The 121,896-nt window shown below is 45.8% G+C and overlaps 7 protein-coding genes across 13 annotated transcripts; all 7 read right to left on the bottom strand.

The window, feature by feature from the left end:
* Positions 1 to 642: 642 nt before the first annotated feature.
* On the bottom strand, positions 643 to 12,531 carry LOC128766403 (NACHT, LRR and PYD domains-containing protein 12-like). The gene is given in 15 exon segments (XM_053878014.1): positions 643 to 2,279; positions 2,894 to 2,940; positions 3,278 to 3,451; positions 3,550 to 3,726; positions 4,955 to 5,131; positions 5,939 to 6,115; positions 7,362 to 7,538; positions 7,619 to 9,413; positions 9,572 to 9,791; positions 9,922 to 10,000; positions 10,303 to 10,416; positions 10,505 to 10,639; positions 10,713 to 10,794; positions 11,664 to 11,799; positions 12,207 to 12,531. Coding segments are annotated over 14 exon segments (3,927 nt in total). The 5' UTR covers positions 11,698 to 11,799; positions 12,207 to 12,531; the 3' UTR covers positions 643 to 1,740.
* Positions 12,532 to 20,905: 8,374 nt separating this feature from the next.
* LOC128766396 (NACHT, LRR and PYD domains-containing protein 12-like) lies at positions 20,906 to 78,978 on the bottom strand. 6 transcript variants are annotated; one of them, XM_053877997.1, is made up of 17 exons: positions 78,930 to 78,978; positions 77,704 to 77,832; positions 75,736 to 75,814; positions 75,525 to 75,662; positions 75,212 to 75,290; positions 74,862 to 75,081; positions 72,909 to 74,703; positions 72,663 to 72,836; positions 71,449 to 71,622; positions 36,044 to 36,220; positions 33,163 to 33,336; positions 28,425 to 28,598; positions 24,299 to 24,475; positions 23,781 to 23,957; positions 23,502 to 23,675; positions 23,258 to 23,304; positions 20,906 to 22,639 (listed from the first exon to the last, which is right to left on the bottom strand). In XM_053877997.1, exons 2-17 carry the CDS (start codon positions 77,741 to 77,743, stop codon positions 22,101 to 22,103), a joined length of 4,338 nt encoding a protein of 1,445 aa, XP_053733972.1. In that variant the 5' UTR covers positions 77,744 to 77,832; positions 78,930 to 78,978; the 3' UTR covers positions 20,906 to 22,100. The 6 variants fall into 6 exon arrangements, 4 of the variants coding, with proteins under 4 accessions (XP_053733972.1, XP_053733974.1, XP_053733973.1 ...); XM_053877999.1 differs by lacking the exons at positions 71,449 to 71,622; positions 72,663 to 72,836; positions 72,909 to 74,703; ... (4 more) ...; positions 77,704 to 77,832; positions 78,930 to 78,978 and adding exons at positions 37,149 to 37,322; positions 37,403 to 39,197; positions 39,341 to 39,560; ... (3 more) ...; positions 42,383 to 42,511; positions 43,758 to 43,857 and having other exon boundaries at positions 20,911 to 22,639; positions 23,502 to 23,957; XM_053877998.1 differs by lacking the exons at positions 71,449 to 71,622; positions 72,663 to 72,836; positions 72,909 to 74,703; ... (4 more) ...; positions 77,704 to 77,832; positions 78,930 to 78,978 and adding exons at positions 37,149 to 37,322; positions 37,403 to 39,197; positions 39,341 to 39,560; ... (3 more) ...; positions 42,383 to 42,511; positions 43,741 to 43,784 and having other exon boundaries at positions 20,911 to 22,639; positions 23,502 to 23,957.
* Positions 45,669 to 61,238, bottom strand: LOC128766410 (ribonuclease inhibitor-like). Of its 2 annotated transcripts, XM_053878028.1 has the most exons (13): positions 60,676 to 61,238; positions 59,695 to 59,994; positions 59,019 to 59,264; positions 58,854 to 58,946; positions 58,530 to 58,577; positions 55,990 to 56,035; positions 55,721 to 55,897; positions 54,984 to 55,157; positions 52,112 to 52,285; positions 50,066 to 50,239; positions 49,744 to 49,917; positions 48,848 to 49,021; positions 45,669 to 46,482 (listed from the first exon to the last, which is right to left on the bottom strand). In XM_053878028.1, the coding sequence occupies exons 1-13, from the start codon at positions 60,719 to 60,721 to the stop codon at positions 46,404 to 46,406; spliced, it is 1,905 nt and encodes a 634-aa protein (XP_053734003.1). In that variant the 5' UTR covers positions 60,722 to 61,238; the 3' UTR covers positions 45,669 to 46,403. The 2 variants fall into 2 exon arrangements, with proteins under 2 accessions (XP_053734003.1, XP_053734004.1); XM_053878029.1 differs by lacking the exon at positions 45,669 to 46,482 and having other exon boundaries at positions 48,898 to 49,021; positions 49,526 to 49,917.
* A 3,693-nt stretch (positions 78,979 to 82,671) lies between the features above and the next one.
* On the bottom strand, positions 82,672 to 85,806 carry LOC128766290 (uncharacterized). Its single transcript, XM_053877812.1, has 5 exons — positions 85,747 to 85,806; positions 84,978 to 85,201; positions 84,706 to 84,879; positions 84,350 to 84,396; positions 82,672 to 83,731 (listed from the first exon to the last, which is right to left on the bottom strand). Exons 1-5 carry the CDS (start codon positions 85,804 to 85,806, stop codon positions 83,193 to 83,195), a joined length of 1,044 nt encoding a protein of 347 aa, XP_053733787.1. The 3' UTR covers positions 82,672 to 83,192.
* Positions 85,807 to 89,768: 3,962 nt separating this feature from the next.
* LOC128766289 (uncharacterized) lies at positions 89,769 to 100,027 on the bottom strand. The gene is made up of 10 exons (XM_053877810.1): positions 99,979 to 100,027; positions 99,678 to 99,758; positions 99,424 to 99,554; positions 98,421 to 98,720; positions 97,625 to 97,870; positions 97,205 to 97,552; positions 96,155 to 96,202; positions 95,029 to 95,083; positions 94,768 to 94,944; positions 89,769 to 90,614 (listed from the first exon to the last, which is right to left on the bottom strand). Exons 3-10 carry the CDS (start codon positions 99,467 to 99,469, stop codon positions 90,314 to 90,316), a joined length of 1,521 nt encoding a protein of 506 aa, XP_053733785.1. The 5' UTR covers positions 99,470 to 99,554; positions 99,678 to 99,758; positions 99,979 to 100,027; the 3' UTR covers positions 89,769 to 90,313.
* Positions 100,028 to 100,911: 884 nt separating this feature from the next.
* Positions 100,912 to 112,552, bottom strand: LOC128766288 (NACHT, LRR and PYD domains-containing protein 3-like). Its single transcript, XM_053877809.1, has 14 exons — positions 112,278 to 112,552; positions 111,763 to 111,899; positions 110,637 to 110,715; positions 110,426 to 110,563; positions 109,658 to 109,736; positions 109,308 to 109,527; positions 107,344 to 109,138; positions 107,090 to 107,263; positions 105,987 to 106,163; positions 104,227 to 104,500; positions 103,140 to 103,405; positions 102,868 to 103,041; positions 102,624 to 102,670; positions 100,912 to 102,195 (listed from the first exon to the last, which is right to left on the bottom strand). Exons 2-14 carry the CDS (start codon positions 111,794 to 111,796, stop codon positions 101,672 to 101,674), a joined length of 3,981 nt encoding a protein of 1,326 aa, XP_053733784.1. The 5' UTR covers positions 111,797 to 111,899; positions 112,278 to 112,552; the 3' UTR covers positions 100,912 to 101,671.
* Positions 112,553 to 115,636: 3,084 nt separating this feature from the next.
* Positions 115,637 to 121,054, bottom strand: LOC128766287 (NLR family CARD domain-containing protein 3-like). Its single transcript, XM_053877808.1, has 6 exons — positions 120,859 to 121,054; positions 118,937 to 120,731; positions 117,723 to 117,896; positions 117,270 to 117,443; positions 116,678 to 116,721; positions 115,637 to 116,163 (listed from the first exon to the last, which is right to left on the bottom strand). The coding sequence occupies exons 1-6, from the start codon at positions 121,052 to 121,054 to the stop codon at positions 115,637 to 115,639; spliced, it is 2,910 nt and encodes a 969-aa protein (XP_053733783.1).
* Between the last annotated feature and the right edge of the window lie 842 nt (positions 121,055 to 121,896).

The raw sequence follows: 121,896 nt of genomic DNA, 5'->3' as shown, positions 1-121,896 counted from the left end.
GGGTGGAGCGTGGTGCGCTGGGGGTCAGAGAGAGTTCTGTTTTTTGGGAGTTGTTGAGGAGAGAGAGGAGTTGCAATTGTCTCTGTTTTCTGGAGACCACGACACAGTGTTTGAGTGAAATAAAAGAAGAAACAAAACTGCGGAACGGCTGTTTTTGTCTACTACCAGCAGACACTACAATACTTTTGAGTTCAGTCATTTTTTTGACACTTCTGCATTTGACCTCTTTTCCATCGTAATCCCTCAGTGAAAGAGTCTTTCTGGGTTTGGCGAGAGCAGTAGAAGCAGCATCATTCCTCATGTCTATTCAGGCATCTGAGACAGCTCACTGACATGACAGACTTGCAGAGCAGCATCTAGGGTTGGCTCCACTGCATGTAAACGCCTCTCTCTCTAATGTTCCTGTCGTCAACTCAAAACACAATTTGGTCACGTTCCATGGGATCATTCAGGTTTGCAAAGTCACATGACTGTGCTGTGAGCCCCAGGTCTGTCAGGAAACTATCAAGATGCTGATGTTGTTGCTGCGTCCGGCAACGTCCACGTGTTTCATTCTTCTCAGGGGAGAAATGCTCCTCAAACTGATGCATCACACAATCAAGTGTCTTCCCTTCTTCTTCATGATCAAGCGTGTTGGGACACGTCCAGGGCCTGTGGACCTGCTGTTGTTAGCAGACCTACATCCGAATACCAAAACAAACACTGACGCCTAGTGGTCACGAACGATCACTTTAAATGTCACACTCGGGCTCCCGTCCACCCTCGGTCAAGGTGAAGAAATGAGGTTCTGTATTCGCAATTATCTTTCATTTTGATTTATTTTTGGTGTTAAACAGTGTACAATGTATTGTCGATGAATACATCGATTTCTACATTGAAATCGAGCTAAAATGAGCAAGTGACAGCACAGATGTCAGATTTAACAAGTAAATTAAATAATAATTCATGATGATTCTCTACCACAGACACGTAAAGTTCAGGAGATCTGCCGCAAGAGGGCGCCATAGTGTTTCTGAAGAGTCGGTTGAATGGCGAGAAAGAAAGCGCTTTATAAAAGAGGCAATGGGAAATGTTGAGATGGGAGAAAAGCAAAACTCGCACAGACTAAAAGCAAATTTAGAAAGGTACAATAAATGATGTTTTCGATTCACCCTCTGCCAGGTGACTGCGGTGTATTTTCAGTTTTTATCTTCACAGTCGGCAGTTATTATAGGCTTTTTAAATGACTGCAATGTATTTACAAATAATATATAATACATAACTTAAATGCTTTAATCTGTCTTCATCAACAACTTCTTCTTTGATGCAACATATTTTTTTTATTTACCTATTTTCAGCCATAACCTTTCCAACCCGAAACAGTGACCTAATGGGAGGAATTCAAATCACCTGTGGAGACTCCTCTGCTGCACAGTGCGAGTCATTTTTCATGATTCCTCTAGTTACAGTTGCTGACCTCCTGAGAGGAGCTCAGCTGCACGCTTCCTCACTGCTACCATTCTCATCACTTTAGTGGGGAATCTTGGTGGGAAAAGACAAAGATCCAGAGGGGAATCTAGATTTTCTGTTCATTTACAGTGGAGGAAAATGTTTTCAGACTCTTTTAATATTTGACCCAATCTCAAATATTATCTTTTTATCAGTTTCACAATAGTTTCAGAGGAAGATTCTTTATTCATCAATGTCAGCAGTTTGGATGGGGATTTGAAGCAGCAACACCAGTTTGTTGGAGGAACACACTCACACAGTCAGGTCCCACACACACACTGAGGAACCAGAACCAGGAGCCTCTCTGAGTCCAAATCCCGGGTACAGAGGTTCAGTGGGGGTGAAGAAGGAGCAGAGGGGGGTCCAGACTCCAGAGGAGACTCTGTAGAAGTCCAAAAATCCAGCAGGTGCGTTCAGCAACACTCCAACTCTGTGAGAGACTTCTGAGCTCTTGATGACAGTTTCTCTCTTATTGTGACAGACTTTATATCCAGCATCATCAGAGCAGCTCAGACTCCAGGAATAACGGTTCTGTCCAAACTCAGACTCGTCTTCTTTCCCTCCGTCTCTGCTGAGAGTCACGGCCACAGAAACTCTTCCTCTCCACTCCACCTCCCAGTAACAGACACCAGTCACAGCATCTCTGCTCATCACCTGAGGACACCGCTCAAACCTGTCGGGATGGTCCAGATACTCCTGATCCTCCATCACTAGCTCCACCATGTTGTTGTTGTTGGACAGTAGGAGGCGCCGGTGAGCTGTGCCTGGGTCCAATGCGAGTGGACGGAAGTCTGAGAGAAGAAGACACACGTGGTGATGATGGAGGAAGAACAGACCTTCTCTTCAAGAGACAATCATTGTCCCAGCAAGCCAGGGAAGGCTGCTCTGTTGGTCAACATGAGCTACAGTGGAGATCATGAGCCCACAGGTCCAAACTGTGTTGGGTCAACAGTCATCTGAGACTGGGGCCACCTCAAGAGAAGAACCAGGAGAACTGGAACATCCCAGAATAATCTGGAGCGGCTGATGTCCCATGTGAAAGACACAAGTGTCTCCATGTGAGGTCAGGAGCTAAGCTAGCCTGTCGCTAACATCAGACTAGTTTTGGGAACATGATGATGTTCAGAGCTCCTGAGACTTTGGAGTCAAAGACTGAAGAGAGTGCAGGGAATTTGTATGTGATAGTGAGGAAAGTCCACAGTGCTGCTTCTAGATCGGAGGCTCCTCACTAGCTGCTGCTGGACACCATGTTGGTGAGCAGCGTTCTGGGCAGTGACCTGGACTTGATGAAGACAAGTTCCAGCAGCAGATCCAAGGGTCACATGACGTCACTAACATCACAGCTGCTCCACTTGAAGCTGACAGAGACGAGGAGTTCTCATGAAGCAATGAGATACAGACTTACATCTCTTCAGTCCAGATGTTAACCTCAGTGGTCCACAGTGATCCAGCCTGGAAGAAGAAAGAGGCAGAAGGATGAGAGCAGATCCATGTGACTTCAGATGTTTCAGGACTATTATCTGCTGCTGCTAAGTGGACGGCTCTTTCATGACTGTGTTGGTAACAACAAAAATAGATCTCTAAACAGCTGCTCAGTCTCTACTGTCTCCTTGGTGTGTCCAGCGAAGTCTAGCAGAACATGTCATGCGTTGTGGATTCATGTGCTCAGTTCAGATGAAGAGTCTGAGCAGCGTCCCACACCCACATCCTCTCTGTCTGCTCCTGGATCACATGTTCAGTCTGAAGCTCTTTGGAGCTCAGTCAGTCGATTCTGCTGCTCTGTCCATACCTGAGAGTCTCCAGCCTCCAGTCTGGACTCTCCAGTCCAGCAGACAGCAGCTCCAGTCCTGGTCCTCCTGGATGGTTGAAGCTCAGGTCCAGCTCTCTCAGATGGGAGGGGTTAGAGGTCAGAGCTGAGGCCAGAGAAGCACAGCCTCTCTCTGAGATCCCACAGCCTGACAGACTGTGGTGAAGGAGGAACAGTGTTTTAGAGAATCATGAGAGCAGAAGAACCTTCCAGTTGTGGAGCAGAACTGAAGAGAGGAGATGATGTGTTCTGACCTGAGAGTCTCCAGGGGACAGTATGGACTCTTCAGTCCAGCAGACAGCAGCTCCACTCCTGGATCCTCCAGGTTCTCGTTGTAGCTCAGGTCCAGTTGTGTCAGACGAGAGGACGGAGAGCTGAGGACTGAGGACAGAAGGGAACCACTTCTCTCTGACAACCAACACCAGCTCAGGCTGTGAAAGAGACGAGTGTCATCAACCAGTGAGACTTTTTCAATCCTCTATTCCTTCTAATGAAGACTTTAAACTCTGTATTTGATCCTCTGTCACACATTAACTTGAGCTGAATTCAGCGGAGGTGAGTGTGGGGGATGAAGAAGGGTCGACCAATAGGAAAGGTTCTGACTAAAGCTTCAGCGCATCATTGGTCGATCACCTTCTTTCTTCAAACATCTGATTGGTCAGCACCTCTGAACTGCTGTGTTTTTCTAACAGCAGCACATGGAGCATCTGACTAGGTGGAAAATGTGGAAACACAGATGCAAACTCACAGAAGTCCTCAGGAAAACATGTTCAAGCGCTGCACTGAAACAGAACACGTCGCATTTCTCTGGCTTTTCTTGAACCAGTGACTTGATATGTGATCAATGCACTACTCTGCCATGAGCTCCACCAAACGGCAGTGAGAAGGTCTATCAGCACAGCCTGTCCCTCCACTTGCTCTCAGAGAGACAGAGGGAGCGAGACAGGGAGCAGCTGAACGCTTCTATAATTATAAAGAAAAATAACTTATGATCGTTTAAAAGCCACAGATTTATTGTTTATTTTTGGTTTGACTTTTGCAAATGTTGAATTTGCATGTGGTTACTGCAGTAAATATTTCTGCAACATTCCTTGCACTTCCTTTTTGCATTTCCTGGTTCAGAGGTGGAGAGGAAAAAGTGCACCAGCTGGCCAAATGCATCAGTTCACTTCAGGTGGTTCAGACAACAACATGATCTGGGAAGATTGAACAGTTTGATGCTCGAAGTTTAAAGGACTATTCATGTTTGTTTCATGAAAAATCAGTGCTAAAACAGTGTTGGCTGCCATGAATGATCTGTGGCGCAGCTGTGCTTCAATGCAGCATCAGGTCCAGTGACGCGTCTGTTTTTTACTATGTTTTTTAAGATCAACTTGCTGCTCGTTTGGACATTATTATAATGACCAAACACAACTATGTTATGGGAAAGTATGCAGCACTACACATGAATACAAATATATGTATGTTCATTTCTTGGTTTGACTTTAGACCCTCAGTCACATGACTGCAGGAGGAACCTGCTGGAGACTGATACCACTGAGAATCAGCTGCTGCATTGAAGAGCAAACTGATGAGAAAACTGTGACTCTCTGAAGCTGGAGTCTCCACCTCTGACTTTCACATTTCAGCTCTGAAGCTGGACACATGATGTGTTCTGACCTGAGAGTCTCCAGGTGACAGTGTGGACTCTTCAGTCCAGCAGACAGCAGCTCCACTCCTGGATCCTTCAGGTCATAGTTGTAGCTCAGGTCCAGTTGTGTCAGACGAGAGGACGGAGAGCTGAGGACTGAGGACAGAAGGGAACCACTTCTCTCTGACAGCTGACACCAGCTCAGGCTGTGAAAGAGACGAGTGTCATCAACAAGTGAGACTTTTTCAATCCTCTATTTGGACAAGACTTTAAAAATATGATTGTTCCTTTAGAAGAGATCACAGGGTCACCATTATCAGAGCCATTGCTCGGCACAATGAGGAATGAAAGGTCAAGGTCATGATGGAGTTGGCTGGCAGATCATTTAGCTCAGTTACTCCACTGCTGCTGTTAGTTCATCAAACTAGTTGCACCTGGTCGTTCATTGTTCGGTTGTTGGTTTCTTCTACATTCCAGGGGAACAGGAACAAGAGTGAGGAGTCATGACTGAGTCACACGTCCACAAACCACCTAAAGTCCTCAGAAGATGGACAGAGAAGTGGAACGCTCCAAAACACCAGTGATCCACTCACAGTCTAGTTTTCCAGTCATTTCTACTCAGGTTATTACTGTATCTGACTCACTTCATTGAAGTGAACTTACAGGACTCTGGACAACAGAATGGACTTCACTGAGGAAAACCTGAAGCTGACACTCTGACTGGGGAAAGAAGGCTCATTAAAAAGGGGCAGATATGACCAGACTCTTTCTTCTCTCTGGTCCGTTTGATCCCTGGAATCACATGGAGATGGAAGATGCTGCTGTGTGTTTGCTGGAACGTGGGATGGAAATAAAGTTTTCTGCTTCACAGTCTCATCCAACTCAGGGTTCAGTTCATTGAACACCATGTGTTGCAATGATTTAATTCTGGTCTGTTGACTCTCTGCAGCTGGAGTCTCCACGTCTGACTTTCACATTTCAGCTCTGAAGCTGGACACATGATGTGTTCTGACCTGAGAGTCTCCAGGTGACAGTGTGGACTCTTCAGTCCAGCAGACAGCAGCTCCACTCCTGGATCCTTCAGGTCATAGTTGTAGCTCAGGTCCAGTTGTGTCAGACGAGAGGACGGGGAGCTGAGGACTGAGGACAGAAGGGAACCACTTCTCTCTGACAGTTCACAGCAGCTCAGGCTGTGAAAGAGACGAGTGTCATCAACAAGTGAGACTTTTTCAATCCTCTATTTGGACCAGACTTTAAACTCTTTATTGGAGGACACACTGAACTCTTTCCACTCAGAAGATCATCATCACATTAGAGTTGGAATATTAGAAGCAGTATATATCAGTCAGGATCAACTTGATTAAACATGAAGACAAAAACACAAAGCAGATGAAAGAGGAACAAAATATTGGGGGTGTTGTTGATAAAGAGGAGACTTTATATTTATCCAGCTGCCCAACAGGAAGTGACATCACAGATCAACTGTGAACAAGGAAATATGTTCTAACTTTTGTCTGTTATCATCTGTACACAGATGCTGTCGCTTTTTCGGGCGCTCATCATTCTGTGATGTGACTTGAGCGGCTGAACAGAGCGTGGCCTGCATAGAGAACTTGTTCTTCGTCTTTGTGAAGGTGAACTTTATTCACAAATAACGCCTCAGTGAACCCCTGAGTGCGTAACATACGCGTCTGTCCTGCTCTGTTTGTCACCCAAACTGATGCAGAGTTTGTTTTATGAGACCGAGCCTCACATCTGTCCCACTGTCAGACGTGTCCTCTGAGTTCAGATGCAGCTGTGTGAGTGGCTAAATGCAGAGAGCTCTCTCCTGCATGAATACAGCACCACCACATATCACAGCTGAAGTTTCAGCTCATCAAACACAGTATTGGCCTATTTAAATCAGTCAAATATGTTGTTGGAACAACAGAAATGTCGGCGCCGCAAATTACCATGGTAACAAACTAGCATTCTAGACAATCCCAGGCCACCATAAGTGAATGTGCCTGGGGACCATCTTCTGTGGTTGAAAACTCAGTGACTTTTCTTCTGTTTTGGACACATTCTGTCCTGTACTTCAACGCCCCCACAGTGAAGTCCTGTTCAGAATAGTGGGACGATGCCGGGGCATGTTTCAGAAAGGTGGTTCAGTGAAAAGCCTGAGTTGGTTTTCCCGGAATTGAGCAGCAACTCTGGTGTTTTGGTTTCATGAAGCAGGACCGCAAACCTCTGTGTGAATGAGGGAGAACAAGCCTCTCCTCAATAACTCACAGTCACATGACTGCAGGAGGAACCTGCTGGAGACTGATGCCACTGAGAATCAGCTGCTGCATTGAAGAGCAAACTGATTGGAAAACTGTGACTCTCTGAAGCTGGAGTCTCCACCTCTGACTTTCACATTTCAGCTCTGAAGCTGGACAAATGATGTGTTCTGACCTGAGAGTCTCCAGGTGACAGTGTGGACTCTTCAGTCCAGCAGACAGCAGCTTCACTCCTGGATCCTTCAGGTCCCTGTTCCAGCTCAGATCCAGTTGTGTCAGACGAGAGGACGGAGAGCTGAGGACTGAGGACAGAAGGGAACCACTTCTCTCTGACAGCTGACAGTCTCTAAGTCTGAATAAAAAGAACAAGGAAATCAAATGTTCATGTTCAGTTCACATTATCAGAGATGTTTCAGTGTTTGATCCACTCACAGAACTTCCTTTGAAGCTTGGACCACAGGCAGCAGCCTCTCAAGAACCTCCTCTGAAGCAGAGTATTTCTTCAGGTCAAACACCTCCAGATCTTCCTCTGAGGACAGTAAGATGAAGGCCAGGGTGGACCACTGAGCAGGAGACAGTTGATCTGTGGAGAGACGTCCTGATCTCAGCTGCTGTTGGACCTGCTCCACTAGAGAAGTGTCCTTCACTTCACTCAGACAGTGGAACAGATTGATGATTCTTTCTGGAGACACTTTCTCACTGATCTTCTTCTTGATGAGCTCTGCTGTGTCCTGACGGGTCCAGGAGCTACTTCCTATCTGTGTCAACAAACCTGGAAGGAGACTCTGGCTGCTCTGCAGAGAAAGACCCAGGAGGAAGCGCAGGCACAAGTCCAGATGTCCATTTGGACTTTCTACAGCTTCATTTATTGCTCTCTGGTAGAAATGTGCTGGAACACTTTTGTTTCTAAAGAGTCTTGTCAGTACAGATGTTTGTTGTGAATCAAGCAGAACAACTCCAGAGTTGAAGAACATCAGGCGGACATGAAGAGCAGCCAGAAACTCCTGAAGACTCAGGTGGATGAAGCAGAAGACCTTGTCCTGGTACAGTCCTCTCTCCTGTCTGAAGATCTGTGTGAAGACTCCAGAGTAAACTGCAGCAGCTGTGATGTCGATGCCACACTCTGTGAGGTCTGATTCATAGAAGATCAAGTTTCCTCTCTGCAGCTGCTCAAAAGCCAGTTTTCCCAGAGACTCAATCATCTTCCTGCTCTCAGGATCCCAAACTGTGTCTGTCCCAGCTCCTCCATGGTACTTGATCTTCTTGACTTTGGCCTGAACCACCAGGAAGTGGATGTACATCTCAGTCAGGGTCTTGGGCAGCTGTCTGGTCTCTCTGCTCTTCAACATGTCCTCCAGAACTGTGGCAGTGATCCAGCAGAAGATGGGGATGTGACACATGATGTAGAGGCTTCGTGAGCTCCTGATGTGAGAGATGATGGTGGTCTGCTCCTCATCTCTGAACCTCTTCCTGAAGTACTCCTCCTTCTGGAGGTCAGTGAACCCTCTGACCTCTGTCACCATGTCCACACACTCAGGAGGGATCTGATTGGCTGCTGCAGGTCGGGTGGTTATCCAGAGGTGAGCTGAGGGAAGCAGCTTCCCCCTGATGAGGTTGGTCAGCAGGACGTCTACTGAGGTGGACTCTGTAGCTTCTGTCAGGACCCGACTGTTGAAGTCCAGAGGGAGTCAACACTCGTCCAGACCGTCCAAGATGAACAGAACCTGGACTCGTTCAAAGCTGCTGAGTCCTGATTCTTTGGTTTCAGGAAAGAAGCGATGAACAAGTTCCACCAAACTCAACTTCTTCTCTTTCAGCAGGTTCAGCTCTCTGAAGGTGAAAGGAAACATGAGCTGGAAGTTCTGGTGGGCTTTGTCTTCAGCCCAGTCCAGAGTCAGCTTCTGTGTCAGGAGGGTCTTCCCAATGCCAGCCACGCCCTTCGTCAGCAGGCTCCTGATTGGTCCCTCTCTCTCAGGTGAGGCTTTAAAGAGGTCTTCTTGTTTGATGGTAGTTTCTGCTCTGGTCTGGTTCCTGGTTGCTGCTTCGATCTGTCGGACCTCGTGTTCCTGGTTGACCTGGTCTGTGCCCCCCTCAGTGATGTAGAGCTCTGTGTAGATCTGATTCAGAGGGGCGGAGTTTCCTGCTTTAGCCACCCCCTCAAACACACTATGGAACTTCTTCTGCAGGCTCCTCTTCAGTCGTCCTGCACACCCTCCAGCAGGACTTACTGAGTGAAGAGAGAAGTCACATGATCAGAGGATTATGGAAGGTGAAGCTGATCAAGCTCCAGATCATTCTTCACATCAGCTCCAGATATTTCAGCTCAAATGGACTTTTAGATTGAAGGATTCACATTCAGCAGGTTGAAGGTTCAAATCCTCTTACTGCTCCACACTCGACCAGCAAGCTCCTCCTCCTCCATGCTCCTCAGGAGGTTCATGATGAAGTCCAGGAAAGCTTCTCTGCTGCTCCTCATCTGCTCCTCATCACAATTCACCTTCACCTCTTCCTCATCATCCTGGTATTTGGGATCATCTGGACTGAGGAACCTTTGGACTCTCCTCACTTCCTTCTTCACCAGGGCCATGACTGTCTCCTCAAGCAGCTGAAATACAAACATGTGACCTGATCATGTGACAGAAAGAAAACCTGCTGACCTTCAGAGGTGACCAGAATCCTGTCTGGTGAGTTAGCATCTGTTGTAGTTAGCAGGCGGAGCTAACACTTGAACACACCTGAAGTGTGAAGTCCAGATCTGTCTGATGCTGCTGGACACACTGGAGACTCAGAACATCTGAGACCTGCCGATCCTCTCTGTGAAGAACATCAGGCAGCAAATCAGCTCTACTTTCACAAGGACACTGATGATCTGATGAAGGTCAAGACTCAGACTGCGACTCTTCCAGGTGCAGCTCAGCTGAAACAGAACAATCTAGCTCCAGATTCATGGAAACCAGATGAAACAGACGTGAACTTTGTCACACATGTCCATGCTGACATATCAACTGAGATGAAGCTGGTGAACATCTGAGTGCTTCAGTCCAAGTAGAAGGAGCCTCAGAGACCTTTGATCACACCCAACAATCCCATGAGTGGAGAGGGACAGAAAACCTCACCTTTCTCCTGAAGGCTCTTGTCCACCTTTGAAATCAATAAGAAGATCCATCGACGCATCACTCTTCAGAGACACACAGCTGAGTTCAGACTCTTCTGGTTTCTCCTGTTTAAACCTGATGGAGACTCAACTTTGATCAACACTGTGATTCGCCGTCTGACCGCTAGAGGTCCCCTCAGTGTTCCTCCTGCTCAGTCTCTCACCTGCTCCTCCTCTGATGGTCCTGTCCTCCTCTGAAGTCAATATATCTTCCCATCGACGCATCACTCTTCAGAGACTCACAGCTGGGAGCAGGTCCATGTTGTCGTCCAGCAGCTTCTGATGTGAGTGGCTTTGATCTGAACACAGAAGTTGCAGTGTGAAAATGGTTTCAAGTATTTGGAGCTCTGACAGGAGAACTGATCTTCTCACCTCTGAGCTCTGGTCTGGCTGCCATGGTCCTCACCCAGAGGGGCTTTAGAGGGAGGAGCTTCCTCCTCCTCTCTGTCCACACCTTCACACAAACACAGCAGCATCATCACGGATGGTTCTTGTCAACAACAGAACTTCAGTCATCAGATTTAGAGCAGCAGAACAAAGTCAATCTCACTCTGCCTTGGACTTGCATAAATGAACACGTCGAGACCACGACGGCGCCATGCTATCCAACTCCGCTGCGTTTGACAGCCGACATCGGGGTGTGACAGGTGTGGAGAGTGTGGTGGACTTTGGTTCACGTCCCCCATTAGGGTTCACTGATCGCAGACACACTCTCACAGGCAGCGCTAATACTACGACCCGGCATCAGTTAGAGACCATTAACAAATTCTGATTCGGGCAATGTGTCTTCAAAGATGCCAATGAAAAAAAAAAAAACATTTTAATCAAGAGAAAAGATTTTTCATCACATGGGACAAAGGACTGACAGTTTGTGAGATGATTTGGAGAATAGAATATGACTAAGATGATCATGTATTCACACGACTTCTAATATTTATTCAATAGCATCGAGGAAATGTGTCCAAACTGGTCCATAGTTAAAGTAGACTGTTAAGAGACATGAGACACAGCAGACAGACGGCTCAATTTAACCCCTAAATAAAGCTGGCAGAGCTGTCTGTCAGACACAAGAAATGTGAAACATTGCATTTCTCATCTCTACACTCAGTTTACGATTATATTTAAACATAAAATGATGATGTCGGAGACAAACTCCACTACTAGGTTTCATCATAAAACAGACTCAAGAGAGACTGTAGTGTCCGACATATGGAATATGATACATAATATGACATGATATGATGATAATATATTCAAATGACCAAATGTATCTTCATATTTTCATATTTCCTGTCCCTTGTGGACAGGTGGGAGGTCACTGACCTGGGAGCAGCTCTCTGCTCTGACTTGTGTCCATGTTTGGAGGTGGAGCTTCCAGCTGAGCTCAGCTTCTTCTTCTGCTCTGCTCACAGAAACTCGTTCATCGATGGAGCTCACCCTGTGCGCGAGCTGCTGTGTCCTGTAAAAGATCAGAATCAGAGCTGCTGCTCATGTTTGTCGTTCACATTCAATGCCACACTTCGGTTCATGATGGACGAGACTCGCCGGTGAGAAACACAGAACGTCGAAGAACACACTTCTTCAGCTGTCTCCGCCGGTCACGCCTAAACACTGACACCTACTGGCGGGAATTGATACTCGCTCTCATTTTTTATTCCCCTCACAAGTCGAGTTGTAACAACTTATTCGATTATATTTGCAAAGGAACAAGTGATAACCACTCGATTCAGACAATCCCCAGAATGAGGAGGGAATAATCCGGAACATTCGCTGCGTCGTTTTGTTTTACTCCCTTTTTGCAAGAAGTTCACGTTTGGAAGCTTCAAAACACAGATGCACGATGACACCACCGTTCGACAAACTCACCGTTTCCTCTTCAGATGCTTTATTTAGCTTCCCTTCTCTCACAACCTTCAGTGACGGTCAAAAGAACCCAAGTGCCACGAACTTTGATTTGACTTTCACTTTCCTATACTGTCAGGCTGAGTCAGGACAAAGATCGTCTCCGCCAACAGGAAGTATTACTCCACTCATACCTCCGAGGCTGGAGGGCGCACTCCAGGGTTTGATGTCCTGTTGTCAGCTGGAGCTGGGACAGGGATGAGGCGAGTCTGGGACAGAGCGTTACTTGGTTTGTGACTTTGTCACAGCCAAACTGCACAGAAGCGCACATTCAGAGCTGGACACGCACCGGCACATCTTCACTTCTGGAGAGACGTCACTCTTTCGGCAACCCCTCCCACATGCAGCGGCCCCCCGCTCACACACGCAGGGAGTGATGGGCAAAACAGTTCGTTTTAGTGACTCAGTTCATTAACTCTCGTTCGGTAAAAAGAACAAATCTTTTTTGAGTCTTACGGTTCTTAGTTTCGCCACCTGTCGGCGACACGCAATACTGCGATTGAAGTGTACTTGGATTTAAACGTCAATTTATTTGACTTTACCAACATATTACAAATAAAACAAAGTGTCAAACATGGCATGCTGTTAAACAATTTTGACCAAATTTTGCAATTTTTCTGTTTACAGACACACTGCATGCATTTTACTGCTTGAATGAAGAAGTGGTTTGGCATCATTGCATGGTATCAATGTCCAACCTCAGAGCCTCTGATGCCTTAGACTTATGCATAACAACAATATTAATCATGAGGCATCGTCTAAATCATCTTGGCCTGGTGTTTGCCACCATGTGAACAAGTAAAAGGTCAGCAAAATATCACCACTGAGGGAAGAATGCAGGCACTCTGATCAGGGTAATGTTAGAAGACAAATAAAATAACAGAGGAAGATTTTAAAAACTGGTTTTTTTTTTTCAAAACATAACAAGAATAAATGACTCTCCAGCACATGGAACAGGTTCTGCAGCATCCTCCTTGACACCCCACAGGAACAGAGTCTGAGAGACAAGAATGTTAGTGGTCACACACACACACTGCGCCAGCAACATGGTTTTAGCACAGAAAAAGTACCTGCAATGGGACCATACCCCCTGTATTGCCCACATGTATTTTTGTGTGAGGTCTGGCGGGACGAAAGGGTTGAAAGGGGGAAGAGAGAGAAACAGGGCACACTCAGGGAACAGAGCAACAGGGAAGAGAGGGGACTCCAGATGAATGGAAAGTGGCTTTGGATATTGCCACCATTCTCCAATCCTGGTGCTGAAAGGTAAGTAGTTTAAAGTTTTGAATGAACGGCAGCTACTGAACCACATCACTGTGGTCATTTTGATGAGAGGAGATCTGTGCAAAAAACAAAGCCCTCAATCTTAAGCCACACCTGTAAAGAGTCTGCTGGACTCCCAGGTGAGAGAAGTGACCTCAGCATTTGGCAGAGTGGAATCCATTTACAACATCCAGGTTTCATTAAGCACAGAAGGCAGATGAGACGGTGAAGACTGTCCTCGCAGCTGTAGCACCTGTGAATTCAAGGAGAGGATAAAATGTATGAGACCTTGTACTACATATATATATATATATATATATATATATATATATATATATATATATATATATATATATGCCTTGATTGACAAGGTTAGAAATAATGATTTGTATTTGAAATAATAACTGTTTCCTTCAAACATTTTCCAAACTTCCTCTGGCATTTTGCGGCTACCATTTAATGAAGCTGACAGTTGAGGACCTGTGAGGCGTCTATTTCTCAAACTAGACACTCTAATGCACTTATCTTCCTGCTCATATATATATATATATATATATATATATATATATATATATATATATATATATATATATATATATATATATATATATATCCCCAGGAAACATGGTTAGGTCTGAGTGTTGAGTGGTTGAGTATAATAAAAAGCAAAAGTACCAGTGAACTGCTGTTGTCTCCCAAAATATGACAATGGGGACTGTTGAACATGGAGGGAGACAGGAGGAACAGCTCGACCTTCTTCTTTCCTTACTATCATCAATCCCTCCAGGAGATGGCGATGTTGCTATTGCCAACTATTAACCACCAATCCCCGCAAGTGTCCTGCAGTGTCAGCAGTCAACCGCCGCCCCTATAAGCGGCACGTGCGTCGCCATATTCCCTCTCGTTTGAGTTGATCATTTTGTACTTTTCTTCATCAAAAGCTCAAATGGAGAGCAAAGTGTTGTCTTGAACGGAGAGATTTAACGTCAACTTCTACGACATATACTCGGACCAGGCACTTTGGGCTTCAGACTCACGCGTACACATGCACCGTCACCTGGCTCCTTCACTCCAACACCGTCACATTTAACATTAGTTCCACAATGACCTCTCCTCAATGGGTGCGTTCAGGCACAGCCAGGCGGACGCAGCACCGATCGAGAGCTTACGAGACCAGGCGGCGGCAGCACGGGGCGCTCCCGAGATGATGACGAAGTGGGAGGATACTCCGGAAAATCTTGGTTTGTTGTAGTCGGATTGTAATTAGTATGAAGAAGGTGGTGGAGAAAATTGCTATTGCGGATTTATTGGCTGTGGAATTGGAGTGCGCTCACGACAAAACAGTTGTTTTGTCAAATTAAGAAAAGGCCAAACATTGAAGGCGCCTGAATTAGCCAGCAACAAGTTAAATTACCCGAGCATTTTGAAATGCACAATAAATATACGAGTGTACATATATATATACATATATGTATATTCATCGACATGAAACAATCCGTAGATTGTTGCTGACTCTCCATAATTTCTCCAGTTAGTTGCAAGTAATTTCTTTTGTGGAGGACGTAGTCTCCTTATACAGTTGGCCAGACTTATATATATATATAGCTGAGCTGAGCTACAATCAGTACCTGTTGTCTGCTGGACGGAAGAGTCCAGGCGGTGCAGACTCCAGTTCCACAGAGTAAACGTTTTGTCATCAGTTTGCTGCAACTACTCGATTTACCAAGGTGATTCTAACTGGCATCAGTCTTCAGCAGGCTGAAGCGTTGAGAGATGCTCCTACCACTGCAAGAAAAGACTGGTTTGTGAATCAGGATATGATGACAAACTGGCAATTGCTGGAAAGAACTGTGGTCCTGTGTGTTCTGGTGAACGTAGCAGATTAGGGATCTCCTGGCAGAGGTGCACACCTTGGGTTAAAAGGTTGGAGTCAGTTGCTGTGGAGACTAACCTCTGGCTGCTCAGACCCTGGACATCATTTTTTTTCCACTGTAACTATTCCGTGCCTTTGTGCCAAACACACTAGCGTTATACAGCAGCATCAGGACATCACAGGGTCACCATTATCAGAGCCAACAAGAGGACACTCACTGAGCTCAGAGGTTGTAGTAAGTAAGTACTGGAGACAGCAAAGGTTTGAATCAGGTCAACCAGACTAGCAATAGTCAAAGAAAATGTTTCGCCTTCTATCCAGGAGGCTTCGTCAGTTCTAAGAGCTGGGTTGGAGTTCAGGCTTATATCAGGCCAGTTGAATGGGCAAAAGTGTTAATGGAGAGGGGTGGAGCCAATCCAGTGTGATGGGTGACAAGAGTCAGCATTATGCTAATGGGGATGTGCTTATGGGTCCCCGACCATTGGGAATGGATATTGATGGGCCATTAATGCAAATGCTGATCGTAGCCCAGGTGGCAATTGGGGCTATTCAGATGTTGATACCACACTGTCCAGGTGTGAAGGACCTGTCCATGCCTAGTTCAATGGCTAAATCTGCCTAGGGAGGGTGTTCAGGACAGCATTGTATGAGGATGAAAGATGGTGTCTCAGTCCTCCACCTCTGTTTAGAGAGGGTTTTCCCACTTTAACAAAAATGGTCTCTTTCACTCCTCTTTTAAACCACCGGTCTTCTTTTGCCAAAATGTGGACATCGCTGTCTTCAAAAGAGTGTTTCTTGTGAGTCTTGCCAGCCAGAGGAGTTAGCTTTCCTGTGTTGGGCCATTCGTTTGTGGAGAGGTTGTTTAGATTCTCCAATGTAAAGGTCTGGGACTCTTGGCTGCACTGGACTGCATGAACCACATTACTCCTTTCGTGATGAGGCATTTTGTCTTTGGGATGGACGAGTTTCTGTCTTAAGGTGTTGCATGGTTTGAACTGAACCCGGACTTCATGTTTGCCAAAGATTCTTCAGAGTTTCTCAGAGACCCCCCGGCCACGTAGGGAATAACAATGCCGCGGTAAGAAGGAAACCATGAGCCGTGAAGAAAGCCATGATCTCAGTACCTGACAGAACCAGTCTCTCACCAGAGAACATATGTGAATTGTTGGACATTTGCCTCACCACCTACTTCCAATACAATTGATCCTTTTACAGACAAAAACACGGTTGTGCAATGGGGTCCCCAATGTCTCCCATAGTTGGGAAGAACATGTACATGGAAGAAGTTGAGAACACTGATTTGGCTTCATACAAGGGCACGCCACCCAGCTGTTGGTTCAGATATTGTCATAGTTTGGGTTTTTGGTGCTTTTATTTTGTTACTTCCTGTGTTCCGAGTCTTGCTTTCCTGTTCTCATTCCACTCAATCCATCTTAATGGCAACGCAGCTGGAGCTCATTCAACTGATTACTCCAGCATGGATATCAACTCCTGAGTTTCAGCCGGCGTTGCTAGCTGGTCACTTTGTGTCTGATGGAGTTTTACGCCTCAATAACCGACCTGTGGACAAGAAAGAAAGGTGGACCTGTGCTTCAGCTTCACCAGTCACCACCTTACAAAGGATTGGCTTTTGAAGAGCCATTGTCTGCATACAAGCTTTTTCCCAGAGGACCACACTGGTGAAAACATAGCGTGGGGTCTGAGGAATGTCCTTCAAGAGTGGGGTTCAGACGAGAGGTGTGCCTAATGTCTGACAGTGGAACCAGTGTTGTCAAAGCAGCCTCCATGAATGGATGGACCTGATGTCCTGCTTTGGGTGTATCCTCCACATTGCTGGGAAGCTTTCTCTCCTACACTATTGGAACTATTGGATCATGATCACCAAAGATGGAGGAGTTAATGAAAACAAGTAACACAAATAAGAAAACAAGAATTGTAAGAAACCACTAAATGAAATAGATATAAAAGAAATGTTTAAAATGATATACGACTATACTGTGTTGCTATGTGCAAAATGAATTAATTCAAACATTGCTGTGAAAATGAGATGATTGTGTAATGTAGATCGAACTGATTTCAAGCTTGCTGTGGGTTTTATTTTACTTATTTTTTGCAAAGAGGCATGAAGGATTCCAGGATTGACAGAGCTGTTGCAGTTTGCAAGAAAAATCATCAGCACATTCTCACACAGCAGGAAAACAACCGGAGCATTGTCTTCCTTCTCATAAGCTGATTTCAGAGTCGCCAACAAGATGGGGCTCCAAGCAGGCAATGACCCATCGGCTGCTTGAACAAGAAAAAGCCATCTCACAAGTTTGGGCTGCAGAACAGTCGACGAGGCACCTGGTCCTTACGTGGCAGGGCAGTGATGTCCTGGACTCTGTCATGAAAGGGCGAGGGACCCTCCTCGACTTTACTGACGCCCCCTCTTCTGAGGACTATGTGGTAATCCAGGCCAGAGTAGGTGTAGGAGGAAGACGCTGGAGACACTTTTCTTGCTTCACCAAAGAAATTTATTAACAAGCTGCTCCAGGATGCAAAAAAGCCAGGAAAAATAAAGAAAAACCATGAATGGCAAAGAACTCAACAGTTAACTCAGCGTAACTGAAAAGACTGATATAATTTCAACAGAGATTACGCTTACACACTTGTGCACACCTCTGCACACTGCAGCCTCCCTTCTCTGGCCTGCCTGCTTCTCTCTTTAAGCGTTTGAAACTGGACTGTACTTCTCAACAGGTAAATCCCAAATACCACCAACAACCATAACTCATTTCTGCAGTAAGAAACAAAGTCCTCTGCTCACCATACTTTGAACACAATGTGCCGCATAACGTTCAACCTTGCTCCATCACTCCATCATATATAATAAAATAAAACAAAACACTACGCTACCTTGGCCTCCTCCATAGTTGAAACTTTCCACGATGTCACTAATGACATCACCAAGGTGATAAAACCCTGAAGTGAGCCGCCACGACTGAAGGCCTCGTGGTGAGTAACACAACCAACATGCTTAATATGAAATAATACCTAAATAATGGACATTTAATTGAACCAATAAACATGCTTTAACATAACCATACTCCTTTGTGTTGATTTTTGGTACACCAGAAGATGCAACTCAAACATAACCCGGGATGGTTTGAACGCATGATTCAGGTTAAAGATGGAATTAAATGAACCAAACAAGCATACAACAATAACTTTAAATGAGACAAATGGGTGACTCTCAGCCACTTTGTCACACTATGTTACAGTGTCTTGTCTACAGTGTCACATGCCAGAGGTCACTGTTCAAACCATCCACTGTCAATATGTTGGTTTTCTTGACCAAAAACCTTGAGGTGTGAGTTCTGAGAATGCCATACTTGATCATTGTTTGTTGTCCAGTGTGAGCTCTCGCTTATTACATCGGTAGGACGAGGAGTTTCCATCTGACTAACAGACTGTTTGTCTCTTATGGAGGAAAACTGAAGGGCAGAGCTGTGATGTCACAGCGTCTTGCACACTGGATTTGTATGGCCATCTCTATTGCTTATGAAGCAGAGGGCTCTGTGGCCTCAGAGCTCACCCAACTATCTCCTCATCTGCTGCACTTTTTGGTGGTGCTTCTATGGAAGACATCTGCCAAGCAGCCTCTAGGTCATCTGCTTCGACCTTTGCTCAGAGTTATCTGAATGATATGATGGACACTTCGGTGTTCCACACCGTCTTGTTCGGAGGTGGTTCTTCGGCCATGGCTGGACCCTCTGGTTGATGAACTTAAGATCGGAGGCTCCGTATCAGTCCACCCTCGGACAAGGTGAAAAAATAGGTTCTGTATTTGCAATTACCTTCACCTTCACCTCCACCTTCTTCTGCCGCTTATCCGGGGTCGTGTCGCGGAGGCAGCATTCGGAGCAGGGAAGCCCAAACTTCCCGGTCCGCACAAACCTCCTCCAGCTCCTCCCGGGGGATCCCGAGGCGTTCCCAGGCCAGACCGGAGACATCATCTCTCCAGCGAGTCCTGGGTCTTCCCCGGGGGCTCTTCCCGGTAGGACATGCCCGGAACACCTCCCCAGGGAGGCGTCCAGGGGGCATCCGAATCAGATGCCCGAGCCACCTCAGCTGGTTCCTCTCGATGTGGAGGAGCAGCGGCTCCACCCCGAGCTCCTCCCGGATGACCGAACTCCTCACCCTATCTCTAAGGGTGCGCCCAGCCACCCTGCGGAGGAAACTCATCTCAGCCGCTTGTATCCACGATCTCATCCTTTCGGTCACTACCCAAAGCTCGTGACCATAGGTGAGGGTGGGAACGTAGATCGATCGGTAAATCGAGAGCTTCGTCTTGTGACTCAGCTCCCTCTTCACCACGACGGTCCGATACAGCGACCGCATCACTGCTGCCGCAGCACCAACCCGTCTATCAATCTCATGCTCCCTTTTTCTCTCACTCGAGAACAAGACCCCGAGATACTTAAACTCCGCCACTTGAGGCAAGAACTCTCCACCAACCTGGAGAGAGCAAACCACCGTGTTCCGGTCGAGAACCATGGCCTCAGACTTGGAGGTGCTGATCCTCATCCTCATCTCCAAATCCACAAAGCACATGTGGACTGGTTGGGCGAACTCCCATGAACCCTCGAGCACCCGATGGAGGGTATAGAGCTGGTCCAGTGTTCCACGACCGGGACGAAAACCACACTGTTCCTCCTGGATCTGAGGTTCGACTATTGGCCGAAGTCTCCTCTCTAGTACCCTGGAATAGACATTTCCAGGGAGGCTGAGGAGTGTGATCCCCCTGTAGTTGGAACACACCCTCCGGTCCCCCTTCTTAAACAGGGGGACCACCACCCCGGTCTGCCAATCCAGAGGCACTGTCCTCGACTGCCACGCGATGTTGCAGAGACGTGTCAGCCACGACAGCCCTACAACATCCAGGGATTTCAGATACTCCGGACGGATCTCATCCACTCCCGGGGCCCTACCACCGAGGAGCTTACGAACAACCTCGGTGACTTCGGCCGGGGTGATGAGCCATCCGAGTCCTCAGTCCCGGCTTCCTGAGTGGAAGACGTGACGACGGGATTGAGGAGACCCTCGATGTATTCCGCCCGACAACATCACCAGTCGAGGTCAGCAGTCTCCCCCCCGCGCTGTAAACAGCAGTGGAGAGGCACTGCGTCCCCCTTCTGACGCGACGGACAGTTTGCCAGAATTTCTTCGAGGCTGACCAATAGTCCTCCTCCATGCCTCCAAGACTGCACGGGAAGCGGCACGCCTGGCCTGCCGGTACACGTCAGCTGCCTCAGGAGTCCCACAGGCCATCAAGACCCGATAGGACTCCTTCTTCAGCCTGACGGCATCCCTTACTTTCGGTGTCCACCACCGGGTTCGGGGATTGCCGCCACGACAGGCACCGGAGACCGTGCGACCGCAACTACGTGCAGCCGCACTGACAATGGAGGAGGAGAACATGGACCACTCAGACTCCATGTCACCTACCTCGCTCGGGATCTGGGAGAAACTCTCCCGAAGGTGGGAGTTAAAGACCCCACTGACAGTGGGTTCCGCCAGGCGTTCCCAGCAGACCCTCACAATACGTTTGGGCCTGCCCGGTCTGACCGGCTTCCTCCCCTGCCAGCGGATCGCACTCACCACAAGGTGGTGATCAGTTGACAGCTCTGCCCCTCTCTTCACCCGAGTGTCCGAGACACGTGGCCGAAGCAATTAATTTATTTTAATTATTATTTTTTCAGTTTAAACCAACGTATTCTCTGTGAACACATCGATATATAAGTAAAATAAGTAACAATTCGGTTTAAAAATGGTCTTTTCAACTCAGCCTCTGCCAGGTAACTGTGCTATATTTAGTTTTCAGCTTCACAGTCTGCATGATTTTAAACTACTATAATGTATTTAGGAATTTTATTTCTCTGCTTAGCTGTATGTCTTCATCAACAACTTCTTCCTTTTATGTAAAACATCTATTTTGATGTCTTTTATTTACATGTTTACAGTCAACACCTTTCCATCCCGAAACAATGGCACAATGGGAGGAATTCAAATGGACCGTGGAGAGTCCTCTGTGGAACATGTTACAGGGTTATGATCTCCATTGCAAACAATATTTCATTTCCTGACATAGTTGATTTGTTTGTTTGGTCCATTTCAAGATCATTTCATTCAGAATCTCAGGCAGTCAGTGAATGCACCACTGAACACACAGACTGATACATAACCTCAGTCAGCAAGTGAAGGCGAGTGATGATCCACATGTGGCAGTTTCATCAACGACACATGTTCATCACACAAATGTTGTCATTCAATCAGATATTCCAGAGCTGATCTGAACTCTTCACTGAAGGTCGACTGACAGTTCAAGAGTTCATGGATGAAGATTGTTGTCATGTGATCTGTCCACAGGGAAGAAGAACGACAGACTGGTTTGAGAATGTGCTGAAGTCTTCTTCACATGAGGATGGAGACTTGGAGGAGTCTTTCAGGGACTGAACACAGTGATGATAGAAGGAGCAGGAAGAGACCACTGAGCAGGACGTGAAGACGTTTACAGGAGAAAAGAAAGGAATTAAAGAGAGTTTATCTTCTTCAAACATCTGACATTCTTTTCTTCTTTTCTGCAGAAGACAACGTTTGTTTCAGAAGCAGATTCATTCATCACTGTCAGCTGATTGGATGGGGATTTGAACCAGCAACACCAGTTTGTTGGAGGAACACACTCACACACTCAGGTCATACACACACACTAAGGAACCAGAACCAGGAGCCTCTCTGAGTCCAAATCCCAGGTACAGAGGTTCAGTGGAGGTGAATAAGGTGTAGAAGGGGGTCCAGACACCAGAGGAGACTCTGTAGAAGATCAAAAATCCAGCAGGACAAGTCAGTAACACTCCAACTCTGTGAGAGACTTCTGAGCTCTTGATGGCAGTTTCTCTCTTATTGTGACAGACTTTATATCCAGCATCATCAGAGCAGTTCAGACTCCAGGAATAACGGTTCTGTCCAAACTCAGACTCGTCTTCTTTCCCTCGGTCTCTCCTGAGAGTCACGGCCACAGAAACTCTTCCTCTCCACTCCACCTCCCAGTAACAGACACCAGTCACAGCGTCTCTGCTCACCACCTGAGGACACCGCTCAAACCTGTCGGGATGGTCCAGATACTCCTGATCCTCCGTCACTAGCACCACCATGTTGTTGTTGTTGGACAGAAGGAGGCGCCGGTGAGCTGTGTCTGGGTCCAGTGAGAGTGGACGGAAGTCTGAGAGAAGAAGACACACGTGGTGATGATGGAGGAAGAACAGACCTTCTCTTCAAGAGACAATCATTGTCTCAGCAAGCCAGGGAAGGCTGTTCTGTTGGTCAACATAAGCTACAGTGGAGATCATGAGCCCACAGGTCCATACTGTGTTGGGTCAACAGTCATCTGAGACTGGGGCCACATCAAGAGAAGAACCAGGAAAACTGGAACATCCCAGAATAATCTGGAGCAGCTGATGTCCCATGTGAAAGACTCAAGTGTCTCCATATGAGGTCAGGAGCTAAGCTAGTCTGTCGCGAACATCGGTCTAGTTTAGGGAACATGATGATGTTCAGAACTCCTGAGACTCTGGAGTCAAAGAGTGAAGAGAGTGAAAGAATCAATATTGGATGGTGAGGAAAGTCCACAGTGCTGCTTCGAGATCTGCACGGAGGCTCCTCACTGGCTGCTGCTGGACACCATGTTGGTGAGCAGTGTTCTGGGCAGTGACCTGGACTTGATGAAGACAAGTTCCAGCAGCAGGTCCAAGGGTCACATGATGCCACTAACATCACAGCTGCTCCACTAGAAGCTGACAGAGACGAGGAGTTCTCATGATACAATAAGATACAGACTTACATCTCTTCGGTCCAGATGATAACCTCTGTGGTCCACAGTGATCCAGCCTGGAAGAAGAAAGAGGCAGAAGGATGAGAGCAGATCCATGTGACTTCAGATGTTTCAGGACTATTATCTCCTGCTGCTAAGTGGACGGCTCTTTTATGACTGTTTTGGTGACAACAAAGATGAATCTCTAAACAGCTGCTCAGTCTCTACTGTCTGCTTGGAGCTCAGTCAATGAGTTCTGCTGCTCTGTCCATACCTGAGAGTCTCCAGCCTCCAGTCTGGACTCTCCACTCCAGCAGACAGCACATCCAGTCCTGGTCCTCCTGAATGGTTGAAGCTCAGGTCCAGCTCCCTCAGATGGGAGGGGTTAGAGGTCAGAGCTGAGGCCAGAGAAGCACAGCTTCTCTCTGAGATCCCACAGCCTGACAGACTGTGGTGAAAGAGGAACAGTGCTAAAACTAAAAAACAATCATGAGAGCAGAAGAACCTTCCGGTTGTGGAGCAGAACTGAAAAGAGGAGATGATGTGTTCTGACCTGAGAGTCTCCAGGTGACAGTGTGGACTCTTCAGTCCAGCAGACAGCAGCTCCACTCCTGCATCCTCCAGGTTCTCGTTGTAGCTCAGGTCCAGTTGTGTCAGACGAGAGGACGGAGAGCTGAGGACTGAGGACAGAAGGGAACCACTTCTCTTTGACAGTTCACACCTGCTCAGGCTGTGAAAGAGACGAGTGTCATCAACAACTGAGACTTTTTCAATACTCTATTTTGACAAGACTTTAAACCACAGGTGTCAAACCGGTCCTCAAAGAGCCACAGTGGATGCAGGCTTTTGTTCCAACCAACCAAGAGGACACCTAGTCACCAATCAGGAGTCTGGAGACTGTCATCAGTTGATCGTCAGTCTGGTGCTGGTTGTTTCAGCTGACGCCTGATTGGTTCACCTGTTTGTGCTTCCAGGGCTGGAACAAAAACCTGCACCCACTGCGGCCCTTTTGCGGGTCAGTTTGACACCCTTGCTTTCAACTCTGTTGTGTTTGTGTTGATGTGTTCTGACCTGAGAGTCTCCAGGTGACAGTGTGGACTCTTCAGTCCAGCAGACAGCAGCTCCACTCCTGGATCCTTCAGGTCATAGTTGTAGCTCAGGTCCAGTTGTGTCAGACGAGAGGACGGAGAGCTGAGGACTGAGGACAGAAGGGAACCACTTCTCTCTGACAGCTGACACCAGATCAGGCTGTGAAAGATACGAGTGTCATGTAAGTGTCATGTTAGTGAGACTTTTTCAATCCACTATTTTGTCAAGACTCTTTATTGGAGGACACACTGAACTCTTTCCATTCAGAAGCTCATCATCACATTATTGTTGGAATATTTGAAGCAGTTTATATTAGTCAGGATCAACTTGATGAAACATGAAGACGAAAGCACAAACCTGGTGAAAGAGGAACAAAATATTGGGGGTGTTGTTGTCAACAAGGAGACTTTATTGTCAGCTCCCTCTCTAATATGAGCAGGAAAAGCTTCTGTAGAAGAGCAGACTTCCACACAAACTATTGTGGCGTCAGTGAATGATGCTGGATTTTTGGAACATGACCAAGGATTTAGAAATCATCCAGTCAGCAACCTGGTCACACATGTGCAAGTCCCAAGTCATTTCTTCTCGAGCAAGTCAAGTCACCTTATCTACTGCCCAGTCTGATCTTCATCAGTTGAAAAGACCAGATATGAGAGTCACTTCATCTCAGTCTGATTTGCATTGTAGTTACTGATATTCAGGAGACGACATGGAGTCAAACTCAACAGAAATAACTTCATGAAAACATTCAACAGTAATGTTACTAGCAACTGTAGCTAGCCTATCTGATGAGGCTAATTCCATCATTTTGAATCATAGTTTCTCAAACGCACATCTAGTCTCTGTCATGGCCATATATGGTCAATATTGCAGATATGACGGATCATTCTTCACTGACTATTCCATGCCTTTGTGCCAAACACAGTGACGTTATACAGCAGCATCAGGACATCACAGGGTCACCATTATCAGAGCCATTGATCGGCACAATGAGGAATGAAAGGTCAAGGTCATGATGGAGTTGGCTGGCAGATCATTTAGCTCAGTTACTCCACTGCTGCTGTTAGTTCATCAAACTAGTTGCACCTGGTCGGAACGTTCACTAAACACCCCCCATCTCCACCACTGTATCACATCATTCCTTTCCTACTGACATGACAGTAGTTGACACTAAGAACAGGTGGCCAAGTGACGGACCAAGTCTGAGCCTGAGCCTGGCGTCTGAGACGCTTCCTCCACATGGCTTGCTCTCCACACTCAGCCGTTTGGCTTCACAGTGGACATTTCTAAAACCATACTGGACACAGCTGCTGGTGTCCCTCCCACAGACATGTGGACACTGATCTGATATCAGAGGGCGTGTTTACGGTCAGCAGAGGGGACATGGTGACGCATCCATCCAACCATGACGCCATTCACCTCCTGTGCTCTCATGTTTGATATTAAAACTGAAAACACAAAGGTTAAGCTGGTCACGCGAACATATTTTGCTGGTTGATAATTGAAGAAATTATAGCTGATAAATAACATTGTGTCAACATAATATTGAGACCAAATTAAGCATTTTTTTAATCATAATAGATTAAAAAAAAGAAAAAAAAAAGACATGTCCCATTAGCTACATCTACCGACAGTTTTTTCTTCATATTGAGGTGTAAAACCTTTCCTGTCTCCACACTGGACCGTGGTAGAGTGTCACAGGGGAGGTGCTCGCTCTCGAGCGCTCACTCCAGGGTTTGATGTCCTGTTGTGGGCTGGAGCTGGGATAGGGATGAGGCGAGTCTGGGTCAGAGCGTTACTTGGTTTATGACATTGTCACAGCCAAACTGCACAGAAGCGCACATTCAGAGCTGGACACGCACCGGGCACCTCTTCACTTCTGGAGAGACGTCACTCACTCGGCAACCCCTCCCACATGCAGCGGCCACACACATAGAGGAACAGCGCACCTGCAGCAGACACTCTACATTCACTCCTACAAAAGTCTATTTTAAGGCTTGGAACGCATTATTTTTGTTCCATTCATTGTAATGGGAAAAATCGATTCATATTTCGAACAAATAGGTTCTCGAACGTCCGTCTGGAACGGATTGTGGTCGAGAACCGAGGTACCACTGTAGATCCTCCACATTATCTTATTTTTAAGACTTATCAGTATTTTCACTTGCACTTGAAATAGAAAACTACAATAAAAAGTAAATACATTCATAGCCCCTGTTAAAACCTGCACTTCATAAAGCTGCTCGAGAGGTTGAGTTTCAGCCGTGTTTGATCTGTTGCCTTTTTTGTTGTCACCACTTTGGAACACATTTGACAAACAAGCTCGTCCACCTTGTTGTTCTCACCTCGCTCATGAGGCTTGAAATCAAAACATTCCCACACCGTCTCTGTGTCATGTGACCTTGCAGTTATCTTTATTTCCATGAAGATTTCTCTCGTGTTGCTCCTCAAAAGCCTCACAGAGTGATTGACTCTGAGATGACCGACAAGAGTGTTCACTATGTTCATTCTGCTGTGGTAAAAACGCACCCTGATAGGTGCCACGTACCGTCCAGAGTGAGCCCTCCTGTCAGCGGGCGAAGATAGGGCTGCCGCTTCTCTCTCACAGGCAGAAGCAGGATTCTTGTTTTATTATCATTGGATTAAATCCTTCATGACAACCGTGACACGTTGATCAACAACACTCTAGTCATTTGGGTCATCGAGTCTCAGGTCATCCTATCTTGAGACACTTCAAGTCCTGAGTCTGGAAATTCCAAGTCAGGTCTTTGATTTTTTTTGTCAAGTCACAAGTCACCGAAACAGCAACTCGAGTGGACTCGAGTCCAAGTCACAATGACCTGAGCTCCCATCTCTGGTCCTTATTGTTCTTGTTTCTGCCCAAACTATTGTATTCCATGGAAGCCATTGTGGACCACCTTTCAAATAAAAATGCATCATCAGAAATGCTTTTTCATTTCCAACCAAAGCTGCATAGTTTGACTCAGAAATCAATTGAGAAATCATTTTAACTGTCTTCATGACTCTGCTTCTTCTGTGACGTGATTAAAATTGAAAAGCAAAAGACATCTTAGATTTCATTTTCAGAAGCTCCTGCAGCTAATGGTTCAAAAACAAAGTGGTGAAAATCATAAAAGCAACATGCTTTATGATTTTCAAAGAAATTTTGACTCATAAATAACATGAATAATAATAGTCTGGACTGCATTTTATTTTTTCCTTTTTTCCCTTGTCTTATGATAAAACTAAAGAAAACATTGCCTTCTAGTTTTTATTCCCGACACACAAATAAAGGCCCATAGAGAGCTCGGATCATTGTATCAAAGGAGCTAGCAACACATGATTTAAAGACTTTAGTTCAGCGTTCCATGTTGCCAGGATCAAAACTAAAGGTGTGTCATGCATTCCATGTACAATATAAAGTGAAATAAAGGCACAGATCGCTCTGTTCCATGTGTGTCAGACATCAGTGGACAGATCACCCTGTTTCCACCAACATCTTGAGGATTTTTGAATATGATTTTCTGAAATACATCATTATGTTTCATCACATTATGTTTTATATTCTAAATTCCAGGGGAACAGGAACAAGCGTGAGGAGTCATGACTGAGTCACACGTCCAGAAACCACCAAAAGTCCTCAGAAGATGGACAGAGATTTTCCAGTCATGACTACTCAGGCTCTTACTGCATCTGACTCACTTCACTGAAGTGAATTGACAGGACTCTGGACATCAGAATGGATTTCACTGAGGAAAACCTGAAGCTGACACTCTGACTGGGGAAAGAAGGCTCATTAAAAAGTGGCAGATATGACCAGACTCTTTCTTCTCTCTGCTCCTTTTGATCCCTGAAATCACATGGAGATGGAAGATGCTGCTGTGTGTTTGGAACGAGGGATGGAAACAAACTTCTTCTCCACAATCTCATCCAACTTAGGGTTTAGTTCATTTTTTGTTGAATACCATGTGTTGCATTGATCTAATTCTGTTTTTTTCAGCACAATCTCATCCAACTCAATGATGGTCTGTTGACTCTCTGAAGCTGGAGTCTCCACCTCTGACTTTCACATTTCGCCTCTGAAGCTGGACACATGATGTGTTCTGACCTGAGAGTCTCCAGGTGACAGTGTGGACTCTTCAGTCCAGCAGACAGCAGCTCCACTCCTGGATCCTTCAGCTTGTTGTAGCTCAGGTCCAGTTGTGTCAGACGAGAGGACGGAAAGCTGAGGACTGAGGACAGAAGGGAACCACTTCTCTCTGACAGATGACACCAGCTCAGGCTGTGAAAGAGACAAGTGTCATCTAAGTGTCACGTAAGTGAGACTTTTTCAATCCACTATTTTGACAAGACTCTTTATTTGAGGACACACTGAACTCTTTCCATTCAGAAGCTCATCATCACATTTTTGTTGGAATATTTGAAGCAGTATATATCAGTCAGGATCAACTTGATTAAACACGGAGACAAAAGCACAAACCTGATGAAAGAGGAACAAAATATTGGGGGTGTTGTTATCAACAAGGAGACTTTATCTTCAGCTCCCTCTCTAATATGGAGCAGGAAAAGCTTCTGTAGAAGAACAGACTTCCACACAGACTATTGTGACGCCAGTGAATTATGCTGGATTTTTGGAACATGACCAAGGATTCAGAAATCATCCAGTCAGCATCCTGGCATCACTGCACTGCAGCGCCCCCGTGTGGGTGGTCTGTGACTGTTGGCAGTGAGAATGGTGGACACTCCAGACACAGGACTTCAGACTTGAGACTTTGTCGTCATCCATTGTGACAGTGTTGAAGTGTTGAGTGATGCAACCATAGCGTTAGCTCTGCAGCTGAGTGTTAGCATTTCATCACCAGCAGGTTTTGATTCATCTGGACCAGTGGTCACAGCTGGCCTGTTCCCATGGTAACCGTCATCTCACCTCCACATGTGACAGCTGACACCAACACCATGGGACCAAGTCACCCATGTGCAAGTCATTTCTTCTTGAGCAAGTCAAGTCACCTTATCTACTGCCCAGTCTGATCTTCATCAGTTGAAAAGACCAGATATGAGAGTCACTTCATCTCAGTCTGATTTGCATTGTAGTTACTGATATTCAGGAGACGACATGGAGTCAAACTCAACAGAAATAACTTCATGAAAACATTCAACAGTAATGTTACTAGCAACTGTAGCTAGCCTATCTGATGAGGCTAATTCCATCATTTTGAATCATAGTTTCTCAAACGCACATCTAGTCTCTGTCATGGCCATATATGGTCAATATTGCAGATATGACAGTTCATTCTTCACTGACTATTCCATGCCTTTGTGCCAAACACAGTGACGTTATACAGCAGCATCAGGACATCACAGGGTCACCATTATCAGAGCCATTGATCGGCACAATGAGGAATGAAAGGTCAAGGTCATGATGGAGTTGGCTGGCAGATCATTTAGCTCAGTTACTCCACTGCTGCTGTTAGTTCATCAAACTAGTGGCACCTGGTCGGAACGTTCACTAAACACCCCCCACCTCCACCACTGTATCACATCATTCCTTTCCTACTGACATGACAGTAGTTGACACTAAGAACAGGTGGCCAAGTGACGGACCAAGTCTGAGCCTGAGCCTGGCGTCTGAGACGCTTCCTCCACATGGCTTGCTCTCCACACTCAGCCGTTTGGCTTCACAGTGGACATTTCTAAAACCATACTGGACACAGCTGCTGGTGTCCCTCCCACAGACATGTGGACACTGATCTGATGCCAGAGGGCGTGTTTACGGTCAGCAGAGGGGACATGGTGACGCATCCATCCAACCATGACGCCATTCACCTGCTGTGCTCTCATGTTTGATATTAAAACTGAAAACACAAAGGTTAAGCTGGTCACGCTAACATATTTTGCTGGTTGATAATTGAAGCAATTATAGCTGATAAATAACATTGTGTCAACATAATATTGAGGCCAAATTAAGCATTTTTTTAATCATAATAGATTGAAAAAAAAAGGCAAATACAGTGGTGCCTCGGTTTTTGAACGTCCCAGACTTCGAACAAATTGGAGTTCGGACAAAAATTTCGATTCTTTTTGCTTCGGATTTCGAACGAAAATCCAGAGCTCAAACGCCCCCGAAAAAAGCCGGAAAAACCATAACGTGCGCGGAGCGATCAGCTGACCCACAACACACTTTGTTATTGTGTATAACGCAGCTTCTGTATGCAGACGTGTCCCGTTAGCTACATTTACTGACTGTTTTTTCTTCATATTGAGGTGTAAAACCTTTCCTGTCTCCGCACTGGACCGTGGTAGAGTGTCACAGGGGAGGTGCTCGCTCTCCACACCTCCGAGGCTGGAGCTCACACTCCAGGGTTTGATGTCCTGTTGTGGGCTGGAGCTGGGATAGGGATGAGGCGAGTCTGGGTCAGAGCGTTACTTGGTTTATGACATTGTCACAGCCAAACTGCACAGAAGCGCACATTCAGAGCTGGACACGCACCGGGCACCTCTTCACTTCTGGAGAGACGTCACTCACTCGGCAACCCCTCCCACATGCAGCGGCCACACACATAGAGGAACAGCGCACCTGCAGCAGACACTCTACATTCACTCCTACAAAAGTCTATTTTAAGGCTTGGAACGCATTATTTTTGTTCCATTCATTGTAATGGGAAAAATCGATTCATATTTCGAACAAATAGGTTCTCGAACGTCCGTCTGGAACGGATTGTGGTCGAGAACCGAGGTACCACTGTAGATCCTCCACATTATCTTATTTTTAAGACTTATCAGTATTTTCACTTGCACTTGAAATAGAAAACTACAATAAAAAGTAAATACATTCATAGCCCCTGTTAAAACCTGCACTTTATAAAGCTGCTCGAGAGGTTGAGTTTCAGCCGTGTTTGATCTGTTGCCTTTTTTGTTGTCACCACTTTGGAACACATTTGACAAACAAGCTCGTCCACCTTGTTGTTCTCACCTCGCTCATGAGGCTTGAAATCAAAACATTCCCACACCGTCTCTGTGTCATGTGACCTTGCAGTTATCTTTATTTCCATGAAGGTTTCTCTCGTGTTGCTCCTCAAAAGCCTCACAGAGTGATTGACTCTGAGATGACCGACAAGAGTGTTCACTATGTTCATTCTGCTGTGGTAAAAACGCACCCTGATAGGTGCCACGTACCGTCCAGAGTAAGCCCTCCTGTCAGCGGGCGAAGATAGGGCTGCCGCTTCTCTCTCACAGGCAGAAGCAGGATTCTTGTTTTATTATCATTGGATTAAATCCTTCATGACAACCGTGACACGTTGATCAACAACACTCTAGTCATTTGGGTCATCGAGTCTCAGGTCATCCTATCTTGAGACACTTCAAGTCCTGAGTCTGGAAATTCCAAGTCAGGTCTTTGATTTTTTTTGTCAAGTCACAAGTCACCGAAACAGCAACTCGAGTGGACTCGAGTCCAAGTCACAATGACCTGAGCTCCCATCTCTGGTCCTTATTGTTCTTGTTTCTGCCCAAACTATTGTATTCCATGGAAGCCATTGTGGACCACCTTTCAAATAAAAATGCATCATCAGAAATGCTTTTTCATTTCCAACCAAAGCTGCATAGTTTGACTCAGAAATCAATTGAGAAATCATTTTAACTGTCTTCATGACTCTGCTTCTTCTGTGACGTGATTAAAATTGAAAAGCAAAAGACATCTTAGATTTCATTTTCAGAAGCTCCTGCAGCTAATGGTTCAAAAACAAAGTGGTGAAAATCATAAAAGCAACAAGCTTTATGATTTTCAAAGAAATTTTGACTCATAAATAACATGAATAATAATAGTCTGGACTGCATTTTATTTTTTCCTTTTTTCCCTTGTCTTATGATAAAACTAAAGAAAACATTGCCTTCTAGTTTTTATTCCCGACACACAAATAAAGGCCCATAATTCAAATTCACTCACAAACCTGGGGACGTCGGAGAGTGAGGTTACTGGGAGTCACAGGCGCATGCGCACCTGCTGCTCTGAGTGGGTTTGTTAGCTGGAGCCCAGCAGGTGAGAGCTCGGATCATTGTATCAAAGGAGCTAGCAACACATGATTTTAAGACTTTAGTTCAGCGTTCCATGTTGCCAGGATCAGAACTAAAGGTGTGTCATGTATTCCATGTACAATATAAAGTGAAATAAAGGCACAGATCGCTCTGTTTCATGTGTGTCAGACATCAGTGGACAGATCACCCTGTTTCCACCAACATCTTGAGGATTTTTGAATATGAGTTCTGAAATACATCATTAAGTTTCATCACATTGTGTTTTATATTCTAAATTCCAGGGGAACAGGAACAAGCGTGAGGAGTCATGACTGAGTCACACGTCCAGAAACCACCAAAAGTCCTCAGAAGATGGACAGAGATTTTCCAGTCATGACTACTCAGGCTCTTACTGCATCTGACTCACTTCACTGAAGTGAATTGACAGGACTCTGGACAACAGAATGGACTTCACTGAGGAAAACCTGAAGCAGACACTCTGACTGGGGAAAGAAGGCTCATTAAAAAGTGGCAGATATGACCAGACTCTTTCTTCTCTCTGGTCCGTTTGATCCCTGGAATCACATGCAGATGGAAGATGCTGCTGTGTGTTTGGAACGAGGGATGGAAACAAACTTCTTCTCCACAATCTCATCTAACTCAGGGTTTAGCTCATTTTTTGTTGAATACCATGTGTTGCATTGATTTAATTCTGTATTTTTCAGCACAATCTCATCCAACTCAGTGATGGTCTGTTGACTCTCTGAATCTGGAGTCTCCACCTCTGACTTTCACATTTCAGCTCTGAAGCTGGACACATGATGTGTTCTGACCTGAGAGTCTCCAGGGGACAGTGTGGACTCTTCAGTCCAGCACACAGCAGCTTCACTCCTGGATCCTTCAGGTAGTTGTAGCTTAGGTCCAGTTGTGTCAGACGAGAGGACGGAGAGCTGAGGACTGAGGACAGAAGGGAACCACTTCTCTCTGACAGCTGACACCAGCTCAGGCTGTGAAAGAGACGAATGTCATCAATACTTGAGACATTATCAATCCTCTATTTCGACCAGACTTGAAACTCTTTGTTTGAGGACACACTGATTTGATAATTCAGTAGCTCATCATCACATTGTTGTTGTTTGATGCATCTTTGTCAATTCTTCCTTCTAAAAATGTTCCAGTTCCTTGAGATTCCTGGGCTTTTTATGGTCTATCCATTGATTCCTTTTAATGATGTTGTGGTCAGGACATTGTGAAGGCCATGGCCAAACCTTCAGTTTACCCTTGATGTAATCCACTGTGGATTTTCAGTTGTGTTTAGATCATTATTCATTTGTAGAAGTCATCCTCTCTTTAATTTGGCTGCAGAACCACCCCAACGTGTGATTGATCCACCCCATGCTTCACAGTTGGACAGAGAAAAACCCTTTCTTCTCCAGACATACTGAGCCTTTGATCATTCGAGCCATAAAGTTCAGTTTTACTGTAACTTCAGTTTTACTGCAACCAAAATGCATCAGGCTTGTCTCTATGTTGTAAGTTGTATGGATGCAAACTTCAAACAATGAATTTTGACGGAGAAGCGGTTTTCTTCTGATGACTCTTCAGTGAAGCCTATATTTGCACAAGTATCTCTTTATAGTGGAATAGTGAGCACAACTCCAGTGACTGCCAGATCTTTCTGGATGAATCTGAGCCTCATTTACTCTTGGAACTGAGGCCTGCACAATAAGCTGTATTCCAGTCTTCCTTCTAGGGCTTTTCTAAAGTTTGCAATTCCTTCTTCTCTTCTTAATCCTTTGTCCTCTCGCTTGTGTATCTTTTCAGATTTCATTGATTGAGTAACTTGTATCCATATGAAACAGTCCACTTCTGATGTTTTTGACAGTCACATATGTGAAAATGTTATGTATTATTGTTGCACTGGTTGCAGTCATTCTAATGGGTTTTGTAATTCATGGGCACAGCCCTCTGCTGTAGTGTATCCAAGAAGTTGGCTGTCATGTGATGAGTTGACTCCTGCAGCAGGACTATATGAAAGTCAACACATCGTATCTGTGTTTTATTCATTATTAATCATGTCATTTTGTCCGTAAACTCCTGTATATCTGACTCTGGAGTTCTGTACACAGTACTTACAGTTACTTCGGTGTTTACATTTAAATGGTCAAGAACTCCAAGTCAACTGTCATCCATGTTGTTTGCCAGTTGACATTTTTGCTCCCTGCTGACAAATGTATCCACTCCACATCCCTTCTGCCTTTTCTGTGGTTGTGGTACAGTTCGTATAATTGATTCCAGTTTGAATTCAGTTCCTTTCTCCAGCATCATCCATGTTTTCTGTCACTGCAATCACAGAATTTTCCTTCCCTGTTTTCGGAGTGTTCTAGTTTGTCAATATTTGCACATAGACTTATACAGTTGATGTGTATAACAAATGCTTTCCTGCTCCTTCCTCCTCACTTGTGCAATATTCACAGTTTGCCTTCATCTTGGAAGATTATATTGTCAGTGTGAATGATTGTGTCTTTGTTGTGCTTTGTATTGTCGTTTGTTTTGATGATGATTTTTGTGTTTGTCGTGTGTTTGATGTCTCTGATTGCTTCCGCCTTCAAAGCCTTGATTTTCTTTCATTTCTTTTGTCACAAATCACTTCAGATCCAACCTTTCAGGGACAATGAATCCTGATGTTGTTTCTCTTTTGTCGATTCCAGAGTGTCAGTACTCTGTTTGTCCTCCTCCACCTTCTTCCTTTACTGACCGACTTTCTGTCCAACATCCTGGCTGAGCTTTCATTCATTCAGCCTTCTCTTCCAGGTCCTTCACGCACACAGTTTATCTTGACTTTGTTATCCTTGAGCAGATCTCCCTGCCTCTCCGTCTGTATCCTAAGTTCCTGTATTTAGCCACCAAGCTCTTGCATCTGGTCACCTTGCTTGTTTCGGAGTCGTCTCTCTGAACAGAGCTGGTGCTGGCAGCTTCTAACCACCTAACCTCCTAACCGGCTGTTGCTTCCATGCTTAAGCTCCTGATGATCTTTAGTAACACCTGATATTCAGTTTTCAGTGTCTGCAGTTTCGTTTTAAGTGTCTAGTGTTCGTTTTTCTTCTCAAGCTGATCAGCCTCGATCTTCTTCAACTTGATTCGGTTCTCTCTCGCCTCAGCTTTCAGCTTGTTAATTGCTTCCATGAACTCGGTAATTTCAGACGCTGAGTCGGTGCTCTGCTCTGACACTGCCTCATCCTCATCCCTGTTGTCACAGTTGGCATCAATGTTGCTAACTTTGTTAGTTCCAGCTATCATGGAATCCTTCCCCTTCCTTTGCCTCGACTATGCTTTTCTATTGTCACTACCACCTTGGTGTTTCCCTGTGGTTTATACAACACACTCTTTTGTCGTCGTTCATTACCACTGAAAACATATTTCGCTGATAGTGAAGACTGAGGAGCTCCCTGGTTGTGTTACCGTTCAGTTCAATGAACAAAGTACAAACTTCGACACCAGAATATGTGACTCTATCTCCACTGGAGCTTCTGTCAATTTAACTCTTCTAGGCTGAATAAAACTGAGAAATTGATGGTGTCATGACAAGACTTAGGACAAATGACCTGAAGGAGAACATCTCAACACATAAACCGTGACCATGAACCTGTTAAAAGTTGCCCTAGTAGTTCAAAGCTGCGTTAGGTTGAAGCTGGACACATGATGTGTTCTGACCTGAGAGTCTCCAGGTGACAGTGTGGACTCTTCAGTCCAGCAGACAGCAGCTCCACTCCTGGATCCTCCAGGTCATAGTTGTAGCTCAGGTCCAGTTGTGTCAGACGAGAGGACGGAGAGCTGAGGACTGAGGACAGAAGGGAACCACTTCTCTCTGACAGTTCACAGCAGCTCAGGCTGTGAAAGAGATGAGTGTCATCAACAAGTATCACGACCTATCTACTATCATACCTACTACCTTTCATGGAGATAAAAAGTGAAGACCATTTAACTTGATCCTATTGAGTTTGGTCAATTTACTAAAATTTTGCGCAAAAAGTGTACACAATTTTTTGTAAGTTTTTCCCAGTGTCGAGATTTAAGGTCAACTTTAGTTTGTATCCAAATATTTCCCTGAATTCCCTCAGCAGATTGAGAACTAAAGAGATTGTGGCTTGTTCTTGAGACGTGTGTAGCAACAAATCGTCTGCACATGATGATACTTTATGTACTGTAGTACCTGTACCTCTGTTAATAAATACCAAGTACTGAATCGTTGGCTGGTATAGCCAAGGTTAGTGGCTCAAGGACAAACAGAAGAGGGCTGAGGGGACACCCTTGTCGAGTGCCACCATATAAATTAAATGGCTCTGAATAAATGTGGTGAGTCAGAACCAAAGCTGTTGGAGCTGCATAGAAAAATGTAAGCCACGATAAACAACATTCTACCAAATCCAGGCTTTCTTAATGTTTCGAATAAGGAGTTCCACTCCAGTCTGTTAGATACTTTCACTGCATCCATGGAGAGAATACACTTGGACATTTCCTGGCAGGGTGAATCAACCAATATTGAAGAAAAGTCGGATTAGTTTTCCAAAGCCAGTTTGATCAGCAGGAATAATGTTGGGGAGAATCTCCTTCAAGCAACTTGGCAGTCATTTGGTGAGTATTGTATAGTCTGCATTCAAAAAAGATATTGATCTGCATGAACCACATTGTCAAGTGTCCTAGTCCTTTTTGGCTTGTCATGTTAAGAATGCTTGGTTGAGAGTGTTCAGGAGGACGTCTGACTTCAAAGATACTTTCACATCTCAGCTCTGAAGCCGGACACATGATGTTTTCTGACCTGAGAGTCTCCAGGTGACAGTGTGGACTCTTCAGTCCAGCAGACAGCAGCTCCACTCCTGGATCCTCCAGGTTGTTGTAGCTCAGGTCCAGTTGTGTCAGACGAGAGGACGGAGAGCTGAGGACTGAGGACAGAAGGGAACCACTTCTCTCTGACAGCTCACAGTCTCTGAGTCTGAATAAAAAGAACAAGGAAATCAAACTTTCATGTTCAGTTCACATCATCAGAGATGTTTCAGTGTTTGATCCACTCACAGAACTTCCTTTGAAGCTTGGACCACAGGCAGCAGCCTCTCAAGAACCTCCTCTGAAGCAGAGTATTTCTTCAGGTCAAACACCTCCAGATCTTCCTCTGAGGACAGTAAGATGAAGGCCAGGGTGGACCACTGAGCAGGAGACAGTTGATCTGTGGAGAGACGTCCTGATCTCAGCTGCTGTTGGACCTGCTCCACTAGAGAAGTGTCCTTCACTTCACTCAGACAGTGAAACAGATTGATGATTCTCTCTGGAGACACTTTCTCTCTGATCTTCTTCTTGATGAGCTCTGCTGTGTCCTTATGGGTCCAGGAACAACTTCCTGTCTGTGTCAACAAACCTGGAAGGAGACTCTGGCTGCTCTGCAGAGAAAGACCCAGAAGGAAGCGCAGGAACAAGTCCAGATGTCCATTTGGACTTTCTACAGCTTCATTTATTGTTCTCTGGTAGAAATGTCCTGGAAGACGTTTGTTTCTAAAGAGTTTTGACACTTTGAATGTTTGTTGTGAATGGAGCACATTGAGTCCAGAGTTGAAGAACTTCAGGTGGACATGAAGAGCAGCCAGAAACTCCTGAAGACTCAGGTGGATGAAGCAGAAGACCTTGTCCTGGTACAGTCCTCTCTCCTCTCTGAAGATCTGTGTGAAGACTCCAGAGTAAACTGCAGCAGCTGTGATGTCGATGCCACACTCTGTGAGGTCTGATTCATAGAAGATCAAGTTTCCTCTCTGCAGCTGCTCAAAAGCCAGTTTTCCCAGAGACTTAATCATCTTCCTGCTCTCAGGATCCCAAACTGTGTCTGTCCCAGCTCCTCCATGGTACTTGATCTTCTTGACTTTGGCCTGAACCACCAGGAAGTGGATGTACATCTCAGTCAGGGTCTTGGGCAGCTCTCTGGTCTCTCTGCTCTTCAACATGTCCTCCAGAACTGTGGCAGTGATCCAGCAGAAGATGGGGATGTAACACATGATGCAGAGGCTTCGTGAGCTCTTGATGTGAGAGATGATGGTGGTCTGCTCCTCATCTCTGAACCTCCTCCTGAAGTACTCCTCCTTCTGGAGGTTAGTGAACCCTCTGACCTCTGTCACCATGTCTACACACTCAGGAGGGATCTGATTGGCTGCTGCAGGTCGTGTGGTTATCCAGAGGTGAGCTGAGGGAAGCAGCTTCCCCCTGATGAGGTTGGTCAGCAGGACGTCTACTGAGGTGGACTCTGTAGCTTCTGTCAGGACCCGACTGTTGAAGTCGAGAGGGAGTCGACACTCGTCCAGACCGTCCAAGATGAACAGAACCTGGACTCCTCCAAAGCTGCTGAGTCCTGATTCTTTGGTTTCAGGAAAGAAGTGATGAACAAGTTCCACCAAACTCAACTTCTTCTCCTTCAGCAGGTTCAGCTCTCTGAAGGTGAAAGGAAACATGAGCTGGAAGTTCTGGTGTGCTTTGTCTTCAGCCCAGTCCAGAGTCAGCTTCTGTGTCAGGAGGGTCTTCCCAATGCCAGCCACGCCCTTCGTCAGCAGGCTCCTGATTGGTCCCTCCCTCTCAGGTGAGGCTTTGAAGAGGTCTCCTTGTCTGATGGTAGTTTCTGCTCTGGTCTGGTTCCTGGTTGCTGCTTCGATCTGTCGGACCTCGTGCTCCTGGTTGACCTGGTCTGTGCCCCCCTCAGTGATGTAGAGCTCTGTGTAGATCTGATTCAGAGGGGCGGAGTTTCCTGCTTTAGCCACCCCCTCAAACACACTGTGGAACTTCTTCTGCAGGCTCCTCTTCAGCCGTCCTGCACACGTTCCAGCACGACTACCTGAGTGAAGAGAAAAGTCACTTGATCAGAGGCCTCTGGAAGGTGGACCTCCAGTTCATTCTTCTCATCAGCTCCAGGTATTTCAGCTCAAATGGAGATTGAAGGCTTCACATTCAGCAGGTTGAAGATTCAAATCCTCTTACTGCTCCACACTCGACCAGCAAGCTCCTCCTCCTCCATGCTCCTCAGGAGGTTCATGATGAAGTCCAGGAAAGCTTCTCTGCTGCTTCTCATCTGCTCCTCATCCCACTTCACCTTCACCTCTTCCTCATCATCCTGGTATTTGGGATCCTCTGGACTGAGGAACCTTTGGACTCTCCTCACTTCCTTCTTCACCAGGGTCATGACAGTCTCCTCAAGCAGCTGAAACACAAACATGTGACCTGATCATGTGACAGAAAGAAAACCTGCTGACCTTCAGAGGTGACCAGAATGCTGACTGGTGAGTTAGCATCTGTTGTAGTTAGCAGGAGGAGCTAACACTTGAACACACCTGAAGTGTGGAGTCCAGATCTGTCTGATGCTGCTGGACACACTGGAGACTCAGAACATCTGAGACCTGCTGATCCTCTCTGTGAAGAACATCAGGCAGAAAATAAGCTCTACTTTCACATGATCTGATGAAGACAAGACTGCGACTCTTCCCGGTGCAGCCCAGCTGAAACAGAACAATCTAGCTTCAGATTCATAGAAACCAGATGAAACAGACGTGAACTTTAGAGAAGGAGCCTCAGAGACCTTTGATCAGACTCAACAATCCCATGAGTGGAGAGGGACAGAAACCCTCACCTCTCTCCTGAAGGCTCTTGTCCACCTTTGAAATCAATACCAAGAACCTTCGACCTGTCACTCTTCAGAGACACACAGCTGGGAGCAGGTCCAGGTCCGTGTCCTCGTCCAGCAGCTTCTGATGTGAGTGGCTCTGATCTGAACACATAAGTTGCAGTGTGAAAATGATTTCAAGTATTTGGAGCTTTGACAGTAGAACTGATCTTCTCACCTCTGAGCTCTGGTCTGGCTGACATGGTCCTCACCCAGAGGGGCTTTAGAGGCAGGAGCTTCCTGCTCTCTGTCCACACCTTCACACAAACAGCAGCATCATCACGGGTGGTTCTATGTTATATGTGCTTCGCCCTCTAACTGCCTTCGCTATTGGTTACATTGAGGCACTGGCCTCGGCCCGAGACTTCAGTTGATTGGTTCTCTGCCCCGGAAGGCACTCCCCAGTGTGTATAACACCCCTCGTCTTTCACCTTTCTTTTTCCACTCAGCCTGAGACTCGACGACCATCGGGTGATGTATGAGATGTCTCATCGTTGCAAGTCTTGCGATTTTCCTTTGGAGGCCGCGGACCAGCACGACACCTGTGTTGCGTGTCTGGGCCCCGGCACATCTCCAACTCCTGGATTCCTGTGCTGCATGTCTGGCATTGCCGGAGCCGGATGCGAGCTAACCTCTAGTCGTGGGAAAGCGCGGCTCCCCAGAGTCCCGCTTCTCCGGCTGTCCAGTCCCGTCCTTGCGCGTCGGCACCGGCCCGGAAGCGGCAGGTTTGGGCCAACACAACCAAAGAGGACGAACTACGCTTCTATGAAACGGAGATCAACGTCTTTCCTGAGGACGACAACGAAACCATGAACTGTGTTTTGGAGGACGCCAGCGAGACGCCGGTTCCCAGAGTCTACCCGCTGGATGAGATGCCTTGTCTGTTCCCGATGGCCGGGAAAACACTCTCAGTAGATGTTCCCCCCGCCGACAAACCTCACCCAGAGGATTTTTCTACCTCCATAGTCGCCAAAGGACAAAAGAAGACCCCTGGGCCTGTCTTCACCTGCCCTAAGATGGCGCACCTCTGGACTCATTCGGCGAGGGAGATCCAACAGCCGCTGGGGAGCTGTGCCCACAGCCAGGACCTTCACCGGATATGCGACGGTGGCAGGCATGGATTATTCAAAGAGTTTACCGCCCTTGGGTGAAACAAGGAGTTTTTGAGTGGCCCCCTTCACTTCTCTCTGGTCGGGACCAAAACAGTATCCCCTGGATGAGAAAGACCGCCTCACAATGCAGCTCGTGGCGCGAACCTTTTCTTGTGCGCTACACCTCCAAAACCTAGTCAATAACATGACATTCCTGGCGGCGACTTTTGACAGGGCAGTTTCTGAGCAGGAGGGCTCTGTCGAAGAACAGCACCCAGATGACAGTGGCAGCCTTCCAGGAGATGTCACTCGCCGTTTCAATTGATGCAGTCAGAGTTCGCACACTGTCACAAATGGCAGTGTGCAACATATGGCTGCTAAAACAACATTGAAAAAAGTGGACATGCGTTCAGACGAAGCTGACTACAAGTCATCACGTGACTCCTGTTGACGGAAGTAAGTTGGCAGCCAGTCACTCTTGCAGGCTGGAAGCTCAACAACCATCGCGGAGCCCTCCCCGACTTCACCGTGGTTTTAACCAATAGCGAAGGCCGTTAGAGGGCGAAACACATATGACATAGAAATTCTGGTTACCTAGTGTCACCGCAGTTCTATGAATATGTGCGAAGCCCTCTAACTGGCTGCCCAGCAGGCCTGTCTTTGACAGCTGAGTTCCAGAAGGGGCCGAGCAGCGAAAGACGAGGGGTGTTATACACACTAGGGAGTGCCTTCCTGGGCAGAGAACCAATCAACCGAAGTCTCAGGCCGAGGCCAGTGCCTCAATGTGGATTAACCAATAGCGAAGGCAGTTAGAGGGCTCCGCACATATTCATAGAACTGCGGTTACACTAGGTAACCAGGATTTCTTGTCAACAACAGAACTTCGATCATCAGGTTCAGAGCTGCAGAACAAAGTCATGAAAGAAGAAAGAAGATGTGGACAGAAGAGTCCATCACATGTGATGTCAACATTCCACATGGAGGTCAGCACGGTGAGGTCTGATGGTGGATGGAAGAAGCTGCTGCTCATCAGAGCCACTGGTTCTTCTCTGTGACCTCACTGACCTCAGTCTCAGCTCAACCTTACACAGCACTTTCTATCCTCATCCAGCAACCCAAGTGCTTTTCACTGAGTCACCCATTCACACACTGACGGCAGTAGGCTGCGACGCAAACATGCCAGGATGCTGGGATCAAACCAGCAACCTCACAATCACAAGCTGACCTGTCTACCATCTGTGCTACATTCTGTCGAGTTAGAAAGTCACTGACCTGTGAGCGTCTCTCCTCTGGTCTGAAGACTTGTGTCCATGTTTGCAGGTGAAGCTTCCAGCTGAGCTCAGCTCCTTCTGATCCTCACTCTGATGGAGGGATCTCGCCCAGTGAGCGAGGGGGTGTGTCCTGTAAAAGATGAACAGAGGTGTTGCTTGTGTTTGTCATTCACCTTCAAAACTGTGTGTGTGTGTGTGTGTGTTGCCTGGTCTCTGTGATGGAGCTTCTCCAGGTCTGTTATCAACCAGAGCAGGTGGGTTTCAGTGAGACGCTGCTGATCATGTGACTCCTACAGATACTCTGGGGTCCAAACACCTGCTCTGTTCCTGCTGTTTCTGCTCATGCGCAATGCTCCGATCAGAACGACCAAAAACGGAACACTTTAAACGGAAGTGTTCCGTACGTAACTGACTTTATAAATCACAGCCAACAATCGAGTCAATGAAATACTCAAGGCTCATGGTACCATGGTGCTGAAATGTTGTTCATTGAACACTGACATCAGCTCTCACTCACAGAGCCAGAGTCTTTTGAAGTTTAAAAACTCTTATTTTCACATTTCTAGGTTTGCATCGCTGAGACCACCTCAGCTGCCACCATCCACCTGACTATTTTAATATGGAGGCCTTTCATGCTCCTCAGACAGGGAATTGGGTGGAGCTTAAAACTGGCAACAAGTTTTTGTGGATCACAACAATGAACTCTATCCACTCAACCAGCAGTGATACTGAGAGAGAGAGAGAGAGAGCACAATCCTGCATCAGTCTTCACTGAACAATAACATTTCAGCGCCATAGTGTCCTGAATACTTGACTGTAATAACTGACAACTGATATCTTCATGAGCTCCTCCAAATCTCACTGCACTTCTTTACCCGCCCACTTTGGCTCGACACAAGCCTCCAAGCTGCGCCTCATTTGGCCCGTCATGTCAACAAGCTTTTCCTCGACTGGTGAAACCTGCTGATCCTGCTGACTGGATGAAGCAGAGGGACAACAAAACCAAATAAAGTCCTGCGCCATTATTCTGTATGGTTGAGAGCTGCGCAAATGCATCAGTCATTGACGTAAAACAAATATTTCCTAAAAGTATGACTTTAATCAGGTAACAGAGAAACCCACAATTATTATGGAAACTATAACAATGATATTTAGAAAAACCAATAATGATGGCTTGTTTTTATTCAACTCCAACACCAGAACCAGACAGACAAGAATACCGGACCAGATTCTATCAAACTAGATAATGTAGTTTTAAATCTGCAGAGAATTCAACAACCTCAGCAGCGTCTCTGTCAGACAATGAAGCCTCTATAAACACGAGCGCAGAACAAATCAAGCATCCATGTATGAACTCACCTGAGCTCTTCGCTCACCTGTGAGAAACAGCATATGTTGAAGACTGAACTTTCTGAAGAGGAAGCTGTCTTCGCTGGCCACACCTCAATACTTTCAATGCTTCAAGTACTTTCACTTCTGTTCAGTGGATCATAGCTGCTTTTTACAACGATTGTTTCAGCAGGAAATCATTTCATAACTCATTAATATTGGTCATTCTTTACCATGAAATCTTCATTTGACTCTGTCATGTGCGACTTTTCCTTGTTTTTTCTTTGCTTCCTCTCAGTGGCTTCAAGTCTAGTTCATATCTTTGTTGGGGATTGTTGAACATGGAGGGAGACAGGAGGAACAGCTCGACCTTCCTCACTATCATCAACCCCTCCAGGAGATGGCGATGTTGCGATCGCAACGATTAATGACATTTCCACCAGTCACTTTACTCTCCTTTTTCCCACCCCTCTAAGCGGCATGTGCATCACCATATTCACCCTAGTTTTGATCATTTTGTGCATTTCTTCATCACATGCTCAAAAGGAATGTTCATCCATGACAGGCACCTGCAGGTCACCTGGGTATGGATGAGGGCTCCTCAGTAGAACGACTGCGTTTGAGACAGAACAATGTGCTGAATAAAGAATCACAAGCGTTTGGAACTCGATCATCTGTAACAAGCTGAAAACAAGCCACTGGTCACTGACGCTGCGACTCTGAAACAGCAACAAGCCCATCACACGGTCAGTGGATGTCAGCTCAGATGGCTTTGGAGCAGTTCTGTGTCATATGTGCTCTGCCCTGAGGCCTTCACTATTGGTTGAGCCACTTCGAGGCGCTGGCCTCCGCCTGAGACTTCGATCGAGGCTCTCCGGCCAGGAAGCCATGTAACACCTGTCACTGGGCTAAACTCTCCACTCAATAGTCAACAGAAACACAGATGGACTTGAAGCAAGTTACGACACACACCAGAGACGGATCAGCACCTCCGTCTGTTCTAGTCCTTCCACTTCATCCACTTAAGTTTTGTTCCCTTCCCAGGTTTAGTGTGAGGAAATACAAGTATTAAAACTGACTTGTAAAACTGACGAAGAGGATTAAAGCTTGAAGGCAGAAATATTAAAAAAACAAAGAATAAGAAAACCCCCGACATTCAACCTACGGATTCAACGTGAAGAGGAGACAGAGAAAATCTGCTAGCACCTGCAGCTAACAGCACTGCAACAGTTGAAAACAAACAAATCGCCTGGGAGTGATGGATTTCAGGCAGAATGGTATAAGAAATTTGAAATTCAGCCTTTAATTGGACACTTTAAAAAAGCTGTTTTATCTCCATGCTGGAATCAGGCTATTATAACAGTTTTTGTTTTTGTTTTTGTTGTTTTTAGTTTTATTAATCTGTTTTTTTTTTTCATGTTTTCTATTATGTGCTTCACGGAAATTTGTAATGCAATAATTGAATTTCATATGTGCATCAACAATAAAAAATACCAGCTAATATAATGATAATAGCGCAAATCCATTTCCTGAAATGTGCCAAATCACGAACAATTGTCCATATTCTTGATGCCGCTACCTCAAAGAGCAATATGAAATTCATCTGTTGTTTGAAGCTCTGCATGACTCCAAAATGTATTGAAGCCAATCTGGCAGGTTGTGACGGTCTTTCTGTCTAACTCAAGTTTTTCTAAGTCTGTACAGTGTTAACGTCAGAGGCAGAGATGTTTCTATGCTGTCTAAAACTTCTTTTTTGCTTCATAAAGTTTTATCCTGCGTGTTGGAGCTGATCCGTTATTGTTGAATTGTGTTGACCACTGGGGGCGCTGCGCATCAATAAAGCGTATTAGTGAAATGGGACACGTGCCACAATTTTGCGACACAGTTGGAGTGTCATGACTTTACAAAAGGTATGAAAAAAATGACAACTAAAATAACTGTGACTTTATTCTGCTCCTCTCAAGCGTTTATTTAATATTATTTGGGAGCCACTTTGTACCTTTAATATTTCAAGCAACCAGAGCGTCAAAAATGCACAAGGATTTTTTACATGATGATAGAGAAATTTATATTGTGATATATTCCTCATCAAAATTCCACCATGTGTAGAGTCAAATAATAATTGAGAACCTCTCTCTAACTCAATCAGTTTAACAAGAAAAACAACAAGAAAACAACAATGATCATAAGAAGAAAGAAGTGAATCATGCAAATTTAGTTGTAAGGTAAATGAGCTTGTTCCGGTTTTATGATTAACGGTGACTTTAATGAACATATTGGAGCTCAGCAGGACGTGAAGACAGAAAACAATGAAAACGAAAGCTTTTCTTGTCCAAACATCTCTTGTGTTGTTTTCTTCAGAAGACATGTTTGCTTCAGGGGCCGATTTCTTCATTTGTCACTGTCAGCAGTTATGATGGGAGACTTGAAGCAGCAACACCATCACACACACGTGTTTCACACGCAGCTTTGTGTGTGCTCCAGATCTTCTCTCTTGCTGAGACAAGACTTTATATTCAGCATCATCAGAGCAGCTCAGACTCCAGGAATAACAGTTCTGTCCAAACTCAGACTCGTCTTCTTTCCCTCCGTCTCTCCTGAGAGTCACGGCCACAGAAACTCTTCCTCTCCACTCCACCTCCCAGTAACAGACACCAGTCACAGCGTCTCTGCTCATCACCTGAGGACACCGCTCAAACCTGTCGGGATGGTCCTGATCCATCTTCACGAGTGACATCATATTGTCCAGTAGGAGGAGCCAGCATGCTGTGTCTGGATCCAAAGAGAAAAGACCGAGAATAAGGCACAGATGGTGCTGATTGTGGAATAAGAGACCTTCTCTTCAAAAGACAATCACTTTCCCAGCTAGCCGGGGAAGTCTGCTTTGTTTGTCAAGATTAACTCAGGGGAAAACCGTGATGGGTCCGTGTTCTATGTCAGGTGAACAGTCCTCTGGGACTGGCCCAACCTCAAGAAGAAGCAGGAAGGCTGTAGCATCCCAGGATAACCAGCCTGTCATTTGTGAATGACACAGGTCTGTCCATGTAACGTCTCAGCCTGGATCTAGTAATGAGCTGGTGAGACTTCATGAATCACTGTCCTTATTATCAGAGCTCAGTAGGTGGCGCTCTCAGTTTAAAAATGATATGATGTTTCATTGGAAGTTGAAATCTAAAGATGTAGAGCAGAGAGTGCCACCTAGTGGGAAATAACATAGATTGCCTACGACACAGTGTTTCATGAAGCCTCATGATCCCATCACTACTTGTAGCTAACATCGGTCTAGCAAACATGATGATGTTCTGAAGTCCATGGTATGACATACAATATGAAGCAATGATGTTTCAAGTGGCACAGTAATGACTTCCGTGACTTCCGGGTTTGAATATTTGACTGATCCAGAAAGACCTTGTCGATCGCATGTAGATGAAAAACAGACATCGGACAGTGACCCTCACGATAAGAGATGTTTCTGAGAGAAATTTGATCTTTGCTGATGCTCAAGAGAGCTGTCTGTCTCTGACCTGCTCTACAGTCGTGGCTCAAGTAGATTGTGAGACAGCAGTGTTTCAAAGGTCGTGAGAGGAAAGTGTGGGCATCCCTGGTTCAAGAGTTCAAGCACGAGCACATGAAGGATTGCATTGATGTACAGAAATGATTGTTTTTTGATTTCATTTTTTTTTCAAAGTAATGTCTCAATTCAAAGAAAACTTTTTCTAAAAGTATGAGTCAAAATAATCCAGACTCAGTTTTTGACCATAATTGCTTTATCCTTGCACAGAAATGTCTTTTAAATAAGAAATATTGTTGTTTTTATTGTTTCATATACCTTTTTTGTTTACATTTCATAAAGAAGCAATGTAAAAGTCACTTGTTACACTTCAGTTTCACTTTTAATTTGGTCCATACTTGGATATTGTGTGAATATTGAACTTACCTTTTTAAGGAACATCATTACTGGAAGTTGAAAAGTGTTTTGTTAAGACATTGTGTTCCCAGAGTGAATGGAACAGAATGTAAGAGTCTTGATTTTCTAGGAACTGGGATTTTAATGTGTCTGCAAGGTTTGCTGGGTTAGAAAAGAAAGAAAATATGTTCTTGCCTAGAAATACAAACAGGTATGTACCAACATAAATAAATAGAAACAATAGTTAGGGGTCAGGGTTCTTGCTGCCAATGACCGATACGGATCACATGGATTGACAACGAATTTGTCATCAAAATGATGAGACCTTCAGTGTAGTTGATGTGAAAACATGAACCATTGAACACAGCAGCTATTCTGTCAAAAGGACAACTGAAAAACATTTCATTTGATGTGAGACGTCGCAATTTGTTGAATCTCTTGATACTGCTATGTCCATGAAATATTTACATACTGGCCGCTCGTAGCGATACTCTGAGGCAGAGACCACGCGATTTATGAGTTTCCAGTCCGGACATTTTTAAAAGTTTCAGACAACAGCCTGCTGCACTAACAGCCTGCAGGAACCAGTGGTCTCACTTTCATGAGCCTGGAAAACGCTCCGTGCTCTGTCAAGTGTTGGTGCTTGAAATGGCATGTTTCATTTTAACGCGCTTCCCTGCACAGCATTTTCCTGTACATGAGCAAACGTTAAATGACAGATTGAAAGAATCTTCATGGCAGACTGCTGCTTCACAGCTGATGCTGAGTGCAGCGAAGAGGGAGGAGGGGACGCGTTACAACCAGCGCGCCGGCTTGTCACTCGTGATCGGTTGTTGTGATCAGCAGTGACAGGTAGTGATCGGCATTCACTGATCACGCTGAAATCAGCCAATCATGATCGGTGATCGATCGATCAGAGTATCCCTAATAATAATGTAATATTAAAATTTGATCACTTTTGCACAGTTAGGACTATTATCTCCTGCTGCTAAGTGGACGGCTCTTTCATGACTGTGTTGGTGGCAACAAAGATGGATCTCTAAGCAGCTGCTCAGTCTCCACTGTCTCCTTGGTGCTTCCACTGGTGTCCAGCAGGAGAACATGTCATGTGTTTGGATTCATGTGCTCAGTTCAGATGAAGAGTCTGAGCAGCGTCACACACCCAGGATCACATGTTCAGTCTGAAGCTCTTTGGAGCTCAGTCAGTCAGTTCTGCTGTTCTGTCCATACCTGAGAGTCTCCAGCCTCCAGTCTGGACTCTCCACTCCAGCAGACAGCAGCTCCAGTCCGAGTCCTCCAAGTAGATTGCAGGTCAGGTCCAGCTCTCTCAGATGGGAGGGGTTAGAGGTCAGAGCTGAGGCCAGAGAAGCACAACCTCTCTCTGAGATCGCACACTGTGACAGACTGCAATAAAGAAAAAAACAGTGTGCATTGTGATGCTTCCACTGAGTGGTCTGGGTCGGTACATCTCAAAAAGGATAGGAAGGAATCCCTTTCCCCCTTGGACAGGTTTGTGTCCCCACTGAGTTTGGTGCTTTTTTTGGTGGCCAGCGACATGAACAGTGATGTCAACATTGGGCTGTATCATTCTTTCAATAGCAGAGCCATTCCAGCTCACGTTGTTGCTAATGACTCCAGTTAACAACAGCGAAATGTAGCACAAGACAGAAATTGCAGAAAACTGCAGAACATTAAAAAAGTCTCTGATCATGTGAACTTTGGCAAGACAAGTCACCAACAGACGACAGACCCTAGTTCACATGTCAACAATGGTTAAGAGGATTGTCTTGTTCAGACGCCAATTAATCGGCTAATGTTGTCTCTGTTGTTTTTGTTCCGGAACAAGAATGGCTGCTGCTGCAACTTGACTCAGACATTGTTCGCTCACGGCTGTGTGCATATAGGCACCTTTTTCTGAACCTTTTGGCTCCTCAGGTGAGTCGTCTCAAAAGGTGGCCTAAGTTGGGTCGGTTATTGAGGCCCCTTTAGACAGTAGAAACAGTGAAATAAGGATGACAATGTGATCCGTACCAACCCAGATCACTTGGTGGAAACACAGCAAAATCCATGAGAAGAACCAACCAGTTGTGGAGCAGAACTGAAGAGAGGAGATGATGTGTTCTGACCTGAGAGTCTCCAGGTGACAGTGTGGACTCTTGAGTCCAGCAGACAGCAGCTCCACTCCTGGATCTTCCAGCATGTTCTCGCTCAAGTCCAGGTGAATCATACTAGAGGACGGAGAGCTGAGGACTGAAGACAGAAGGGAACCACTTCTCTCTGACAGTAGACACCCGCTTAGCCTGTGAAAGAGACGAGTGTCATCAACAAGTCAGACTTTTTCAATACTATATTTTGACTAACAGAGGGTCTGAATCATGAGAATCCTGAGAGCAGAAGAACCGTCTAGTTGTGGAGCAGAACTGAAGAGAGGAGATGATGTGTTCTGACCTGAGAGTCTCCAGGTGACAGTGTGGACACTTCAGTCCAGCAGACAGTAGCTCCACTCCTGGATCCTCCAGGTCATTGTAGCTCAGGTCCAGTTGTGTCAGACGAGAGGACGGAGAGCTGAGGACTGAGGACAGAAGGGAACCACTTCTCTCTGACAGTCCACAAGAGTTCAGCCTGTCAAAGAGACAAGTGACATCAACAAGTGAGACCTTTTATATTCTCTGTTTTGCCAGGACAGGCCAGGTGTACTGAGAAGTTTGAAGTAGTATTTGTTATGGCTTGACTAACTTGTTTAAGTGACTTATCCACAGAGTTTGAGTTTGCTGTACAACGCTCAGGAAAACTGTGTTGTTTGTACTGTTCGTACTTAAATCAGGAGTTGGCTGCTGATCTGATCTCATGCAGACACGTCTCTTCTGCGTGGCTCGATCAGCTCAGGAGCTGGGTGCTGTGCTAGAGGCAGAATCAATCCTATTGAGACGTCACTGCTTGTTGATGAAATTTCAGATGGGGAGAACTATACTTCAAAACTAGCAATAACTTCAAAACGGAGCATCACTATGATGACCGACTTGCTGTGTCATGGAGAGGAGGACTTCAGCATTTGAAACGTCATCAGTCAGGAAAGCAGGGAATCCAGGACAGGTCCCCATTTAAACAGAGATGGCATGGTATTGTACTGAAGTCTTTGAGAGTGATGCCACTAGTGCTGTGTTTAAAAAATCGATTTTCTGATTCTGAATCGATTCGTACGTTAATTCCATAAAATCGATTCGTAGGTCCAAAGATCGGATTAATTATTTTACGTTTGAACACATATTCTCCGGGTGAAGTCCAACCCCTTTGAAAATGCCTGAAACGCTCATAGCAATGGTCTGGCACCATTTTGGGTTCAGACGCGACCAAACCAAAAATGCGCTCGACAAAAGCATAGAAATTAGCACGTTATGCCTAATGGAGGTATTGGAAGTGTTGCAGTATTGCGGAAATATGACCCAGCTCACGAGTCACGTGACGCGACATCACCCAGAGCTCCTTTCCAAGCCATCCACCGGGCCACAACAAATGAAACTCGAGCGAACTTTACCAATACCAGGTCATTCTGCACACTCTGTCAAAATAACTGAAGCGATTGCGGGCTTCATTTGCAAATATATGCGCCCGTCTTCCGTCGTTGAAAACGAGGGCTTCAGGCGGCTAATGAAAGTAACAGAGCCTCACTACGTTATGGTGTCTCGCAAACGTCTGTTATCCCAAACATGCACCAGTGAGTCAAAGAATACGTGAAAAGTAAGCTTCAGTCAGCAGTCAGGGGGGCATTACAAGTGATGCGTGGACATCTTCGCAATCTTACACGAATCTGACAACTCACTATATTGATGAGGAGTGGAACCTCTTCTCGTACGTGCTACAGACCACAGAGAACTGTTCACATACTGCACAATGACCGTCAGATTGCTGTGAAGTCAGTAACCAGCACTCTGTTTACATTTTCAATGGCTGAGAATATCTTTTTTTCATTTTGATAATAACATAAAATGCATTAGTATTAAACAGCAGCATCTTTTGGGTGAATTTTTAATGTCATATTTCTAATAATGCACCAGTCCCATGAGCAGTCACATCTGGTGTTCTGTGTCTGGATCTTTATTATCATTTACTATGAGTCCTTCATTCATTTCCTGTTGAATGTCAATATGATACTAGCATTAATACGTTGCGTAACCTGTCATGTGATTATGGCAACAGCTCAGAAAATGGTTCAAATACTAACCTGAATCGAGATTGGATCGGATCGAATCGAATTGAATCGTGACAATCGATTCTAAGTCATGAGAATCAGAATCGAATCGATTCTTGAAATTAGAATCGATACCCATCCCTAGATGCCACCATAGCATTAGCTCTGCATGTGCAGGCATTTACTCTCAAGCAGCTTTTAGTTTAGTTTTAGCAAAGAACGGCAACATGAGAGTTGGTCCCTCTGGCTACTGGGTTAAACTTTCACATTTCAGCTCTGAAGCTGGACACATGATGTGTCCATACCTGAGAGTCTCCAGGTGACAGTGTGGACTCTTCAGTCCAGCAGACAGCAGCTCCACTCCTGGATCTTCCAGGATGTTGTAGCTCAGGTCCAGTTGTGTTAGATGAGAGGACGGAGAGCTGAGAACTGAGGACAGAAGGGAACCACCTCTCTCTGTGAGTCCACACCAGCTCAGCCTGTGAAAGAGAATGGACAAAGAATTATCTATTTTGACAAGACTTTTCAGACTTTATTTAGGAAACACTGAACTCTTCACTTTGTCATTACCGTTATGCATCCTCGTTTGAAAGCAGCCGCCAAACAGGGCGTTGTTGGGCGAACATTTAGAGGGCGTCACATGTATTCATAGAACTGAAGTTACATTAGATAACTTAACATTTTCATGTCATACGTGCTCTGCCCTCTCCTGGGCTTCACTATTGGTTTCAAATGGTTTCAAGGGTTTGGAGTAAGTTTCAGGAGGTGGCATGTGAAGCCTGCTAAACCCTCCAGCATCATCACCACTGCGTCATGGAGTCCTCGGTTTACCTTCTCTACTGCCCAACCTTGAGAGAGTTCCCACTCGTCCACAAGAGCTCCCTCTCCCGACATCCTGTCTGCCTTGACGTTCAAGCTGCCTGGAACATGCCATCTCACAGTCTGTCCGCCCAGTGCAGAATGTCAGCTGTCACTCTAGGCTGGGGACCTCACCCCTCCCTGGTGATTTAAATACACCACTATGGGTGAGTTGTCCGCTCTGACCATGACGTGATGGCCCAACAACTAATTGAGCACTTTCTCTACCGCCATCACCTGCCGAGCTGCCATTGTCATAACTGCATAACTGCCATAATTCTAGCCAGATCCCCATTTACTGGATTTGGGTGCAGGGAATCCGGGTGCTCTTCTGTAAGTTCACCACTCATCACAGACATTTGATGTGACACAGCACTGCAGCAGTGTGGGCTTTTGCTTGCTCCCTGGACGATACTAGAATCAGCCAGTTGTCCAGATGGGTCAGAATTCTGATCCCGTGGCTCCTGGGCGACTCTAAAGCCAACTCCACGACCCCTGTAAAGGTCCGTGGAGCCAGGGAGTAACCGAAGTGGATACGGTTGAATTGAAAGCAAGTCTCCCCTTTCGCAAAACGGAGGTGTCTGCTTTGACAACTCGTTGTACTGGTCCCAAGGTTTCACGGGAGACTTGGTTTTGGATTTGGCGGACCCGCCTACCTCCAGGGTAGCCGCTCGCTTTTCACGGTCGACGGCCGGAAGAACCATACAAGCAGGACAAGAGCTCCACTCCAGCATGTGTTGTAATCCTGAACACTTTACACAAGAAGGGTACCGTATTTTCCGGACTACAGAGCGCACCAGAATATTAGCCGCACCCACCAAATCTAAGAAGAAAAATGGATCTTTTTCATACATAAGCCGCACCAGTCTATAAGCCGCGGGTGCACTGTTGCCGTCTGTGCCGCAGAAAATTCATGAGGATCACTTCTAGCGATCCTCTAGTACTAGTTTTGAAAACGGGGTCCAGTGTCGAGACTGAGTCATGAAACAATCTTACCAATGTTCTGAACTCCAGTCATGAACTCATCACATCTTATTTACATTTAAAGTGTTCAAAAAGCGCCGTTTTCACCGTCCAGTAGATCGTCTCTGTTGGCAGAGCTGTGGACACAAGGGCGAAAACAGCGCAATTTGAGCGCTTTAAAGGTAAATTAAACGGCCGTGATGTGACGAGGCTCAATATTTTTGCCAGCAAATAGCATGCTCATTAGACTGTAGAAAGTAGGGATGCTCTGAAAGACAGGAAGAGCACTCAGCTGAAGCAGCTGTCTTCAACCACTTTCATGAAAGTTCTCACTCTGGACGTTTGCAAACGTCTCAGATTCAGGGGGTGGACCGCGAACGCTGCATCTGACACACACAAGACTGCAGCGGGTTCGGTCCCGGTTGATTCCGTCTTAAAACGACACCTGAGAAAGGCTGCTCATCTGGCGCGGTGAAATTAATGATTATTTCTTGGGCAGTATGCTCCGCATTCCGAATGTCACGCTCAGACCGGCGAGTGTCCGCGAGTGACTGCTAGTTCCTGCAGTTTCACTTTCATGAACAACAGAAAACTCACTGTGCTCTGTCAAGTGCTGGTGTTTTAAATATCGTATTGAAATTGTGGCGTTGACGCCTTTTAACGTGCATGTGCTGCAGGAGGCAAACTTGACATGACAGACTGAAAAAAGCTTCCGCATTAGACACGCCGTTGCGGGCGGTGCCTCATCAGAACGGCTGCTGTCACATGTGATCGGATTTTGTGACCAGCAATGACAGGCAGTGGTCGGCATTCACAGATCACAACGAGTTCAGCCTTTCATAATCGGTGGCCGGTTGATTGGAATATCCCTGTAAAAATCAATATATTAGCCGCATCGTTTTATAAGGCACAGGTTTCAGACCGCGAGAAAAAAGTTGCGGCTTATAAAATACGGTAGTTATCAAAAATCAGGCATCTCCACTTTACAGATACTGCAATGTTTCAATGACTTCATATTTCCAAGCATCCAATGATGTTGATAACGCACTCACAGGCTGAGTGACAAAGGAGGGTGCATAACGGCGGACAGAAAGTCTCATGGGGAGAGGTGGATCCTTTCTGGGTGGCGAGCAAATCAATCGCGCTCAGGCCTGAAGCAGGGCCCATATGACATAGAACCTCTTTCCTCTGTTGTTGTGGTTGGGAACATAAAAGGACCTTCTGCTTTGTTGGTGCAGTGTGCTTGACTTTTGTGATAGACCGAGTTACACTTAGAATGAAGTTCAGCGCATCTGGTTGTTTTCACTGGTGCAAACAAATGTCAGCTCTGAAGCTGGACGCATGATGTGTTCTGACCTGAGAGTCTCCAGGTGACAGTGCGGACTCTCCAGTCCAGCAGACAGCAGCTCCACTCCTGGATCCTCCAGGTCGTTGTAGCTCAGGTCCAGTTGTGTCAGACGAGAGGACGGAGAGCTGAGGACTGAGGACAGAAGGGAACCACTTCTCTCTGACAGCTGACACCAGCTCAGCCTGTGAAAGAGAACTCATAAACTGTACAATCCTCTATTTTGAGAAGACTTTATTTGAAGACACACTGAACTTTTCAACATTCAGAAGATCAACACATTGTTGTTGGAGTATTTCAAGAACTTTTACATCAAGCAGTGTTTTTCAGAAGAGCAAACTATCCTGCAAACTGCTGATTCATACAGATGTTGATGTTGTTGATTTGATTGTGATGAAGATCAATGATGAAGACGTGAAATGTATAGTTTCCAGGAGCTCTTCATCACTTGTCTATGTGAGGACACAATGTCTGCTCAGGTGGGTGGTTAACCCTTCAAGCAACGTTTGAGGTGATTCTCCAGGACACATCCTCCTGTCATGATTAACATCCATTAGCACTACGGCTAATGCTAGCTCAATGTCTTGGTTCCACTTCAGATCACCAAGCACATCACTGCGGGAGAAACCTGCTGAAGATTGATGCCACTAAGAATCAGCTGCTGCGTTGAAGAGCAAACTGAAGTTGAAGTCTCCACCTCTGACTTTCACATTTCATCTCTGAAGCTGGACACATGATGTGTTCTGACCTGAGAGTCTCCAGGTGACAGTGTGGACTCTTCAGTCCAGCAGACAGCAGCTCCACTCCTGCATCCTTCAGGTCATAGTTGTAGCTCAGGTCCAGTTGTGTCAGACGAGAGGACGGAGAGCTGAGGACTGAGGACAGAAGGAAACAGCTTCTCTCTGACAGCTGACAGTCCCTCAGTCTGAGAATAAAATGAAAAAGGAAATCATCATCATCAACATTCATATTTAGTTCATCAGAGATGTTTCAATAATCATTGTGTAATCCACTTACACAACTTCATTTGAAGCCTCGACCGCCTGCCTGACAAGCTCTTCCTCTGAAGAGAAGCAAAACACCATTGGAAACACAATCAGATCATTTTACATTGAAAGGCAATTACATTGATTCTGCAGGAATCTGATTACATTGACAACTGCAGGAGGATCCAGAAGTGACGTCATAGGTCCACATCTTGTACGTATGTTAATATCTGGGCTTTGGCTGCAAGTCATTTTGATTTTTCAAACTGTTCCATGGTGTTTAATGAGGGCAAACCTTCAGCTGCTCACAGCTCTTCCTGACCAAGTGTTTTTGATGGGTGGGGGTTATGCACGTTTTTTGTGCAAACAGACACACACTGATCTATCATTTTAAGACACTTGGTTTTTTTTTTAAATTCAATTGTCTATTTTGATTCTGTTCAATTGTGACTTCGACAGCTTGCCTGAGAGGCTGCAACTCATTTTGCAAAATAAGCAAGACAGCACAAGCGAGGAATAAAACATTTGTGTCTGAGCGGTCCCTCAAAAAAACATTGAAGCAGTGGGAGAGTTTGATATTTATTCAATTGATGACAATAAAAACACTACCTTTTAATCCAGAGAAGTAAATTTCACTACAAGCTACAGCCATTCTCATTCTCATTCTTCTCTGTCCACTCCTTCAGATGTCTTTGTCGACTTGGTTCACTTCAGTTCTGTGACTTCAATGCCACCGAGAAAAAGGGTCCGGAACTAAACTTGATTCTCTTTCAGAACCTGTGCATACTGTCGTTGTTTCTTGAGAATGGTGAAATGTCTCAATTGCCACGAGAATCCCTTTCCCTCCCATTCCTTACAGTATAATGTCTCTTTCTTTGCTATGCTCCAAAACATGACAATGATGGAGCATGGTCTTGCCCCATCAGGTTGGTGTGACACAGCAGGGATGTGCACATTCTGAAGGTCAGGTGCGTCTCCCCCAGTGTTGGGCAAGTTACTTTAAGTTAGTAACTGAGTTACAGTTACTAGTTACCTCCTTCAAAAGTAACATTTTTACTTCAAGTTACTCATTACTTTCAAAGTAACTTGTTATGAGCGAAAAAAACTTTTTTTTAACGGTTTATTATAGCGGAGCTCAAACATAATCATCTTAAAACAGTCACGGTCAGCGGGCTGGGTCGAGAGCCAGCAACAATGGGACAGAATTGGCCCCATGATTGTTGTTTGTGCTGAACTAGATAGTCAGGTCATAAAAGCTATCTATCCATCGATCAGCACTAACCCGTGCAATCCCATAACAAAGTTATTTCCACGAGCTTGGTCGACGCGTGGACTTTCTGAAGACGTTTCGCCACATGGGAATTGATCATTTTGGACGTGCACAGTGTTTTCGAGCCTCCACATCACTTGCGCACCACTACAATATTTCTCTGGTGTTTTACAGCTAAAAATGGAAAATAATGAGAATATTGAACCACCATCATCACGTGATGCAGCGCCGGGCAGGTGAAAACCATCATGGCTGCTCATGATGGTTTTCACATGACCGGCGCTGCATCACGTGACTAATGTGGGCTTCACTTCCACGCAGAAGTTTTTAATGCATATTATGGACAATGCTTTTAAAACATGTTAAAGAGTTTGTACTTTTTAAAAGCATTTGAAATTTTGGCAAAGGATCGCGTTACGGCACTTCTGACAATAGATAACGTAGTCCCAACACTGGTCTTCCCATACTTTAAGACCCTCATGCAGCAGGTTCTCCACAAAATATTCGGTTAGAGTAAACTCCTTCTTCTTCCCTATATTGCCCCATCTGGACCATCTGGAACTCTGCAAGTCCAACACCTATTTCTCCGGCGTCGCATGTAGCTGAAGCACCTATGTAACAACTTCCTCCATGTTGTGGATCATCTCAACTGTGAACTTTTGATAATTAATTCATTAATTTCAAATTTCTCAGGTTCTCTTGGGAGCTTCCACTGCATGTTAAATGGTACCATGTGATGCAAAGCTACGTTGCTGCACTGAACTCCACCGAAATCATCAGGACATTTAAATGTCCTCAGAAGTCCCTTGGATGCACACCAAAGACTCTTTCTGCATCACAGAGCTGACAGAACCAAACACTATCATCTCTTTTCTGTTATCCTTCATTTGCCCCACAGTGGGGGAATTAAACTCTTTATTTCCAACCAAAGATCAGAACAGCCTGAATGGGCAATGTCTGCCTGCACGTTGCCAGGATATGCTGGGACTTCCTGCAACAGGAGGGTATTGCTGTTCTGAACTGGCCGCCGTATTCATCTTGACAGGCGTGTCCGCCAGCGGGTTCCAGTTACAACTTCCAATATCGACCAAACACTGCCTACAGTTGGGTCCTGTCCTCCTTGAGTTTAAGTCCACACTTTCGAGGTGAAGCTCATGTGGATGTCATCCACTGTGGGGCTGCATCAAAGCTAGATCTGCATGCCAAGTGGCAGAAAACTAGTTTGTGGAAGGAAACCGGAATGTGTTGTTGTGACGCATCGTGGATGTGTTTGTGAAGTCTGATTATTGATGAGCTCCCACCTTCATTCAGAAGAGGATGTTCTTCTCTGGCCTGGTTCTCAGGTAAGCCTGTCAATGATAAGGTTGACAAGGTCAACGCCACTGAAATGAAATCCAAAACATAGAATCGCAAGGTCCCACTTCACACTGCAAATGTCTCCAGTACTTACTTCTTCTCAGGTCATCTCCTCCAGTATTCTATATTCACTTTCATCAATCTCTGCTCACACAAGAAGCACCAGCCAGGACCTCCACAATGTCATGACCCACCACCAGAAAGGCAACCTCTGAGCTCAGTGAGTGTCCTCTTGTGTTGTCAGTATGTGTGTGTGCTTCATGCTTCACCTCTACGTCTCCTCCAGTACACAAGGCCCACAATCAGGAGCACAGCAAAGATTGACACAACGACGGCAATCCAGATGATAGAATCCTTCTTTTCTGTGGGAGAAAAAGGTTTTGATGATTTCATCAATGTTACAAAGTCACAGGCTCACAGAAGACCACACGCACCTGGGAAACATTTGCCTGCTGCTAATGTAGCTTTGTCTTCGCTCAGAGGGTCCTTCACATGGCAGGTGAACACCCTCTTGTCATCTTTGTTCAGACCAATCGTCAGGTTGGAGCCAGGATGTTGAGTCCCATCAAAGCTCCATTCAAAGGTCAGTAACTGAGGGTGACTGGACTCAGCAGAGCAGACCAGCTTTGCCTGGTGGTCACCATCCATCTCACAGGAAACATTGGTGATGGAGACTTTAGCTGGACAAAATACACAAATGAATATAACTAGAAATACACGCCACACGTTTAGCTAAGATAGAATCAACCTGTAACGCTAACTAAAATCATGGGTTGATCATGGATCTGATCAAAGTCAGGCGACATGAACAGTAGTATTCAATGCCATGAGTGACTGGCAGACATGGATGATTGGAAGTGACTAGAAAAATATCACAAATTACAAGTTTGGAGACATTTTGCAAAGCCAGACGTTTAAAGACGTGGAGAGAGGAGGCAGAGTTCAAAGTGGTTATACTGTATTGGGTTGTGTTATCCCCTTGTATTTATTTATTTTTCAGCGTTGGACTCTTTTTGGACCCAGAACTATGGTGGAGTCACGACTGCAGACTGTTTTCATCATCAATGTTAGTATCATCAGAGACTTCACAGCGAAGCAGAATGAACTCACCAATGACCTCAAAATGATAATACATCTTTTGTACTGGATTCTCCTGGTTTTTGTGCCAAACCTCCAACTCATATTCTCCTCCATCCTCAAACCGAACATCTTTGATCCAGAGCTCTGCAGAATACCGGTTCAGCATGATTCTGCCTTTGTACGAGCCGTATTCCTGTTTTTCTCTGCCGTTGACCATAACAACTTCTTTGCCGTTATGTCTCCAAAAAATCTTCTCTGGAGGAACAAAGTCTGGCGGCTTGATGTAGATCTCATGACCTTTTAAGGAATATTCAAGGCCCCGTGCTGCAGCTGAGAACGACACAAGAAATATGATGTTCAGAAAAGGCTTTGATTGTTTTAGGATGTGCGACACTCTTGAACCAGTCGTCCTGGTGCACCTGCAGCTATTGATATGCTAACATGATAGTAGTGTACTGATTCTGAACGGATGCTCAAATCCAAACCATTACCACAGGAAATGGTCCTTAAAGGGCCCTATTATTATGGTTTTCCATGTTTGATGACGGTCAGCTACGCCTCACGTGTGTTTGCGTCACAGTCGATGAATTTACTTTCAGAACTGTTTCCTGGTGCGTTCTATTGTTGCAGAACTGCCTCGGGCAGATACACAAGACTCTCAGTGTTGGGTGGGGTTTTCTCTTCATTGTTATCAAAACATAACCAATATGTTGTGTTTTATAATCATAATACATCCTGGGTATGATGTGGCTGGATTGTTGTTCACATCTTCGTCTGCTCCCCAGAGCCACTGTATGATGATGCCACCATATCTAAGCATCACAGCTGTGAATATGATGACGCCCTCGTCCTGCAGTAGTGAAACAGTAGTTTCTGAGGATCGTCATCCACACACTAGCGTGACTGTAATGAAGAGCTGTAACAGTTTTAATAAACATCTTCAGCCACTCTTGGAGCTCCGGGAAGTCACCGACCAAAACACTGTGGCACACTGGAAGTAAAGCCACATACCGAGACTGAAGATGAAGAAGAGACAGCACAGTAGTGTGGCTCCCATCACTCCACTGATCTGGACTCCTCATGAACATGAACCAATGCTTCCTTCCGTTCTTCCACTTGTGTTAATCCACTCACGGAGGACACTGATCAAGAATGAGCAGGTTGCTCCTGAGACCTGGTATGTAGGTGTGTCTGGGTGTGTCGTGTCAAAAGTGAAAGTACGGCTCATACTGCAACTTAAGTTGGGCACAAATTACAGTATTGACCTCGGCAGCACAAGACTGTTCCACCCTCCTGCAGCTTGTTTATTGAATGAAGAAATATGTCACTCTTAAGGCCCACAAGTCCTTGAAAATGAAATTGAGTACTTTTTTGAATTTCAGTTTTTCTTTAGCAATCAAATTTCACAGCTAAGCTTTGCATCAAAATATAATTTTAAATGTTGTCTGCCATTTTAAAGTGTGCAGAACGATACGCTCCGCTTATATTGAATGACAGACAAGGACTACAAAAGGCTGAAATGTGGGAGGAACTGCACACATGAGTCGTTTCTTGTTTCAACTGCTCACTGAAATGGCAATGACCAAAGCATTTAAAACAGCTTAAACAAACCTTTTAAAAAATAAAAAAACAAAACTCACTTGTCTCTTTGCGGACACTAATGCTGCATTTACATACATAACTTTGTGTAACTGTGTAAACTCCTGACTGAGACTCAGTTCATATGTTTGTCCTCATTCTTGTCATAGATATGGGGCCTGTACACAGTCGACAGCACTGTACGGGTGACTGGGAAGGTGACACCACACCTGTGGCAGACATGGTTGCTTGCGATAACCAGAACTGAACTATTCAGTGGTTTTATCTGAGACTCACTGGTCTGGGGAGCCATGGCTGTGTGACTCATGCACACAGTAACATGCAGTATAAATATGGTGTATGTTACGTCAAGTCGCTTTGCGCATTTTCTGTACAGAATTTTAATTTTTCAGGGAGCACATGAGCATTGTGACAGATCAATTTCCAGGTATCATACTGTATAAACCTTTAGAATCAGAATCAAATTTATTGCTTATTATGGTCAGTGGGGACCTTACCAACTAGGAAAGTGCTTTGGAATAAAGTGCTGTGAAAAAATAAATAATAAACTAAACTAAACTAGACTAAAATAAAATAAAATAAATAAAATAAACAATGCATTGTGGGACGTTGGGGTGTCCAGAATCGCGCTGAGCCCCGAGCACAAGGGGCGGGATCCAAGCGCCCCTCAGTTGCTTCTGAACCACTGCAGCAGCCTGACTTCCACCTGGCTCTCAGTGCATGCTGGGATGGACAGGAGTGCCACCTGATTGGCTCTAGAGTTCGACACCAATCGGATGTTTCACTTTCTTCAGTCGCAAAGTAATTTGCAGATATAATGACAATATATGACAATCGTAATAAGTGCAAAGCAATTGCAAAATCCCATGAAATGTAAGCTTGAGTTCTAGTTCAAAAATGAAATGTTAATTTGAAGTTGTGAACACTACTTTTCATGTCATATAAACCTATGGCATCGCACAATATTCAAAGACATTTGTTTGTAAGCTCACACATTGTAATGACACACTGAGGTCTGCTTTGTTCCCCATTTTCATATTGAATGTGACAATCTTTGGAGGTTTGTATGTACCACAAAACATTTGACAGTGATCTGCAGGTCTGTTGACAATGATGGATATTTGAATCTGTCTGTCCTCATCACCAGTGGGTTCCAGGTGACAAGTGCCTTCTTGTGAGACAAGATCCTGATGCTCCAGCAAACTGCTACGAAGGCAGTTTCTGTCAATAGATTTACCTGTTCCAGAGCCCCTCCTGTGGCTCGGCATTCACATTGATTTGTTTAAAAGTATATACATACCTAGTACACTTCAACTCTAAGACAGGTGTGTGAACAGCCTCCAGTGGTGCAGCTATGTGGTATGTGTGTGAGTTACTCATCCTACATCCACAAATGCACATACCTGCAGACACAAAATGCAAAATCACACTGGAGCACTTCAATATATAGAGAAAAACATCACACAATACCATCCACTGTCTTTATATTACGACTTATCATAAATCCTGGTTACAGTCAAGGCCAAGGAGAAACATGCAACATTTGGACGATTACTTTGACCACCACCATTTGCTTAGAAACACATTAAAGAGGTGAGACATTTCAAGTTGCTCTGATGCCTGAAGCTGCTCTTTGAGGTGTTCTTTGCTTGAGGTTTTCCATAGCATGTTAGTTTTACACCAGGCAGGTGTGCAGCTTTGTATTGAAGTGCTATATAAGGAACGGACCAAAGGCAGGGAGACTGCTGAAAGAATGAAGATGGGAGAGTCAAACATGGCATAGTTTACTCTGGAATAAGATGTTGCACATTTACTGAGTAGAAGCGCATAAATGTGCAACAGATCATTCCAGTACAAGATGTTGTGAATCATGTTTGGTCATAAAATAGTCGACATGCATGAAAGAGAATGGACCACAGCTGCTACAATAATTTAGACTCTTTCACAAAGATGAAGAACAGCCATAGAGCTGGACACATGTTCAGTTCATGTGTTTCTCACAGACAATAATTTGGCCTCTGGAGCACAATCATAAGGTCGATGAGGTGGTAATGACGTGGCTTTCTCCTTGTTGAACGCAGCTCTCAAAGCTTGGTACTCTACTGGAATGAGAGACAGATCAGTGCTGTCACTGGTACAAGGAGGACCAACAGTGGGAGGTAAAGCGGAGAGAAGACAAACTTTATGACAGTTTAGACTCCAACTTATGATTTTCTCCATTCTCCAGTCAATGTGGGGGTTATGTTTGAGAAGCAATGGGCGTCCAAGGATTACAGGCACGAACGGGGAGTCCAGAACATAAAAACTAATCTCCTCCTGATGGTTACCAGACAGAAGGAGGCGCACAGGAGCAGTCATACGGGTGATTGAAGCCAAGAGACGGCCATCTAAAGCATTCGCTTCAAGCGGTTCAGGGAGCAGAAAGGTCAAAATATTAAAAGGTTTTCACAGTGTTGACATCAATAAAGTTCTGATCAGCACCAGAATCAATGAGTGCAGACAATTTAAGTGACTGACCTTGGTGATTTATGGTGACGTCAAACTTGGTGCGCAGACGGGGAGATTGTGGGAAGGAGGTGCGGCTCGCTAGGAGTCTCCCAGATTCTAGCGAACCTGCCCGTTTCACGGACAGTGAGGACACGTGGTTAAGAAGTGTCCGCTCCTCCCACAATACAGACAGCTGTTGGACTGAATTCGACGGCGCCGCTCCTACGGATCAATGCGATAACGCCCCAACTACATCGGCTCTGAAGTGTCATTGGGCGGGAGAACAGGTGTGCCTTCATCCTTGGGGGTGTGACCAATCGGAGAGAGCGATTGACGAGGCTGGGCGGAGACTGGGTTCAGCGTGGTTTGCTGCTGTCTTTGTCTCTTCCGCTCACGGTGGCGGTTGTCAACCCTGATAGACAGCGCAATTAATTCATCCAGGCTAGTGCGGTGATGGTGCAGGAGGTGCAGGCTGTGGAATAGGGGTGCAGGAGGTGCAGGCTGTGGAGTAGGGGTGCAGGAGGTGCAGGCAGGCAGAATCTTTGAGGCAGAAGAAACAAACTGAAGTAACTCTGACTATGCGATGTGCAGGCAGAGGTAAATAGCAAAATATCCCGCTCGAAGACCAACCATGAAGGGTTGACAAACAGGCGAGGACTGGCAGGTTGGTCCGGTCTTTATACCGTCAGAAGATTGGAGGCAGGTGTGGATGTGACGAGGTGGGTTGGGCGGTGACGTCAGCGGAAGAAGTTGTGACAATAAAACAGTCTACAAAATTAATTATTACTGACCATATTGATCATAGTGCAATAAAGAAATAACGATGTGCAATAACAAATCATTCAAGTTTACATCCAGATAAGTGCCACTTTCTGTAATTACGCTCTTTCACTGCTGCTACTTGTGTATATATTATTTATTAGTTCCTATTTGTTGTTCTCTGAATGCTTGATTGTTTTGATATATTTTTACATTGTTCGCACCAAGGGAGTACACTGTACAAGGACAATAAAGGCTATTCTATCCTATCCTATTCTATCTGAACTCTTCACTGAAGGTCGACTGACAGTTCAAGAGTTCATGGATGAAGATTGTTGTCATGTGATCTGTCCACAGGGAAGAAGAAGAAGGACAGACTGGTTTGAGAATGTGTTGAAGTCTTCTTCACATGAGGATGGAGACTTGGAGGAGTCTTTCAGGGACTGAACACAGTGATGATAGATGGAGCTGGAAGAGACCACTGAGCAGGATGTGAAGACGTTTACAGGAGAAAGGAGGAGAGGGATGAAAGAGAAAGTTTCTCTTCTTCAAACATCTCACATTCTTTTGTTCTTTTCTGCAGAAGAACTCATTTGTTTCAGAAGCAGATTCATTCCTCACTGTCAGCAGTTTGGATGGGGATTTGAACCAGCAACACCAGTTTGTTGGAGGAACACACTCACACACTCAGGTCACACACACACACTGAGGAACCAGAACCACGAGCCTCTCTGAGTCCAAATCCCAGGTGCAGAGGTTCAGTGGAGGTGAATAGGGTGTAGAGGAGGGTCCAGACTCCAGAGGAGAATCTGTAGAAGATCAAAACTCCAGCAGGTGCGTTCAGCAACACTCCAACTCTGTGAGAGACTTCTGAGCTCTCGATGACAGTTTCTGTCTTATTGTGACAGACTTTATATCCAGCATCATCAGAGCAGCTCAGACTCCAGGAATAACGGTTCTGTCCAAACTCAGACTCGTCTTCTTTCCCTCCGTCTCTCCTGAGAGTCACGGCCACAGAAACTCTTCCTCTCCACTCCACCTCCCAGTAACAGACACCAGTCACAGCGTCTCTGCTCATCACCTGAGGACACCACTCAAACCTGTCGGGATGGTCCAGATGGTCCAGATACTCCTGATCCTCCGTCACTAGCTCCACCATGTGGTTGTTGTTGGACAGTAGGAGGCGCCGGTGAGCTGTGTCTGGGTCCAGTGAGAGTGGTCGGAAGTCTGAGAGAAGAAGACACACGTGGTGATGATGGAGGAAGTACATACCTTCTCTTTAAGAGACAATCATTGTCCCAGCAAGCCAGGGAAGGCTGCTCTGTTGGTCAACATGAGCTACAGTGGAGATCATGAGCCCACAGGTCCAAACTGTGTCAGGTCAACAGTCATCTGAGACTGGGGCCACCTCAAGAGAAGAACCAGGAGGACTGGAACATCCCAGAATAATCTGGAGCAGCTGATGTGAAAGACATGTGAAAGACTCAAGTGTCTCCATGTGAGGTCAGGAGCTAAGCTAGCCTGTCGCTAACATCAGTCTAGTTTAGGGAACATGATGATGCTCAGAACTCCTGAGACTCTGGAGTCAAAGACTGAAGAGAGTGAAGGAATCAATGTTGGATGATGAGGAAAGTCCACAGTGCTGCTTCTAGATCTACACTGAGGCTCCTCACTAGCTGCTGCTGGACACCATGTTTGTGAGCAGTGTTCTGGGCAGTGACCTGGACTTGATGAAGACAAGTTCCAGCAGCAGATTCAAGGGTCACATGATGTCACTAACATCACAGCTGCTCCACTAGAAGCTGACAGAGTCGAGGAGTTCTCATGAAGCAATAAGATACAGACTTACATCTCTTCAGTCCAGATGTTAACCTCTGTGGTCCACAGTAATCCAGCCTGGAGGAAGAAAGAGGCAGAAGGATGAGAGCAGATCCATGTGGCTTCAGATGTTTCAGGACTATTATCTCCTGCTGCTAAGTGGACGGCTCTTTCATGAGTGCGTTGGTGACAACAAAGATGGATCTCTAAACAGCTGCTCAGTCTCTACTGTCTCCTTGGTGTGTCCACTGGTGTCCAGCAGGAGAACAACATGTGTTTGGAGTCATGTGCTCAGTTCAGATGAAGAGTCTGAGCAGCGTCACACAGCCACATCCTCTCTGTCTGCTTCTGGATCACATGTTCAGTCTGAAGCTCTTTGGAGCTCAGTCACTCAGTTCTGCTGCTCTGTCATACCTGAGAGTCTCCAGCCTCCAGTCGGGACTCTCCACTCCAGCAGACAGCAGCTCCAGTCCTGGTCCTCCTGGATGATTGAAGCTCAGGTCCAGCTCTCTCAGATGGGAGGGGTTACAGGTCAGAGCTGAGGCCAGAGAAGCACAGCCTCTCTCTGAGATCCCACACCCTGACACACTGTGATGAAGGAGGAACAGTGTTTCAGAGAATCATGAGAGAAGAAGAACCCAGTTGTGGAGCAGAACTGAAGAGAGGAGATGATGTGTTCTGACCTGAGAGTCTCCAGGTGACAGTGTGGACTCTTCAGTCCAGCAGACAGCAGCTCCACTCCTGGATCCTTCAGGATGTTGTAGCTCAGGTCCAGTTGTGTCAGACGAGAGGACGGAGAGCTGAGGACTGAGGACAGAAGGGAACCACTTCTCTCTGACAGTCCACACCTGCTCAGGCTGTGAAAGAAACGGGTGTCATCAGCAAGTGAGACTTTTTCAATCCTCTATTTGGACCAGAATTAAAACTCTTTATTTAATGTCACACATTAGCTTGAGCTGAATGCAGTGGAGGTGAGTGTGGGGGACGAAGAAAGGTCGACCAATGACTAAAGAGTCAGCATATCATTGGTCGATCACCTTCTCTCTCCAAGCATCTGATGCTCCAGCACAAGTTGCTGTGTTTTTCTAACAGCAGCACATGGAGCATCTAACTCTCGTCCTCAGGAAAACATGTTCAAGCGCTACACTGAGACAGAAGCTAATGCAAATGCTGCAATAGCGCCTCATTGTGTGGAAGCTGCACTTGATATTCATCTTTGAAAAATGTTTTTGTATTTCCCAGGGAGAGACTGAGGTCACCAGGGCAGGCGTCCCGATATTGATCTGCAGCGCCCCAGTAAAGAGAGCACCAGAGTTGTTGGTCTACAGAGCATCAGCTACAGATGGGTTTGTCTTCGTCGTAGTGCAGTGTGGGCAAAGACAATGAACCCAGACGCTCCGAACCACTGTCACTTTGCTTCCACTGTCTGAGCCGTGAAGCAGCAGCAGTTTAGCGCCAGAATCTGCGCTTCAGCCCTGAAGGCAGGGCTGCCAATTCTCACACAGTCGGCCTGAGACTCACACAGATGAGGCTTGGCACACTCTCTCGCCACACTTCCCATTTCTCAGGCTTTTCTACCCAGTGACTTGATATGTGATCAACGCACTACTCTGCCACGCGCTCCGCCAAATGGCTTTTTTTTTTTACGATTACAATTTTTTTTAAATTACGATTTGTAACGGCTGGGTTTGATACACGCTACTTCCCGACCACTGAGGGATGCTGTTCCCAGGTAGCCTGGCACTGGGACCGGTGGCGCGCAGAGGTGTGTCTTGTTTTAAAAGACAAAAAAGTGTGATGGTCGTGTCTGCAAGTGTGGAAACTGGCTTTTTCTCTTGTTAATTAAACCAAGAGCAGTCATTTCTCCACACATGGTCTTGTCTTTTATTTTTCTCTTTTGACACTGGGGAAGACCCAGTGAGACCCCAACCATTACAAATGGCGCACAAACATCTGAACAACAATCCTACTGGACCTTCACTTTAAAGTTCCGGAAGTAAGGTACGTTTACGAAACGCTGTTCGTCCAAGCACCACACTCGTCCCAGAGTCGCTGACGTCACATTGAGGTCATTTTCGCTTGCATGACCTGCTTACAACGGAGTAACCTCCCGAGTCAAGCCAAAAGTTGTTGCCTCCTACATTATTGGAATTATTATGATCCAGGGAAAGTACACGCAATTACTTTAATAAATTCAATAGAATACTGGGGAGGGGGAATATGTAAATTGAACGATAAGCAAATTAATCGCTGTCTCGAAAATTATTGTATATATTGATCAGGCCATTGTTTTCGCAGGAGATGGAAGCACCGTGTTCGTGGATGTTATTTAAAAAAGAGAGGAGGCCGCGTTAATGTGCCAAACTATGTCGCTGGGAGGAGTTCTTATTCTGTGGGAGTTTTTGTTTTAAAAACTACAATAATGATTTATTTTGTTGTGCTAAAAAATTCTTGCAGCATGTGGAAGAAGGGCACAAGAGGAAAGGTGGCTCCACTAAAAAATGGTGTCCTTTTTGTGGCACAGAAATGTATGGTGCTCAAAAAAAAGTAAGAATTGCCAAATACACCAGCCATCGAAAGAAAAACTCAAAACTAGAATAAAAAAAATTGATAGTGTCAAAGAGACCTGGCTGCAAAATTACACCACAATGCACCACAATGTCGCTTCTTATCAGCATGAGGCAATTATATTGGTAAGTTTGATCATTTTGTGTGTGTGAATGCGTCAGCTGTTGAAAGAAAGAAAACCTCCCTGGGGAGGTGTTGGCATGGCCTACCGGGAGGAGACCCCGGGGTAGACGTCAAGCGTCTGCTAAGAGAAAGAGTGAGAAGGATCAGCGTCAAAAATGTTGGTTGAACTTTAAACTTTAAATTGCGTTGATCGTTGTTTTGTTTATTTTTATTTATTGATTTATTTTATGTATTTATTTATTTTACAGGGTAAGACTGAAGTCATAGCCGCGCTGATCATCGCTGGTCCTCTCGCAGAGACCAGTCGGCCGCTCTCACCTCGGCTCCCGCCAATCACGTAGAAAGAAAACTTTGTATGTAAAACTATGCATCTAAACCAAAGTCTAGCTTGAATAAAAATAAGATGCATTACTTTGGTGTCGGGTCTGTTTCTTCTCATCCCAAAATTAGGGTTTATCACCCGCCAAGTTCTCTTCCGGTTCCGGTCAATGCGAACTCGAGCGCAGCTCTCCGGCTTCAAGGGACCGAGCAGAATAGTAACGGTCTCTCTGACTCCTTATCACTGACGTCAGAACCTTACTTGGGGAAGTTTGAGCTCCACCCACGTTGAGCTCGAGGGTCCTGCCCACTTAAGCGACTCAACGTTGAGTTCAGCCCGTCTTCAACGTTAACACATGCCCATCAACCATTTCGCTTGTATCTCAAACAGACCACAGAACTTCAGCCAAATGTTCCACAACACTGGAAGTAAGAGAGACTTCTTTAAAGCGGACCATTGAATATGCTCTTAACATATTACCTTATCATATTATATTACATCGTTGTGATGCAACAGGTCTGTAATTTCATTTGTGTCTTTATCAATATTTTTGAGCTTGATGTTAACCGAGCACAATATTAATATAACAATTAATAATTAATATAGTTTCGTCATTTTAGATTGATAGTGTAATAACATTTGGATGAAACACGTCATGATGATGTAGAAACAAGATATATATTTGTCAGAATAAATGATGTTTTCATGATTAGAAGCCTTTTATTAAAAGTCTGTGTATTGGACATTGTAACAAAAATGACAATGTGACCACATTTGCACTTTAGAATTGAAGTCTAACTTGCTGACTTTACTGTTCTCTCTTTCAGAGTTCACAGTCTTGAAGTCTTTGCTTCATTTGAAATGAATGAATGTGAGGCTGACAATAAAAACAAACTGCATTTGTGTGTTGTCTTGATTATGACTGTATTGAAACTGTGTTCCAAGTGTTCTCCAGTATTTTGTGCGAGCTGAGTACACAATTTAAATGTTTGTATTAGTATTAAAACACATCTGTACAGCGAAACCACATACTCATTTGAGTGACACAAAGGTCTCATTTCAGAGTCAGACTGAAGTATCTGTTTTGTCCACTTGTATTTTTCATGTAAATTGAGAAGATTCAAGAAGATGGTAAAATAACTTGCAGTTGTAAAACTGTACCACCCGATGGCACCATAAAGACAGTCTACGTTACCTTCCTATGTTAGTTGCTTCATTCTTAATGATCATTTTACAGGTGAAAATGGCTCTCCTCCAGTATACAATTAGTGACGAAGAGTGAAGATAATTTTTTTGGGTCGTATTTTTGCTTGCAAACTCCTGATGTTTCATGCCGGTTTTATGTTGGGGCAGAACGCTTGAACTCAACGTTCCAGGGTAGCCAGGGTATCTTGGCTCTGTTTCTCACTTCCCTGGCGCGATGTTTGATGTGATGTTTGTCTGTGATTCTGTTGTCTGTAGCCCTCCAAACTTCTCAGAGGCAAGCAGGACATCGTCATCTACAGACTCATCCCTTTCTGAGGACGATTGGGCCGGTCCCTCGGGTCTCCATCTTAGGAGAATTGCAGCGTTGGATCAGGGTACACTGCAGCCCGAGTTGCCTCTGGCCCTAACTATCACAAGCTTGGGGGCCGTACTTTCTCTGACGGCTCAGCTCAGCCGAGCTAGTGCCAAAGCCATCCTCCTAAACTGGGTTTTACTGCAGGTACTTTCTGGTACCCAAGAAGACAGGAGAGTGGAGACCTGTTCTGGACCTCAGTCTCCTCAACCAATGACCAGACACTGTTCCGGATGTTGACGACCAGGAGACTCCTGTAGTGCGTCAGAGTGTGAGAGTACATAAACTCCTCAGATCTTGCAGAGCTGACACTCTGACTGGCTCATTAAAAAGGGGCAGATATGACCAGACCCTTTATTCTCTCTGCTCCTTTTGATCCCTGAAATCACATGGAGATGGAAGATGCTGCTGTGTGTTTGCTGGAACGTGGGATGGAAACAAACTTCACAATCTCATCCAACTCAATGATGGTCTGTTGACTCTCTGAAGCTGGAGTCTCCACCTCTGACTTTCACATTTCAGCTCTGAAGCTGGACACATGATGTGTTCTGACCTGAGAGTCTCCAGGTGACAGTGTGGACTCTTCAGTCCAGCAGACAGCAGCTTCACTCCTGGATCCTTCAGGATGTTGTAGCTCAGGTCCAGTTGTGTCAGACGAGAGGACGGAGAGCTGAGGACTGAGGACAGAAGGGAACCACTTCTCTCTGACAGTCCACAGCTGCTCAGGCTGTGAAAGAGACGAGTGTCATCAACAAGTGAGACTTTTTCAATCCTCTATTTGGACCAGACTTTAAACTCTTTATTGGAGGACACACTGAACTCTTTCCACTCAGAAGATCATCATCACATTAGTGTTGGAATATTTGAAGCAGTATATATCAGTCACGATCAACTTGATTAAACATGAAGACAAAAACACAAAGCAGATGAAAGAGGAACAAAATATTGGGGGTGTTGTTGATAAAGAGGAGACTTTATATTTATCCAGCTGCTCCAACAGGAAGTGACATCACAGATCAACTGTAAACGAGGAAACCTGTTCTAACTTCTCTCTTCCCAGTTTCCTGATCAAGAATCTGTCCTTTGTGAGCAATTGAAAGATTTGACCTTAAAAAGTTCCTCAAAGTCATGATCCACTGGATCAGACTGACTGTTGCAGCAGTCACATGACAGGAGAATGTGGAGACGATCCACTTTGATGTTTCTCCCTCGGAGGCTCAGGACTGTGAAGCTGCTTTTATCCTGCAGCTAAAATGACTGGGATCAGTGGGTCAGGATGGTAGTTTTGTGCACTATGATCGGGTCGTCCTGGTGTGTGGACCCAGGTCAAACAAGCCTGCAGTAGAAATGGGTTTTTATCAGGCCTGGCCCGACAGCTCATACCACCTTCACCGGCTAATGTCCCTGACGTCTGCATTGTTGTACGCGTCTGTCCTGCTTTGTTTGTCACCCAAACTGATGCAGAGATTTTTTTATTAGACCGATTCATCAACCCTCTCCTCTTGAACTCAATACGATGAGGACTTGTTACGTTTACCCCACAGAGTGATAAAACAACTGGTCCACTTTCATGTGAGTCCTCATCATCACATGTGCACCTGTCACAGTCACATGACTGCAGGAGGAACCTGCTGGAGACTGACGCCACTGAGAATCAGCTGCTGCATTGAAGAGCAAACTGATGAGAAACTGTGACTCTCTGAAAGAAGGAGTCACCTCTGACTTTCACATTTCAGCTCTGAAGCAGGACACATGATGTGTTCTGACCTGAGAGTCTCTAGGTGACAGTGTGGACACTTCAGTCCAGCAGACAGCAGCTCCACTCCTGGGTCCTTCAGCTTGTTGTAGCTCAGGTTCAGTTGTGTCAGACGAGAGGACGGAGAGCTGAGGACTGAGGACAGAAGGGAACCACTTCTCTCTGACAGCTGACATTCTCTCAGTCTGAATAAAAAGAACAAGGGACTCAAACTTTCATGTTCAGTTCACATCATCATCATCATTTGATCCACTCACAGAACTTCCTTTGATGCTTGGACCACAGGCAGCAGCCTCTCAAGAGCCTCCTCTGAAGCAGAGTATTTCTTCAGGTCAAACACCTCCCGATCTTCCTCTGAGGACAGTAAGATGAAGGCCAGGGTGGACCACTGAGCAGCAGACAGTTGATCTGTGGAGAGATGCCCTGATCTCAGCTGCTGTTGGACCTGCTCCACTAGAGAAGTGTCCTTCACTTCACTCAGACAGTGGAACAGATTGATGATTCTCTCTGGAGACACTTTCTCACTGATCTTCTTCTTGATGAGCTCTGCTGTGTCCTGATGGGTCCAGGAGCTACTTCCTGCCTCTGGCAACAAACCTGGAAGGAGATTCTGGCTGCTCTGCAGAGAAAGACCCAGGAGGAAGCGCAGGCACAAGTCCAGATGTCCATTTGGACTTTCTACAGCTTCATTTATTGCTCTCTGGTAGAAATGTCCTGGAACACATTTGTTTCTAAAGAGTCTTGTCAGTAGAGACATTTGTTGTGACTCAAGCAGGTCGACTCCAGAGTTGAAGAACTTCAGATGGACATGAAGAGCAGCCAGAAACTCCTGAAGACTCAGGTGGATGAAGCAGAAGACCTTGTCCTGGTACAGTCCTCTCTCCTCTCTGAAGATCTGTGTGAAGACTCCTGAGTAAACTGCAGCAGCTGTGATGTCGATGCCACACTCTGTGAGGTCTGATTCATAGAAGATCAAGTTCCCTCTCTGCAGCTGCTCAAAAGCCAGTTTTCCCAGACACTCAATCATCTTCCTGCTCTCAGGATCCCAAACTGTGTCAGTCCCAGCTCCTCCATGGTACTTGATCTTCTTGACTTTGGCCTGAACCACCAGGAAGTGGATGTACATCTCAGTCAGGGTCTTGGGCAGCTCTCTGGTCTCTCTGCTCTTCAACATGTCCTCCAGAACTGTGGCAGTGATCCAGCAGAAGATGGGGATGTGACACATGATGTAGAGGCTTCGTGAGCTCCTGATGTGAGAGATGATGGTGGTATGCTCCTCATCTCTGAACCTCTTCCTGAAGTACTCCTCCTTCTGGAGGTCAGTGAACCCTCTGACCTCTGTCACCATGTCCACACACTCAGGAGGGATCTGATTGGCTGCTGCAGGTCGTGTGGTTATCCAGAGGTGAGCTGAGGGAAGCAGCTTCCCCCTGATGAGGTTGGTCAGCAGGACGTGTACTGAGGTGGACTCTGTAGCTTCTGTCACGACCCGACTGTTGAACTCCAGAGGGAGTCGACACTCGTCCAGACCGTCCAAGATGAACAGAACCTGGACTCCTTCAAAGCTGCCGAGTCCTGATTCTTTGGTTTCAGGAAAGAAGCGATGAACAAGTTCCACCAAACTCAACTTCTTCTCTTTCAGCAGGTTCAGCTCTCTGAAGGTGAAAGGAAACATGAGCTGGAAGTTCTGGTGGGCTTTGTCTTCAGCCCAGTCCAGAGTCAGCTTCTGTGTCAGGAGGGTCTTCCCAATGCCAGCCACGCCCTTCGTCAGCAGGCTCCTGATTGGTCCCTCTCTCTCAGGAGAGGCTTTAAAGAGGTCTTCTTGTCTGATGGTAGTTTCTGCTCTGGTCTGGTTCCTGGTTGCTGCTTCGATCTGTCGGACCTCGTGCTCCTGGTTGACCTGGTCTGTGCCCCCCTCAGTGATGTAGAGCTCTGTGTAGATCTGATTAAGAGGGGCGGAGTTTCCCGCTTTAGCCACGCCCTCAAACACACTGTGGAACTTCTTCTGCAGGCTCCTCTTCAGTCGTCCTCCACACGCTCCAGCACGACTTCCTGAGTGAAGAGAGAAGTCACATGATCAGAGGATTATGGAAGGTGAAGCTGATCAAGCTCCAGATCATTCTTCTCATCAGCTCCAGGTATTTCAGCTCAAATGGACTTTTAGACTGAAGGATTCACATTCAGCTGGTTGAAGGTTCAAATCCTCTTACTGCTCCACACACGACAAGCAAGCTCCTCCTCCTCCATGCTCCTCAGGAGGTTCATGATGAAGTCCAGGAAAGCTTCTCTGCTGCTCCTCATCTGCTCCTCATCACACTTCACCTTCACCTCTTCCTCATCATCCTGGTATTTGGGATCATCTGGACTGAGGATCCTTTGGACTCTCCTCACTTCCTTCTTCACCAGGGTCATGACAGTCTCCTCAAGCAGCTGAAACACAAACATGTGACCTGATCATGTGACAGAAAGAAAACCTGCTGACCTCCAGAGGTGACCAGAATGCTGACTGGTGAGTTAGCATCTGTTGTAGTGAGCAGGAGGAGCTAACACTTGAACACACCTGAAGTGTGGAGTCCAGATCTGTCTGATGCTGCTGGACACACTGGGGACTGAGAACATCTGAGACCTGCTGATCCTCTCTGTGAAGAACATCAGGCAGTAAATCAGCTCTGCTTTCATAAGGACACGGATGATCTGATGAAGGTTAAGACTCAGACTATGACTCTTCCAGGTGCAGCCCAGCTGAGACGGAACAATCTAGCTCCAGATTCATGGAAACCAGATGAAACAGACGTGAACTTTAGAGAAGGAGCCTCAGAGACCTTTGATCAGGCCCAACAATCACATGAGTGGAGAGGGAGAGAAACCCTTACCTCACTCCTGAAGGCTCTTGTCCACCTTTGAAATCAATACCAAGACCCTTCGACGCATCACTCTTCAGAGACACACAGCTGGGAGCAGGTCCAGGTCCGTGTCCTCGTCCAGCAGCTTCTGATGTGAGTGGCTTTGTTCTGAACACATAAGTTGCAGTGTGAAAATGATTTCAAGTATTTGGAGCTTTGACAGTAGAACTGATCTTCTCACCTCTGAGCTCTGGTCTGGCTGCCATGGTCCTCACCCAGAGGGGCTTTAGAAGGAGGAGCTTCCTCCTCTCCGTCCACACCTTCACACAAACACAGCAGCATCATCATGGGTGGTTCTATGTTATATGTGCTTCGCCCTCTAACTGCCTTCGCTATTGGTTAATCCACATTGAGGCACTGGCCTTGGCCTGAGACTTCGGTTGATTGGTTCTCCGCCCAGGAAGGCACTCCCCAGTGTGTATAACACCACTCGTCTTTCGCCTTTCTTTTTCCACACAGCCTGAGACTCGACGTCCATCGGGTGATGTATGAGATCATCATTGCAAGTCTTGTGATTTTCCTTTGGAGGCCGTGGACCAGCACGACACCCGTGTTGCGTGTCTGGGCCCCGGCACATCTCCACCTCCTGGATTCCTGTGCTGCATGTCTGGCATTGCCAGAGCCGCATGCGAGCCAACCTTAAGTCACGTGAAAGCGCGGCTCCCGAGAGTCCGCTTCTCCGGCTGCCGAGTCCCGTCCTCGCGCATCAGCACCGGCCCCGAAGCGGCAGGTTGGGGTCGATGCAACCGAAGAGGACGAACTATGCTTCTATGAAACAGAGATGGACATCAACATCTTTCCTGAGGACGACAACGAAACCATGAACTCCGTTTTGGAGGACGCCAGCGAGACGCCGGTTCCAAGAGTCAACCCGCTGGATGAGATGCCTCGTCTGTTCCGGATGGCTGGGAAGACACTCTCAGTAGGTCTTCCGCCCGCCTACGAACCCCACCCAGAGGATTTTTCTACCTCCATCGTCGCCAAAGCACAAAAGAAGACCCCTGGGCCTGTCTTCACCTGCCCTAAGGTGGCGCACCTCTGGACTCATTCGGTGAGGGAGATCCAACAGCCGCTGGGGAGCTGTGCCCACCGCCAGGACCTTCACCGGATATGCGACGGTGGCAGGCATGGATTATTCAAAGAGTTTACCGCCCTTGGGTGAAACAAGGAGTTTTTGTGTGGCCCCCTTCACTTCTCTCTGGTCGAGACCAAAACAGTGTCTCCCGGATGAGAAAGACCGCCTCACAATGCAGCTCGTGGCTTGAACCTTTTCTTGTGCGCTACACCTCCAAAACCTAGTCAATAACATGACATTCCTGGGGGCGGCTTTGGACAAGGCAGTTTCTGAGCAGGAGGGCTCTGTCGAAGAACAGCACCCAGATGACAGTGGCAGCCTTCCAGGAGATGTCACTCGCCGTTTCAATTGATGCAGTCAGAGTTCGCTCACTGTCACAAATGGCAGTGCGCAACATATGGCTGTCTAAAACAACATTGAAAAAAAGTGGACATGTGTTCAGACGAAGCCGACTACAAGTCATCACGTGACTCCTGTTGACGGAAGTAAGTTGACAGCCAGTCACTCTTGCAGGCTCAACAACCCTGGCGGAGGGGCCGGCCCTCCATAACTTCACTGTGGTTTTAACCAATAGTGAAGGCCGTTAGAGGGCGAAACACATATGACATAGAAATTCTGGATACCTAGTGTAACTGCAGTTCTATGAATATGTGCGTAGCCCTCTTTTCCTGTCAACAATAGAACTTCGATCATCAAGCTCAGAGCTGCAGAACAAAGTCATGAGAGAAGAAAGAAGATGTGGACAGAAGAGTCCATCACATGTGATGTCAACATTCCACATGGAGGTCAGCACGGTGAGGTCTGATGGTGGATGGAAGAAGCTGCTGCTCATCAGAGCCACTGGTTCTTCTCTGTGACCTCACTGACCTCAGTCTCAGCTCAACCTTACACAGCACTTTCTATCCTCATCCAGCAACCCAAGTGCTTTTCACTGAGTCACCCATTCACACACTGACGGCAGTAGGCTGCGACGCAAACTTGTCAGGATGCTGGGATCAAACCACCAACCTCACAATCACAAGCTGACCTGTCTACCATCTGTGCTGCATTCTGTCACTTTAGAAAGTCACTGACCTGTGAGCGTCTCTCCTCTGCTCTGAAGACTTGTGTCCATGTTTGCAGGTGAAGCTTCCAGCTGAGCTCAGCTCCTTCTGATCCTCACTCTGATGGAGGGATCTCGCCCAGTGAGCGAGGGGGTGTGTCCTGTAAAAGATGAACAGAGGTGTTGCTTGTGTTTGTCATTCACCTTCAAAACTGTGTGTGTGTTGCCTGGTCTCTGTGATGGAGCTTCTCCAGGTCTGTCATCAACCAGAGCAGGTGGGTTTCAGTGAGACGCTGCTGATCATGTGACTCCTACAGACACTCTGTGGTCCAACACCTGCTCTGTTCCTGCTGTTTCTGTTCATGCACAATACTCCGATCAGAACAACCAAAAACGGAACACTTTATACGGAAGTGTTCCGTGCGTAACTGACTTTATAAATCACAGCCAACAATTGAGTCAATGAAATGCTCAAGGCTCATGGTACCATGGTGCTGAAATGTTGTTCATTGAACACTGACATCAGCTCTCACTCACAGAGCCAGAGTCTTTTCAAGTTTAAAAACTCTTATTTTCACATTTCTAGGTTTGCATCGCTGAGACCACCTCAGCTGCCTCCATCCACCTGACTATTTTAATATGGAGGCCTTTCATGCTCCTCAGACAGGGAATTGGGTGGAGCTTAAAACTGGCAACAAGTTTTTGTGGATCACAACAATGAACTCTATCCACTCAACCAGCAGTGATACTGAGAGAGAGAGAGAGCACAATCCTGCATCAGTCTTCACTGAACAATAACATTTCAGCGCCATAGTGTCCTGAATACTTGACTGTAATAACTGACAACTGATATCTTCATGAGCTCCTCCAAATCTCACTGCACTTCTTTACCCGCCCACTTTGGCTCGACACAAGCCTCCAAGCTGCGCCTCATTTGGCCCGTCACGTCAACAAGCTTTTCCTCGACTGGTGAAACCTGCTGATCCTGCTGACTGGATGAAGCAGAGGGACAACAAAACCAAATAAAGTCCCGACAAAAAAAGTCCTGTGCCATTATTCTGTATGGTTGAGAGCTGCGCAAATGCATCTGTCATTGACATAAAACAAATATTTCCCAAAATTCAGAAATTCTATCAAACTAGATAATGTAGTTTTAAATCTGGAGAGGATTCAACAACCTCAGCAGCGTCTCTGTCAGACAATGAAGCCTCTATAAACACGAGCGCAGAACAAATCAAGCATCCATGTATGAACTCACCTGAGCTCTTCGCTCACCTGTGAGAAACAGCATATGTCGAAGACTGAACTTTCTGAAGAGGAAGCTGTCTTCGCTGGCCACACCTAAATACTTTAAATGCTTCAAGTACTTTCACTTCTGTTCAGTGGATCATAGCTGCTTTTTACAACGATTGTTTCAGCAGGAAATCATTTCATAACTCATTAATATTGGTCATTCTTTACCGTGAAATCTTCATTTGACTCTGTCATGTGCGACTTATCCTTGTTTGTTCCTTGCTTTCTCTCAGTGGCTTCAAATCCAGTTCATATCTTTGATGGGGATTGTTGAACATGGAGGGAGACAGGAGGAACAGCTCGACCTTCCTCACTATCATCAACCCCTCCAGGAGATGGCGATGTTGCGATCGCAACTCTTAACCACCAAGTGTCCTACAGTGTCAGCAGTCAACCGCCGCCCCTATAAGCGACACGTGCGTCGCCATATTCCCTCTAGTTTGAGTTGATCATTTTGTGCTTTTCTTCATCAAATGCTCAAAAGGAATGTTCATCCATGACAGGCACCTGCAGGTCACCTGTGTATGGATGAGGGCTCCTCAGTAGAACGACTGCATGTGATACACACACCTGTGTCACTGCCTGATGGGTCCACTGGAAGTTTCGGGACTGGAACTGGATGTTAGAAACATGCGTGCGCAAGGTCCACGAGTTATGTTTATTGGTTTTATCGCCTAAATTTTTGTGTTTTTTGAATAGTTGTCAAAATAGTCTATTTAACATTAAAGTCTGGAAATTTTGCGTTTTTACTCACATGCGTCAGTGCGATCTGGTCTGTCTGCCTGATGTAGTCCGCCAGCAACGATGGTGCTGGAGCAGGAAGTTATCGACGAACCGGTTTACGGTAAACAAGCGTTACTTTGGTCTTTTGGCCTTGTAAAACTGAGGACTGACATTCTACATCTAATTTAGCTGGTGGACCTTTGAACTTCCCAAGCTCTTCTTTGGACACCTCATCGTACTTTACCAGTACCTCCTCCAATATCTGTCTAATGTCTTGAGAAGTTGTCACACTAAAGAGCAACCCAGCAGAACGTGTGGTGTTTTCTTGTGCAGTGGTGTACGAGCGAGAAATACATCAGAAAAAGGTTACACGTAGAATGTGTGCAAAGCATATTGAAAACCTTCAAATGCTCTGCTTTCTGTGAAGATGGCCTTCACCAGAAGATGGAAGTTTTCTGGCCGAGGTCCTCCACAGTCCTCAGCACCCTCATCCATTTCTTCAGCAGTGGCAAAGGTTACATAGAGCACACCTCCATTCTGGGCCAAACTCTGGCTACCAAATTGGAGAAGAGCTGTTTCACTTCACTGATGAAGATAAGGTGTTGCCCTGGTGTAATAACTCTCTCAGAGTGGGCTTTGAGCAAGTCTACAACTTCTTCAGTTTCTTTCTAGTGCAGGGGTGTCAAACTCCTGGTCACATCATGGGCCACAAACGGCCGAGGTCGATGTCAAGTGGGCCGGACCATGAACACTTTAGCATGCTCTGCTATAAATAACCAAAATATCATGCCTTTCCTTTGTTTTGGTGTAAAGAAGCACAGAAACATAAGGAAAATCTTGAAATGTAATGAATAATTTTACAAAACATTACACAAAACACCTCATATTTCCTTGGACAAATGTGCAATTTCCTTTCATCTTTCACATGTATGCAGTGCAACTGATCCCACTGATTGTACAAAGGCACAAAACTTTAACAAGTAAAAAAAACATAGTAATGCACTTTGAGATTAATGAGACTTATAAAGAAAGGAATTTCAAAACCATTTACACATTTTAAATCACCACAGTAAAGACTCACCAAGCTGTTTTCTTTCAATGCAAACAGTTTCTAAGGCAGTTTGGGATTGTCTGGAAGTTCCAAATTTTCCCTCGGGACTTGCTCCTCTGATACAGTTTCCAGAGTCCTTGAAGGCTGGTTTACACCTGTATAGTTGCTGTATTCCTTAGAAGCTGCTGTGTGGAGCGAACAGGATGCAGCCACCAGCATCATGGAAGCTACTGCCAGATCATTTCCTGTCCACTGCCCCTCCATTGGTATCCTCAGGTCAGGGTGCGGGTGTGAGACCCCCCAGGGTGACTGGGTGTTTGAGTCAAGTCAGATGAAGAAATGGATCTTTGTTGATAAGAAGGGGGCGCTCTTTGTAATCCTATCAAATTACGTACCACAGAGCCAGAGTCAGCTACATATTGTTTACATTTTCTTTCTGTTCTGCCGCTGTGTTGGACTGTGAAATTTGAAAGTCCAAACAAACTGGGTTCATAGCCTCCATCCATCCTCCATTGCTGATCCGTTGCAGGGGCTGCAGCTTCAGAAGGAAGCACCAAACGCCCTTCTCCCGGGCAACATCCACCAGCTCCGACTGGGGGGTCCTGATCCTGATCTTCTGTGGACACATCCCTGGGCTTCAGTATTAATACACTGCATACAATTCTGTCAATTGCGGACCCCTGGGTTACACAACTAAAACACAATTATTCATTTGCAATTCATCCTCAACAATTATTTCTTCTTAGACTATTCAGAGATTGGAAAGGAGCAGAGTGAAGAACAGTTCTTGGAGTTTCTGCCTCTTATTCCCACTTTGCCCTATTTTCCCCACACTATCCTTGTGTGGGCCACTTTACAGGGACATTTGGCTGGACCCCACTGTTGGAGACTTAAAATGACTGGGTTTCAGTTAGGTTCAGGATGAACATGGAGTTGGTGAATGCCAGACTGGAGGACATTGCTTGCAAAAAGCAAGAGGAGGTGGAGGGTCACGTCCAACTCTGGGACGACCAAAATATTCACATGCTGTTCGACAGGGTGATGGCAACGCCAGGGCTTTTCCCTCAGGCCCATCCTGGAGGTCCACATGGAGCATTCAAAGGGAGAGCGCAGCACCATGGAACAACTCTGCAGACGCCTCACCTGCTTCTTCTGCATCGGCTCATGGGCTACGCTGTTGTCATTGGTGATGATGCGGCGATGGATCGGCCGCCATTAATGACGTCATCATGATCGGCCGATCAATATAAACCCTTTCTTTTTTAATGATGTAGTTATTTATTTTGATAAGATGCTATTTATGACCAGCTGGGACCCAGGGCTGGAGCCAGGACCAGCTGGAGGGATCATATCTCCTCACTGGCCTGGGAGCATCTGAGGATCCCCCAGTCGGAGCTGGTGGCTGTTTGTCGCAACCTTTTGAAGCTGCTGCCCCCGCGACCTGACAACAGATCAACAGACCAGGATGGATGGAAGGAGCTGTTTGTGTTGATACATGATGATAAATGTTAATATTCTCATGAAACCAAACTGATGCTCACCGATGGTGACCTTGCCTTTTAGCAAATATTCAGGAAAACCTGAATGTCTTCCACCTCACCCTCATTCATGTCTGGACCTCCGTGATTGCTTTCGTCAACGTCAATCATGAGGCCAATGTTCTAGGTCCCGAGGTCGTCGTGGAAGGCCTCTCCTTCACTGCACACCAAGTTTGCTTCACTTATAGAAAGGTGCTTCAACTGGACCATGGAGAAACACACACACATGTGCTAGTCTTTCTATCTTAGTGAGGACTGTCAATGACATAACGCTTTCCCCAGCCTCCAATCCTTTACTGAACCACCCAAAACAAATGGTTAACCTTAATCTAAAATGTTATGATAATAACATAGTTATTTTTGAAGTTATTTCCCTTCAAAATTTGGGTTGAAGACGTGAGGACAGGCCCCTCCAGGTATTCACCATCGTAGTCGCCTGTTGCATGCGTGCACATGCACGGTGAAAAAGTTTCATTTATTTCCACAAAAATATAGGCACATTCACTAAACTGTTTCAGGCGAATTGAAACCAATAAAATGACTTTACATGTTAGCATTATTTAAGTTGTCAGGAAAGATCTGTGCACAAAATGCAAAGTTTATTTCCGGTCTGTGTTGTTGCTGATCCATTGGAGAGCGGAGAGCACTGGGGAGTCTGTGAATAAAGATGCGATATCAAACCCAGGTGGTGAAATTAGTGACTCGTGTGGCTGTAATGTTGGAACAGGGGTTGGAGAAGCTCAAATAAATTGCAGCAGTATGACGTTAGGGCTTGGTGGTAAAGGTCAAAGATCCAGAGGGGAATCAATATTTTCTATTCATTTACAGTGGTGGGAAATGTTTGATTTCATCCCTCACTGTCAGCATTTTGGATGGGGATTTGAACCAGCAACACCAGTTTGTTGAAGGAACACGCTCACACACTCAGGTCACACACACACACTGAGGAACCAGAACCAGGAGCCTCTCTGAGTCCAAATCCCAGGTAGAGAGGTTCAGTGGAGGTGAAGAAGAAGCAGAGGCGGGTCCAGACTCCAGAGGAGACTCTGTAGAAGTGAAGAAATCCAGCAGGTGCGTTCAGCAACACTCCAACTCTGTGAGAGACTTCTGAGCTCTGGATGACAGTTTCTGTCTTATTGTGACAGACTTTATATCCAGCATCATCAGAGCAGCTCAGACTCCAGGAATAACGGTTCTGTCCAAACTCAGACTCGTCTTCTTTCCCTCCGTCTCTCCTGAGAGTCACGGCCACAGAAACTCTTCCTCTCCACTCCACCTCCCAGTAACAGACACCAGTCACAGCGTCTCTGCTCATCACCTGAGGACACCGCTCAAACCTGTCGGGATGGTCCAGATACTCCTGATCCTCCGTCACTAGCTCCACCATGTTGTTGTTGTTGGACAGTAGGAGGCGCCGGTGAGCTGTGTCTGGGTCCAGTGAGAGTGGTCGGAAATCTGAGAGAAGAAGACACACGTGGTGATGATGGAGGAAGAACAGACATTCTCTTCAAGAGACAATCATTGTCCCAGCAAGCCAGGGAAGGCTGCTCTGTTGGTCAACATGAGCTACAGTGGAGATCAGGAGCCCACTGATCCAAACTGTATCAGGTCAACAGTCATCTGAGACTGGGGCCACATCAAGAGAAGAACCAGGAGGACTGGAACATCCCAGAATAATCTGGAGCAGCTGATGTCCCATGTGAAAGACACAAGTGTCTCCATGTGAGGTCAGGAGCTAAGCTAGCCTGTCACTAACTTCAGTCTAGTTGAGGGAACATTATGATGCTCAGAACTCCTGAGACTCTGGAGTCAAAGACTGAAGAGAGTGAATGAATCAATATTAGATGATGAGGAAAGTCCACAGTGCTGCTTCTCGTTCTGCACGAAGGCCCCTCACTTGCTGCTGCTGGACACCATGTTGGTGAGCAATGTTCTGGGCAGTGACCTGGACTTGATGAAGACAAGTTCCAGCAGCAGATCGAAGGGTCACTTGACGTCACTAACATCACAGCTGCTCCACTAGAAGCTGACAGAGTCGAGGAGTTCTCATGAAGCAATAAGATACAGACTTACATCTCTTCAGTCCAGGTGTTAACCTCTGTGGTCCACAGTGATCCAGCCTGGAGGAAGAAAGAGGTAGAAGGATGAGAGCAGATCCATGTGACTTCAGATGTTTCAGGACTGTTATCTCCTGCTGCTAGGTGGACGGCTCTTTCATGACTGTGATGGTGACAACAAAGATGGATCTCTAAACAGCTGCTCAGTCTCTACTGTCTCCTTGGTGCTTCCAGCAAGGTCCAGCAGGAGAACATGACATGTGAGTCTGAGTAGCGTAACATAGCCACATTCTCTCTGTCTGTTTCTGGATCACATGTTCAGTCTGAAGCTCTTTGGAGCTCAGTCAGTCAGTTCTGCTGCTCTGTCCATACCTGAGAGTCTCCAGCCTCCAGTCTGGACTCTCCAGTCCAGCAGACAGCAGCTCCAGTCCTGATCCTCCTGGATGGTTGAAGCTCAGGTCCAGCTCTCTCAGATGGGAGGGGTTAGATGTCAGAGCTGAGGCCAGAGAAGCACAGCCTCTCTCTGAGATCCTACACCCTGACAGACTGTGGTGAAGGAGAAACAGTGTTTTAGAGAATCATGAGGGCAGAAGAACCATCCAGTTGTGGAGCAGAACTGAAGAGACGAGATGATGTGTTCTGACCTGAGAGTCTCCAGGTGACAGTGTGGACTCTTCAGTCCAGCAGACAGCAGTTCCACTCCTGGATCCTCCAGGTTCTCGTTGTAGCTGAGGTCCAGTTGTGTCAGACGAGAGGACGGAGAGCTGAGGACTGAGGACAGAAGGGAACCACTTCTCTCTGACAGCTGACACCAGCTCAGGCTGTGAAAGAGACGAGTGTCATCAACAAGTGAGACTTTTTCAATCCTCTATTTGGACCAGACTTGAAATTCTTTATTTCGTCCTCTGTCTCACAATAGCTTGAGCTGATTGCAGCAGAGGTGAGTGTGGGGGACGAATAAGAGTCAACCAATTGGAAGGGGTCTGACGAAAGAGACAGAAGCTAATGCTAATGCTGCAATAGCGCCTCATTCTGTGGCATCTGTACTTGATGTTGAACTTTGAAATATGTTGTATTTTCGAGTGGCATTGCCAGACATAGTTCACAAGGGCAGGCGCCCCAATATTGATCTGCAGTGCCCCAATATCGATGTCACCAGAGTTGTTGGTTTACAGAGCATCAGCTCAGAATGCAGACATGGCTGCTTCATATGGTCATATAGTCACGTCTGTGGACTTTGGCTGATGGGCTGTGACGGATTTGTCTTCGTCGTAGTGCAGTGTAGGAAAAGACAATGAACTCAGACGCTCCAAACCACTGTCACTTTGCTTCCACTGTCTGAGCCGTGAAGCAGCAGCAGTTGAGCTCCTGAATCTGTGCTTCAGCCCTGAAGGCAGGGCTGCCAACTCTCACACAGTCGGCCTGAGACTCAGACAGATGAGGCTTGTCACACTCTCTCGCCACACGTCCCATTTCTCAGGCTTTTCTAGCCCAGTGACTTGATATGTGATCAATGCACGACTCTGCAATGCGCTCCACCAAATGGCAGTGAGAAGGTCTATCAGCACAGCCTGCCTCCTCTCAGAGAAGAGAGAGACAGATAGAGGGAGGGAGAGATCAGCTGAATACTTCTACAATATACATATGAAGATGGAAAAAGTAATAATTTAAAAGCCGCAGATGCAGTTTTATTGATTTTATTTTTTGTTTCACTTTTGCAAATGCTCAGTTCACATGTGGTTACTGCAGCATTTCATCAATCATTTGTTGCACCTCCTTTTTTACATTTCCTGTTGAGAGGTGGAGAGTAAAAAGAGCACAGCAGGACAAATGCATCTGACCTGAGAGTCTCCAGGTGACAGTGTGGACTCTTCAGTCCAGCAGACAGCAGCTCCACTCCTGGATCCTTCAGGTCATAGTTGTAGCTCAGGTTCAGTTGTGTCAGACGAGAGGACGGAGAGCTGAGGACTGAGGACAGAAGGAAACCACTTCCCTCTGACAGCTGACACCAGCTCAGGCTGTGAAAGAGACAAGCGTCATCAACAAGTGAGACTTTTTCAATCCTCAATTTGGACAAGACTTTAAACATATGATTGTTCCTTTAGAAGAGATCACAGGGTCACCATTATCAGAGCCATTGATCGGCACAATGAGGAATGAAAGGTCAAGGTCATGATGGAGTTGACTGGCAGATCATTTAGCTCAGTTACTCCACTGCTGCTGTTAGTTCATCAAACTAGTTGTAAGTAGTTGTAAGTACAACAACAAAGGCGCCGACGCGAGTGGCAGCCTCTCTAGCAGCTCTGTGTGCTTTATACTATTTTTTATTTTTCCTCTGCTTTTCTGAGTTCTTTTGAACGAATTATGGACTATTCCACGCTGAGACTCATTTATTCGAGAAACTTTATATACGACCTGAGAGCAAAGTCTCACATCGGAGTGGTTCCCCGTTTACCTGTGGAGGTAAGGAAGCCGTACCGGGGCTGCAGAGCCGGCGCTAAGCTAAAGGCTAGGCGGCTAGCAAAGAAGTGGAGATTCAAGCCCCCGGTCCCCTCAATGATCATGGGAAACGTCAACTCACTACCGAACAAGATCGACGAACTGGCTGCGCTGACAAAGAACGTGAAGACCTTCAGGGAGTGCAGTTTACTGTGTTTCACTGAGACGTGGCTTACTGATAGCATACCAGATGCTAACGTGGAGCTACCGGACTTCAGCGCAGTCAGAGCGGACAGAGACACGAACGCCTGTGGGAAGCGTAAAGGAGGAGGACTCGCACTGTATGTGAACAAACGATGGTGCAATCCTGGGCATGTGAACATTAAAATCTCCACCTGCTGCAGGGACATCGAACTCTTGGCTGTGAGTTTACGTCCCTACTACCTGCCCAGGGAGTTCAGCCACGCCATTGTGCTCATCGTTTACATTCCCCCGCGAGCCGACTCGGAGGCTGCGTGTGACGTCATCCACGGCGCTGTGGCAAGACTCCAAACGAAGCATCCTGAGGCTCTTGTGCTAATCTCTGGGGACTTTAACCATGTCACCTTGGACAATACACTGGCTGCTTTTAACCAGTATGTGGACTGTTACACCAGGGGGAAGAGGACTTTAGACCTGATGTATGCAAATGTGAAGGATGCATACAGAGCCACCCCCCTGCCTGCACTGGGGAAAGCAGATCACAACCTTGTCCTGCTGAAACCTCACTACTCACCCCGAGTGAGGAAACTACCCACAACAACGCGCTCATTCAGGAAGTGGTCTCCTGAAGCCGAGCTGACCCTGAAGGACTGCTTCGAAATCACGGACTGGGAAACAATTCAGGAGCCTAACAGCAAGAACATGGAGGAGATGGTTGACTGCACAACGGACTACATTAACTTCTGTATGGACACTGTGGTTCCAGTCAGAACTGTACGATGCTTCGCTAACAACAAGCCCTGGATAACAAGTGACATCAAGGGCCTTCTGAACCTGAAGAAGAGAGCCTTTAAAGAGGGCAACACCCAGGAGCTCAAGCGGATACAGAGAGAACTAAGAGCCCAGCTCAGGGAGGCGAAGGAGCAATACAGAAAGAAAATAGAACAAAAGATGCAGGCCAACAACATGAGGGAAGTGTGGGAAGGGATGAAGACCATCACTGGCTGCAACTCCAAGAGAGGTGCCCCCACTGAGGGGGGTGTAGGAAGGGCAAACCAGCTTAACCAATTCTTCAATAGGTTTGACCAGCCCAAACCGTTCACACCTCTGAACACAGCAGCCCCCACTCTCCCTCAAGTCGTCATCAACAGAGAAGAGGACACCTCCCCTCCCCCCATAACGACATTCACAGCAGCTCAGGTCTGTGGAGAGCTGAAGAGGCTGCGCCCCAACAAAGCTGCAGGTCCTGATGGAGTATCCCCGAGACTGCTGAAGGCCTGCGCGAGGGAGCTGGGACACCCCCTTCAACGCATATTCAACCTGAGTTTGGGAGAAGGGAGGGTCCCCCAGCTGTGGAAGACATCCTGCATCATCCCAGTCCCAAAGAAACCACACCCTGGTGAACTGAACGACTTCAGGCCAGTCGCCCTGACGTCACACGTGATGAAGACCATGGAACGGCTGCTGCTCCACCACCTGAGGCCACAGATCCACCACGCCCTGGACCCACTGCAGTTTGCATACAGAGAGAAGACGGGAGTGGAGGATGCCATCATCTTTCTGCTCCACCGGTCCCTATCTCACCTGGACAGAGGTAGTGGTGCTGTGAGGATTACATTTTTGGACTTCTCCAGCGCCTTCAACACAATCCAGCCACTGCTGCTCAGGGACAAACTGACGGAGATGGGAGTTGAAACACACCTGGTGGCATGGATCACTGATTACCTGACCAACAGACCTCAGTTTGTGAGGCTGGGGGACAGCAGGTCTGACACTGTGGCCAGCAGCACAGGAGCACCGCAGGGAACTGTACTCTCTCCGGTCCTGTTCACCCTGTACACCTCCGACTTCCAGTCCAACACGGAGCTCTGCCATGTGCAGAAGTTCGCAGACGACACGGCCATCGTGGGGTGCATCAGGAGTGGACAAGAGGATGGGTACAGGAAACTGATCCAGGACTTTGTCACATGGTGCGACTCCAACCACCTGCTCCTAAACACCACCAAGACCAGAGAGATGGTGGTGGACTTTAGGAGACCCAGGCCGCATCCAGAACCAGTCACCATCAAAGGAGATTGTGTGGAGGTGGTCCACACTTACAAATACCTGGGAGTGCAGTTGGATGACAAACTGGACTGGACTGCCAACACTGATGCTCTGTGCAGAAAGGCACAGAGCCGCATGTACTTCCTCAGAAGGCTGGCGTCCTTCAACATCTGCAAGAAGCTGCTACAGATCTTCTACCAGTCTGTGGTAGCGAGCGCCCTCATGTATGCAGTAGTGTGCTGGGGGAGCACCTTGAAGAAGAAGGATGCTGCACGCCTGGACAAACTGGTGAGGAAGGCAGGCTCTGTTGTTGGCACAGAGCTGGACAGCCTCACATCAGTGGCAGAGAGACGGTCATTGAACAGGTTTCTGTCCATCATTGACAATCCCAGTCATCCTCTGCACAACACCATCTCCAGACAGAGGAGTAGTTTCAGCGACAGACTGCTGTCATTGTCCTGCTCCACAGACAGACTGAGGAGATCGTTCCTCCCTCACGCCATTCAGCTCTTCAACATCTCTCGGGAAGGACGATAAAATGGACACTATACACTCTAGACTCACTACACACTCACACCAAAGACACACGTGCACTTTAGTTCGTGACACACACACACATTCACATGCTGAACTGTTGTTATTTATTTTAATTTCCTATCTGTAGCATTTTTTTTTTTTTTTTTTTTTTTTTTTTTTTACTTGCTCTTATGTTTCCACCTGTCATGCTGCTGGAAATGGGAATTTCTCTTCAGAGATCAATAAAGTATCTATCTATCTATCTATCTATCATTTAGCTCAGTTACTCCACTGCTGCTGTTAGTTCATCAAACTAGTTGCAGCTGGTCATTCATTGTTCGGTTGTTGGTTTCTTCTACATTCCAGGGGAACAGGAACAAGAGTGAGGAGTCATGACTGAGTCACACGTCCACAAACCACCTAAAGTCCTCAGAAGATGGACAGAGAAGTGGAACGCTCCAAAACACCAGTGATCCACTCACAGTCTAGTTTTCCAGTCATTTCTACTCAGGCTCTTTCTGTATCTGACTCACTTCATTGAAGTGAACTTACAGGACTCTGGACAACAGAATGGACTTCACTGAGGAAAACCTGAAGCTGACACTCTGACTGGGGAAAGAAGGCTCATTAAAAAGGGGCAGATATGACCAGACTCTTTCTTCTCTCTGGTCCGTTTGATCCCTGGAACCGCATGGAGATGGAAGATGCTGCTGTGTGTTTGCTGGAACGTGGGACGGAAATAAATTTTTCTGCTTCACAGTCTCATCCAACTCAGGGTTCAGTTCATTGAACTCCATGTGTTGCAATGATTTAATTCTGGTCTGTTGACTCTCTGCAGCTGGAGTCTCCACCTCTGACTTTCACAATTCAGCTCTGAAGCTGGACACATGATGTGTTCTGACCTGAGAGTCTCCAGGTGACAGTGTGGACTCTTCAGTCCAGCAGACAGCAGCTCCACTCCTGGATCCTTCAGGTCATAGTTGTAGCTCAGGTCCAGTTGTGTCAGACGAGAGGACGGAGAGCTGAGGACTGAGGACAGAAGGGAACCACTTCTCTCTGACAGTTCACAGCAGCTCAGGCTGTGAAAGAGACGAGTGTCATGTAAGTGTCATGTTAGTGAGACTTTTTCAATCCTCTATTTTGACAAAACTTCAAACCACAGGTGTCAAACCGGTCCTCAAAGGGCCGCAGTGGGTGCAGGCTTTTGTTCCAACCAACCAAGAGGACACCTAGTCACCAATCAGGTGTCTGAAGACTGTCATCAGATGATCGTCAGTCTGGTGCTGGTTGTTTCAGCTCACGCCTGATTGGTTCACCTGTTTGTGATTTCAGGCCTGGAACAAAAACCTGCACCCACTGCGGCCCTTTTGCGGGTCAATTTGACACCCTTGCTTTCAACTCTGTATTTGATTAACTTGAGCGAGGTGAGTGTGGGGGACAAAGAAGGGTCGACCAATAGGAAAGGTTCTGACTAAAGAGTCAGCGTGTCATTGGTCGATCACCTTCTCTCTCCAAGCATCTGATGCTCCAGCACGAGTTGCTGTGCTTTTCTAACAGCAGCACATGGAGCATCTGACTCAGTGGGAAATGTGGAAACACAGATGCAAACTCACAGAAGACATCACCAAAACATGATCAAGCGCCGCACTGAGACAGAAGCCAATGCTAATGCTGGAATAGCACCTTGTTTTGTGTAGGCTGCACTTGATGTTCAACTTTGAAATATGTCAACTTTTTCAATCCTCTATTTTGACAAGACTTTCACATCCACAGCTCCCCCTTTTTCCAGGTCACAGATGGACAAAGACAGACTTGTATGTTAATGTTTCTTAACGTAGCTTCCTGAAACAGGACTTTGTTTCCCATCTAACCTGTGGTTCTCACAGGATGTTCAGGCAGACCTGAACTTTTCAACTCAGGTAATGTTTTATTGTCAAATAAAACCTTGGTACTGGGAGGATTAAAGTCTCCCATCTGCAGAGTGGAATTTACGACCTCGTCGGGGGAGGAGGAGGAGGACGGCTTGGAAACTCTCGTCCAATCAGCAATAGGTGATGGGACTCCTTCAACCAATCAAAAGTGGGCAATGAGACCCTCATCAGAGTTTAAAAGACCCGGTTTACAGAGCTTCATCCCTTCTTCTGCCGCTTCTTCTTAGCTCCTTCGCCTCCTACAACCAACTACAACCAACTTCCTCGATGGCTCCTGCTCAAGTTTCCTGCCAAGACTCCTGCTTCTCCTCCACCCTTGAAGCCATGCCAGCACTCCACTCGCTGCACATCCAAGTGTGAGAGTGACTGAGGAACTTCTTCAAAGTTGCACGTCGCCCTCGTCATCCAGCGGTCTGCCAAGCCAGAGCTTCCTCCAGGAACGGTCCAGTCACACCACGTGATCGCAGCCGGCAGCCGTGACGAGTGCGCGAGTCCAACTTCCAACAACCTTCCGCTACCTGGAGTGTGTCATGAAAGTGACCGCTCTAGAAGGTTGTTCAGACCGGTGGATCACCTGGCACGAGATAAAGATACGCCTTCGGTCCTACGCCGTTCTCTGCCAGCTACGATCACCCCGTCTGCGACGAAAGATCCTCCACGGTCCGGAAGACAATCCGAGAGTGCCATCCACACCTGATGCTGCGGGTCCTCATCACCTCCAAGTCACCTCGCTGAGAACCAGGACGCCTCCCTCCAAAGCCGCCTGCCTCCTCCCTCATCTCCTGACCGACCTTCTGCATGGACTCATCACCCTCTCATCCATCCATCCATCCCATTCATCCCTGCATGCCAAAGTCAGCCGCTGCTTGTCATCTCTGCACAGATTGGTGTGTTGGGGTTTAGTAATATCATTACTTGCCTGAGGTTGACAGTTAGACGAGAACGTCTGAACTTTCCCATCAGTTACACACGTGTCTGATACGGTATTGACATTGCTTCATAACTGGTTTACGTTTCCATCGCGATATTGTCAGGATCATCTCATTCTACTTTTGCATCTTTCCTGTTTCTTTCTGTTCTTTTATTCTTAAGTAAATGTACAAAATTACGTTGGTCTTGATCACGTTACTTGGGAGTGTATTATAATCAATCTAAGAGCCTCTGATCAGTGAAGGACATTACATCACGACTAAAGTAGTGACTTCAGATAAATAGATTGATTATGCTAATAATTAATTAAGTTACCACAGTTAATTATTTGATTAAGTGTCAATCAAGAGAGCTTAATAGTCTCCAGAAAACTATGTTTCAGATGGTGCCCCAAACTTTCGAGGTGAGATTATTTTTCATAATATCCACATCACAGTCACTGTGGCGTCCGTGACCAGACAATCCTTCACTTTCACGACACTATCCTCCTAACATGAGAGTAGTTGACACTAAGAACAGGTGGCCAAGTGACGGACCAAGTCTGAGCCTGTTGTCTGGCGTCTGAGATGCTTCCTCCACATGGCTTGCTCTCCACACTCAGCCGTTTGGCTTCACAGTGGACATTTCTAAAACCATACTGGACACAACTGCTGGTGTCCCTCCCACAGACATGTGGACAGTGATCTGATGTCAGAGGGCGTGTTTACGGTCAGCAGAGGGGACATGATGACGCATCCATCCAACCATGACGTCATTCACCTCCTGTGGACTCATGTTTGATATTAAAACTGAAAACACAAAGGTTTAGCTGGTCACGCTTTTGCTGGTTGATAATTGAAGAAATTATAGCTGATAAATAACATTGTGTCAACATAATACTAAGACCAAATTAACCATATTTGTAATAATAGATTAAAAAATATTACCTTTAAATTGTCATATTTTTAAGTATTTGAAATAAAAAATTACAATAAAAACCAAATACATTCATGGCCTCTGTTAAAACTTCATAAAGCTGCTCGAAAGGTTGAGTTTCAGCCGTGTTTGATCTGTTGCTTTTTTTGTTGTTGTCACCACTTTGGAACACATTTGACAAACTAGCTCGTCCACCTTGTTGTTCTCACCTCGCTCATGAGGCTTGAAGCCAGAATATTCCCACACTGTCTCTGTGGCATGTGATCTTGCAGTCATATTTATTTCCATGAAGATTTCTCTAGTGTTGCTCCTCAAAAGCCTCGCTGAGTGATTGACTCTGAGATGACCGACAAGAGGTTTCACTCTGAGGTTTTCTACTGATGACTCCTCTGTGACGTCTAAATTTGCACAAGTATCTCTTTATAGTGGAAGAGTGAGCGCAACTCCAAGTCAACTGTCGTCCTTGTCATGTTGTTTGCCAGTTGACATTTTTGCTCCCTGCTGACAAATATAGCCACTCCACATCCCTTCTGCCTTTTCTGTGGTTGTGGTACAGTTTGTATAATTGATTTCAGTTTGAATTCCGTTCCATTCTCCAGCGTCATCCATGTTTTCTGTCGCTGCAATAACTCAGAATTTTTTTCTGTGTTGTTGTCAGTCAGTATTCAAGTTTGTCAATATTTGCACATATACATATACAGTTGCTGTGTATAACAAATGCTTTCCCTGCTCCTTCCTCCTCACTTGTGCAACATTCACAGTTTGTCTTATGACCTGCCTTCATCTTGGAAGATTATATTGTCAGTGTGAATGACTGTGTCTTTGTTGTGCTTTGTAGTGTCGTTTGTTTTGATGATGATTTTTGTGTTTGTCGTGTGTTTGATGTCTCTGATTGCTTTCGCCGTCAAAGCCTTGATTCTCTTCCATTTCTTTTGTCACAAATGCCTTCAGATCCAACCTTTCAGTGTTTTCAAGGCCATCAATCCTGATGTTGTTTCTCTTTTGTCGATTCCAGAGTGTCAGTTCTCTGTTTGTCCTCCTCCACCTTCTTCCTGTACTGACCAACTTTCTGTCCAACATCCTTTGCCTCGACAATGCTTTTCTATTGTCACTACCACCTTGTGTTTCCCTGTGGTTTATACAACACACTCTTTTGTCGTCGTCCATTACCACTGAAAACATATTTCGCTGATAGTGAAGCCTGATGAACAAAGTACAAACAAAGTACAAACTTCGACACCAGACTATGTGACTCTGTCTCCAATGGAGCTTCTGTCAATTGAACTCTTCTCAGCTGAATAAAACTGTGAAATTGATGGTGTCATGACAAGAATGAGGACAAATGACCTGAAGGAGAACATCTCAACACATAAACTGTGACCATGAACCTGTTAAAAGTTGCCCTAGTAGTTCAAAGCTGCGTTAGATTGAAGCTGGACACATGATGTGTTCTGACCTGAGAGTCTCCAGGTGACAGTGTGGACTCTTCAGTCCAGCAGACAGCAGCTCCACTCCTGGATCCTTCAGGTCATAGTTGTAGCTCAGGTCCAGTTGTGTCAGACGACAGGACGGAGAGCTGAGGACCGAGGACAGAAGGGAACCACTTCTCTCTGTCAGTCCACAGTGTCTCAGTCTGAGAATAAAATGAAAAAGGAAATCAAACATTCAGTTACAGTCCGTCAGATATGTTTCAGTTTTCATTCTGTAATCCACTTACACAACTTCACTTGAAGCCTTGACCGCCTGCCTGACTAACTTCTCCTCTGAAGAAACTAAAAACATCAGCAGAAACACATCAATTAAATGACACTTGAAAGGACAAAAATACAATCGCTACAATTCAACAAAGTACAACAGAAGGAGGAGCCATAATGTCATTGCACACTAATTTGTAAATAAAGTTAATTTGTCGCTCTGTAAAATTCAAAATGTAATCTCCAAATCCAGCTTCCCTGAATCCTGTATATGTTTCAAATGTTGACGTCCACTCCATGATGCAGCAAGTCCCTCATCATGGTAATGTTCTGTGTTGAGGTTATTGCTTTAGAAAGTTGTCCAGCATCTGAAATCCTGGTGAATGAGAGGTCACGAGAGTAAACAGTGGGCTTCGTTCTGCCTTCAGCACGACTCTGAACCCACCCACCTCCTTATTCCACTGAATTGTGGCAGAGAAATGTTTGCTTTGCAATAGATCTGAAATGTAATGCATGATTCAAGTTAGTTCAGTTTCACACTGTGATGATCTTAACACCTCTGGTGTGTGTGCATGAACAACACACTCTTCCATAGGTGAAACAATTTTCTCCAGAACGATGTGTCTGTCATCACAGAAGTGACGTCATCTGTCCACATCTCCGTGTATGTTCATCTCTAAACAACCAACTATGCGGACAGGATGGTGAATGTCAGCTTGTTTGGACTGACAAGGAAGTGAGGCTCTGGCCGCAAGTGATTTTAACATCTAAGTTCACCATTCCGTGGAGCTGATCACAAATGTGAGCTACTGAATGTTTTCGTCTGACCAATCACAGCATTTCAGCTGTGACAAAACAGAGATTATAATGAGCGGACCTCATGCACATTTTCTAATGCAAATATTTCAAATCATAAAGTGTTGATGCAACCCGCTGGACAGAGCACAGGAGTTTGTTCTTGTCATAAACTTTTGACTCTGGGCTGTGGATACATTGGTGAAGAGCAAAAGCAATGCAAACAACACATGGATGTATGTGACCGGTGATGGTAACATCGTTTGAAAAGGACGGGGACTATTACGTACGTAAAGGGAAAATAAATGCCTTTAGAAAAGTCTGACTGTAAATACAATGTGTTTCAGCTCACACCTTTATTCAGAAGAGGATGTTCTTCTCTGGCCTGGTTCACAGATAAGCCTGTCAATGATAAGGTTAAACACTTAAACATTTACAATAAGTTAAACACACAATTGAGAAGCACAACCTCCCACTTCACACTGCAAATGTCTCCAGTGCTGCACAATCACAGGGTGTTTCCAAAGACTCGTTCTGGATCTGAGCATCTCTTCAATGACGCTGTGTACACAGTGATTTTGCCACATATTGAAACACCTATCAACTCCTCTAGGACGAATAAACCTTTTGGTGTCCATGACGAGAATGAGGATAAAAAATGAACTGAGGGAGCAAAAGAGTGTCTCCACTCATTAAAAGGTGTGTTCTATTTCAAATGTAGCTATTGTGTCTGTCTTGCGGTTTATTGACCACATTAAGTGCCTGCATTATTCTGCAACATGAGTCTCTTCATGTGGACCACACTGTCATATGGGAAGCAAACAAATGCTTTCTCACCAATCGGTGCTACACCAGTCTGGGTCACCTGGAACACACCCTGTGACAGACGCTCATTCATCCTCAGGAGTTTGTGAGGGGCACGTGGTTTCACCGTTAGACTGAGATATGTGTGAAAATGCAGCAATAATGTCACACCAAGGTGACATGAGTCAGTTGTAATTTTTATCACAACAGATTTTTATTAGCTGCTTCATCATCTTAAATGGTTCCAGTGATTGACATAAATAATTATTTGCAAACAGAAGCGATTCATGTGCACAGTTCACGCTCCTTTGTAATGACATTTTCTTTTGATGTGAAGCTCCTCTATCAGCATGTGAGATTTGTTGACTGAAGAGAAAAAACACCACACTATGGGCCATTTAAATGAGGACACTGTTTGATGAAGCTTCATGAGCTCTTCACTGTAAAAGATTCACAACCGTGAAGAGTCAACTCAGAGTCGACACAAGAAGCACCAGCCAGGACCTCCACAATGTCATGACCCACCACCAGAAAGGCAACCTCTGAGCTCAGTGAGTGTCCTCTTGTGTTGTTACGATGTGTGTGTGCTTCATGCTTCACCTTTACGTCTCCTCCTGGACACAAGGTCCACAATCAGGAGCACAGCAAAGATTGACACGATGGTGGCGACGACGGCAACAACGGCGGCGATGGCGACAACGGCGCCGCCAATGGCACCGGCAGCAGCGACGATGGCTGCGACGCCGGCAGCGACGACGATGCCGACGACAACGCCGCAGACGCCGCCGACGATGACGCCGATGCCGACGCCGACGCCGACGCCGACAACGACGCTGCCGGGGCCAGCACCGGCGCCCGCGCCGACGCCAGCACAGATGCCAACGACGACACCAACGACGACACCAACTTCGACGAACATCGTGAAGGCGTTAATAGAAACCATCTGTGCTGTGGGAGAAAAAGGTTTTGATGATTTCATCAATGTCACAAAGTCACAGGCTCACAGAAGACCACACGCACCTGGGAAACATTTGCCTGCTGCTAATGTAGCTTTGTCTTCGCTCAGAGGGTCCTTCACATGACAGGTGAACACCCTCCTGTCATCTTCGTTCAGGCCAATCTTCAGCGTGGATCCAGGATGTTGAGTTCCATCGAAGCTCCATTCAAAGGTCAGTAACTGAGGGTGACTGGACTCAGCAGAGCAGACCAGCTTTGCCTGGTGGTCACCATCCATCTCACAGGAAACATCGGTGATGGAGACTTTAGCTGGACAAAATACACAAATGAAGACTCGAAATACACGCGACAAGTTTAGCAAAGATACTATCAACCCTTAAGGCTAACTAAAACCATGGGTTGATCATGGATCTGATCAAAGTCAGACGACATGAACAGTAGTATTCAATATGATGGCTGGGAGACATGGATGATTGGAAGCGACAATAAAAAAAACAAGATCAGTCATGAGTTTATCACAGATTAAAACTTTGGAGACAAGTTTGGAGACATTTTGCAAAACCAGATGTTTAAAGCGTAAAGACTCAGAGTTCAACCAAGAATGTTGGAGATGAAGAAGAGGAAACAACCAACAAGGTTAATGATGAAGGAGGACACAAGAATGAGGCAAAAATGGATGACAGTGACAACTGACAACAGCGGTTATACTGTATTGGGTTGTGTTATCCCCTTATATTTTTTCAGCATGGGTTTTGACTCTTTTTTTACTCAAAACTATGGTGGAGTCACGTCTGCAGACTGTTTTCATCATCAAAGTTAGTATAATCAGAGACTTCACAGCGAAGCAGAATGAACTCACCAATGACCTCAAAATGATAAAACATCTTTTGTACTGGATTCTCCTGGTTTTTGTGCCAAACCTCCAACTCATATTCTCCTCCATCCTCAAACCGAACACCTTTGATCCAGAGCTCTGCAGAATACCGGTTCAGCATGATTCTGCCTTTGTACGAGCCGTATTCCTGTATTTCTCTGCCGTTGACCATGACAACTTCTTTGCCGTTATGTCTCCAAAAAATCTTCTCTGGAGGAAAAAAGTCTGGCGGCTTGATGTAGATCTCGTGACCTTTTAAGGCATATTCAAGGCCCCGTGCTGCAGCTGAGAACAACAGAAGAAATATGGTGTTCAGAAAAGGCTTTGACTGTTTTAGGATGTGCAACACTCTTGAACCAGTCGCCCTGGTGCACCTGCAGCTATTGATATGCTAACATGAGAGCAGTGTACTGATTCTGAACAGATGCTCAAAGCCAAACCATTACCACAGGAAATGGTCCTTAAAGGGCCCTACTATTATGGTTTTCCATGTTTGATGACGGTCAGCTCCGCCTCATGTGTGCCGACCATTGCTTCTTCAGGTTTACGTCACGGTTGATGAATTTACTTTCAGAACTGTTTCCTGGTGCGTTCTATTGTTGCAGAACTGCCTCGGGCAGATACACAAGACTCTCAGTGTTGGGTGGGGTTTTCTCTTCATTGTTATCAAAACATAACCAATATGTTGTGTTTTATAATCATAATCTTCATCTTGGGTATGATGTAGCTGGATTGTTGTTCACATCATCGTCCGCTCCCCAGAGCCACTGTATGATGATGCCACCATATCTAAGCATCACAGCTGTGAATATGATGACGCCCTCGTCCTGCAGTAGTGAAACAGCAGTTTCTGAGGATCTTCATCCACACACCAGCGTGACTTTAATGAAGAGCTGTAACAGTTTTAATAAACATCTTCAGCCACTCTTGGAGCTCCAGAAAGGCACCGACCAAAACACTGTGGGACACTGGAAGTAAAGGCACATACCGAGACTGAAGATGAAGAAGAGACAGCACAGTAGTGTGGCTCCCATCACTCCACTGATCTGGACTCCTCATGAACATGAACCCATGCTTCCTTCCGTTCTTCCACTTGTGTTAATCCACTCGCGGAGGACACTGATCAAGAATGAGCAGGTTGCTCCTGAGACTTGGTATGTAGGTGTGTCTGGGTGTGTTGTGTTAAAAGTGAAAGTACGGCTCATACTGCAACTAAAGTTGGGCACAAATTACAGTATTTACCTCGGCAGCACAAGACTGTTCCACCCTCCTGCAGCTTGTTTATTGAATGAAGAAATATGTCATTCTTGGGGCCCACAAGTCCTTGAAAATGAAATTCAGTAGTTAATTCAGTTTTCCTTTAGCAATCAAATTTCACAGCTGAGCTTTGCATCAAAATAACATTTTAAATGTTGTCTGCCATTTTAAAGTGTGCGGAACGATACGGCCGTTTCTTGTTTCAACTGCTCACTGAAATGGCAATGACCAAAGCATTTAAAACAGCTTAAACAAACCTTTAAAAAAATGAAAAATAAAAACTCACTTGTCACGTTACGGACACTAATGCTGCATTTACATACATAACTTCGTGTCACTGTGCAAACTCCTGACTGAGACTCAGTTCATATGTTTGTCCTCATTCTTGTCATAGATATGGGGCGTGTACACAGTCGACAGCACTGTACGGGTGACTGGGAAGGTGACACCTATTTTCATATTGAATGTGACAATCTTTGGAGCTTTGTATGTATCACAAAACATTTGACAGTGATCTGCAGGTCTGTTGACAATGATGGATATTTGAATCTGTCTGTCCTCATCACCAGTGGGTTGGTCATTCCAGGTGTTGAGGTGTTGTATGTTGTGAAATTTTCAGGAAACATCCTCATGAGCGCGTTCGTGTCCGGCCTGTGTTATTGCTGATCCATCAGAGAGCGAGACCAAACCACGAATGAAAAAGCATTGTTGAGGAGTCCAGGTGCCTAAATAAGTAACTCGTGCGTCAACGTTCTGCCAGACTCGGGATGAGCCGCAATTGGAGTGGCATTCATATTTTCCGTGTTACTTGGAAGGTAAAAAAGGCGTTTCTCGTGACCCCTTGCACGATTCAATAGAAGAAATGTTCGTGACCACATGAAGGAATTGCCTGGAGACCAGGCTGAGTGAGCTGCTCTCGACAGACCTTCAATAATAAATGAGTCAGTTTGTCATTGTTTGCATGTGGAGGAAAAGTCAACAAGTTAGTTGATGTCATCTTCATATGACTCTGTTTTGTTTGTCATGATGCCACCTTGATCGAGTCTTCTTGCCAGTCCTCACCATCACCAACACTTCCTCTCTCCATCCCTTGTAACAAACAAATAGTGGTCACTAACCATCACTTTTAGTGTCACACTGGGGACATTCACCCCAGGAAGAGTTGAAATAATTCGATTCTGTATTCACTTTTATGATGATTTTATTTTTTAAAGTCGATGTATTGTCTGTGAATACGTAGAATTCTACTTTAAAATTGAGACAAAAAGAGCAGTTGAACACACAAATGTCAGACTTAACAACGAGAATTAATAGAAAAGTGTGGTCCTCCACCACAGGCATGAAACACTCATGAGATGTGAGTCAAGAGGTGTTTCTGAAGACACGGTTGAAAGGCTTGGTTTTCATTTCTCAGAAATGTTCAATCACCAGAGGAGAAAAGAGAGAGAAAAGCACAATACAAAAGAGATATTGGGAGATGTTGAGGTGAGAGAAAACAAATCTAACAGAGACAAAAATAAACACAACAAAAGCAATTTTAAAACGGTACTAGAAACAATATTTTCGATTCAGCCTCTGCCATGTAACTGTGCTTTTTTCTTCACAGTCTGCAGATATTAGGCAGGATTTTAAACACAAATACAATGTATTTATGTATTTAATTTATATACTAAGATTTATATCTTTATCAACAACCTCTTTCTTTGATGTGAAACATATATCTTACATCTATTTACTGTCATAACCTCTGTGGTACAGAACAGGTAATTTACCATGGTGGTGTGTCTCGACTATTCTTCCTCTAGTTACAGTTGCTGACCTCCTGAGAGGAGCTCAGCTGCACGCTTCCTCACTGCTACCATTCTCATCACTTTAGTGGGGAATCTTGGTGGGAAAAGACAAAGATCCAGAGGGGAATCTAGATTTTCTGTTCATTTACAGTTTATTCCAGTCTGTTGCAGGAACACACTCTAGAGGTCTCACACACATACTGAGGAACCAGAACCAGGAGCCTCTCTGAGTCCAAATCCCAGGTACAGAGGTTTAGTGGGGATGACTAAAGTGTAGAGGGGGGTCCGGACTCCAGAGGAGACTCTGTAGAAGTGCAAAACTCCAGCAGGTGCGTTCAGCAACAGTCCAACTGTGTGAGAGACTTCTGAGCTCTTGATAACAGTTTCTCTCTTATTGTGACAGACTTTATATCCAGCATCATCAGAGCAGCTCAGACTCCAGGAATAACGGTTCTGTCCAAACTCAGACTCGTCTTCTTTCCCTCCGTCTCTCCTGAGAGTCACGGCCACAGAAACTCTTCCTCTCCACTCCACCTCCCAGTAACAGACACCAGTCACAGCGTCTCTGCTCATCACCTGAGGACACCACTCAAACCTGTCGGGATGGTCCAGATACTCCTGATCCTCCGTCACTAGCTCCACCATGTTGTTGTTGTTGGACAGTAGGAGGCGCCGGTGAGCTGTGTCTGGGTCCAGTGAGAGTGGTCGGAAGTCTGAGAGAAGAAGACACACGTGGTGATGATGGAGGAAGAACAGACCTTGTCTTCAAGAGACAATCATTGTCCCAGCAAGCCAGGGAAGGCTGCTCTGTTGGTCAACATGAGCTACAGTGGAGATCTTGAGCCCACAGCTCCAAACTGTGTTGGGTCAAGAGTCATCTGAGACTGGGGCCACATCAAGAGAAGAACCAGGAGGACTGGAACATCCCAGAATAATCTGGAGCAGCTGATGTCCCATGTGAAAGACTCAAGTGTCTCCATGTGAGGTCAGGAGCTAATCTAGCCTGTCGCTAACTGGACTTGATGAAGACAAGTTCCAGCAGCAGATCCAAGGGTCACATGATGTCACTAACATCACAGCTGCTCCACTAGAAGCTGACAGAGACGAGGAGTTCTCATGAAGCAATAAGATACAGACTTACATCTCTTCAGTCCAGATTTTAACCTCTGTGGTCCACAGTGATCCAGCCTGGAAGAAGAAAGAGGCAGAAGGATGAGAGCAGATCCATGTGACTTCAGATGTTTCAGGACTATTATCTCCTGCTGCTAAATGGACGGCTCTTTCATGACTGTGTTGGTGACAACAAAGATGGCTCTCTAAACAGCTGCTTAGTCTCTACTGTCTCCTTGGTGCTCAGTCAGTCAGTTCTGCTGCTCTGTCCTTACCTGAGAGTCTCCAGCCTCCAGTCTGGACTCTCCAGTCCAGCAGACAGCAGCTCCAGTCCTGGTCCTCCTGGGTGGTTGAAGCTCAGGTCCAGCTCTCTCAGATGGGAGGGGTTAGAGGTCAGACCTGAGGCCAGAGAAGAACAGCCTCTCTCTGAGATCATACACCCTGAGAGACTGTGGTGAAGGAGGAACAGTGTTTTAGAGAATCATGAGGGCAGAAGAACCTTCCAGTTGTGGAGCAGAACTGAAGAGAGGAGATGATGTGTTCTGACCTGAGAGTCTCCAGGTGACAGTGTGGACTCTTCAGTCCAGCAGACAGCAGCTCCACTCCTGGATCCTTCAGGTCATAGTTGTAGCTCAAGTCCAGTTGTGTCAGACGAGAGGACGGAGAGCTGAGGACTGAGGACAGAAGGGAACCACTTCTCTCTGACAGCTGACACCAGCTCAGGCTGTGAAAGAGACGAGTGTCATCAACAAGTGAGACTTTTTCAATCCTCCATTTGGACCAGACTTGAAATTCTTTATTTCGTCCTCTGTCTCACAATAGCTTGAGCTGATTGCAGCAGAGGTGAGTGTGGGGGACGAATAAGAGTCAACCAATTGGAAAGGTTCTGACTAAAGAGACAGAAGCTAATGCTAATGCTGCGATAGCGCCTCATTCTGTGGCATCTGTACTTGATGTTGAACTTTGAAATATGTTGTTGTATTTTCGAGTGGCATTGCCAGACATAGTTCACAAGGGCAGACGCCCCAATATTGATCTGCAGTGCCCCAATATTGATGTCACCAGAGTTGTTGGTTTACAGAGCATCAGCTACAGAATGCAGACATGGCTGCTTCACATGGTCATTTATTCACGTCTATGGACTTTGGCTGATGGGCTGTGACGGATTTGTCTTCGTCGTAGTGCAGTGTGGGAAAAGACAATGAACCCAGACGCTCCAAACCACTGTCAGAGCCATGAAGCAGCAGCAGTTGAGCTCCACAATCTGTGCTTCAGCCCTGAAGGCAGGGCTGCCAACTCTCACACAGTCGGCCTGAGGCTCAGACAGATGAGGCTTGGCCCACTCTCTCGCCACACGTCCCATTTCTCAGGGTTTTCGAGTCCAGTGACTTGATATGTGATCAACGCACTACTCTGCCATGAGCTCCACCAAATGGCAATGAGAAGGTCTATCAGCACAGCCTGCCTCCTCTCAGAGAAGAGAGAGAGAGAGAGAGGGAGGGAGAGATCAGCTGAATACTTCTCTAACATACATATTACGATGAAAAAAGTGGTAATAATTTAAAAGCCGCAGATGCAGTTTTATTGATTTTTTTTTGTTTCACTTTTGCAAATGCTCAGTTCACATGTGGTTACTGCAGCATTTCATCAATCATTTGTTGCACTTCCTTTTTGCATTTCCTGTTCAGAGGTGGAGAGTAAAAAGAGCACAGCAGGACAAATGCATCTGACCTGAGAGTCTCCAGGTGACAGTGTGGACTCTTCAGTCCAGCAGACAGCAGCTCCACTCCTGGATCCTTCAGGTCATAGTTGTAGCTCAGGTCCAGTTGTGTCAGACGAGAGGACGGAGAGCTGAGGACTGAGGACAGAAGGGAACAGCTTCTCTCTGACAGCTGACACCAGCTCAGGCTGTGAAAGAGACGAGTGATTTGAGGACACGCTGAACACTTTCCATTCAGAAGATCATCATCACATTATTGTTGAAATATTTGAAGCAGTTTATATCAGTCAGGATCAACTTGATTAAATGTGAAGACAAAAACACAAAGCAGATGACAGAGGAACAAAATAATGGGGGTGTTGTTGTCAACAAGACTTTATCGTCAGCTCCCTCTCTAATATGGAGCAGGAAAAGCTTCTGTAGAAGAGCAGACTTCCACACAAACTATAGTGACGTCAGTGAATGATGCTGGATTTTTGGAACATGACCAAGGATTCAGAAATCATCCAGTCAGCGTGCTGGCATCACTGCACTGCAGCGCCCCCGTGTGGGTGGTCTGTGACTGTTGGCAGACTTTGTCGTCATCCATTGTTACAGTGTTGAAGTGTTGAGTGATGCAACCATAGCGTTAGCTCTGCAGCTGAGTGTTAGCATTTCATCACCAGCAGGTTTTGATTCATCTGGACCAGTGGTCACAGCTGGCCTGTTCCCATGGTAACCATCATCTCACCTCCACATGTGAAATGGAGTCAACTCAACAGAAATAACTTCATAAAAATATTCAACAGTAACATTACTAGCAACTGTAGCGAGCCTATCTGATGAGGCTAATTCCATCATTTTGAATCATAGTATCTCTAAACCCTGTTTTTCCAAGTCTGGAACTGGTCTCACCTCTGTCATGGCCACATATGGTCAATATTGCTGATATGACAGATCATTCTTCACTGACTATTCCGTGCCTTTGTGCCCAACACAGTGGCGTTATACAGCAGCATCAGGACATCACAGGGTCACCATTATCAGAGCCATTGATCGGCACAATGAGGAATGAAAGGTCAAGGTCATGATGGAGTTGGCTGGCAGATCATTTAGCTCAGTTACTCCACTGCTGCTGTCAGTTCATCAAATTAGTTGCACCTGGTCGTTCATTGTTATGTTGTTGGTTTCTTCTACATTCAAGAGGAACAGTAACAAGATTGAGTCATGACTGAGTCACACGTCCACAAACCACCTAATGAAATCACATGCAGATGGAAGATGCTGCTGTGTGTTTGGAACGAGGGATGGAAACAAACTTCTGCTCCACAATCTCATCCAACTCAGGGTTTAGTTTTTTTTCACAGCCATTTTTTCAGTTTGTTTTTTTAATTCCATATTATGCATTAATTTGTCTGATAATGTGAAGATGTTATCTCAGACAGGAAAATGAACAGCATGTCACTCTTTCTTGCTCAAGTAACTGGTCATGGGTGCAGGCCATGAAGGTCAGGGATGGTTGTTGTGTGCGCTCTGAGGGAGGGACAACCACAAAAGGTAACTGCTTTGGGGTTGGTGTGGGACATGTGATGCCACATGTGATGGACATCAAGTCAAAATCAGCGTTCTTCATCGAAAATTTCCACAACAAGCACAATCTCATCCAACTCAGCTGGACACATGATGTGTTCTGACCTGAGAGTCTCCAGGTGACAGTGTGGACTCTTCAGTCCAGCAGACAGCAGCTCCACTCCTGGATCCTTCAGGTCATAGTTGTAGCTCAGGTCCAGTTGTGTCAGAAGAGAGGACGGAGAGCTGAGGACTGAGGACAGAAGGGAACAGCTTCTCTCTGACAGATGACACCAGCTCAGCCTGTGAAAGAGACGAGTGGCATCAACAAGTATCACTACCTACTACGACTACTACCTTTCATGGAGATAAAAAGTGAAGACCATTTAACTAGATCCTGTTGAGTTTGAGCAATAAATTGATTAAAGTTTTGCGCAAAAAGTGTACACAATTTTCTGTAAGTTATTCCCAGTGTTGAGATTTAAGGTCAACGTTAGTTTGCATCCAGATATTTCCCTGAATTCCCTCAGCAGATTGAGAACTAAAGAGATTGTGGCTTGTGCTTGAGACGTGTGTAGCTACAAATCGTCCTCATATAATGATACTTTATGTACTGTAGTACCTGTACCTCTGTTAATAAATACCAAGTACTGAATCGTTGGCTCGTATAGCCAAGGTTAGTGGCTCAAGGACAAACAGAAGAGGGCTGAAAGGACACTCTTGTCGAGTGCCACCATATAAATTAAATGGCCCTGAATAAATGTGGTGAGTCAGAACCAAAGCTGTTGGAGCTGCATCGAAAAATGTAAGCCACGATAAAGAACATTCTACCAAATCCAGGCTTTCTTAATGTTTCGAATAAGGAGTTCCACTCCAGTCTGTTAGATACTTTCACTGCATCCATGGAGACAATACACTTGGACATTTCCTGGCAGGGTGAATCAACCAATATTGAAGAGAAGTCGGATTAGTTTTCCAAAGCCAGTTTGATCAGCAGGAATAATATTGGGGAGAATCTCCTTCAAGCAACTTGGCAGTCATTTGGTGAGTTTTGTATAGTCTGCATTCAAAAAAAGACATTGATCTGTATGAACCACATTGTCAAGTGTCCTAGTCCTTTTTGGCTAGTCACGTTATGAATGCTTGGTTGAGAGTGTTCAGGAGGACGTCTGATTTCAAAGATACTTTCACATCTCAGCTCTGAAGCTGGACACATGATGTGTTCTGACCTGAGAGTCTCCAGGTGACAGTGTGGACTCTTCAGTCCAGCAGACAGCAGCTCCACTCCTGGATCCTTCAGCTTGTTGTAGCTCAGGTCCAGTTGTGTCAGACGAGAGGACGGAGACCTGAGGACTGAGGACAGAAGGTAACCACTTCTCCCTGACAGCTGACAGTCTCTCAGTCTGAATAAAAAGAACAAGGAAATAAAGCCTTCATGTTCAGTTCACATCATCAGAGATGTTTCAGTGTTTGATCCACTCACAGAACTTCCTTTGAAGCTTGGACCACAGGCAGCAGCCTCTCAAGAGCCTCCTCTGAAGCAGAGTATTTCTTCAGGTCAAACACCTCCAGATCTTCCTCTGAGGACAGTAAGATGAAGGCCAGGGTGGACCACTGAGCAGGAGACAATTGATCTGTGGAGATACGCCCTGATCTCAGCTGCTGTTGGACCTGCTCCACTAGAGAAGTGTCCTTCACTTCACTCAGACAGTGGAACAGATTGATGATTCTCTCTGGAGACGCTTTCTCACTGATCTTCTTCTTGATGAGCTCTGCTGTGTCCTGATGCGTCCAGAAGCTACTTCCTGTCTGTGTCAACAGACCTGGAAGGAGACTCTGGCTGCTCGGCAGAGAAAGACCTAGAAGGAAACGCAGGAACAAGTCCAGATGTCCATTTGGACTTTCTACAGCTTCATCTATTGCTCTCTGGTAGAAATGTCCTGGAAGACGTTTGTTTCTAAAGAGTCTTGTCAGTACAGATGTTTGTTGTGAATCAAGCAGATCAACTCCAGAGTTGAAGAACATCAAGTGGACATGAAGAGCAGCCAGAAACTCCTGAAGACTCAGGTGGATGAAGCAGAAGACCTTGTCCTGGTACAGTCCTCTCTCCTCTCTGAAGATCTGTGTGAAGACTCCTGAGTAAACTGCAGCAGCTGTGATGTCGATGCCACACTCTGTGAGGTCTGATTCATAGAAGATCAAGTTTCCTCTCTGCAGCTGCTCAAAAGCCAGTTTTCCCAGAGACTTAATCATCTTCCTGCTCTCAGGATCCCAAACTGTGTCTGTCCCAGCTCCTCCATGGTACTTGATCTTCTTGACTTTGGCCTGAACCACCAGGAAGTGGATGTACATCTCAGTCAGGGTCTTGGGCAGCTCTCTGGTCTCTCTGCTCTTCAACATGTCCTCCAGAACTGTGGCAGTGATCCAGCAGAAGATGGGGATGTGACACATGATGTAGAGGCTTCGTGAGCTCCTGATGTGAGAGATGATGGTGGTCTGCTCCTCATCTCTGAACCTCTTCCTGAAGTACTCCTCCTTCTGGAGGTCAGTGAACCCTCTGACCTCTGTCACCATGTCCACGCACTCAGGAGGGATCTGATTGGCTGCTGCAGGTCGGGTGGTTATCCAGAGGTGAGCTGAGGGAAGCAGCTTCCCCCTGATGAGGTTGGTCAGCAGGACGTCTACTGAGGTGGACTCTGTAGCTTCTGTCAGGACCCGACTGTTGAAGTCCAGAGGGAGTCGACACTCGTCCAGACCGTCCAAGATGAACAGAACCTGGACTCCTTCAAAGCTGCTGAGTCCTGATTCTTTGGTTTCAGGAAAGAAGCGATGAACAAGTTCCACCAAACTCAACTTCTTCTCTTTCAGCAGGTTCAGCTCTCTGAAGGTGAAAGGAAACATGAGGTGGAAGTTCTGGTGGGCTTTGTCTTCAGCCCAGTCCAGAGTCAGCTTCTGTGTCAGGAGGGTCTTCCCAATGCCAGCCACGCCCTTCGTCAGCAGGCTCCTGATTGGTCCCTCTCTCTCAGGTGAGGCTTTAAAGAGGTCTTCTTGTCTGATGGTAGTTTCTGCTCTGGTCTGGTTCCTGGTTGCTGCTTCGATCTGTCGGACCTCGTGCTCCTGGTTGACCTGGTCTGTGCCCCCCTCAGTGATGTAGAGCTCTGTGTAGATCTGATTCAGAGGGGCGGAGTTTCCTGCTTTAGCCACCCCCTCAAACACACTGTGGAACTTCTTCTGCTGGCTCCTCTTCAGTCGTCCTGCACACGCTCCACCACGACTTACTGAGTGAAGAGAGAAGTCACATGATCAGAGGATGCTGGAAGGTGAAGCTGATCAAGCTCATTCATCATGATCAATCATTCTTCTCATCCGCTCCAGATATTTCAGCTCAGAAGGACTTTTAGACTGAAGGATTCACATTCAGCAGGTCGAAGGTTCAAATCCTCTTACTGCTCCACACACGACCAGCAAGCTCCTCCTCCCCCATGCTCCTCAGGAGGTTCATGATGAAGTCCAGGAAAGCTTCTCTGCTGCTCCTCATCTGCTCCCCATCACACTTCACCTTCAGCTCTTCCTCATCATCCTGGTATTTGGGATCATCTGGACTGAGGAACCTTTGGACTCTCCTCACTTCCTTCTTCACCAGGGTCATGACAGTCTGCTCAAGCAGCTGAAACACAAACATGTGACCTGATCATGTGACAGAAGGAAAACCTGCTGACCTTCAGAGGTGACCAGAATCCTGACTGGTGTGTTAGCATCTGTTGTAGTTAGCAGGAGGAGCTAACACTTGAACAAACCTGAAGTGTGGAGTCCAGATCTGTCTGATGCTGCTGGACACACTGGGGACTGAGAACATCTGAGACCTGCTGATCCTCTCTGTGAAGAACATCAGGCAGTAAATCAGCTCTACTTTCACAAGGACACTGATGATCTGATGAAGGTCAAGACTCAGACTGTGACTCTTCCAGGTGCAGCTCAGCTGAAACAGAACAATCGAGCTCCAGATTCATGGAAACCAGATGAAACAGACGTGAACTTTGTCACACACTTTAGTCATGAGTTCATGTTTCATCAGTTCAGTTCACTGCTTCCTCTCTTGAATGTGCAGTTTCCTCGTCGTGGAGCAGCACTTTTGACTCCAGTTGAATAAACACCAGATCCTGCCATAACAACCAGCATTTCCAGATAGTGGGAAGAATGAAGACAGTCTCATCTGATCTCATAAAAATGCTTCCAGAAGACTTGGAGGATCAGAACGTAAGAAGTTGTTTAGAATTCTGCTGCTTGACGCAGTAACTCAAAATGTTCTTCACCAACAGATGAATGATCCAGTGCAGTAAAGTTCATTATATTGGACATGAAGGTATGGAATTTTTTCTGAGTCCAGCGGCAGCTGTCTGTCTGACCGCAGCAGTGATTGGCTCCATTATTGTTGTCCATGCTGACATATCAACTGAGATGAAGCTGGTGAACATCTGAGGGCTTCAGTCCAAGCAGAAGGAGCCTCAGAGACTTTTGTACAGACTCAACAATCACATGAGTGGAGCGGGACAGGAAACCCTCACCTCTCTTCTGAAGGCTCTAGTCCACCTTTGAAATCAATAGGATGATGCATCGACCTGTCAGTCTTCAGAGACACACAGCTGGGAGCAGGTCCAGGTCCGTGTCCTCGTCCAGCAGCTTCTGATGTGAGTGTCTCTGATCTGAACACAGAAGTTGCAGTGTGAAAATGGTTTCAAGTATTTGGAGCTCGGACAGGAGAACTGATCTTCTCACCTCTGAGCTCTGGTCTGGCTGCCATGGTCCTCACCCAGAGGGGCTTTAGAGGGAGGAGCTTCCTCCTCTCTGTCCACACCTTCACACAAGCACAGCAGCATCATGGTGAGGTCTGATGGTGGCTGGAAGAACCTGCTGCTCATGAGAGCCACTGGTTCTTCACTGTGAGCTCACTGATCTCAGTCTCAGCTCAACTTCATGCTGACCTTCTGACCATTCCTGGCTTCAAACTACAGAAATCTAAAGACGACCACACTTTGTTCCTTCATGTGGAAATGAGTTGTGTGAGTGTTGCTCTTTTTTTAAATGAAGTGAACATCAATGTCACTGGCAATCAAGCTGCATCAGGGCCAGTTTCAGAAAGGTGGTTCAGTTGGTTCACGCACAACACCCCATCCTCCACACTATATATGACAGTGTTGTCAGGCTTTTGGAGCAAACGTGAACTGAACCTCTTGTATTACTTCCTGATGAACCAACTGTGAACCTGTTCATTCTGATGTCTCTGTCTTTGGTGTCTATTTCACTTCAGTCAGTGACATGGTTTAGAATGTGTGACACAGCCTCAGTTCCTCCCATGGTGTTAGTAGAATCTTCTGTCTGCCACTCAACTGTTTTTCTTCCATAATTATTTGGAATATTCGAGTGGCAAGCTGTTGCTCATGTTTCAGAGAATATGCTGTCGAGGTGAAAGCTGAATCTGTTACTAGTGCAGCTAGAAGAGAGAGCAACAATGAGGAAACACTGTTCCCTCAACGCTGACGTGAACTCTGGTTGGATCAGGAGTCCAAACTTCATCTGAAGAATCTCACACATGGTGTGGTTCTGTTTGGGCTTTGGTGATGATATTGAAACAAAATAGCTCGCAGCAACACCACTACTTTGTTTATGGAACGATGAACAAACTATTGACAAGAAACAATCATAAAACAATGAACAATGAAGGAACCAGCTGATGATGAAATGTGTCGTTGAACTAGTCGAAGTAGTTCCTGTAGAAACCTTTGCCAAACACAGCAACATGTGGCTGCTTCACCACTTTATGTAGAGTCTAGTGTTTACTTGGCTGCTGTGACATGACTCATCCATTCGCTCCTCATGTGTGGACAGGTGGGAGGTCACTGACCTGGGAGCAGCTCTCTGCTCTGACTTGTGTCCATGTTTGGAGGTGGAGCTTCCAGCTGAGCTCAGCTTCTTCTTCTGACGCTGCTCACAGAAACTCCTTCATCGATGGAGCTCACTCTGTGCGCGAGCTGCTGTGTCCTGTAAAAGACGAACAGTGGTGTTGTTTGTGTTTGTACTCGCATTCCACACCTCACTTCCGCTCGTGACGAGTGTGTCGCCTGGAGCGAGATTTAAAATAAAGCTACTGACAGCTACTGGCGGGAAATGGTATGTCATTTCCGCCCTCATTTTCGCACAGTGACGCGTTTCGTGTGAATAAATTGTCACAACTCATTCAGTTCTTATGTCAAAGGAACAATTGATAACGATTGGATTCAGGTTATTCCCTAAAGTGAAGAGGGAATAATCCGGAATGACGCAACATTGGCGGCGTCCTTTTATTTTACGTCCATCTCGCAAGAATTGCAAGTTAGGAAGCTTCAGGTGAACTATGACGTCACTATTGGACAAACTCACCGTTGCCTACTACGATGCCGTATTTACCTCTGCGGCCGAGTCCTCTCTCAATCTTCCGTCAGTCAAACAAACCCAAGTGCAGAGAACTTCGGCTTCACTTTCACTTTCCTCCAAGTGCGTCACAGTCTCATCAACAGGAAGTTCAACTTGATATGATAAATGTAGGTCATAAACTTAGGTGCACTCCAACAGTTTAATACAGAAGTCAATTGTTGAAATAACTTGCTGTATTTCTAGTTTTGCAAACACAGACAGTCGACGTGCACTAGACTCCACGGCCGTTTCTTCCTGGTATATGCGCCCCGCAGCCACCAGGGGGCACCAAAGCTGCATGTTCAGTATCTGTTGAGGCGAACTGTCGCCACTTATTTATTGACGCCGATTATGTGCTCACGAACAAGCAAAATAAAATTATATAAGCTGTGGCTTGTGTTTTTTTGTTTGTTTTTGTTTTATTAGGTCGTAGGACCACACACTTAGTGAAGTGGAGGCGAGGGACGGAGGCCATGTGGTTGTCAGTGCTCTGTCATTGAGCAGTGGCAGTTGTCTCTCACGCACGTTATTTTAGCTTAATTATATGTTTAAGATTAATTCACTAGTGTTATTTATGGGGCCCTAATTAAATGGGGGCAACTGTGTATTTATTATTATTATTATTAGTAGTAGTATTATATTATTAACAACAGTAATAATAATACGGTTAAAATATGTATTTATGGAAATATTTTATGAGGCATGTTGTTGAATATTTTAGACTACTGACATACTAAAGTATTATCCAGTGCCACTTGCAACTGCAAATAGTTTAAAAAATGTTTTTCTACACTCTTCTGAGTGTGACGGTTCTAGAGCAAAGATCAGACATGCGACAGTGGATATGAGTCAGGCATATGACCAAATACCATTAGGTGAAGACGCAAAGAAGTATGTGATCATCAACACGCAAAATGGATCGTTCACCTACAAAGAGTAGCTTCAAGCCCAGCAATCTTTCCAAGGACAATGGAGGAAGAGTTGCAAGGCGTCCCTGGAGTGGCAATGTTCTTGGCTGACATCCTGGTGAGAGGGAGAGATGACCAAGAGCATGCAGTACCTCAGAGACTACAGGACATGTGACAGAGTTGAACGCCTATTTGGGACTGTTAAATTACTATAATAATATATAATGTTTTTCCCTGATCTTTCAACTATGTAAGCACATTTACCAACTTCTTAAAAAAGACATTAGGTGGCAGTAGAGGAAATCACAACATGCAGCTTTCAACAAATCAAGGGAAATGATGGCATCTGCTGAAGTATTGGTGCAGTACAACGCAGAGAAACCAGTCATGCTGGCTTCTGACACTCCAGACACCAGTGGTCCCCAACCCCTGGTCCGGGGAACGGTACCGGTCCGTGGATCAATTGGTACTGGGCTGCACAAGAAATAATTAATTATTTCCATTTTGTGTATTATCTGAGCCTGAAGGATCTTTTATTTTGAATAACATTTTATTTTGAAAAATGACCGGATTCTCTTGGTTAATCCTCGGACACTTGAGAGCCAACATTTAACCCAGAAGCTCACAAAATGAGTAGGAAACAGCCGTTTCTTTGTGAAGGGGAAAAGGCTCAGTGAAGAGACAGGAGAAGAGCCTACGACTTCCAAGAAGAAGAAAGTTTATAACAAACAATACCTGCAGTCGTACTTGAAATATGGATTTATCGCGACCGTCTACCGTCACTCCCTCATGGTCTTGTTGCAGAGGAACAAGCGCAATGATATGGTGATTTAAAATTTTCATGCACTTTATATTCAGTTTTGTGGTGCATCTCTATGCTATTTTGAAGGCATGTTTAAACGTTACCATAGCGACTAGAGTCAGAGAGCATTGAGGCACTAGTTGAGAGGAGGAGAGTTTGTGAGTCTTAGTGGGCACATGCAGAGGCCTTATCTGACGCTTCAAATTGGCAACTTTGTACCTCCGGGCCACGTTCCAATTGTCAAAGCATTGACCGGTCCGCAGTGATAAAAAGATTGGGGACCACTGCTCTCTTCCACAAGTACCTTTAAGGGGACAAATTCACCTTTGTGACAGATCATAAACTGTTGTTGTCACTTTTTAACGGGTTGAAAGCAGTTCCACAGAATCCAGAGATGGGCACTTCAAGCCTATGAGTGTGCCATAGTATACAAAGACGAGAAATACCACAGTAATGCTGATGCATGAAGTGGCTTACGTTTGCCTGAAAGCCTGATGTCGTCACAGCAGAGGGACGCGTTCTCATGCTGGGAAGTTCAGACATCACGCTTGTGACTTTGGAGCAGGTAAAGACATGGACAGATAAAGACCCAGTGCTGTCTGGAGGGAGGGACATGGTTCACAGAGGAGGTTTAGAAGAAGAAACAGGCCATGAATTTCCACGCTATTTAGTCAGAAAGCAAGAACTAAGCATTAAGAATGGCCGTGTGGTGGTGGTGTCCAGGAGTGTCTTTGGCAAGAAGTTATGTGCGGTGTCCAAGTTAGATAAAGATATCGAGAACACAGTGAAGAATTGTTTAAAGTGTCAAGAGTTCAGGAATGTTCCGGCACTGGCACCATGGGAATGGCCAGAGAATGTGGACTATGCAGGACCATTTCTGGGGAAAATAGATACATGTCCAAATAGATACACATCCAAAATTAAATTCATCCAGATATGACAAAGAGGGTGTATGACAAACAAGAGAAAAAAAAAGAAGACAGAGATAAAAAACAAAAAGGGACGTTGGTTTAAGATCAGTGAGAGATTCACGACTCGCAACTTCAGCGCAGGACCGTAAAGTGTCAGACAGAGTGATGTTCGGAAATGGCACAGTTGTTTGCAGACATGTCGACCAGATTCTTATCAATCAGTTGAAATTGTTGCTACAGACCAACCAAACGGCTCGATACAGTCACCACCTCCAGATCCAAGACATGGTGGGAAGCAGTGGAAGATCTGGTACTTAAAGAGCGGGCAGTGCCCTCTACTGAAAGTAGATCGACAGAAACAGATCAGACTTCTTTAGAGAGAACAGGAACTCCTTTAAGACAGTCATAAAGGGAAACCAAGTTACCCGGTTACTTGAAAGACATTGAGTTAAGTGACAACAGTCAAATAGAAAAAGCATGTCCATGTTGAATGATTGTTCCAACTGAAGGGGGGAAAGGTGTAGCAGCTAGCTTGCCTGTTGCCATGTGGAGGTTTAGCTAACAGTAGTGACGCTTACGGTCAAAGTGTTGTTTGTATGTTCAGGCATTGCTGTCACGCTAAAAGTTAGTCTCAAGATTCACAGGATATTTGACTCACAGCTTTAGCAGTTGTGAGTTTGTTGCGGCAATACACTCTTAAGTCGTTTAAGTCTCACACACACACACTGAGGAACCAGGAGCCTCTGTGAGTCCAAAGCCCAGGTACAGAGGTTCAGTGGAGATGAAGAAGGTGTGGAGGTGGATGAGTTCATCAGAGGAGACTCTGTTGAAGGTCAGAACTCCAGCAACCAAGTTCACTGACACTGCAACTCTGTGAGAGACTTCTGAGCTCTGGATGACAGTTTCTGTCTTATTGTGACAGACTTTATATCCAGCATCATCAGAGCAGCTCAGACTCCAGGAATAACGGTTCTGTCCAAACTCAGACTCGTCTTCTTTCCCTCCGTCTCTCCTGAGAGTCACTGCGATGGAAACGTTTCCTCTCCACTCCACCTCCCAGTAACAGACACCAGTCACAGCGTCTCTGCTCACCACCTGAGGACACCGCTCAAACCTGTCGGGATGGTCCAGATACTCCTGATCCTCCGTCACTAGCTCCACCATCCTGTCATTTTTAGACAGTAGGAGGCGCCGGTGAGCTGTGTCTGGGTCCAGAAAGAGTGGACGGAGGTCTGCGGAAATAAAGCTTGGGTGATGTTTGTGGACCTGGACTGGGAAGTGTGACGCGTCAATGTTCTGCCTGGGGTCAGCGCACCTCTGAGACTGGGCTGACCTCCAGAGGGCATCCCAGAAAAATCGGACTGTCAGGCATAAATAGAACATGTGTTTCTGGTCAAGGCAGCATGATGACATCCAGAATTTTGGATATTCATGATTCACATTCACTCATGATTCAGAATGAAGTGATAGGTGATATTTAAAGTGACACAATAATGTGAGTGGATCAGTCACTTTTTCTATTTGCAGGACCTGAAGATGCACACTTGGAATCATTTGATTCATTTGGTTCATCTCTATCTCACCATCATCAGGTGTGATCATCAGACCGAAAAAATATGATGATGAAAACTCATTTCACTATCAAGTCAACAACGGTGTTGATGGAGACAAGTTCTAGTAGCTGACTCACGTGATGTCACTAGCATATATTTGATCAGTTCGTGGATAAATAAAATCCAAACTCACACTTCCTCCACCCAGATGCTGACCTCTGTCCATCATGCTCCAGTCTGGAGGAAGAAACAGGGGGATTCAAGTAGATTCATTTGACTTCAGCTGTTTCATGACTATTATTTCATGCTGTTTAGTGGACAGCTGTTAGTGTTGATGACAAATTTGGGCACAGAAAGATTTAAATGTCATGAAACCATGAGAGTTTAGATTCATGTAGTCACTTCAAATGGAGAGTCACAGCAGCATCACACACCCACAGTGTCTCTCACTGCTGCTGGATGACATGTTCTGGAGCTCTTCAGAACCTGGTCTATTGGATCTGCTGCTCTGTCCATACCTGAGAGTCTCCAGCCTCCAGTCTGGACTCTTCAGTCCAGCAGACAGCAGCTCCAGCCCGGATCCTCCTGGATGGTTGAAGCTCAGGTCCAGTTCTCTCAGATGGGAGGGGTTAGAGGTCAGAGCTGAGGCCAGAGAACAACAGCCTCTCTCTGAGATCCTACACCCTGACAGACTGTGGTGAAGGAGAAACAAAACAAAATCATGAAACCAGAAGAACCTTCCGAATGGAGACCAGAATTGGCTTGAGGATTTGATGTGTTCTGACCTGAGAGTCTCCAGGTGACAGTGTGGACTCTTCAGTCCAGCAGACAGCAGCTCCACTCCTGGATCATACAGAGTGTTGATACTCAGGTCCAGTTGTGTCAGACGAGAGGACGGAGAGCTGAGGACTGAGGACAGAAGGGAACCACTTCTCTCTGTCAGTCCACACCAGCTCAGCCTGTGAAAGAGGCAAATGTCATTACTGTGGCTTCTTCAGTGTTGTATTTTGTCCAGACTTAAATCACTTTAAGGACTTATTTCATATTCAGCTCTGTCATACTGCACTGGCTCAGCCAGTCGTCAGGACGCAAGAGGGCAGAGGGAACACACTTGTCTGGTTCCTCTCCAGACACATGAAAAATCAAGTACAACTCCATCTGCAGTATGCAGGTTAATTCCCTCAGAAGACCCGATGGACTGCCTATTGAATTGAAGAGAGGAAATGATGTGTTCTGACCTGAGAGTCTCCAGGTGACAGTGTGGACTCTTCAGTCCAGCAGACAGCAGCTCCACTCCTGGATCCTCCAGGTCATTAATGCTCATGTCCAGGTGAGTCAGCTGACAGAATGGAGAGCTTAGGACTGAGGCCAGAGATGAACAACTTCTCTGTGTCAGATCACAACAGCTCAGCCTGCAATAAAGACAAGTGACATCAACAAAGAAGACGACTGCGATTGAAGACAAAGACAGTGAAGTTTCTGCATCAGTTGCAAAGTTGAAGTTGCATCCAAGTTCAGAGTGTGGTGTTGTGTCAGTCTGAGTGTTTTTGGTTAAAGTGTGTTGGGGTTGATGCTCGGGATTCACAGTCACTGAAGAGGAACTGAAAGATGAATCCAAGGGTCAATAACCCCCCTATTGAAAAGGACCTCACATCTTCACATCCTCCTTTGTGTCCTAACCGACCACCATCTTGAGAAACTGTTGACCCCTCACGAATCAAACTGAGCTCTCAAACATATTGCTCTTTGAATATATGGACAAATTTCTATGGATCAGGATGAACTTTAATATGTATGTTGCAAAACATGACGGAGGAACAAATACATTGGGAGCATGATCTGTTGTTGTTTTTCTCTCTGAAGTAAAAGTTCCCTGAGAAGAGCAGATATTCAAGGAAACTATTGAAATGATACTGAATCATGCTGGGCTTTCTACTAGCACATGTGCTTCACAGCACTGAATTTTCATAGTAAGCCTTTAGCACCCGTGTTTGCCGCAAGATCTCTTACACACATATGCATGAGCTCATAGTAGTAGTTTGGTTGTAGGTGAGAGAGTTTGGTAGTACAAGTGAATGATATTGGTAGTCAGTGTTACAGTAAAAGTGAATTGGTGAACGGTGAGGCTGCAATCTGCACCAATCTGTTTTACATTTCAGCTCTGAAATTATAGAAATGATGTGTTCTGACCTGAGAGTCTCCAGGTGACAGTGTGGACTCTTCAGTCCAGCAGACAGCAGCTCCACTGCCAAATCCTCCAGCTTGCTGTAGCTCAGGTCCAGTTGTGTCAGACGAGAGGACGGAGAGCTGAGGACTGAGGACAGATGTAAACAGCTTCTCTCTGCCAGTTGACACCTTCTCAGACTGAAAAAGGGAACAAGGAAATAAAAAGTTTAGTTCACAACAGCAGATCATTAGAGATGGTTCAGATGCCAGTGTTTGATCCACTCACAGAACTTCCTTTGAAGCTTGGACCACAGGCAGCAGCCTCTCAAGAGCCTCCTCTGAAGCAGAGTATTTCTCCAAGTCAAACACCTCCAGATCTTCCTCTGAGGACAGTAAGATGAAGGCCAGGGTGGACCACTGAGCAGGAGACAGTTGATCTGTGGAGATACGTCCTGATCTCAGCTGCTGTTGGACCTGCTCCACTAGAGAAGTGTCCTTCACTTCACTCAGACAGTGGAACAGATTGATGATTCTCTCTGGAGACACTTTCTCACTGATCTTCTTCTTGATGAGCTCTGCTGTGTGCTGACGGGTCCAGGAGCTACTTCCTGTCTGTGTCAACAAACCTGGAAGGAGACTCTGGCTGCTCTGCAGAGAAAGGCCCAGAAGGAAGCGCAGGAACAAGTCCAGATGTCCATTTTGACTTTCTACAGCTCCATTTATTGCTCTCTGGTAGAACTGTCCCAGATGAAGTTTGTTTCTAAAGAGTCTTGTCAGTACAGATGTTTGTTGTGAATCAAGCAGATTGACTCCAGAGTTAAAGAACTTCAGGTGGACATGAAGAGCAGCCAGAAACTCCTGAAGACTCAGGTGGATGAAGCAGAAGACCTTGTCCTGGTACAGTCCTCTCTCCTCTCTGAAGATCTGTGTGAAGACTCCTGAGTAAACTGCAGCAGCTGTGATGTCGATGCCACACTCTGTGAGGTCTGATTCATAGAAGATCAAGTTTCCTCTCTGCAGCTGCTCAAAAGCCAGTTTTCCCAGAGACTTAATCATCTTCCTGCTCTCAGGATCCCAAACTGTGTCTGTCCCAGCTCCTCCATGGTACTTGATCTTCTTGACTTTGGCCTGAACCACCAGGAAGTGGATGTACATCTCAGTCAGGGTCTTGGGCAGCTCTCTGGTCTCTCTGCTCTTCAACATGTCCTCCAGAACTGTGGCAGTGATCCAGCAGAAGATGGGGATGTGACACATGATGTAGAGGCTTCGTGAGCTCTTGATGTGAGAGATGATGGTGGTCTGCTCCTCATCTCTGAACCTCCTCCTGAAGTACTCCTCCTTCTGGAGGTCAGCGAACCCTCTGATCTCTGTCATCATGTCCACACACTCAGGAGGGATCTGATTGGCTGCTGCAGGTCGTGTGGTTATCCAGAGGTGAGCTGAGGGAAGCAGCTTCCCTCTGATGAGGTTGGTCAGCAGAACTTCTACTGAGGTGGACTCTGTAGCTTCTGTCAGGACCCGACTGTTGAAGTCCAGAGGGAGTCGACACTCGTCCAGACCGTCCAAGATGAACAGAACCTGGACTCCTTCAAAGCTGCTGAGTCCTGATTCTTTGGTTTCAGGAAAGAAGCGATGAACAAGTTCCACCAAACTCAACTTCTTCTCTTTCAGCAGGTTCAGCTCTCTGAAGGTGAAAGGAAACATGAGGTGGAAGTTCTGGTGGGCTTTGTCTTCAGCCCAGTCCAGAGTCAGCTTCTGTGTCAGGAGGGTCTTCCCAATGCCAGCCACACCCTTCGTCAGCAGGCTCCTGATTGGTCCCTCTCTCTCAGGTGAGGCTTTAAAGAGGTCTTCTTCTCTGATGGTAGTTTCTGCTCTGGTCTGGTTCCTGGTTGCTGCTTCGATCTGTCGGACCTCGTGCTCCTGGTTGACCTGGTCTGTGCCCCCCTCAGTGATGTAGAGCTCTGTGTAGATCTGATTCAGAGGGGCGGAGTTTCCTGCTTTAGCCACGCCCTCAAACACACTGTGGAACTTCTTCTGCAGGCTCGTCTTCAGTCGTCTTATGTTCTCAGCGGTATGACTTCCTGAATGTTGAGAAACATCAATTTAATCAGAAAATTCTAGAAGACAAAGCAGATCAATCTTGAGGTCATTCTTCTCATCAACTATTTTTCAGGTTGAAAGCCTCACATTCAGATGCAAAATCCTTACTGTTCAATAGACGATCTGCAAGTTCCTTTTTATTCATGTTCCTTAGAATGTCCATGAAGATCTCTAGGAAAGCTTCTCTGCTGCTCCTCATCTTCTCCTCTTCACACTTCAACTCCTCCCAGTCTTCATCATCCAGGTGTTTCTGGTAACCTGGACTGAGAAACCTTTGGACTCTCCTCACTTCCTTCTTCACCATGGTCATGACAGTCTCCTCAAGCAGCTGAAACATAAAAAATATGACCAGATCATGTGACAGTGAAATTCTACAGATCTACAGAGGTTCCTAGCATTTCGGTATCAAATATCCTGAAGGAAGGTAACGTTTAGTCCAAGTCCAACCTGGACTTATTGAAACTGTGTGGTCCATCTGTTCACAAAATAGGTCTCAGACTCAGTTCCTGCAAGGGAGCAAACGTGTTTTCTGCTGATCAGAATAAAAGAAGATGTAGGCTCGGACTGAAAACCTCCATTAAGTTGCAGCTGCAACTGTTTGGTGAGTTTCCACCTGAATCAATTAGCACTTGACCATACCTGAAGTGTGTTGTCCAGATCTGTCTGGTGTTGCTGGCCATGCTGGAGACTGAGAACATCTGAGACCTGCCCATTCTCTCTGTGAAGAACATATGAAGTGAGGCAGTAAAAACGCTTAGTGTCCAAGACCCTAACAATGATTGTGTGCATGTGTGGCAAAGGTCGACAAGCATGGCAGATGAACCAAAAACCACCACCTTGAATCTGCCTTAAATGTCCTGAAATACTTCAAAATTAAAAGTATACAATCAGCTATACAACTAGTAAAGCCTTTGGTGAAGTAAATCTGCCACAACGTTACCTGATTTGTGAAGGAATTTTCCAAATGTTTGCATTAAACTGTTATATTGGTCATATTACCTTACAAAGTACAAAATTCAACTCCAAATATTGAAAGCAGAACAGATGATTTTTTTCTATTGCCACATTGTTTATTTAGTAAGAAAAAAAGAAGCACTTGAGCAACCTCTGTAAAGACTCAACAGCCAGATTAGTGACGTCAAAGAG

This window comes from Synchiropus splendidus, chromosome 10, assembly GCF_027744825.2.
Source record: "Synchiropus splendidus isolate RoL2022-P1 chromosome 10, RoL_Sspl_1.0, whole genome shotgun sequence".
NCBI classification, from domain to species: Eukaryota; Metazoa; Chordata; class Actinopteri; order Syngnathiformes; family Callionymidae; genus Synchiropus; species Synchiropus splendidus.
This window is presented reverse-complemented; position numbering and strand designations above follow the sequence as displayed.

What these genes read in the sequence shown, in the direction of transcription:
- LOC128766288 (XM_053877809.1), bottom strand. Translation starts at nt 111,796, where the DNA reads ATGGACACAAGTCAGAGCAGAGAGCTGCTCCCAG. An exon ending in AGCCAGACCAGAGCTCAGAG is followed by an intron (nt 110,564 to 110,636) that starts GTGAGAAGATCA and finishes TTCTGTGTTCAG; the next exon opens with ATCAGAGACACTCACATCAG. An exon ending in TGCTGGTCGTGTGTGGAGCA is followed by an intron (nt 109,139 to 109,307) that starts GTAAGAGGATTT and finishes CTCTTCACTCAG; the next exon opens with TAAGTCGTGGTGGAGCGTGT.
- LOC128766287 (XM_053877808.1), bottom strand. Translation starts at nt 121,054, where the DNA reads ATGGTGAAGAAGGAAGTGAGGAGAGTCCAAAGGTTTCTCAGTCCAGGT. An exon ending in CAAGCTTCAAAGGAAGTTCT is followed by an intron (nt 117,897 to 118,936) that starts GTGAGTGGATCA and finishes TCTTTATTGCAG; the next exon opens with GCTGAGCTGTTGTGATCTGA. An exon ending in TGTCACCTGGAGACTCTCAG is followed by an intron (nt 117,444 to 117,722) that starts GTCAGAACACAT and finishes CCTCTTTCACAG; the next exon opens with GCTGAGCTGGTGTGGACTGA.
- LOC128766396 (XM_053877997.1), bottom strand. Translation starts at nt 77,743, where the DNA reads ATGGACACAAGTCTTCAGAGCAGAGGAGAGACGCTCACAG. An exon ending in CAGAGGAGAGACGCTCACAG is followed by an intron (nt 75,815 to 77,703) that starts GTCAGTGACTTT and finishes GTTTGTGTGAAG; the next exon opens with GTGTGGACGGAGAGGAGGAA. An exon ending in ATCATCTGGACCGAAGAGAT is followed by an intron (nt 22,640 to 23,257) that starts GTAAGTCTGTAT and finishes TTCTTCTCTCAG; the next exon opens with ACTTCCGTCCACTCTCACTG.
- LOC128766289 (XM_053877810.1), bottom strand. Translation starts at nt 99,469, where the DNA reads ATGGGAGCCACACTACTGTGCTGTCTCTTCTTCATCTTCAGTCTCG. An exon ending in CTTCTTCATCTTCAGTCTCG is followed by an intron (nt 98,721 to 99,423) that starts GTATGTGCCTTT and finishes TGTTGTTCTCAG; the next exon opens with CTGCAGCACGGGGCCTTGAA. An exon ending in TGTCACCTGGAGACTCTCAG is followed by an intron (nt 90,615 to 94,767) that starts GTCAGAACACAT and finishes TCTCTTTCACAG; the next exon opens with CCTGAGCTGCTGTGAACTGT.
- LOC128766410 (XM_053878028.1), bottom strand. Translation starts at nt 60,721, where the DNA reads ATGGGAGCCACACTACTGTGCTGTCTCTTCTTCATCTTCAGTCTCG. An exon ending in TGTCACCTGGAGACTCTCAG is followed by an intron (nt 50,240 to 52,111) that starts GTATGGACACAT and finishes TCTCTTTGACAG; the next exon opens with GCTGAACTCTTGTGGACTGT. An exon ending in TGTCACCTGGAGACTCTCAG is followed by an intron (nt 49,918 to 50,065) that starts GTCAGAACACAT and finishes TCTCTTTCACAG; the next exon opens with GCTAAGCGGGTGTCTACTGT.
- LOC128766290 (XM_053877812.1), bottom strand. Translation starts at nt 85,806, where the DNA reads ATGGGACGTGTGGCGAGAGAGTGTGACAAGCCTCATCTGTCTGAGTCT. An exon ending in CTGAGTCTCAGGCCGACTGT is followed by an intron (nt 85,202 to 85,746) that starts GTGAGAGTTGGC and finishes TGGTCCAAATAG; the next exon opens with AGGATTGAAAAAGTCTCACT. An exon ending in TGTCACCTGGAGACTCTCAG is followed by an intron (nt 84,880 to 84,977) that starts GTCAGAACACAT and finishes CCTTCACCACAG; the next exon opens with TCTGTCAGGGTGTAGGATCT.